Below are 143,370 nucleotides of genomic sequence, written 5' to 3'. Positions count from 1 at the left end.
CACCAGTGGCCCTTTCCAATCATATATCATAATACTGCCTCTGTTTCAACTGTAACATTGCTTCAAGAGACTCAGCTCGTTATCAGAGAGAGCCAGAAAAAAGAAGGGAATTCTCACAGAAAGCAGACAAGGTTCTTAAATCACCGCAATAAAATCTCTAAACAGTCCCTGCTATCATCTTTATAATGCCGGGGACTGTGCAAGTTGACTGGGTATTTTTCTTAAATTTCCATACCCACTTTCTCTGTACAATAAATTATTCTTTAATTAAATTTAAAAGGGGTGATTTAAGTAATCAAGATTTAGATTTACTTTTTAGATATTACTAGTTCGAGTCTTCACAAATTTTAAAATCATTGAAGCCTTACATGATCGTTAATTTTTAAGGATCCATGAGATTAGTTAAGGTACGCGCAAAACTAAATACCCATATTAATAAAAAAAAATATATAAAATAATTATTTTTTAGTATTGAATCGAAGGACAAAAAAAAGTCTCGATTGATATATATATTAATCAAAGGATACTCTTTGCCATAAAAAATTACAGTAAGGTCGTTTTTTTATGATACAAAATATTGAAATCAAACGAGGAAATCACAATCAAAGTGTGAAAAAACTATAATATGTTGCAAGACAACGTCCAGCAAACCCCAGCTAATATAGAGAGAGTTTCGTTAATATTGGCGCTCCTCCCTTTGCTCATCACACGTAAAGTCCACGCAGCTGGGAGCCTTAGACTGAGTGGACATCTTGATATCTGGTGGACTCTATATGCTCCAAGCTCAATCAGCTAGTTCTTAGCCCAGCTGGCTATATATACCCTGATATGTGGGCCTTGATCTCTGTATTAGATTCATGGGCCTTAGGTCCAACATGGGTCCATCGCACTAGTTCAAAACAAGTTTGTAAACAAAGCCTTCCAGTAGAGAATGGTAAATTGACATGGAAAAAAATCCTTTTTAATATTGATTTTCACTCGAGGTTTATAAATTCGTTCCTTTTTTGAGAATGCGCTGAGAGTTTATAAATCCAAAATGGCATCAAGGAAAGAAAGGGGAGAAGCAATTCATATTATTATTATTATTATTATTATTATTATATAAAAATAATGGAATGCTGTATCACTTTGATTTTTTAGTTTTTCATGGAAATTGTTTTGCACTTTTCTAAATTATTGTTGTTACTATTATTATTATTATTTTCTTTTGAGATTTTATGACACGAAGTTATTTTTTAAATAAATATATAAATGATTATTTTCAGTTTGATTTGATTTTTATAAAATAAAAATAATTAAATCGATTTTTTTTAAAAAAACCCAAAACTGTTCAAACCGACCAGTTTCGGTTCGATTTAGGTTTTTAGGACAAAAATCGGTTCAAACCAGTTTGACTCGATTTTTTCGATTTTGACTTGATTTTTTCCCGCTTGGCTAGGTTTTTCCATCTTGACTTGGCTTTTTTGATTTGGCTTGGTTTTATCGGTTTAGGATTGGTTTTTTTTCCTGTTTGGCTCAATTTTTTTTTTTTTTTTTTGAAGTTGGGTTCAGTTTTTTCAGTTTCAGGTTTAAAAAATCAAAATCAAACCAAACTGGTTGATTTTTTTAAAATTTTAATCAGTTTAATCGATTTTTTTTCATGGTTTGATTTTTTCAATTATTTTTATTTAATTTTTTTTAGTTTAATTAATTTTTGATTTTTTAACTTATCCCTGGAAAAATATACTTGGAGTGATACACGTGCGCGAACCCACTATCCGCGTGGATGGATAATGAGATCGTTACGTGACAACTGCTCCTCTCCTCTCTTTTTTTTTCTTATTAAGGTATGGCTGACATGATGTGACAGATGGTTGTAGAAATCGACAACGCACCACTGATAATGCCCCCTAAGAAATAGTACTGTTATAACCTCTTCTAACACGTTTCCTTTATTTATTATTATTATTATTTTTTATGATTCGCCATTTCTTATGCGGAGAGTTCCTCAATAAATAATCTGATAAACGACTTCACGTTCACAATTGCAAGTGAAAATAGGATAAAAAAATAACCGGTTCTGAGAATTAGAAGAGAAATAACATGAGTGCCCGTTGATTAAAATATTAGATAAATAAGATAGGCTTTGTGAAGGTAGTTTTGGTATATGATAAAACAGTATTCTTTTTAAGACCTTTTCTTTTTAGTTTGCAAGGGTGTTTGCTTGCGAGGAATATTTCTTCATGTTTGATGAAGTCTTGAAAAAAATTAGTTAATTTAAAACAACTTACAATTAACCTAAATGCTTTTCAGATTTTAGGAAATGACTCATGTCTTTTATAAGCATAGTTAAATCCAGAACAATATTTGGATCATAGAAGAAGGCTAGACCATGTTATTTTTTTTTTAAATAAAATAATATTTCGTTGAATTTTTATTTTAGAAAAAATCAATGAATTGAGGTGTTAATTTTGATTGGGTCAAATTTAGTTAACTGAGTTAATCATTCAATTAGAGTTTATTAATTGAGTTAATTGAATTTTTTTTAATTATTTTTTTTAATGTGAATTTGTCTAAACTCTAAATCAATTGGGTCTCAATTCCAAATTAACCCACATGTCAATCTAGTTTTACAATTATATTTATAGTTATAAAACATTTTACAAGGATTATATGCTCATTTGATTTAATTAGAATTCATATCAATAAACAGATTAAAAAACACTATAAAATTATAACAAGTTAATCTTTAATTGAGACCTGGATCAATAAACTAGTCATAGAAGACTTTTTTTTATGCTTCAATAAATGATTTTCAGTTAAATATAAGGTTAATTTTATGAAACAAATGCTCATAAAACTATTTTTATTGTCATAATTGATAAAAACCAGTTAAAGGCCTGTTCTTAATTGGTCAAAACACAGGTAAAATCATTTCCGGGACCGTTTCTAACGCAAATCCCATGTCAACCCAAAACCCTTGTCCACGTACACCTATTAAAATCCAATAACACGTTGACACGTATTCTATACGCGTGGATATAACCAATCACAGCAAAGTCGGTGACGCGGTCGGGGAACCTACCATCTAAGTTGTGTGTTTAGCTATATCCACACACACAAACACCCTAGAAATATCGAACGCAGATCGAGAGGGGAGAGAAATAGAAGGAGAGCGAAGGAAAAAATCTCGGCGGAGAGAGAGAGAGAGAGTAGAACTCGCCTGTAACCTCGTGCTACGTTTTTTTGCTCTAACGCTTCCGGCTGCCGGATCTCCCTGTTGTAACCATGGTAATTAGTAATTTTGTAATAATTATTTTTTAAAAAGATTAATCTATATTTATAGAGTTGTGGGTTTCTGATCTGCATTTTATTTAATTATCTTACGTGATCGTATTTAAAATGATGGTTAATTGAGCCGATCTGATCTCCAAAAGTTCCTCTTTTGTTATGATTTTTAATTTTGTGTGGTAAATAATTCCTTGAAAAATTAGAATTATGTGTGTAGATTACATGCATGAATGGGTTGCTTTATTGTGATTATTAATTTGTTGTTTTTTTAGACTACATCAAGGCGTCTTGCTGATAGGAAAGTCGATAGATTTGACAAGAAGGTTACAAAGAGAGGAGCTGTGGGCGAAACAAGCACCAGAAAGGGAAAGGATTATCCTGTTGGTCCTCTTCTCCTTGGATTCTTCATCTTTGTTGTCATTGGATCATGTAAGCCTCATGAGTTTTCATTTATTCTTTTTAGGCACGCTCGCTTGTGATTTTCTCTCAACAAATCTTGGAGTCCTGAAAATTTAATTCGGGGATTAAATAATCTTGCTCTGTTTATAATTCGCTGAAGATTGCTGTTATGGTGAATTGGATATTATCGGATCCATATTGCTTTCGGATTATCTAAATGTAGTTGTCAGACATGGCAGCATTGTGCTTTCGAATTGAATTTGGAGTTTGGAGATTGCCCCTGAAAGTCATAAATAATGGAATTGATTTGCATTGAAATTGTCATTTTACAATTGAAGGGTTAATGTCCTTTCCAGCATTTGCATTGATTTGTGATCAAACAAAAGCTTGAGAATTATCATGTCTTCTCCTTCCATTCATGTTATTTACGTTGCTTTGGTTGGATCAGGGATTCAAATGGCAGTGTGTGCTTGCATGTGTCTGTCTCGAGGAACCCAAAAACTTTTTGTTGTCATTGATCAGGTTTTCTTTCTTGTTTGTAACAGCTCTATTCCAGATAATCAGGACAGCTACAAGTGGAGGCATGGCCTAAGCCGTTACTGATTTTGGGAGAGCAGCAGCGGATGGATGTTTCGTTTACTTTTCCTATTAGCGTGTAGGGGAGAGAGAGAGAGGAATACTTTTACTAGATCAACGGATCCTCAGTAGTGTGTACTGAAGAACTCCAATGTTTGAAAACAAACTGCGCATTACCATGAATGCTTAATTCAATTGTTCATTTTAATTTCCATTGTTCTTCCATTGAAGCTGTTATAGAGACGTTTCTTGGGCTTTGTGATGCAGATGGATAAAGGGCTAGGGTTCGGGCTAGGTGAAAAGGGCTCGAGAAACCCTAGCCATAATTAATTTTCCAAAAGTACTCTGAGTTTTATCGAAGCTCTTGAATAATGCAGAACCCAAATATAACGTGAATAATACTAAAAGAATTTTAAACTAGAAAAAAAACATCACTTGGCCAATACCAGGAATGGTGTCTATTTAGCCCAATCGAGAAATTATGCACGATACCTAAATCTCTTGCATCTGGCCACAACAATCATGCTGTTAGCCTTTGCGAGAAAGACCACCCCAATGCCATTATTTTTCAGCGAATTCACTAGAACCGATACTTATTGTCTCGGAAACCTACAATTGTAGTTTGGACAAGGTCTCCAATGCCATTGCTCACTGTATTTGTTTTGCGGTCATCAAAGCTGGAAGGTGAAGGCGGCCAACTTTTGATCAAGCGTGGCTGGATGTCGACCCTTCTTGACTACGACGCGGTCGCCATGAAAGTTCGATTGAGGTAGTCTCCTCCAATCAGGAATCGCATGGACTGGAAATTTTGATTTGGCGAAATAACGAGTTTTCCTCGGACGATGTTCTTTTCCGCAGCTATGAAAAACGTGGCTGCTGCAAGGCCGCCCTTCCTTGTTAATTCCCAAGCCAGACCATGGAATAGTCTCTCATTTATCTTCAAAATCCATTCCGTGCGTCTCTTGCCGAAATGAGCTCCGAAAGCATCGTGTTAGAAGAAGCAAGCACATATTTAGGATGTTTTGATTAGTTCTTCTCCGCAAATATCTTCGTTGTAGAAGATATGAATCACAAGATCATTGCTCCACAGAACTTCTAAATCCTCTTTACAAGTTACTTCAAGCATCTTCAATTTCCCTTCGCTTTGATGGTAAGCTATCCGCCGCCCATTTTGTGTATCAATCAAAATTAAATATTTTTCTCAACTGATTTTAAAGATGTATTTTCACAAACATATACATAGAAAGATTAAATTTTATTGGATACTGGTCTCAAGATCTGTATCTAAAAACATTACAAAACAAAAACAAAAAAAATTACTAGCATCTTCAATAATAATAATAATAATAATAATAAAGCAACTGTTATTGACAGCAATCAATAGAATAGTCAGTCAACCAGCACGTTGGGTCTTCAATTATTAACATTAACATTAAAAAATAAAACAAAAAAAATTAAAAAAGGAGGGCTCTGCTGTACCCCTCCTCACATTACACTATTCATTAAAATAATATTTTTTAATTTATATTTTTTTATTTTACATTTCAATATTAATTTTATTAGGGTTCAAGTTTTTTTTTTTTTCAATGAAATTATTCTAAACTCATGATTCGAATTGTAATTTAATGGATTAACTCTACTGACTCGAGTTTTTTTTTTTCTTAGTTAACCTTTCTTTTCAATTTTATCCTTGAAATGTTGATTGATTAAAAATTAAACTTGTATGATTTATTCCGGTTTATTTTTTATAAGATTATTTTAATTTCATAACTTGGATAAAGGTTTTGATAAATTAATCTTAGTTGACCCGGGTGATTTTTTATTATTTTTTTAATTTTATTTTTTAACACTGAATTGATTGAGAATTGTGATTTATAATTTATTTTGATTAGTTTTCTATAGAGTAATCTCGGTCTTATAACCACAGGTTATTTTTTTAGGTTATTTTTTTTTTTCAGTCTCTTCCTTCAACATCAAGTTTATTAGGAATCAAATCTTAATATTTATTTTTGATTTACTTTCTATAAGATTATCATGATTTTATGACTTGACATATAGATTAACAGATTAACCTATATTGATCTAAATTGATCCAATATATTTTTATTTTAATATATATATATATATATATAATACTATGCAAAAAATACATAAAAAAATTTGATTGACAGTTAACATAATATTTATTAAGTTAAGACTAACGAAACAAATTCGCTCTCCAAGAAAGTAAACACTATTATTGCCATAAATTCAATTAACATTTCACGCAAAGGTTTTTCTTTCTTTTTTTGTTGATATTTTTGTCACTCAAAAATATAAAAATAATAAGAATTCGTGGACAGCTGAGATCACATTTTGATATATTTTTCAATGGATAAGATGCTATCAGATATAAGATTTGTGTTAATGTTTTATATGGTTACTAGATGGTTACATCAATTTTCAACCGTTGGATTTCATTTGAATGGTCGCAGAGATGCCCCGTCAAAAGACAACACTTTGTATGTCACGTACTATGTTCTCATCTAATCTTTTCTTACAGCCGAAAAAAACAATCAGACGATCGAGAGGGAGGGAGAAAAAAAAAACACAAAAGAAGGCAGGGGCAATAAACTATCTCGCCGAAGAAGGAGAGAGGTAGGAGTCGCTGTAACTTCGTGACCATTTCCGGCCATGGCATCTCCTTGGCTGTTGTGATAATGGTAAAAGGTATTCATTTTTATACTTTGAGAGTTGTGGGTTCGTAGTCTGCTTAAATAGCTTATGCGATCGGATTTAGAACCAGAAGCATGATAGATAGTTGAACCGATCTAAGCTGAATTTTTTTTATGTTATGTTATGATTTCTGCTGTCATTTTTTATGATAGACTAACTGCTCAATTAGTTTTTGTTATTTGAATGAGTCAATGATTGCTGAATAATAATAGTAATTCATTTGTTCAGAATCTGTACAAAGGAGTAGTGGATAGCTGAACTTTGTTGAATCTGAAATCAGCCTTGGTGTTATTATTTTGTTAAAAATTAAAGAAGGAAGGAGAGATAGCATAAATGGAATGCAACAAAGATGAGGCCACTAGAGCCAAAGAGATTGCTGAGAAGAAGTTATTTGCGAAAGACATGGCAGGGGCAAAGAAATTTGCTTTGAAGGCCCAGAACTTGTATCCTGGACTTGAAGGCATTCCTCAGATGTTAGCCACACTTGATGTGTATATTGCTGCTGAGAACAAAATAAATGGGGAAGCAGATTGGTATGGGATACTTGGTGCAGATCCGCAAGCAGATGACGAGACGGTGCGGAAACATTATAGGAAACTGGCTCTTATGCTTCATCCTGATAAAAACAAGTCTATTGGAGCGGATGGTGCATTTAAATGTATATCCGAGGCATGGAGTTTATTGTCTGATAAAACCAAGAGGGTGGCGTATGACCAGAGAAGAAATGGCAAAGTATTTCAAAAGGGCTCTTCTGCTGCTGGTAGTTCATCAGCAAAACCAGGGTCCAATGGGTCTTACAATTTCACTAAATCGAGTGTGAAGACGCACAAAAGTAGTCCTCGAACTGGGCATTCTTCAACTCCTGCTTCATCTTATAAGACAAAACCCAATACCTTTTGGACTGTTTGTCATGGATGCAAGATGCAATATGAGTATCTCAGAGTCTATCTTAATCATAAGCTCCTTTGTCCTAATTGCCATGAGCCATTTTTAGCCATTGAAATGCCACCCCCACCTTCACATGCGTCTAGGTCAGCCGCACCATGGAGTTCTTTTCAGCAGCAGCAGCAGCAGCAGCACTCAAAACCATCAAGCTGCCACTAGCAGACACACATCAAATTCTGGAAGGAGTAGTGTCAACTCTTCAAATGTGGGAGCAGGGGGATCCAATGGCCCTGATTCAAATAATCAGGCCAACTTTCAGTGGGGCCCTTCCTCTAGAGCTGGTGGTGCTTCAACTGCCACTCAACCTGCAAGTGTGGTCCAGCAGGCTCATGAAAAGGTGAGGAGAGAGCGTGAGGAAGCACAGGCAACTACAAAAAGAGAGGAGGCCCTGAAGCGAAAGAATCATGCCTCAAAGAAGACCTCCAATGCATCTTCTAGTGTGTATTCTAATGCTGCAAAGAGAAGAAGAGGCATGGATGATGTTGGCCATGGCAACAATGGAAATCTGTCTGCAAATCAGATGGGTGTAGGATTTGGTGGAGCTGGCACTGGCCGCACTGCTAATGTATCTGGATTTAGGCAGGGAAGTTCTGAAAACAGGGTGAATGGAATCACTAAGCCCTATGGCATGAGGGATGTCTCCCAGTCTGAAATCCAAACCTTACTAACGGAGAAGGCAAAGACAGACATTCAAAAGAAAATAAATGAATGGAAGTCAGCTAAAGTAGTTAAATCTGCAGCCAAAGAGGGAGCGGGGAGTGAGAAAGGAATTGATCAGGGGGGAATTTCTTTGTCAAACCCTGACATACCTAACCGAAACAAGTCAGTTGAGTCGATGGGTATGGAAAATGGAGCTGATGGCATCAAAACTTCTTCCATCACTTCTGGCGGGAAAACAGATGCTGAAACTTTGGAGACAATGTCAATAAATGTCCCAGATCCTGATTTTCATGATTTTGACAAGGACCGAACTGAAAGATGTTTTGAGGAAAACCAGGTATGGGCTGCATATGATGCTGATGATGGGATGCCTCGATATTATGCTATGATCCACAATGTAATTTCTTTGAATCCATTCAAAATGCGGATCAGTTGGCTTAATTCAAAAACTAATAGTGAACTGGGTCCGCTAAACTGGGTTGGTTCTGGCTTCTCAAAAACTTGCGGTGACTTCAGAGTGGGCAGATATGAGATTTATAACTCGCTCAATTCCTTTTCACACAAGGTTAGGTGGACAAAAGGAACACGTGGGGTGATTCACATATATCCCAGAAAAGGAGATGTATGGGCTCTCTATCGGAATTGGTCCCCAGAGTGGAACGAGCTGACAGCAGATGAGGTGATACACAAGTATGACATGGTGGAAGTACTTGAAGACTACAGTGAAGAACGAGGTGTAACTGTTACTCCCTTGGTAAAAGTTGCTGGTTTCAAGACAGTGTTTCACCAGCATTTGGACCCCAAGGAAGTCAGGAGGATCCCAAGGGAAGAGATGTTTAGATTTTCTCACCATGTTCCCTCATACTTGCTTATGGGTCAAGAAGGTCCGAATGCTCCGAAAGGTTGTCGGGAGCTGGACCCAGCGGCTACTCCACCAGAACTTCTTCAGGTTGTGGTAGATGTCAAGGAAGAAGAGATTGTGGAGAATGGGGGGAATCAAAGGGCGAGCCAAGAAAAAAATCTCGCTGGAGAGGGAAAGAGTCAATCACCTGTAACTTTGTGACTATTTCTGGCAACCGGATGTTGGTCACTGTTGTAATCATGGTAATTTATATTTTCGTAATATATATATATATATATATATCTTTTGAATTTATGTTTTGAGAGTTCTGGGTTTTTGGTCTCTGTATTTTGTTTAATATCTTATTCATTTGGATTTAGAACAGGAAAATGATAGATGATCAACCTGACCTGATCTGCAAAATTTATTTTTCATGCTATGATTTTGCTGTCATTTTTTTTTATGGTATGCACATGATAGACTAATTGGTCAATTCTTTTGCTATTAAATTTTTTTGAATTAATAATAGCTGTATAATTCATTTTATTTTAGTAAGGTTAGAATTTGATCATTTCATCCTTACATCACTAGTGATGTTATGCTTATTGCATTTTTTAGTATGACGAGGTTATGACAAATGTTGAGGATTGATTTGTGTTTTTGTGATTACTGCTGTATGTTCAGAACACATCAGGGCATCTTGCTGCTAGGAAAATTGATAGATTTGAGAAGAACTTTACCAAGAGAGGAGCTGTGCCCGAAACAACCATGAAAAAGGGAAAGGACTATACTGTTGGTCCTGTTCTCCTTGGATTTTTCATCTTTGTTGTCATTGGATCATGTAAGCCTCATTTCATTTAACCTCCTTTTAGTCGTGTGTCTAAGTTTTCTCTCAACAAATCTTGCTGTCCTGAAATTTTAATTTGTGAAATAATTTTAAATTAATCTAATTAAACTTGCTCAATTTAAACTTGCTGAAGTTTGTTGTTATGATGATTGGATATCAATTCCATATTTTTGTATTACTTCAATGTAGTTGTCAAACATAGCAGCATGGTGCTATAGTTGAATTTGGATCTTGAAAATCATAAATATGGAATTTCGCCACTTTTAGATTGCAATTGTCATCTTACAATTTTCCATTCCTGAAAATAGGGAAATGCCCTTTCCAGTGTGGGTTAATGCATTTGTTTGTGGTCGAACTAACATGATCTCCTTCTGTTCATGTTAATATTCTTCATTATCACTTGTATTGTTGCTTTGGTTGGATCAGGATTTTTTTTTACTTCTACAAATTAAGTAGAGTGATATAATTTGGTTATTGTGTGCCTGCATGTTTCTGTTGCGAGGAACCAAAATCTTTTTTCCTAGTCATTGATCAGGTTTTCTTTGTTGTTCTTAACAGCTCTATCCCAGATAATCAGGACAGCTACAAGCGAAGGCAAGGCATGAACTGTCACTGATCTGGTAGATGGCGGCAGCGGATGGTTGGTTGTTTCGGTTCCCATTCCTAGTAGCATGTAGGAGAGATGAAGAATTCATTTACTAGATCAATGTTTATCTTTGTATTGAACTATAATGTTTGACAAAAAAACTGCGCCTCGCCATGACTGCTTAATGAAATTGACCATTTTAGTTTTGCATGTTTCCGTGTTTCTATTGAAGCTGCTTTATAGAACTGGCTTTGGTTTTACCTTTCTTGGGCTTGGGGTCACTCCTCTAGCCACCACAGTCAGGCTCGAGTGGACTTCGTCGGAGGGATCAACCCTCGGCGTGGTTTTTCTGTGAACTCGCTAGAAATGATATTACTGATGATAACTATTATGTCAGCATCCAGCAATTGCATTTTGGACAACTGGTTGTTACTTTGTTCCTGACGGTCATCAAAGTTGGAATATGGATCACATTGAACGGAATGTCCAAAAGTTGGCGTGGATGTCCAACATTCAGTCCAGTCCAGTGAGACAGAATGTCCGCCATTCATGACTCTTGACCTGTCCAAATGAAGCTCGGTGAAGCCACCTGCAGTTTTCCTAGTGAGGCTCATATCGAGAATCCCAAGGAGACCTACAAAATTTCTTATCCGTGGAATATGTATCTTTTTATTTGCATTTTAGTATGTTTGGAAGTATAGTTGAGGTTGGTTTTTACTTTTAAAATATTTTTTTATTTTTTTTAAATTATTTTTTATATCATGATTTAAAAATATAAAAAATATATTAATTTAAAAATTAAGATAAACTATACTATAGGCACGCTTTTAAACACCTTTCTTACGGTAATTGGCTTTTTAGTAGGCTCACTTTTAAACACCTTTCTTACGGTAGTTGCTTTGTGCCTCAAAAACCTTGTAGCATCTTCAATGTAATTCTTGAGGTGAAAACTGATAATACGACAGGCTATGTAAATTAGCTATGCTTCTGCTAGCTCTAAAATAATCCTCCAGGCACATCACATTAGATGGCAGGTCATTTGCAGGAAATTAAGCTCCCATCAGGCATTTCAATGGCATTTCTTGCTCGTGAAAAGCTTCAATTACTTCTCTCACTCTGTCTGCATCGTGCAGACAAATAGCTCATGCAAATGTTACTCCATAGAAATTAATCAGATGGCAATTCTCAGCATAAACTATCATTATTAGCTTGGGATTGGAGAAGAACTACTCATTTTTTGTATGATGTTTGTTTGCCGAAAAAAATTTTTTTTTTAGAAAATAAATTTTAAAAAAATAAATTATTTTTCAATGTTTGGTAGTGTAATAAAAAATAAGTTAAAAAACACTTTACAGTATTTGGTTATGTCATATGGAAATTAAGTTGAAAAATAACTTATTAATATTTTATTTTTTTCAAGTTTATTAAAATAATGAGTAACAAATCTTACAAATTAAAATATTAAATGAAAATAAAATTAAAAATAAATATAATTTTATAAATTATCTCAAATAAAATAAATAATAATTAAAATAATAGAAATCAAATCTAAAAATAAAAAAATATAAAAAAAATTAAAATAATAATAATAATAATTTCATAAATTATTTCAAATAAATAAATAACAATCAAAAGAATGAGTAACAAATTTGATAAATAAAAAATTTTAATTAAGAAAAACAAAAAAAAAAACAAATAATAATTATAAAAATAAAAACCAAAATTAGTATAAAAATTAAATTCTAAAAAATAAAATTCAAAAAAAATATTTAAAATATATATATATATATATATATATATATTAATAAAAAATTTAAAGATTAAATTTGATATAATCAGTAAATAATATAATATTTTTAAATTTTTTTATAATTTTCATAAAGTATATTTTTCGTTCAAAATAAAAAAAATTTTTTTTTTTAAATCAAACTAAATTTTTTTTATCAAAAAATATTTTTTATTAACCAACTTTTTTAATAATAAAAAAACATAAAAATTTAAAAAATTAGTTCAAAAAACAAACACGTTACTTTAAATCGAAATGGAAATCTGAACCAGCGGAATTCAATTTTAAACGATAGTCTTTTCAATTCGAAGTTATTTGTCAACATGTTTGTACATGAAAAGATGTCATTGATACACCTCTCAGGTATCATCTACTTCATTAAAACAATAACAAAAAGCTTGCAGCCATAAAATCCAATTCCCCTTCAACATGCAAGTGCTGCCACGACAAGCAAAGAGGCTAGGCTGTAGCAGTCAAGCACGGGTTGAAGGCAGTGCCACATGCAATCCATTGCCGCTTTCTCCCACGTGGCACCAAACAACCAGGAACCTTGAGCCATTCCCTGCTGACCACATTGTAAGTAACTAGTCTGTTCATTTGTCTTGATCTTAATGACAGCATGAGTAAACCTGAGTTGCCCAGGCAAGTCATCCTAACGTGCTTTCCATAGAAATCTAAGCACCATATGTTTGGCATTCTGTCAACCTCCTTCCACAAGAGTGTCATCTTCTGCAGCTCCCATATGCACACGCAAGTGGCTGCATTCTTCGTTAGCAAGCCAACAAGTATGATCCGCCCCTCACACTGTGCAAGCGTGTGGTCACTCAGATGGTGCGGGGCTGGTATAATGGATTGCTTCCAAACCCCAGTTACCATATTGTAGGACACAATCCCTTCCGGATCCGAGCGCATGAAATAAAGCGTGCCTCCGAGGGAAACTGCTTGTGACCGGAAGTTCAGTGATAGGGGTAGCTTTATGCAAGAGGGCATGCTTCCTGGTCGGGTCCAAGAATTCTTCAGCGAGTCGTAAACTTCATGCTCTCCATCACAGCACACCCACAAGATCTTGTAGCCCCCACTGGCTGCATTGCTGTTCAAAGTCATGCCCACAGCGACACGGGACCAGACCTTCACTGACCTCGGTGGCAGCTCTCTAAAAGATTGAGTCAGAGGGTTGCAGACATAGAAGTTCCTGTGACCGATATCAAGAAAGCACACAAGACCTCCTGCTGAAGCAACTGGCAAGACTATTGTCTTTGTGGGCAGATAAGATATGGTTGGGTGATGCCATTTCTTCAAAGAAGGGTCATACATGGCTCCAGAATTCACATTTTCATGAGCGATGGTGTAAAACCAGGGGTTGGATTGTGGAACTTGGGCACAATGCTGAGAGAAACTTTGAGAGTCAAGGAAGGAGTTCCATTTTTGACAAACTGAGCGGAAGCGGAAAAATGTAGTGATTGGAAGTCTAGCAATAACAGCTTCAAACAGATCTTCAGGGAATTCTTTCCAAATTTCTTGTTGCATAACCTCAGTTGAACTGGTAGTTCCCAGTGATTTTCCTCGATTCCGCTCCTTGCGAGGTTTCTTGGAGGGTGGAGGCTTGCACGGTTCCAGCATCTTGAAACTTCCAGATTTTCCAGCCGCCATCACAAGACTACAGTAATCATCTGCTGAGCCATCATCAAGATTGAGGAAGCACCATCTGTAAATGAGCTACGAAATTCATATTCAGTGAACAGAGTACCAGGTGCTACTAATGCACACGCCCAAAATAATTCAGCATAAAAATCATTACCAAAATATAAACAGATGTCAGGTTCGAACAAAATATAAGCACGGAGAGGCTGAAAATACAAATGGGGCTTAAACATGCAATAGATAGAATACCTGTAAAGCAAATTTCAAATAACCTACAAAGATAATCATGTTCAAACTAAAGCCTGTGAGTTTAGTCCAGATGAAAGTTGCAGATTTTTATGTTTCAAATACCTAAAAGATGGTTGAGGTAACAGATTTAGACACAACACTGCTTCGAGATCTTGATCTCTCTAACTCAAGAAGTTCCAAAATAAACACCAAGCACATTATTTTATAATTTCACCCAGAGATTTCTTCACTTTCTGCTATCCATGTTGACCAAACAAGTTAGAGCACAGGGGTAAACTTGAAGAGTATCAACCAAATAAACAACCACTATATATATCTCATTAACAGGTAAAAGAGAATCCAAAGCATACATATGTATATTTCTATATTTTCATTTCTTCAGGAAGTTTTTAGGCATGGTTACTTTTTTTTGTTTTAGACAGCAGAGGTTGGCATTGCATGCATATATACTATCTAACCAAGGTGCTGCATATAATATATATGCATACTGTAGATATTGCTCTCGTTGCATGCATATCAACAAGCAGCATAAGTTAGCAACATTCAAGAGTATAAGCATTACTGGCTGATGACATCATTATATGAAAACATCAGACAATAACAAAAATATACAGAAGGAAGCTATTGGTGAGGGAAAGGAAGTTGATTCCACATGACAATGCAAGGTAGGAACATTCCTGCCACTGTTATTTACGAGGAAAGATACTAATCATATGGAGACTTATGTAGGAAATATAAGAGGAATGGAACATAGGAAAAGGAAATTTCAACGAAGCATCAACTAAAAATGATGGGGACAAGCAACATAAGAAATATCATGAGGATGGTATGAGGATCAACTAGGGAAAACAATAGAAGAAGAGTTTGCACGAAAATCTAGCATATCCCATGATTATTACAAGGAAGATCCCAACATGAATTCACTGGATCAATTCTTAACTGGCTAAAGAAACAAAAAAATAAAAAACAGGTGTGAATCAACAAATTTTACAAAAAATAAAAGGAAGGAAAAGAACAGGAAAAATCACACACATCGAAATGGATTATATGCAGTTGTTGTGACCTGCTTGGCAGCACCCCCCTCCCCTCCCATAAATAAAAAACCAGGTTCAAGCATTAAGAACTAATGAAGATGGTGCTAGAAATTAGAAACTAAACCTTTTAAAATGTGGCTAGAGATTAGAAACTAAACCTTCTAAACCGGCCAGTTTACAAATTTCATTAGTACTTTAGTAGCATCCCAGAAGTTACAGGCCAGAGGAGTCCAAAGAAGATTAAAATGGATTTAGACTAATAATCTCAGCCAGCTATTATCTGCAAGATCCTCGGCTTATCTCAAATCAATTTCCCTACTTTCAGCCTTATGCTACACTCAACTCCTCTCCTGGCCTTCAACCGTGGCTGTGGTATACACCAGCCAGATCTAAACAACATCATATAAGCTTACCTTGTCAACGACAATATCAACCCAGGAAGTCAGAATACTGACAGTGATATGGCTAACATGTATTGACATGATAGTACAAGTAATATTGTCATTTGTTTGCACAAAGGAAAGCAAATTAGATTAATCAGGATTTCCTTTGGGAAGGCATTACTGTCCTGAAACTCGATGCCTTTCACTGCAGGCCAGAAAGAAAAGGCCGTCAATCAGATATGTTTCGAACTCTACCCAGATTAGGAGCTTGTACAGCAAAAATTTGAGAATTTTAGCATGATCTGGCTGCTCTTTAGACACTGATCCCTGGTGGTTGCAAGACCAATGCTGTTGCCATAGCACCAGGAAAATTGCTAACCCCAATCCCAACATGTAATAATAATAACACAGATCCTCACAAGCAATGAATCTCAGCTCCCAAGAATCACTTCCACATAACCAACATGTGCATGTTCAGTGCAAATCCTAAACGTGCAACAGGATGGCAAAAGCACTTTTAATCAATTGATGCAGGAGATGCTACTCTCCTGGGGCAAGCATCCATATTTCAGATCCTATCATCTCAGCTTTAATGACTTTGTTACACAAATACCAAACCAAAATGAACATGTCACAATCCAATCCCAAGAGTAAATATGGAAAATCCAAACATCTCTTCACATGCAGCGAGTAAGAGGAAGAAGAAAATTCTTAGCAGCAAAAGGGAAACAAAGTTTTCTGTGACTGTTACCTATAACAGGACCTCGTTTGCAATCATATCCAGACACATATTTTAAACAAATAAAAGGGAAACAAAATTCTTCCATCATATCGTTTTCGTAGGAGAAACATGAACATGTGGGGTGATTAGGCTAAATTCTTAAACCGATCCCAAAAAAAGGCACAATTTATGAATGATTTCCAGACCCATAGAGAATCTAGTGAAAGACTCAATACCTGAGATCCTCCTATATTTGTAATCCACCACAGCTCAATGAATGAATACTATAAATATCACATAAGAAAGAATCGTTTCTATTTTCTCAAACAACAGATTTAAAAACTTTCCTAAAACAGCAAACAGTAAAAATGAATAGAAAAATAAAAACCTCAGAAGGAAAATAACTGCGAGAGCTTGGGACTGGCTGTACCAAAATTAAACAATCGGACAGCCTAAGAGAAGAGATTTTTTTTAAAAAAAAAAATAAATATCCTTAGTTATCGAAAACATGGTAAGAAGTTTTTAAAAAACGAAACAAGACAACGTTAGAGTCAAATTTCCAAAAAGAAAAAAAAATCACATTGCGTAGAAAAACACGGCAAAAAGAGAAATCCTGGAAAAGTAACTTTAACTTACCAAACTCGCAACACATAAAATTTGATAAAAAAAACCTAATGATAAATATTATTATTAATAAAGTAACCTTAAAACAGAGAAAATAAAAAGGAAGCAGGAAACCTAAGTAACAAATGAAGTGAATTTTGAAAATAAGTACGAAATGTGAGGTCACAGTGAAAACGGAGCGGGTAGAGAGGAAGAAATAAGAATCGAGAAATGAAAGAGATCTAAAGAGAGACCTGTTGTTGTTGCCGTTGTTGCCGTTGTTGTGATTTTGTTGTTGTTGGTTATGAAAGTGAAAGGGTTGAAGAGAATCAAAAGGAGGAAGAGGAGAGCCGTAGAGATTCAAAAGGTCTTGAAGCTGACCAATGAATTGCCTAAGCATGGCCAGCTCTTCTTCCATGCCACGGCGGACTCGGCCACCACCAACACCCACACCGATACCAACACCCACACACACACCCTGTGTCTCTCTCTCTTTTTCGCTCAGCTCACTTCTCTGCAGTGTTTATGATGCTCTTTCCTTGGTTAGCCACTGGGCTTTCTACACGTCAGAAACTGAACTGGCCCATTTTATAATCGATTGAATTTTTTTTTGTTTGCAGTGTAGTGTAATTATTTCCAACCCCGCACGGCCGCACACACCTTTGTCCTCCGGGGTGTTTGGCAGCAAATCTTTTCAAACGTGTTTTTACTTGAAAAAACATTAATAAGAGTGTTTCTCCTAGCTTCTGTTTTTGTATTTATTACGATTTTTTACAGCACAAAATATAAAAATTATGTTTTTACTATATATTTTTTATTTTTAGCAGCGGCTTCATTACTAAAAGTAAAACAGAAGTTTGTAGAAACACATTCTAAATACCTGTTTATTTTTGTAAGAATTAAATTTTTTTTATTTGAAATTAATATTTTTATATTTTTTTTTACGGGTTATGAAATTTTTTAAAAAAATAATATTGTTTTAATGTATTTTTAAATAAAAAACACTTTATAAAATAATCATCTCTACATTGTCAAAATAAATCCATGATTTAAAAAAAAAAAAATTAATGTTTTAATATTAAAATTTTAAAAATATATATTTAATATAATTTTAAATAAAAAAATATATTAAAAAACACTATAAATCACAATCTCATAAACCCAAATATCATGTAATGTTAAAAAGAACAACAACAACAACACCCTTGATGTTTTAATCTTTGGTACCTGGATTCGGTTGGTGGTCACTGCCGGGGTTCAGCTTTTGATGTAGAAAATATTGATATTCTTTCTTGCTGTTTTACTAACAATAGTTGTTCTAAACTATGCTTTTCTATATATGAATTCATCCATATTTCATTTCTACTATTTTAGTTTGAATTTTCTAATTTTACTCTTATAGTTTTAAAAATGCTTTCAATTTTCACTGGCAAGTAAATCAACAAAAAAAAAAAAAACAATTTTGTTCCTATTTTATATATATTTTTTACTCTCAAACCCTGATAAATGTTGTAATCTCTAATAAAAATAGTTTTTAAGAACCTCAAAAATAAGATTCAAAAAGTAGGTTATTTAATGGTTTGGAGTAAAATAGGAATTTTTAGGAAACTAGAAGGATAGCTCAAGAACTAGATGGGTGGCCCTGATAAGTTTTATTTGTTATCCACAGCGGCTTTATATTTCCTAGCGTAGTGTAAGGTGGTCTTTTAAAAAAAAAAAATAAGTTTTTACCATAATAAAAGCGACTATTAATTTTTTAAAAGTTTTAAAGATTATTTTACAAGAAAATGTCTCACCCACTACCACTACCAGAGACAGACTTCACAGCCCCTGTCGAGCCAAAAGCCAAAACTAAAAACGTGAAAGTAGTGAATAGGCTCTTAGGTTTATGGATTTCCTCATCAAAACAGTAGAGGGCATTAGAATAAAAGGGACAGGTCATCATGTTTGAGTGCATGATTCCCTCCACGAAGGGGAATGTTTAGTTGGGCCAGTCTTCCACGTGTGTTCAGTGTGAACGCAGGCCTGTTCTGGTCGCTGGTCAAGAAGACCAAACCCGAAAACTTTTTTGAACCAAAGCTTTTTTTCTTCCTGGCAAGAGGAAAATCAACGGCTGAGGTCATGCTTCTTCTCTCTTTATTTTACTTTCTTCGTTCCACGCACACCGAATGACTGTCCCACCACTTTTTATCCCATTTTATCCTGATTTTGTTAGAATTACGGAAGTACCTACTCGATGCCCTCCTTTTTTTATTATTATTTTTTTTTCCATTTAGATTTCACACATCCACTGATTATCGTTGTTAAACTGACTTTATTGACTGATTCGAAAAAATTATAACTCAAGGGTGTTCCTGGCACCATTGGTTAAAAAAAAAAGAGTCTCGAGCCGGAAGGCCTAGGTCGCCTGGGTCGAGCCTGGGTGAACTGGGTGCTACCTTAGACGCAGCTCAGGCAAGTGCAGGAAGACCTCGACGCTTTTGGTTTATTATTATTATTTTTTTCTACGACCGGTGTGATTTTTCTACATTATTTGAGTACTCCCTGCACGGAATAAATTTTACAACACAATTCAATAAATTATTATTATATATAAAAGAGATCAGTGTTTTACTGTGGACTGCACAGTGCAGTCCATAGTAAAACACATGCAGTCCACAGTAAAACACTGATCCCTACTGTCTTCTTCTTCTTCTTCTTTTTTTTTTTTTTTTTTTTGCTCCTTTTTTTAAGTCTTTTTTCATTATTCTTTTTTTAAATGAGCTGTCTTTTTTTTTCGTTTTTTTTTTTTTTTTACTTTTTGCCTTTTCGTTTTGTAATGGATACTCAAACTTTTATAATGCATAAAACCCAGATTTTTTTTTCTGGTTTCATAGGTTAACCAAATTAATTATGGGTTAACCCGTCAATTTTTTTTTTCTATGCAGTTATCAAACTTTCATTACACGAATCCCTGGTTTGACGGGTTAATTTGGTTTGAGGGTTAACCCAATTAATTCAGATTTTTTTTTTTTTACTTTAAACACTGATCCCTACTGTCTTCTTCTTCTTCTTCTTCTTTTTTTTTTTTTTTTTTTTGCTCCTTTTTTTTAAGTCTTTTTTTTCATTATTTTTTTTTAATTGAGCTGTCTTTTTTTTTCGTTTTTTTTTTTTTTTACTTTTTGCCTTTTCGTTTTTTGTTCTTTGTTTTTGTTTAATGGATATTTTTAAAAAAAAATTTGTTAATATTAAATTTTTTTATATCTCAAACTTTTATAACATGCATTCCGGGTTTAACCGGTTAACCCAGATTTTTTTTTCTGGTTTCATAGGTTAACCAAATTAATTATGGGTTAACCCGTCAATTTTTTTTTCTATGCAGTTATCAAACTTTCATTACACGAATCCCTGGTTTGACGGGTTAATTTGGTTTGAGGGTTAACCCAATAATTCAGATTTTTTTTTTTTACTTTTGCTTTTCTTTTTCTTCATTTTTTCTTTGTTTTTTTTAATGGATATTTTAAAAATAAAAAATTAATGTTAAATTTTTTTATCGAACTCAGATTTTTCTTTTCTGGTTTTTCTTTTTAATTAATTTTTTTATTTCCACAGTAAAACACCGATTCTTTAGGCATTTTTTTTTTAAGTTGTCTTAGTTTTTTTAGCTGTTTTTTTTTTATGTTTTTTGGGATTTTTTTTTGCTTCTTCCTTTGTTTCTTTTTTTTAACAAAATTTTTTTGTTTAGTTTAGTTTATTAATATTTTTTTTATTTAATTGTCAGACTTTCATGACACGTTTACCGGATTTAACGGATTAACTTGGTTTGACAAGTTAAAATATAATTTTTTTTTGCTTTTTATTCTTTTTAATTAATTTTTTTCGTTTAGTTTAGTTTGTTAATGTTAAATTTCTTTCTATTTAGTTATTAGACTTTCATGACACATATACCGAGTTTCACGGGTTAACCTGGTTTCACAGGTGAACCCAGTTGATTCTGGGTTGACCCGTCAATTTTTTATTATTATTATTTTCATAAATGTTTTTTTTTTAATTTAGTTTGTTAATGTTAAATTTTTTTTTTATTTAGTTATCAGACTTTCATGACACAGATCCTGGGTTTAACGGGTTAGCATGGTTTGACGAGTTAACCTAGATTTTTTTTTCTTTTTTAATTAATTTTTCGTTACCAGATATTCATGACACGGATTAAACGAGTTAACCTGAATTTTTTTTTAATTATTTTTTTCGTTTCGTTTAGTTTGTTAATGTTAAATTTCATTCTATTTAGTATTTTTTTCTTCTTAGAGGTTTTTTTTCTTTTATTTTTTCTTTTTAATTAATTTTATTTAATTAATTTAGTTTATTAATATTAAATTTTTTTTTTAAAGTAGTTTTTGGCTGATGCCTTTAGTTTTTTTTTTTTTTTTTTATGCCTTTGACTGTGGACTGCACAGTGAAAAGGCTGATGCCTTTTTTTTTTAATTAATTTTTTTTGTTTAATTTAAATTGTTAATGTTAAATTTTTTTCTATTTAGTTATCAAACTTTCATTACACGGATTCCAGGTTTGACAGGTTAACCTGGTTTGACGAGTTAACCAAGTTAATTCTGGGTTAACCCATTAATTTGTTTTTTTTTTAATTATCAAACTTTCATGATGCGAATTCAAGGTATAACGGGTTAACCTGGTTTGAAGGGTTAACCCAATTAATTCATTTTTTTTTCTTTTTTTTCATTAGTTTTTTTCTTCCTATTGGTTTTTTTTTTTACTAATGTATTTAATTATTACACTTTTATGACACGACCTTGCAGCCAGAGCCACGTCCAATGCTATTGGATCTGGTATTGTAGTCCAAACACTTTTATGCTAAGGGTTAACCCAAGTTTAATGTTATTATTAATATTATAAACATTACTCTTGGATCAGGCGATGCAACCAAAACTGAGACTTTTGGGTATAACTTTATAAAAAAACCTAACATTTTTAGATCTTAGCTATTTTTAAAATATAAAAAATAATTGACCCGCGGCATCGCGCGGGACATGTAACTAGTAAAATATCTAAACATAAACATAAACGTTAGAGATTTATCTTATAGGAAACACTAACACAATCTACATCAATGCAACCTAGTTCCCTGTTAGCCATGAAAAAGTCCACATATATTTATTGAAATTTTCACCAACTTCATCGAGTATGACTTGGAATGGATTTCAAATTAACTTAATATTGAACCAATCGAATTCGATTAATTTATTTAGGTTGTCTCATGATGATCGTGATCTGACCAGGTATAAATCAAGTTTGATTTTAAAAAAAATTAAAAAAGCTAAAATATTATTTTAGATAAAAATAATACATATAAATTGACTTAACAATTCAATAATTAATTTTTTTTAAGAAAAAAAATCAGACCACAACTATTTAGTAAGTAATATATAGTGGTAAGAGCTTAAGATTAATGAGTTTGTTTTTTCTTGTGGTCTCAAATTCGAGTCATGTGGTTGCTAAAATAATGATCACTGGAGGCTTACATAGTCGTTAACTTCAAGGTCCGCGGGATTAGTCGAGATATATACAAATTAACCCAAACACTCACATTAAAAAAAAAAAATTATACCACTAGTAGTTATTATCACTTCAGTTCTGACCCATCATTTTCTTTTTATATATCTTTTTTATCGAGAAACACAATTTTTTTTATGTTGTGGTTTTTACCACATGTACATTTTAATTTTTAACAGACTATTGTGCCAATAAAGCATTTTTTTATTGATATTTCATAATATAAGAGACGAGTGTTTGATTGGAGAGAAAATAACGTGAACATATAATAAATTGTTTTTAAAGTAATTGTAAAATTATTTTTTTCCATTTAAAATAGGAATGATAAAGAGACATGTTTCTCATGTCTCGGCTCTTTCCTGTCTCTTATGTCATGATATTGTAACCATGCATCACCAAAACTTAATCGAGACATTGTGTTTTCTTATTGCATATTTAATTATTGTTCATCGATACGTGTCTTCAGTATAAATTATGTAATTATTAACAAAACAACTAAGAACACGTGGAGCCAATTTTACTATTCATATAAACATCGAACCAGGTTAGTATACTATTTGGATCTTCTGATATCATACTTGTTCCGTAGCTCACTTTAGTTAACCTGTTCCGTAGCTACACCACAACTATTTGCTGTTGTGTGATAGACAACCATAGCTTTTTATTTTCAAGATAAAAGGGGTGAGTCCTTCGCTCGTACAAACAAAAAATATAGACGCACGCGTCTGAGGTTTTTATATAATAGGCCCATGGCTTTGTTTTTATTGGCTATTTGTTTGTTTATTTTAAAAAAAAATATTTAATATTAAATTTGAATTGAATTATATGATAAAATAAAAAAATAACTCAACTCAATAGAGTTTCATAACCTAAATTATAGGTTTGATTAGGGTGAACATGAATTTTATTTTTAATTGATTTTTATTTTATTTTGACATATCTAGTTATGAATGTCACTTTTTATACAACTCCCATATGAATTAATGTAAAACTTATGCTAAGTAAAGAGAATGATTGGATTTTACAAATTTAAATTGTTTTGTCGGGCTTAATGATAATGCCAAAAAATTTATAATGGTCTAGAATAATTTTTTTTTGTTCAAATTATAATGATAGTGCGAACAATAACATTAACAAAAATCTAAAGGAGCTCAGTCTTTTATCATAGACCAAGACACGTTTTGTTGTGGATTTGATCAATAAAATGATCATTTTTACCTTTTCAAACAAAACCCATCAACTTGTTGCTAGGGTAATATGATATTTTTTTCTAAATGATCTATTGGTCATTGGTAGATCAATTGGGGACACATGGGTCTTTTCATTTTTTAGCGGTTAAAATAACTTAAATACCTTTAAAGTAAAAAATATTAAACTCGCATGCAGAAGATTTTTCATCTTTTTTTTAAGCACAGTGAAATGACCGAATCACATTTAAAGTTAAAAAAATATATATTAAGTTAGCGCCCATTAGTGTTTTTATTTTTTTTACTTGGGTTTTTTGATACAGTAAAGTTTATCAGGGTGATTTGGTATCTTTTTAAATATAAAATATTATTTAAAATACAAAAGTGGTTGGTGTGTGTGAGTGCAAGACTTTCATGTTGTTTAGGCAATGCGTAAGGCGATATTTGGTGTCTAAATGCTGGTTTTCGATGCGACATTCAAATCATCTTAATGACTTCTTCATCCCTGGGCAACGCATATGGCCGCCTGATCTCCATTCTGGTATGGGTGGCCTTTTCTATCTTTTCTTTGCTTCTCTCTATTTTAGTGTATTTTCGCATCTAACCATTCAATTATAAAAGTACATTTCAAATTGCTTTATTTTAAATAATTTATAAAATTAGAATGAATTTTATTTTATTTTTACGATTTCATTTTCTTTCAGTTTTTTCCTATCATATTTAATCTTCATTATCTATGCTGTTATTTTTTTCTACTTCAACAATTTTTTTGAATTTATATTTTTTTTTCAATTATACCCTTCAAAATTAAATTGGATAAGAATTGACATTCTTGATTGAGTCCATGTCTAGGATTTCATAGACTGTGAGTTTGGAAGATTAACCCTATATTAGAAAATTTATTCGGGTTTGTTACGAAAAAATTTTAAATCGGTATTTTTTTTATTTGATTTAATCTTTCAACATTAAATTGACTAAGAATTAAGTTTTTTTATTGAGTTAAAGTTTGGGATTTCATGGTTTGCAAGTTTTGAAGACTAACTTGGGTTTAGAAAATTTGCTTGGTTTTGTTTTTATTTTGCTTTTTTAAAGCTCATGGTTTTTTATTTTCATTCCTCGACATTTATTTAATTGGAGATTGAACTTCATTATTATTTTTTTGCTTCCTATAGTTTTTTCACTTATTTTGAGAATGACCAGGATTACCTTGGATATTTTTATTTGTTGTTCTTTGTTAAATTTAACTTTTTATAAAGAAACTTTATTTTTTTAATGAAATTAAATTATTTGATAAGATGTGGGCATAATATGCTCACTTCATGATATATTATTTGCTTTCCAGATCGTTATCATAATGGCACATGCTGTTGCTTTAGGTATCACTGTGCAACATTTCGCAGTGGCGTGAGAACTGTCTCAATGAACTCTTTCTTGTGGTGAGACAATGTTCACGGCGAAACAATGGTGAGTCTTAAATGAGTTTTTCTCTATTCTTCTTCAAGGTATGATACTAAAATCTCATTTTTTATAATTAATCATTGCTAAATTTTTTCCACTCTATTTATAATCAATGCCTTGTTTTTAAAATTATATTATTAAATTAACTGAGTTTATTGCATCTAGACAAATCAATAACCCGTGTCTCATATTTTTCTTATTTCTTTGAAAATATTATCATCACCCGAATATCTATTTTTTATGCTAGGAAAAATCTAGGTCAGCCTATAGTGGAGCGCAAGCAAAGCTATCTAACTAGTAATAGATCCAAATTCAAAACAATGAGCATTGTATTTTAGGAATACCCTAGCTATACCTCCTGACATTGTGGTAGCTTGTACATTTCAAAGTGTTTTTAAAATTTCACTTTACTTGAAAAAAATATTAGATTGATGGTTTTTTTAGATGTTTTTCAATAATTTTAATGTATTAATATCTAAATTAAAAAAAAATATTTTAATATATTTTTAATTGAAAAACATTTTGTATTGTAGTACCAAACAGAAAAAGATAAAGATTCAAATGTTTATCCCATATATTTCATTTTAAGGAGGCATTGCATCCAGAGTTGAGTATTTTAAAAGTTTTGATTTTTTATTTTCCATCAAAACAATAAAACTGCATAAAAAAAATAAAGTATTCTACATTTCGTGCACTATTTAAGAGTATCTTTATTTGTTCATCTCATGTACATGAAGGTGTTTTGAACACTCAATGAGGGGTGATAATTTGGACTGTAGGACGGCTAGGTTTTTTTTTTTCTTTAAAAATAAATAAAAGCAAAAGCCGGGGATAAAGCCACCACATCAAGAATCGAAATGAGTAGAACCAAACATAGGTTATGTGCACTCGTCCCTTTTATTTTATTAAATTTTCTAGAACGCAGAAGGCCACGACATAAATGATAAATCCTTGCTAGCTACGTGTACAAAACAATAATCACCAAGACTACCGTGTGGGGCTCTGCCTCGGTGCACTTCATGAGTCATGAGAGGGTAGCATATAATATTCATCAATTCAACATAAATTTTAATTATTCCTCGATTATACTTAAGCCCTGCTTTGTTCTGGCAGGAGTTCATAAATGTGCCGTGACAGGAGAGTCAGCCAATGTCAACAGTTTACAGGTAAAATGTCACGGGCATCTTAACACCTAAGAAAAAATCTCGACTTCGAAATCATGTACGTGGCAAACGATGCATCCACAACCTAAAATATCGTCACAGCTCACACAGACATTGCTGTTGCTTGAACGTATGCCACTCCAACACTGTTTTCCCTTTTCTATTGTTAGGTTGATCTCTTTGTCCCTAATTTTTCTCTCATGATTACGAATTGAAATTTGTAAATGAAAATTTTTGGTTGAAGTCATTTTTTTTATTAATATATATATTTGAATTAATTTACATGTACCTTAATTAATTTTAACAAATTTAAAATACAAGTTTTTCTTTAATAACCTGATTGAAGATTAATTTAGCGGGATGTAAGGTTATAAATTAAAAGAGCTGTTTTGGAAGTGACTAGGTCATTTGCATTTTTATTAAAAAAGTAAATTAAATTTTATGTAGATAAATAAAATCACGGCCGTTGGATTGATTAGGTTAAATTTTAATTAATGTTTTTTATACCCAACCCGGATAGAAATGTCTGAAAAGATATTGAATTGAAAGAATTTTGGGAGAATTTAAATTGCCAGGCTCGTTTTTTTTGTTGAAAAAAAGAAGGCACGTTGATACTTCAAGTTATCGCAACATGGATGGGAATTTTGTTGTGGGCAGCTGTACCACTTTAAGGATTCATAATTGAATTTTAAGCATTAATGTGAAGTCTTGTTTTGATGTAAACACTACCACCTGAAAATCCTCTTGAAGGAAGCATGCCATAATATTCAAAATTATTAATCTATTAGACTGTCAAATATTATAATCTTATTGAAAAATAATTTTTTAAATTTATCAGGACAAATATGAATGTTCTGAAATTTGGTAAAAGATGGCCCGAACATCGTTGACTCTTTTTATTGTCATGACCTGTCTGCTGGTAAATCACTAGCCCCACTCCTTAAATCTGCATTTTTTTCAATAAAGTATACTGCTAAGCATTGTTCTAGACATAGAAACGAACAGGGAGGGTGAATAGTACAGTCATAACATATGTAAATAGTCGTCAAAACAGTATCAATTGCTTGCTTAGCTGTGTTGTTTCGTTGTATTTTAAAGTATTTTTATTTAAATATATATTAAAATAATTTTTTTATTTTTAAAAAATTATTTTTAATATCAGAACATCAAAATGATTTAAAAACATAAAAAATATTAATTTAAAATAAAAACTAAAAAAATTTAATTTTTTTAAATACTTTTAAAATATAAAATAAACAAAAATCTAAAACCTAATTACCAAGCCTGATTTACCTTATCAGGTTGATCTGATTCATAGCTTGATTTGGATTAACCTTCGTAATAAACAAGAAAATTTTACCTGTATATAATCTGATAAAAAATAAAAATTCATTGTGAGTGTATTAAAATCTATTAAATTTTTTTTTTTGTTTTAAATGGAGTCATAATATGCTTTTCTAATATTTTTTTATTAAACCGTCCCACTAATAACCTAATTCTCACGGCTTAAACAATTATAATTAAAAAAAAAAATTCTTGCTACCATAAGAATTTTAGGTAATATTTGATATTCTAGTCTTTTTAAAATACTTGTTATTTAAAAGTAAATTAAAATAATATTTTTTAGTTTTTAAAATTTATTATTAATATTATAATATCACAATATTAAAAAATAAGAATACAAGTGAAAAACGAGGACGAAAAGGACTTGTTTCGATGGTTTTAATTGCCTGGAGAAATAAAATAAAATAAAAAGGGAGAAGTAAAGTGTGATTAGGGGGATAAAGGTGGGGGTTGAGGCGGTAAAAAGAGGGAGTAATGATGAAAGATGGAGGAGCTAAAGGGAAGGGAGAAGGTTGTGTTTTGTAATGATTAGGTTTCGTCAAAACCAAGAGGATGGGATGCGGTGGGTAATCATTTCAACCGTCTGGGGAAGAGAAGCTCTTTGATTTTTGGTGGGTATAAGCATCATGGCTCATCATGATCATCATCATCATCGATTCCCTTCTTTTACGTGTGCAAATCCACTTTTTTCCGTGTCTGATCCCTTTCTCGAAACCCAGACTTGTTATAGAGTGGCTGGCTTCTTGTTTGCTGTTCTTGATAATAACCATCGCCATTGCTTTCACCTTGATTCTCACCTTTCTTGTATGGAACGAGGCCTTTGCCTGCTTGCTACTGTGTTTTTCTTCCCTGTGGGAGAGGCCATGTGTTCTGGTTGCTGCTGCTTAGCATTGTTGTTTCCTGTTCATTGTAGCCTGATGTTTGATTAAGGAAAGAAATCGCCGCACCATGGAATGAATTGCACTTTGCCTTTCGGCCCCAGCATGCGCTTCGGGATCCATAAACACTCCTTTTTTTAATGGGCCTGAGAAAAACAGAGCAGCGATTAAACCCACTCTCTAAAGGAAGTGCAAGCCCAGTAATAAAAACAATAATAAGAATGCATTAATTACTAATAGTTTTGATACCTTGACAGGTCGACCTGATATGATATTAAAACCAAGCTGAATTTAAAAAAAATAAAAAAAATTCAAAACACAAGGCAACTCATAACCTGGTTAAGTCGACAAGACCCGATTAAAAATCCAGTTGCAATTCATTGATTTTTTTTTTTTTAATAAAACGATGTCGTTTTGATTTAAAAAAAAAATCAGAATTAACCGGTCAAAATTCAAAACCCGAACCTTAGACCAAACTAAGTTTTAAAACTTTGCTAAAAGGTACGAGTTTTTTTTTTTACTGTGGAAGTCTCTACTATTCATTATTTTATATATTATTATAAATGAGTTGTGTGGAGTTTTTTTTCTCTTTTCAATTTGATTTTCACATTTCATTCTAATTGAAGATCAATTAATTTTGGTTTCTTATAAAAGTGTGACATCAAAAGAAGAGGGGCCAGAATAAAAAAGACATCAAATATGAATGACATGCATTTTGGTTCTTGAACTTTAAAAATTATGCAGATTATATAATTTTGATACCTTAATATTTTTCTATTTAAAAAAAAATGAATGATTCTTTTTTTTTTGTTTATTCTTTTTTTTTTTAAAAATTTATATTTAAACGAGTGTCCTTTCTCTTTTTCATTTTGTTAGAGAATCTCTTTTAAATAACAAATTTTTTTAGTTATAAATTTAAATTTGAAAAGTTTTTTTTATTTATCTATAATTTTTTTTATATGTTGTATAGATAAACTTTATTTTTAAAAATAAAAAAATATTTTCAAAAAATATTTACAATACATGGAGTCTTGCATAATATTGTTCTCCCATTTTAATTTGTTTGGTCATTTTAATTTGTTTCTCTATTTCTATTATTGTTAACTTAAATAAAAAATTATTTTAATAAATTAAATTTAGTCAACACAATCGAGTATGTGTCATGTTTTTCAAGATTAAATATCTTGATTTATATATATATTTTTATTCTTCAAGTTTTATTTTTATGCATCTTTAATAACTATTTATTTATCTATTCACACATATAATTTTTAATTTATTTGATTATATAAATACATAAAAATTTTTTATCTGAACTTAGATTTTAAAATTTATAAAAATACATTGAAAAAACAAACATATATAATATATTTTTTATAAAAAACAAAGATAACTGTTTCGTGAAAAAACAAGGGTTACATAACTAGTTGCTATGCAATTAATGACTCCTATATTCTGTATTTAGTTTTGCAACTTACAAAAGAAGTTGCAATAGACTGGACGAGGACAAGCTGGAGTTATTTATCATGTTACAAGACGCATTGAGCATTGCATAGAACTTTGTCGTAAAAAGTTAAAAGTAACATAGGAATTGAAATATATTTGGTAAGAAAATACAAGAACAGACAATACTTCAAAATAAGATGTAGCTTAGCCAGTAACTAAAATGAAATTTCAAAAGTTATAGTAATTAAATCTAAAACTAGTTAAAAACAAATACACCGAATACTATAAAATTTTTAAAATAAAAAAAAGAAAACTAAGAGAGTAAAAAAAATTAAAATTAAATTGGTAATTACATCATACCACATCACATCAAATCAATCATCTGGCAACATGGTCGTGGCAGTGTGGCATGAACATGGACACAGCATTCTCATTTGAGAGTTATGTTATTGTTTTTTAAAATAATTTTTATATTAAAATAATATATTTTTTATTTTTTAAAATTATTTTAAAAAATTTAATTTTTTATGAAATGTAATTTGTATTGTGTTTCTAAATATTTTTATAGAATCCTATCATCGTTTTTTTAAATAATTTTTGTTTAAAAATATTAGCATATGAAAATTTAAAATAAAATTAATTTAAAGTGAATAAAAAAATATTTCTTTAATTTTTATTTAAAAATACAAAAACAAATTGTTCAGCCGAGATTTTGATGTTGAATGAGGCTCGCCTCCGCAGGAAGATGCAGTCCCACATCTTCACGGGGACCAAATAGAAATGTTTGGAACGAGGCTTAATTTATTTGTAGGCTGAGGCCCTAAAAAGCCCACCCAAGTTTTAGGTTTTTGGATTTTAAAATGTATCAACACTCGGGCTTCTAAACATAGATAACTATCTCAGCTAGGCCTGGTCTTGATAATTGAAAATATCACTCCACACCATAATTATGTCAATACTACTACATAATTTAAACTCTACTCTAATTAAAAATGAGACTAAAATATTATATAATTTTTAAAAATAGATTCATATATTTTTTTTAATTATTTTTCTATTTATACATTATATAAAACCTTAAATAATATAAAATAAGTTTTTTAAATCGCCCATAACCCACATATTACCTTACTAGTACTTTATATTTTGACTATCAAGACTTTCAAGATGATTAAAAGCAGGTCAATAATTAAAATCTAAAAACAATAAAGTACATCAAAATTTATTAAATTGTTGATTTTTTTTTAATTTGTATATATACATGTTAAAAATGAATAAATAATTTTTTCTTATATTCCTTTTTTACTCTTTTAAAGGAATTAACTTAAAAATCTTGTCAAATTCTAATGATATTTAAAAAAAAAAAACTCGGTCAAAAGGTGCAATAAACTCTTATTCGTGTCTATATCTTCAATTTTTACGACAAGAAAGTCTTTAAAATAAAAGGTAAAAAGCCTACGATGCCACTGTAATCATGTTAGCATTTAATCAATCATTAAATAAATTTTTATTCACATTTATACCTTACTAATTTGTGCTATATGTGGCTGGTTTTATTCTATTTTCTCTGAAAAAAGAAAACCTAACTTCTTTGGATGTCCATCCCAGAAAGGCGATAAAGAGGTCACCGAAGATTCCCCTGGTTATCCAAACATAGACGAGGCCCAGTAACCCTAACCTTGCCCAGCCCCCGCCTGCAGTTATTGGCTGCTGAACCTCCTCGAGCCTTCACAGAGACATCTTCTACCGTTTCATTTCCTGGGTCCATGGATCCCAACACCAACCTCCATTGGTTCAACACTCACCCTCTTGTGCTGGACTTCGGCCTTCGCAGTTATTATCTGCTGTTCATTTCGTTTCCTTGTTCCCTCATGTCTCGAAACAAGAAGACGACTTCTTGCCTTTTCCTGTTTAACAACAACTACACTAAATCCTAATTGCCAACGAACAACTAAATTTCTAATTAATGATTGGTTTATAGATAGTAGTCTTGTCAGCCAACCCAGGAGGGCCATACTAATTAAGAACGGTGGTCGAATCATGTCCAACCCAAGCAACTATCCTTCTAATCTTGTATGCAGGCTAGGGTTTAAGGTAACAGCTATGTTTATTCTTGGCAGACGGTTTGTGAGACTGCACCATCCGTTAATTCAAGAGCAAAAGGGATCCACACTCTTTTGCTTTGCTGTTTGGGTATTCGCAGACGCTTTTTTCTCAATTTGTTAAAAAAAAAATGCTGCTTTTGAAGTTCTTTATCTGCTTATCTTGAACTTTTAAATTGAATAGTGCTCTTAGCAGTGAAATAAATAATATACAAAAATAGAAAATCAAATCAGATCAATCTTAGTAAATTATCAACTAGTGAACGTAAATCAATTTAAATAGACAAAACACAGAGTGATGGGCACTTTTAAACTGCTGAAAATATTCCCAGCATTACCTCTACACACAAAAAGAAGAAGAAGAAGAAGATGACACCGTACATGTGCAAGTGGATTCGGGCCATGCTACCAGGATATTAAAAAGAAAAGGATTCCTAACGCACTTAATTTGTGGAAAATCCCATCACATCACAGTTGCAAAAACGGAGGAGGTATCTGGTCTGTACCCTTTAACCTAACCCCATGCTAGCAAGATTAGGTGGCTTGAAATCCTTAATGTGAGATCACAGAGTTAAACATCCCAAATTTATTTTCTCGGTCTTCCTGGACGTTTGCTGGCACAGTACTGAGGAAGAATATACAGTACACTGTCAACCAACTAGAAAAATCTGCAGAGCTTCCATGATGGATCTGTTTCTTGCATGGCATCACCACACTGTCTCGTGCTTTGGACAATAGCTTGCTACCATTAAATGGGCTGGGCCTGGACCACCCATGAACAAGAACCTAGTTTTGAATACCGACCGAGTGTGATGGTGATAAAAATAAATGCAAATGGATGAGTGCCCTCCCCGCCCCCCAAAAAAGAGAAGATGCCCCCTTTCTTTTTAATATATTGGGTTGTGTTTTTCCCTTTCTTCTTGTATGTGATTAGAGCAATAACGCTTTGGACACAAACCACTTCCTCCACTTGCAAAATGCATGTCTCCCACTACTCTCTTTTTCTCTATTTTTTTACAAATCTTTCTTTTTCTTGGTCTGTGGCCTGGCTTTTTTGACCACCAAAAAAGCTAGAAAAAGTTGAGGAGAAAATAGTACTGGTAGAAAAAGAAGAGCAAATAACCAGTCACCCGCAATCCTTTCATGTTGTTGGCTAGCTCTTTATCTGATCCACCACCTCACACACAACTTGCTGCTGCTCTTTCAATTGAGTCACTCCACCATCTATAGTTAATCTCATGTTTAAATTTGACTCTCTCTAGTGTTTAAGCTTGTTCGAGAATTCCTTACCTTTACCTCAAAGCTAAGGCCTGTTCATGCTCTTCCAAGGCATAAGTGTAATACACGTGGTAGTTTGGTTCTTCATCCCACATCCCTGTACCTAATTTTGTTCTTATTGATCTTTCAAAAACTAAAAAATAAAAACGAAAAACGCTCACCTATCATGGCCGCAGCCAGCTCTTTTCAGACTGCTGGCATCATTTCTGAGTTTCATAATTTAGAAGCGTAGATACTATGGACAAGATGCAGCAACAACTAAAACACAAACTTAACGTGAAGTAAAAATCATCAAAATTTAAGCAATAAGTGATCGTTTCTTAGATTGATTATGATAAACAGGTTTAAGTTGTTTTAACAGGAGTGAGAGTACCAATCAACACTTGGCCTTTTCTATTCTCAGAAATTAAACATATAATAAATTGGCAAAAAGAGAGAAGACAATTTCCGGAACTTGAATCTTTAAATTACTGATGCCAGTTTAAATATTGTACAAAAAGAGGAAAAACAGAGAAAATAAGGGACCGCCTTGATAACCCATTAAAAAATAATAATAATAACAAGGAAAACAACAAGAGTTGCCCTTGTTTTCTCCGATATACCCCTCTCTATACAAGAAACCAAAAGTGGAAACAAAATTCCTGTGCGCTGTTCAAACGACCCCATAAAAAAAAAAAGAAAAAAACGTTACACTAACCTTAAAAAACATCACAGAAAAAGGATTAATGCAACCTCAGTCACCTCGTTTTCTTGTGGCCGATAAAACGCACGGTTTTCCGCCGTTACCGTCAGTCCCTACCCATTCCATCGTTAAACCATTTTTAGATTTAATTTAGCTCTCAACCATGACATCATCGCCATCCCCTCCACCAACACCACCGGCGTCATCCCCGCCTTCACCATCCTCATCCACCCACCTCTCAACAGGGGCGCAATCCTCTTTATGTCTGAGCTTCCAGTCAAGTGCCTGACAAGCGCGTGAGCAATAGTTAACGGCTCCACAAACAGAACACCGTCTAAACTCGTGTTTTCTTGTCTCGGGCCGCCCACAACCTGTATGAGAACACAAACGGAGTCCCGAACCAGCAGACCCGCCCCGAATAGCAAACCAATCCGTCATAAAACGACTGGCCGGATGAGCCTCAGGAGCTGGAACATTACACCCAAAGTCACTCAACAAAGGACAGCCGCTGGGTCCATTCTCACTAGGGTGACGATGGTTAGGGTGTGCGTGTGGGTTCCACGTGAGCCAAGCGCGCGTTGGCAGTCCAGAATTAGGATTAGACAAAACAGCCGCGAGTTCACGCGCGTTTGCTTGGACGAGAAAACGACGTCCCTCGGTTACGTTTTGACGGACACCATAACCGTCTTGCAGGCAGTGGCCTAGCTCCCGCAGGGCGTCGATGTGACCAAGAAAGGCAGCGCGTGCACACAACGCGACGCCGGCTCGGAGGTCTTTATCGCTTTTGGAACCACCGCTTCCATTGAATTGTATAACAGCAAGTGAATAAAGTGCAGGCGCGTGTGAGCTAATCGCCGCCTTTGCCATTAGAGAAGCGCCACTACCTCGGTTTTGTAAACAGTAAAACCGAATCTGTACGCAATATAAAAATTCCAATTAATACCTTCTGATAATAAAACACTGATTTTTCTGTGTCTTGAGAGCGATGATATATGTTGACAAATTATTTGTATTTAATTTAATTACTAATTACCATGCCAAGAGTGTAACAAGCTTCAGCATTTCCGGCATCGGCACAGAGTTTGAGGAAACGGTGAGCAGAATCGGACCAATTGTTGGCTTTGATTGCAAATGATTTCGGAGAAGCTTTGGATAATACTAGTGAATGAAGGCCTAATCCATTTAATCTCCTGCACCTGCAGTTTCAATCAAAAGCTTGATTCAGAAAATAACGCTTCTCTATTCGCACCATCAAAATAACAAAAGTGTAACCGTTTCCGGTCAAATCTCAAGCGCACCGGCCAACAAAAAAGAAATATCCAAAGAGAGAGCGAGAGAAGAAAAGGGACGCACGTAATTAAAACGTTAATGAAATCGGAGGGGCAAGAAGCAGAAGAGCTAAGCTTGCAGAGGATAGAAATGACAAGATCATCGGGTAAAGAATCAAACAAGTCAGTCTCTCCTTTTTTCCCCGTCGAGACCAATCGATTCCTTTTCCGGCAAACCATATATTCTCCGGCGGTAAAATCAGGTTTCCCCCTCTTATAATTAGTTGACGATGTCCTCTTCTCCGCTGCAGTATTACAAGCGTTTACTGCTACTCCTCTTCTAGGATAAGAAATCCCTCTCCTTGTTCTCATTTCTCTGTATCTGTTTTTAATTTTGGTTTACTTGTCTCTCCGGTTTTGAGAGAGAAAGGGATAAAAGCAAGGCCAAATGAGAGCTTATATATAAAAAGAGAGGAAGGTAATCTAAAGCGAAGAGAGCAGCAACAACGACGACAGCAACCGATTTGGTTTGAATAAATAATAATAATATTTTTCTTAATTAAGCAGAGTGGGGGAGGGCGGGTAATTACAACATTATCCCTTCGGTTATCGTTTGTGAACCAGGATCCACATGCTCGGATGGTTAATAATTTGGCGGTTAGAGTATAAAACAGTTCGACTCTAATTAACTCAGGGCTTCCTATTTCCTTGATTTAAATACAGTAAAAATAGGGTCAACAGCATGGATCTGCAGTAAAAGGGTTTTACTCACTCAAATTTGCCTCCACTTCTTCCTTCCCTGACTATTTATAATTTGTTGCTCTTTTTTTTTCTTTTTCTTTTTCCTTTTCCTATATTACGAGCAACTATTTATGGCAACACTAACTGACAGGACAGCAAATGGATTGGTAATGCCTTAAAAGCCCATTTGTTTTTACTTTTCAACGTTAATTAATTAATTAATTCGGTACCTATTTTGGAATATCCAACACTAGCTGACAGGCCGCGCTTCTGCGCCTTGTTTTATTTTTATAACACAACCCCTTTCAAAAAATAAAAAATAAGGTTGTCTGCTTTTTAGAATTCGGACATCGCATAGATGGTTTGAAAAGTAGGATCAATGATTTTTTAACCTGAAAATTTATTATTTAGTTTTTTATTAAAAATTATTTAAATAAACTCATTTATAACAATAAATAACTAAAAATTGGGTTAAAAAAAAAAATTCAGATTGATAAAATCCACCAAAGGTAAAGACCAAATAACACTTTAATTGAACTTCTGAATCATTTAACACTAAAATCATGGTCAAAATTACTATCAACAAAGCACTTCTTCTCTCTTTGCAATTTTTAGGTGAGATTCTCTCTCATCTTTCCAACTCAATTACTAAGAAAACATGAAAATACACTTTTGGATTAATGAGAATTATTGTTAGTGTGGGGTTAGCTATAAACAACTTTCATGTTTTATATCTTAGTCCTCTATCTTTAACATTTTTATTCTTTTACCATAACATCAAGCCCAATTTCCTTTAATTAGGCTAAAAAATGCATATAGTTTTTTTAAAAAATCCAGTTACCGCACTGTGCTTATAAATGGGTAAAACCGGATAATCTCCTACACTCGAGATGTGCTCGGATAGAGAAATGTAAAATAACGGAAGGAATTCTTTCACGGCAGAGAAATTATGAATGGAGAAGGGAAGGGCTAGAGCCTAGAGGAATGGGTCCGCTGGTCATGAGATTGGATAGATAATTAAATTAGCAACCCATGCCCTCTTTTGTCGAAAAATCATGCTTTGTTTGATTTTTCAATTAGGTCAGGAAATAGAATCTTCACCCGTGATTTGGTGGCAATGCATTGGTTGCCAACAATCAAATTCATTTAGATAGTTAGATTTTTCTTGAAATTCAAGAAAAGACAATATCGATACTTTTTTGTGGCCACTCTATGTTTTCTTACCGGTTCATATGTATCTGTTTTGTGGATAACTCAGCCAATTTATTACCACCGCATAATTTTTATGATTTGTTTGTTCTACTTTATGTTGTGATTCTTATGATCAAATACTATGATTTGATGAACAATACAGCTCGGATTATATTTTGTTGTCTTTTTCTCAAACGGGTTTAGCTGTTACAATACAAATCTCTACTTTAATATTGGAAAAACACGAATCATGGGGGTTCTATTTATTTTTAAAACCATTGACATTCACTTGTAATTCATGGATCAAGGTCAATGACGTATTTTTCTGTTTTTTATGAAAGCAACGGCATGATTCTAGCTCTTGTCAGGTCCACAAATTCTGAAGCGTATAAACTGGTAAATTCTTAAAAACTGAAAATCAGAACGGTGATTGCTCAGAGATGGCAGCTAGCCAGCTCCGGCGGAGAGGTAACTTAACGCAGACATGCATTGTTTGTTCACCGGTTATCTGTAATAGCTTTATTAAATGAACTCCAATTCGAGTTTTAACATTCGAAGTTCCCTTTTTATGATAATGTAACTGAGAAGGTTTACTAACCAGTGCTGTTATGAAACTTGTCTGATTGGTTAATCCGTCATTTTATAACCTAGCTTGGATAAATTTTTATATCAAATTGAATGTTGATGTGATCCCTAATTTAAAACACGAGTTAATTTTTTTTTTATATATAAAAATATTAAATATTAAAATGATGTTATTATAGATTAATCGAGGTAATGTCTAGTTTAACTCATAATTCAAGTTCTAGATCGGGTCATAAGCCAACCCATGTTTAATAGCTTAGCTGCGAACCACTATTATTATAAAAAATTCTCTAAAACATGTGGGAAAAATAATATTGTCATGCTTTTAAAAATTGAATTCTCTTACATTAACTTCTAGGAGTATTTTTGTATTTTTACTCTTATTTTTTTGTTATTGCTAGGTTTGTTTAGGGGCAATTTTGTAATTTAACAAGTTTAAACATTGTTATAGAAAGGTTATTGACGAGTATAAAGCACATGTAAGAGACCCCATATTCTTCAGATAGTGCGTGCAGGGCTGCTTGGTGGTTAAACACCACATTTCACAACGGAGTTTGAATCATCTTAATGTTGCTTCAGCTATTAAGCGGCATGTGTTGCCAATGACCCTCCATTTCAGCTCAGCGTGACCTTTTTCTTTCTTTTTAATTTTCACGTTTGTTTCTTTAAGATTTTAAAGTAGTCATTCAATTTTATATTCATTCACGTTTAATCTATATTCTTTTAATTATTATTTATTTTATTTTAAACAAATTATAAATTTGGAACTCCTTTTTAATTTCACTCCTTTAATTTTTTTTATCTTTTAAATTTGGTCCTTATTTTTTCAATTACTATTTGTTTTATTTAAGATAATTTTTTTTAAATTGATTTCTTCTTTCAATTTCATTATCCTTAAGTTTTTTTCTTATCAAATTTAATCTTCATTCATTTGATTATTATTTTTTTCACTTTGATAATTTTTTTTAAATGATTTTTTTTCTTAATTTTTTTCATTAAATATTAAATTAGTTAGGAATTAAGCTTCTTGATTGAGCCATGGTCTAGAATTTCACAAGTTGTGAGTTTTAGAGATTAACTTAGGTTTAAGAGATTCGCCTAGGTTTGCTTGTTTTTTTTTTTTTTTTTAAGATCATTTTTTTTCCCAGTTTTATACTTTAGTATTTATTCAATTGAAAATTGGGTTCTGTTAATTTTTTTTATTTTTTTATAGGATTTTTCATTGATTTAGAAAATGACCTGAGTTGTCTGAGATCTTTTTTTTATTTACCATTCTTTGTTAAATTTAGTTTTTTTTTAAATATATATTTTTAATTAAATGAAATTAACTGATTAAATAGAAGCATGAGATGATAATCACTTCATGATATTTTGTTAGTTCATGTTTTTTTTTAGTCTTATTCTTTGATATTTATTTAATTAGATATTGGACTTCATTAATTTTTTTCAAATGCTTCTTGTAGGATTTTTTATCAATTTTAAAAATAAGTATTTTTATTTGTTATTTTTTTTTAATTTAGATTTTTTAAAATTAAATTAACTGAATATGAAAATAAAATGCTCTTTTATAATATTTTATAAAACTTGATTGAAAATAAATACGGAGACTGGTCATGAAATTTCAATGCTAAATTATTAGCCACAAAAAAAAAAAAAAAAACCACATGCTCAAGACTTGAATTGTCTGCCTATCTCCAAATAAATTTTCAGGTGCAGCCCGTGACAATCGATTAAAAAAGCTTTTATAAAACATAACCAGCACAAGAGTAGATCAACACTTTTGGTGGGGTCTTATAGAGACCTCATCTTTACCATTTTCTAGTCGACTTGAGATCTCAATATCCTCGTTGCGATAGTAAAAGTGAGTTGTCTGCCTACCTTTTTTATGACTGCAGGGTCCGGATGTTTAACTTTACCGTTTTAATTACAGATAATTACATGGAATATCCTAACATTTTTAATTATATTTTATATTCTAACTTTATACATAGAATAATATTTTACATTTTTAAAAAAAATTCAATAAACAATATCTAATTATTTAAAAATTCATTATAATATTTTTTTAATAACTAAAAAGCTTCTAAAATCCTTAAATAAAAAAATTAGCATTCATAATTTGTAATTTATAATTACAATAATATTACCCACGATTTCCTTAAATAAAATTGATTTTTTATTAAATTAACACAATAAATTTAAAAGTTTGGGTTAATGATACCATTTGAAAAAATATTTGGCAAAACAGTATAGTTTGACATTGTTGCGCTTCTATTAATACTAGGTTGACGTTTTATATATTTATCTTTTAATTTAATATTAATATTTTATTTATATTAGATTGATTTCTTGTTACATGAGAGTTAAGAAGCCACATCTTACTTTTATAGTACTAATGAAAAAAGCAAAGTTCACACTGTAGTATCTTGATGGTTAAATGTTTGTTGCACTAGACTTGAAATTTTTAAAGAAAGACTAATTCTTGATAATGTCATGGCAAATGATGAGGTCATCCAGGTAGGTACTGGAGCTAAATTCAGTCGTGCTATTGGTGAGCCCAGATCATCCAATAAACAATGTAGAAATAGATAAAATAAATTATTTATGTCTATATATTTTGGGATTATTTAAATATTGTATTATTGAATTATTTTTAATTCATTTTGAATGTATATATGATTTTTTTTTTGCCATTTCTATGGCTACTTGTAATTATAGAACATGAGAATATATTGAATTTAGTTAGAATTTGTTGATCGAAGTTATCGTGATTCTTTTTAGGTTTTTTAAGTAGAATAAAATTTTAAATATAGTTTTTATATAAAAAAAACTCTATTCAAATTTTTAATAAAATTATGTTTTTTTAACTTTTTAAAATCATAAAGTAAGTAAAATAAAATTTTGATAAATTGTTAATTGGGACCTAAAACGATCAGACCGTCTTAGTTACTATCCGATCATTTTATTAAATATCTAGTTATATTTTAAAATAATTTTCTTAACGATGTAGCAATTTAAAAATGTGACATTTTTAAACTTTGTTATTTTACCAAAACTTTTCTTCCATGAACTATTTTATCGTTTATTTATATTTTGGCTGCTAATTGTCCAATTTACGCAAAAAAATTCAATTCAAGCATTTCATCAAACAATTTCTAGGCATATTATCTCCTTCCCTCCCTCCGCTAACCACCTTGCAAACACCGCCCCACAAGAGCTCCTACCGTTGTTATTAGATCCTGCTGCGGCAGCCTCCTCTTCTTTCTCTTTCTATCTTGCCATACATTAAGACCGGCAAGGTAAAAAGCAAGTAAACTCAACCCTGAAAGCCCTTGAAGCTTCAACTCTTCTCACAGGTAAATGTACCCATCTTTTATCCCTGTGTGACAAACCCTCCCATTGTTGCTGCTGCTGATTCAAGGACTGGTTGTTTATTAAATCATGATGATTGTTGTGGCATCCTCAGTTTAGAGACATGGCAACAATATCATTTATTTCTAACATGAAGGAAAAGCAATAGTTTTAAATTCAAAAAAAGCAAAACAGAGACAGACCCACAAATACTTTAATTCAACTTTATTTTATCTCTTTCAAGATGGACTAAATTCAAAAAGCAATAGTTTTATTGTTTTGAGAGTTCGAGAAATGATAGAAATAGCGATGAAATAAGTTTTTATCAGTATATTTTTATGAAAATAATACTAGATAAAAAAAATTCATTTATAAATTTTTAGAAAAAACAAACACATTTCAATAAAAAGATATTTAAGTATATAAAAGTTTTCTAACACCCACCATATTTCTATCAAACATTAATATAAATTATTAATGTAAGAGATATTTATATCTAATTAAATACTATCAATATAAAATTACACTTCAAACCCCTATCTTCACAAAATAACAAGATTCATGAGTTATAAATACATCATGAGACCATCAAAACAAAGATTCATAATTTTTATTCTCTACTGTATATATATTTTTATAGCATTTCTTTCTAGAATATCCTTATATTCTTTCTCTTTACAAAGATACTTATTGAAGTATAAAAAAATTCTTATATCTATTAAAATGTACAGGTACTAGCTGTAAACTATCTTATTTTATAAAGCATAAAATACAAGTTATCAATCACCTTGACTAAAAATAATACATAAAATTGTTAAAATCAATTAATTAACCAATTATCTAACCCAAAAACCTTATTCCTAAATTACTTAGATTTTTTAAACTTCATCACATAAATTTTTTTTCAATAATGACCCCCCCACATACTAACAATATGATCCAATCCCAGACACTTGCAGTGGACCGGATCTACCATCCGGAGCGAGATGGCTTGTAGTGACCACATCAAAAGGGTGTAGATGTCGACTAAAACATAATCATAGGCAGAATTTGAATCGAAAATTTGATTCATATAGATCCAACAATACATTTATTTGAAGTTTGCTATGTTGGAAAAACCCAAATTGATTTTCATTGATTATAAAATCTTAATTGAGAAGGGGAGCTAGAGAAGGAAATAGAAGACTTCGAAAAATAAAATTGACAAGATATTTGTTATTTATGTTATATTATAAATAAAAACAATCTAAATTTTTTATTATTTTCAAAACTTTTACATGATACAAAATATAAGATATAATTTCTGTAATTAAAATGAAAAAGTGAAATAATGAGCAAACCTCACCTTAAATTTTTTTAATTATCTCTTTTAATTATAATTACTTGATTAAGTTTTCAACAGTAAATATAAGTTTTCCATTTTTCTTTCAAGAAGCAGTACACGCATTTTTTTTTCTAATCACTTGCGAATTGAAAAACTACCTCAGTAAAAATATGCTGCATATCTAAATTCATGTCAAGATTTTATGATATTAAAAATTTAAAATCTTTCATAACCTATTTTTTAATTTAATAGATTATGATTGTATTTGATATTATGATAGTGGTTGTTTTTCAAAGTATTTTTTTACTTTAAAAAATATAAAAATAATATTTTTTTATTTTTAAAATTTTATTTTTGATATCAACATGTTAAAATAATATAAATAATATAAAAAATCAATTTTAAAAAAATAAATTTAGTGACCTTACTATGACAACTTACTCTTTAATAAATAATAGATCTTTTAACCCATTTTTTTAACACTAATTGTATATGAAAATCATATGACAATCTTAAAAATGACGTGTTTCATTAATTGACATTTTTATACATGTATTATGTTTTAAATTTAAGTCAATAAGACATGTTTTGCTTTTTAAAATTTCCAAGTGACCTTAAAGTGCAGTTAATATTGAAAAACAAGTTTAAATGATTTATTATTTACCAAAAAAATATAATTCAAAATATTAAAATGAAAATCCTTAAAAGTTAAAAACCTATCTTAATTCCACCAAAAAATTAGATTGGTTCGGAATCATTTAGACTTATTTCCTGCTTTAAATAGCTCGACCAAATTACAGAGAAATAAAAGCATTCGAGGATGTTTCCTTGGAAATCTTACTCAAGCTACGCTCCTGTGAACTTGAAACCTGTCGTCCACAATAAAAATAATAAAATCTTAAAACATCTTCAGTGAGATTCTCTCTCTCTCTCAATTCTATACTTCTCCTCCCATCTTCTGTCTGTGCTAGCAATCCTAGAAAAATCTCTCTAATTGTGAATTCAGGAATTTTCGTTTTCAATTCAATATTTTTTTAGCTAATGGTATCAGTTTTGTTAACAAAATAATTATGAATTCAAGTCTCATTGTATTTTATTTGATAAAATTAATAGAATAAAATAATATAAATTTATTAACAAAATCATTAAGAGTTTTAATATCACCATATTTTATTTAATAAAAATAATATTATATTTTAAAAATATATGTTAAAGAATAATAAAAATAATATTTTAAAATTTCATTTATAAACTTAAATTTTTTAGGCTATATATATATATATATATATTTAACTTAAAAGTTAAAAAAATAAACCCAGTAAAAAATTCATAAGTTTAATTTTTTTTTCTTTAGCGGGTATCCAATTGTTTTCATATTAAATTATTTATTTTTCTTAAATGTCAATGCCGTCCAACTATAAAAACATGATACCAGTAGTTTGGTATTAGGGATGCCTGCTACCATGAAAATAAATGGCCCAACGCCAACGCCAAGGTGTCTACACCTCAAATGACTTTTCTTAGAGTTATTTTTCAAGAGCTATTTTAAAGTCACGGTTGGTTGTGATAGCATCTCCGATTATAAAAGTTATTTAAAATAATTAAATCATTGATATTGTTTTTTTAATAATGTAAATATAGTTTTTTAATGTACACTTCAATGAAAAAAAATCGTTCTAATAATTTATTTGCTCTTTAATATATTTATATTGAGAAAAGTTGTGGAGATGAAAGAGTGAATCTTCAAATAATTTATTTTAATATTTTTAACTTTTTTTTATATAGTCATATAAAAAAACTAATTTAACTTTTTATTTGACTATCCTTTTTAGAGCTGTAAAATAAAAAATGAAAAAAAAACTATTTTTTTAACTTTTATTTCTCTATTTGGTTATTTCATTAGACGCTGAATGCTAGATTGCTGGCTATTTCTTTACTTGATTGAATAAATTAAAGGCCACCCGCAGATTCAATAGTTGTCCCTCACAGTACAACAAAACAATGACTGACGCGTGGATACTCTTCCACGTGGCGACTCTTCAGCAAGACACGAGGATTGCTGAGAGAAACTGGAGGTGACTTTGATGAAGGGTGAAGGTATTCATAGTCTCATGGATGATGAATTTGAACGGGCGGGTGAGTGAGGGAGGATGGGCAAAGCCACAGCTCGTGAAGTGAAAGGATAAGTTGAGAATGACGTGGATCTCAAGGAGTGATGTCGACCACTCATGTCAAGCAACTAGGGACCCACCTGTCTGCCCTCTCCCTCTCTCCAAACAGCTCCTTCTCGAAGTGGAGGAGAAGCAAATTTGGGGGCTTTTTTTGGCTTAGGTAAACGTAGACGGGACCCGCTTTTTCACTACGAAAGGAGGTGGGACCGGGCTGGGGGGACCGCGTGTTGTTGCCAATCTGCCTAAAGCTAGAGACACTATTGGCTGGCCCCCGCAATCAACGTAGCCGATTTCTGGGTTGTAAAAAATGTGACACCAAAATCACATCGATTACTTGTGGAAGTGGTAAAGCCCGAGCGTGCTTTCTTGATGACCAATTACGGAAGACTGAAAGGATTGTTTTTATCTTCTGTATTTCGTGTTAGAAAAATTCCTGGTCGTCGACTGACGAGGTACTTCTCACTGTTTCCTCGACGAGGTGTCCGAATAAACATGTCCTCGATGCGAATTTGATTGCCTTGCTGATTAATTACAAGATGTCTTCAGTAGCAAGCGAGAAACGGTTGGGAGCTATATAAGCTCGTGAAAGGCTCCTCTACTGGCCAACGGTCATCTCCCCCTTCAACAAAATTTGCTAACGTGCAAATTATTCAAAATAATAATTTCGAAAAGCAAAAGAAACGCCCTATCATTCAAAATTGTCCATGTGGTATAAGAACTTCTTTTGGCCTCGTGAGAGTTTTAGCATGCCTTTGATCATGTAGAAGGAGGAGCTTACCTCCATTTCTTGAATCCAAAACCTTCAAGTTCAACCCCAGGATTTTAATTGTTGGGTTGATCCATTGAATAATTGTATTAGAAAAATACTAAGAAAAGGATATGATTCATCTTCCTTTTCTTTTTTTTTTTTTTTTTTTTTTTAGGGTCGTTTGTTTATGTGTTATAAAAGTATTTTTAAAAAAATTGATTTTTTTAATTTTTTTAATTAATTTCAAAATAATATATTTTTAGTATTTTCAAATCATTTTGATATATTTATATCAAAAATAATTTTTTAAAAATAAAATAGTATTATTAACATATATTTTTAACACAAAATATTATTTAAAAAATTACTATGACTATACTGACAAACAAAATCTTAGTTTATGATTAAGATGCCCATTGTTCAAATCGTCAATGAAACTCACGTGATTTTTTGGCAGGCAATATAAAACATGACATGACATCGATTAATGCATTTCAACTATTGATCTGTGCCGATGATTTTTTTATGAGGTTGACAGTATTCTATTTTTTTGGCTGGTAAACATGACTTTATAGATTTTGGTGCCTTTTCTTCTCTTTGGATGTTCTATCATTGAGTGCTAGTGGCACCAAGGATACTACTGTTCTGGCGTGGGTGTTTTTTTTTTTTTTTAATATATATATATATATTATAAAAAAAAATTAGAAACGATTAATTAAAAATATTAAATGAATAGCATAGTAAAAAATAATAATTAGTAAAATAACCCGGTTTTACATAACACAATAGCAAAACATGACATTTATAGTCTATGCTATTCAAATTAAAGAATTCCTTTGAAGAATATTACATGGTATCATACATATATACACACACATAATGTTTCAATTTCCAACCAATGAATCAGATCACATTCATGAGAGGGAGACAGAGAGAGGGTAGTGTGTTCTTTAACTTGAAAAGAGGGGAGTTGAGAGCTTCTCTTTAACTTGTGAATATATATATATAGAACTAGTCAAAGACGTACTTCAACTATCCTCCTATTTTTTTCTTCAATCTGCCTCTAAAGAAGATATCTCTCTGGATTATGTTTTTATATTTTTCTCTTGATGCGATGGATTTTTGTCATGGTTAGACCATCTAAATTATTCTCCTCCACATTTTCCCTATAGTACTACTCTCTCGGCACACTCCCACGAGAATTAGTTTCCTCTCTTTGCTTTTTTTATTTTTTTATTACTAATTTTGAAGTTAGTGTTGAAAAGAACTAATGTTATTTAATATATCAAATTGTTTGTGAAAATACATATATAAAACAAATATTCTTGATTGAGGTATAAACTAATTAATTTAAAAATAACCCAAGAAAGAAAAACAATTACCATGGTGTATGATGCTTTTAAATATATAAAAAAAATATTTTTTATATTATCATATTAAAATTATAAAGAAATATTAATTTAATAATTTTTAAATAAAAAACAATTTAAAAAGCAAATCAACCATTAAAACAAACACATCATTAATATACAAATCAAAACTAATCGTATATACAGGATGAGATATATACACGACGCATGCGTTGAAAGTAACAATATGGTTATTGTAGAAGATTTAACTCATAACAGATGAAGCTTTGTGTGTGGATTTGGGTGGGGATAATCTATTTTGTACCGAAAACTTGTAGTGTCGCTATTGAGCCTGTAGGAAGCTTTAGCTATTTTCCGTACATTAAGGGTAGGATCCAAAGTTAATTTTTAATATATATAAAATAAAAAAAATAACCAGTCTTATAAATGTATTTTTTATATCATCAACTTGTCCCTTCAAATATAAAAATATGATGCATTTACTTAATATAATAAATTCAAAACTATAAAAACTGATAAATCACAAAAAAAAGTAATGAACAATTATTAAACATTAAAATTAAAAATTTATCTATATAGTCAAAAGTAAAAGATTAATACATATGCAAGTGTTTTACGAGTACAGGCTACAGGAAAATATTGATAATTATAATAAAGTCTTAGAACCAAAATATAAAAATCTAAAAACTATAGACTAAAAACATATATAGAAATAAAAAACTTTAAGGATGAAATTAAACTTTTGCAAGAACTTTCAAAAACTATATCGAAATTTTCTCAACATGCACAACACAACATGAACAAACTGAAGTTTTACAACTAAAATATCAACACATGATATTACAAGGATAAAAAATATTTTTTATAAAAAATCAGGGACTAAATTGAATTTAAAAAAATCATGGACCAAATTGAAAACAAATTTCAAGATCCAATCATAAACAAATAAATTAAATTAGAGGAATTAAAAAACTTTGTGGATGAAATTAATTTTTTGCAAAGCTTCAAGGACTCAATTGATTTTTTCTCAAGCTATTTTAGTTTATAGTATGGTACTATAATTAGCCATGGAAACTCCTAGCTAATAGAGGAACAATTAATCTAATAATTTCCGGTATACACAACAAGGAGCACGAGGAATATAATTTCCATATAATCAAAGGAGGGAGTATAGATACCAAATCATGATTGGAAATATATACACAACAAAGGGAGCATCGAGGAATATGATTTCCATATTTACCACAGGAATAGCTTAAAAGTGTTTTTTTTAATTGAAAATTACTTTAAATATTACTTTTAAATTTTTTTAGATATTGTGAAAATCATCTAAAAATATCAATTTAATATTTTTTTTCAGGAAACAATAATGTAAAAAATAAACTTTAAAGTTAAAATAAATATTCAGGAAAGCTGCTAGTGAGTAAATTTTATTGCAAGAATGAGGATTATATTACATAAATTGCAGGAGACAGTTTCAAAATCAAACATGTTCGACGTGATGGTGTTTTTATCATACGGGCAAGTTAAAGGATAACAACTAACAAAATTGTCCATGTTTATTCCCACTACCGGATTATTGCTTCTAGAGAAGGGCTATAATTTGAGAGCCCAGTCTCAATTATTCCACGCGCTAGCGGTCGGTCTCTTTCCTCAACTTGCTTGTTAATCCTGATTTAGTATTCTAGCTATATTAAAATTAAAATTAAAAGAAAGACTAAAACACATGGCACAAACCCTGTTCACCAAGACTCAAACAACCGCGAATTGGAACAGTTTCCCAAACACACATCCCGCCGACGTGTCCTGGAGCTTTTGTTGGCTGGTAGAAACTAGATGCTTCCATATAACTTCGTTGACGTTGACATGATCCATTTCGCAAGCTGGCTAGGGTTTTGTAGCTCGAGATATTTTCAAGTTTTTAATCTGGATCGGTCTTTCAAACAAACGACACGTGGTGGGATACCCATAACATAGACATATCCTCATGCGGCTAAGTTAACAGGAGGCCTGGCTAGATACTCTGGATCTGGAAGCAAAGGTGAAGAGAACTAGCTCTGTCAAGTAGCGGCGAGCTGGCTAGGATAACATTGTAGAGAGGACGTGGATCTCTTTTTGTACAGCTCGGAAAAGGCTAATCCTCTTTTATTTGGATTTAACGTCACTTGGCAGCCCACACTTTCTTGCGAGCTGTGGCTATTGTGTTTTTTTTTAGATATATCACACGTTAAGTAGGTACATGCTTGCATGCAAAAGGCAGAGGAAGGAAGAGCCCACCACATCGGGTACACGTGATAGCTGTCTCTAAAATAAAATGGCGTTAGATCACGGTAAAGAAGAGGGAGGAGAAGCAGAAACCAAACACACTCTCAACGCACGCTATTATTTTTGGCCTTGCTCACCTATTATTTATTAATGCTGCCTTGATGGTTTAATTAATTAATTCTCACTCTTGCATGGTTGTTGGAGTACATTTCAATTATTCACTCACGTGGCACATATATCCCTACCACTTTACAGATGATTTGATAGTGGCAGGTTTTAAAAAGTTTTTAAAATATTATAATAGTTTTTTTTTAATTTTTTTGTTTAAAAATATATTAAAATAATATATATTTTTTATTTTTAAAAATAATTTTTGAAATTAATAACATCTAAATGATCTAAAAAAATTAATTTAAAATAATTTTTTTTAAAAAAATTTAATTTAAAAAAAATTTTAATTTTTTTAAAACACGAAAATAAAATAAGCTACATGCCCCATGTATGCAAAGGTACGGCAGGGTTTCTTGATAAACTAGATATATTTATCTTGAAAATGATACGATGGACTCAAATCTTATGACTTGCGAGGAGAAATTAAAGAGGGAAAAAGAAAAAACTAAAAGAGGCTTGCAGAACTTGGTTTTATTTAATGAAAACAATATTATTTGGATACGAGTTTCTAATGCCAATTAAATTAATTAGTTGAAGAACTCATAGTTTTGACAAATCAAACTGATCTATCGAATTTTATAAAAACGTTTTTATGAAATTAAGTAGATTGAGGTTTGAAGAATTTTCTTAATCAGGGCAACCAATTAAAATTATATTTCTTTTGAGCCTAAATTAATACTTTACTTTTTTCCCCCCTTTGTTTGTGAACGTGACAAGCTGTACTTTTTAATTTGATTGATGTCCCCCCCCCCTGCTTAATACTCAGGTAGCGTTTATTTGTTTAAAAATATATTTTTTTTTAGAAATTAGTATTTTTTAAAAGTAGATTAGAAAAAAATAAATTTTTTTTTTGATGAGGGTAATATTATAAAAAATAAAAAATAAATTATTTTCTTAGTATTTAGTTAAGTCATAAAAAAATAAAAGAAAAATAACTTATTAATGTAACCTATAAAAAAATATTATATGTTTTTTTTTCAAAAAACAATCTAAATAAAAACCAAAATATAAGAGGTCGATTGTTATTTAAAATATTTTTTATTTAAAAATATATTAAAATAATATTAATTTTATTTTTTAATAATTTTTTTTACATAAATGTATAAAAAAATTAAAACACACAAAAATATAGTTTATTTTAAAAAAAAGCAATTACTGTAAAAATACTTTCTAACCGCGAATACAATAACCACTGCCTAAAATAATACAGAATCTGTTGAAGCCCTCCTTCCGTGTCTGTTACAAAAAGGGGATCCCATTTTTGGTTGCTACGTTTATAGACAGGTCATTTGTGGTTCCCTATGCGTGGTGCGCGGCTCTTTTCTTCACTCGGCACGTGGCTGAATATGGGGCTCTTGCTGCCCTCTGTGTGGGCACACACCCCTTTTCGACACGAAAGACAAAACGGGAACCCAGACGTTGGGCAGAGTGAGAATGACATGGTTTAAGTAAAGCAAGGGTCAACTATATTGACAGCACGGTAATAAGCTCGCTAGTCAGCGGAAACCCTTCACCGCCTGTTTTGTTGCTTTTCCTCCGCTTCCTGGGGCTCCGCCTCCTTGGCTGCTGTGATTTTTTCTCCCATTCTTACTCATGCACTCTGAAGTCCTCCTCCATTCATGAATCGTGAGTGACAAAAAACTCTCTTCTTCTGATGAGTTGTAATACACATGAATATAAACAGGTAAATCGGAGGCATGATTAATTATGATTTGACACGTAAAACACAATCAATCATCCATTTGATTCTCTCACTGTTTCTTCTAGATGAAAGGGGTGTTTTGATAATGTATTTCAACAACTTTTTCAGGTGTTTTATTTTTTTGTTGAAAAGCATAAAATTAATATATTTCAAAGTATTTTTTCAATGATTTTTGATTTACTAATATGTAAACAATACATATAAAAATATTATTTTAATATATTTTTAATTAAAAAACAATTTAAAAAAACAATTTATACTTCATTACCGAACACATCTAGCCTATTATCCACATAAAACTGCCCAATATCTTAGTAAGTGTATTTAGAACTATAAAATAAGTGTATTTGATTTTGTACAGAAGTATATATATGTATTAATTGCATTATATAATTGGAGTTTTAGAAAGTTGTAGTTTTTTTAATTAATTTTTTTGTGATTTTTGATTGTTTTAATGTGATGATATCAAAATAAATTTTAAAAAATAAAAAAGTATTATTTTTAATTTTTTCCTAAAAATAAAATATATTAAAAACAATCTCAACTACAGTTTAAAGAATTATCTTTCAATAAAAGCCTTTTTTGATAGTATCTCCATTAGCCACTATTATTAATATATATATTTTTTTTTCATTTGTCACCTGACTTGTTCCTTTGAGAGTGAGTTTTAGGTGCAAATTCAACGGCAGTAGGTGTAGATTCATGTGTGTGTCTATTTGTGTCAAGCCACTCATGCAAAAAAGAATATTATAACAAAAACAAATGGAGGGCAACGTAGGGGGGAAATCAAATAATTTTTAAGACAAAATAGCACATCGCGGAAGCATAATTATTTTTACAGGCAGGAAACGAGGTCGGAGAGGTTGCGTAGAATGATAACAAGCTCATCTCCTTACGTAAAATTATGTCCATATCACTCATTCCTTATTCCCATTTTGTTGGGATTTGAAGGAATCAAAATAAAAAACTTGTAAAAGGATCAATAACTCAACTGGATTAGAGAATCTGACTGAAATCTAAACAGAGAATTTCAGGAGACAATGCAGAGGATGTTGCTTAACGCATTTGCCATTGATGAGTCCCACTCCCACCTCCTCTCGTTATTGATGTGAGGAAGGGGACTGCATGCTCGCTCACGTGATGCCATGGTTGAGTAAGGAACAAGCCAGTTTTTGCTTTGCTTTTGTTTTACTTGCGATGTGAAAATCTTTCTTAAGTTGGCCAAAAGATAACCTCATACACCTTTTCTGACTATTATTAAAAAAAGTCCCTCTGCATATATAAAACTAAAAATGGGTATCCATTGTCGTACAACAGTCGTTTTAAGGCCTTCTCCTTCATTTGTTGATCGTCTAGGGTTTAATCGAGACCAGTGGATAGCCGTTGAAGTCTCTGCATGCGCATGATCTACTTGATGGGACGTGACTGGCTCTGGCTGCCAAGGCTAGCAGTGTTCACATCAAAACATGCGAATTATGCCGACAAATTTGGATCATGTATCCTTAAGAATTTTTCAAAACTAAACTTTATATGGTCAAGACTTTTATAGGATCTATTTTTATCTAGTTAGTTGATTTTTTAAAGGATATTTGGATAAACAAATTAACAGGATAATGAATTCAGAATTTGAGTGACCTGAATCATTCAGAGTATAATTCTAGGAATTAAAAAATAAATTCAGGCCAAAGATTTGAAAGTAAAATTAGACAAATCAAGAAATTCTCTAAAATAACAACTTTTTATTTGAATCAGCAAGAAGTTCACCCTTACATATGGCATCGAAGAAATTTATTTTTTTGGCAGAGGGGTTTGACCATTCAATATACAATATGTGGGTATTGCTTTCTTTCACAGATTTGAAACTTTGGTAGGAGTAGATTAGCACGCCACCTCATTGCCTGTTTATCTCTGGCACTGTAATTTAACATCGAAGTTTGTCGCTTAGCTTTGATGCATGTGGTCTCCTTGCCGCTTACGTGACTATTCATTGACAGTAAAATTATATCTTCCTCTGTCTCTCACTGTAGGTGAAAGATTTCAAGAACAAGTTCATCTATATTCTTCAGATGGACAGAAACATCCTCTGAAAAGATTGCTTTCTTATAATGACGTGAGGTTTTTCTTGGAATTTTGGCTTACGATTGCAGTCGGCCTTGACTGCTTAATTGACCGTGCAAGCAAGAAGGAAGTAGCTTTTTGCCTCCTAGTTCAGGGACAGACTCGCACTGCTAGCTTGCCTTTACGTACATGGTAAGTGAACTTTCTAAGCTTTTCCAACAAAAAAAAGAGAGAGGGAGTAATAGTAATAAATAGACAGATAACCAGCGCTAGCTTAGCTTGCTATCACTTAAGTTTGAGCATGTTTTTTTTTTTTTTTTTTCATGTTATATATTCCCCGCAGTCTAATGAAAATAATTAAGTTTACGAACAATCACTTTCTCATGGAGCCATGTTTTTACGTTTTTTATTAATTCGATGGTGGGTTTTTCAAGTATCATTTCTTGATCCAATCGAGCAACGACAGGTGGATGGTGGGTTTTAAAGGCATGAATAAAGATTTGGTAACTCCTTGGATTTGAGAAATTTGGGTGAGGAGTGGGTGAAAAGAAAACATTTGGTGATATGGAAGAATCTCCTCCAGAGGAACAAGATTGGATGGAAAATTATATTGGTAGGGAAGAGATAAGGTTTAAGACGGGGAGGGGGCGGAACACAGACCCTTTCATCCCCCACCTTACCCGTTGATGGATTCGTGGGGTAGAATGGCGTTGAATTTAATCATGTGCACCATATGTGCTGATATAAAAAAATTAAATTTTAACAAGTAAAAAAAAATATTAATTTAATATATTTTTAAATAAAATTTATTTTAAAAAATAAAATTTACAATAATTTTAAATACACACAACATGACTTATATTGGAAAGAATTTCTCTCCTATTTCCTCATTTGTTAGAAATAATAACACGCTTTAATACTCAAGGAACTCCTTAGAGTGGTTAAATCAAATAATAAAAATTCTTTAATGATATAATTTCTCCTTTTCATATATATACAATTAAAATTAGAAATATCTTGATAATTGAATTAAATTTTGGAGGTTTAATTGTTTTCTCACTTTTCAAGTTCCAGCAAAAAATAACATTTTCCGGATTATGTTAACATGATAAATACTGTATCACTGTGATCACACTAACAACTCATATCATTTATCTTTTAAGTTGAAATTAACTACTTTGATAACCTTCAAAATAAAAAAAAAATTGAATTTTTTTTTGTTTTTACATTATCAAAGTCATTTGTTGATGTATAATAATTCTACAAACAATTATTCAATACCAAATTTAACAATTTTACTAAGATAATTTTTTATAGGTATTTACATATTAAATATGAAAGAAAATAACAAAAATTCAGATATTTTTGTAAATACAAGGCACCCTATTTCATCTCTGTTGCAGAATATAATTTTTTTTTTTAATGATTTACTGTTAAAAAGAAAATCCAACTTATGTATATAGTCATTCTCACGAATTGCGGCAAGCTAGTAATCCTACCGCTTCCAAATTTATCAGTGTGTGTGTGTGTGTGTATCAGTATGCATGCATAAAAGTTGAGCATATCATAATTGCTTGAGAATATTGTTTTTCTTTTGATTAGGAAAATATATAAGGCGTAGTGTTCTACATAAACACACACACACACATACTAGAACTTGTTCGCCAATTGCAAATTAGACGAGAAAGGGCAAAAAAAAAAAAAAAAAAGAGGATAAATAAAAAGTAATTAACGTGCAACACTAATCTTTACCCAAGCATTTTTTAATAGATTTCAAGTATAATATTAACTCTAGTGGCATCGATAGAACAACTCTCTGAAATACATGAATGGTACGTATATTTGCAATTTTTGGGTGTGTATATCTTAATAATAATAATAATTTTCTCCATCATATGACATCCTTCCACCTCCATTTCATGTTACTGACGTTTGATAGCTCTTTCTTCAGACTCCAAATCCCTTTATGAGTTTATGTCAAGGAAAAACATGCTGATGTTTAATCGGTATAGCATGCAAGAGAGTTTACCATTAAACTAATCTCTTGTTTTCCTAACAAACCCTTTAAGTACATGCATAGTCGGTGCCAAACCCTAACTAAAGTTCACGAGAGTTATGAAAATCATATGCAAAACATGTAATTAATCTCCTAATCCCTTAAATTAGCTGAACCTGGCCAATTCACGTTAAGGAAACGACAGCCAGACAGGGCATTGGCTACCCTCCAAATTTGCAACTTATTTGTGATGACTCATAGTTCCATTTCTAGTCGGTTGATGACTACTTAATTAATCAAATCTATGATTATAATATCCTATCACTTGTGAAAAACGATTCTAACAGATCTAAGCTAAAGTTCCTTTATAAAAATGTAATAAGAAAGAAAAGACAAATTATGTTTTGTCTTTTAGCAGTTTCGGAAATGAAATTAAGTTGAACTCTTATGGACCAGCTGGATTGAATATATTAATTAAGTGATTAAATCATTAGACTGAAACTTAATGCTCGGATTTTCCTACTCAACCCCTCCCCGTTTTGTTTTTCCCTTCTTTATCTATTATTAAAGGGAAGGTTCATAATTTAGTCAACATACTATGTAATAAGTACCTAATTTTGGACTTCTATGTTAATTTGGTTACAAAGTATTAGTTCATAATTAATGCAGCAATAATCATGTTTTTATCGCTAAGACAGTACCATGTTTGTACTGCATTGTATTTTTTTAAAAATAATTTTTTATAGATTTTTTTTATATAAATATATTAAAATTATTGAAAAATATTATTAACCAAACATTAATTTACAAGTAATATGGAGTCAAATCTTTCTTTAAGTAAAGAAAAAGAAAAAGGTTTAATCTCCCTCTCTCTCCCTTAAATACATTGAAGTAAGAAGTCATCCTCCTTTAATTTAACTATGCTAGAAGCTTAAAATTTGTAGAACGCTTCAGCAACTTGCATCTTATATTAGAAGTCACAGCGACAAAGAATTGTGTTATGAGAAAGGCTAGCTCCGAGAGACAAATTGCGCGTGTGATAAAAAAAAACAAAATATTTAATTAGGAGTTGATATGGCAAGCTAGCTCTAGGTAGCGTAAAATTCTGTAATCCCTAATTAAATCGGCTTGAATGAATGGGGATTTGTGAGAATTTAGCGTAACGAACCATAAATGGGGTCAAGCAGAGGGGACTAATTAAGGCTGTTGTTGCTTAACGTATTAATTTGGAACTCTAATTGTTTTTAATTTAATTAATTAAATTAGGTTCGCTTTCCCTCCTGGGGTGTTTTGTAGAATCCTAGTGAGCGTGCACACTTGCTGGCCCAATTGCTTGAGTGATTTTGAAGACAACTTACAGTCTCAGTCAAGATAATTTTTTTTTTTTTAAAAAACTACTCTTTTCACTATATATACCTCCCTTAATTAGTGCCTAAATGATTAAAAGTAGGGCTTTTTTTTTTTTTTTTTTTTTTTTCAGAATTCAGCTAAGCAGAAGTGCCTATTCACCACAGCCCCTTTCCCCACCCCTGTACAGGAGTCGTATCTCCGTCAAAGGCAAGCAGAATCTGTATATGATATACTACAAGCTAGCATTAGCTAGTAAAACTAATGCCGTGCAAGTACAAGGGATCGATACAATGGAAACTTTCCAATAATGTGAGCGTATCAAGGAGTCATAACAAATCCCTAATACAACCAGTAAATGTTAGTCCTAGCAAGAAAATAAAAAAAGAAAAAAGAATACACCGTTTAGAGTTGTTAATCAATACGGTATGCAAAAGTTACGTAATTGTCGATTGAGATCAAAGTGTAGCACAGTGTAATTAGGCAGATCTTCTGTCCTTCAAGTTGGCCTAGTTTGCCCTTTGGAGCTCCTTAATAAAATCTCCTCATCAGGCTTACGAAAAAAAATTAAAAAAAAATACAGATCTGTTTATTTTCTTTAATTTCTATTTATTAATTTCTCTGATTTTTGTGCCCATGTGTAGCTGGCCTTGAGGTCCCTCTGTGTTTCACACCAGGAACTGATTTTTCTAAGTGTATATATAGCTAGGAGGACGTGACAACCGAGCTGGGGAGCATTGTGATGATTATTGAGGAACACTGCAAGTTAATCACAAGATACGTAGACGTAACTTGAGGGTCGTTCAAGTGTTTCAAGCTTGAAAGTTGACAAAACCTAAAACCAAGGTGAATTAGCATGATTCATTTGCTTCTTGCCTGCCAGTCATGATTCATGAAATTCCCTTTACTTGCGTGGTAAGTGAAGTAAGTTTCCGAGAATATTCAATCAAGAGAGGGCAGTACTCTTACTCTATCTTTATCTTTGAAAATAAAGTTTTGCTTCCTCCATAGTTATTACTGGCATATGCTTATGGATTTGAAAATATGGTTGAATTTATTTTCTTATTTAAAATTATTTTTTTAATATTTTTATATCATTTTAATGTGTTAATGTTAAAAATAAAAAATATTATTTTAAAACTAAACTTAAAATATTTTAAACTGTAACTGCGAAATGTTATCACACTCTCAAACACTTCATTATATAAAAAAAAAATCATTTATTTTGAGTTGATGCACTGTGGTAATTTTTAAAGGACAGTTCAAGAAAAAAAAAATTAAAATTCTGGCATTCTGGATGCTTGTAATTTTCTCTGCCTTGGCTAGGTGCGTATATTTGTTACAAATACAGCCTGATAAATCATTTCATGTGAAGACATGTGTGTGAAATCCCACACCCTGAATTCGAGTAAGGTTTCTGCAGCTCGTGCTTCTCTTTTTCCCCTTCCAGTTGCGTCCAAGGAATCGGTCTTTAAGATCATAAACTTATGAAATTATTGATATCATTATATAAATACTTTTAACACCATTGTTTTTAATTACTGATACAATGCGAGGTTGCGTAAGTAGCATGCCAGGCGACAGCTGAATTTAGCTCCTAATTTTAAATCCCCCTCCGATGTAACTGGTTCTAGAAGTGCATATTTGGCACTTAAATCTAGCTAGCCTCGACTTAATTTTCCTTAAAAAAAACTTTGTGTATAATTTTTATTTAAATGGTGTTGTTGCCTCATAGATCAACGACGTCAATAGCAAAAAGGACGGGTACTTTGAGACCTAAAAGCGATAATAACAAAAACAAAACACAAGAAATAAAATAAGAAGAATAACCTCAAACATTTGTCAAATTGCATAAGCAAAGTTGAGAAATCATTATCCAAGAAAAAAAAGTGCAATTAAGAAATTGCCTTCACGGCTCGTATTGTTCCTTGCATATGCATGTATATATCTTGACGGAAACTACTTGAACGTCATTGCTGCGAGCTCCGTTTAATCTAACACAATATTGCTTTATTTTCTTGGTTGACATTGAATTAATAAACGAAAGAAAATTCTCGTCTGATAGAGGCATCTTATAATTAAATACTTAAAATATGATACTAATTTATAGTTAGACCGCGACCGAACATGAATCACCATGATGACAACATATGGCCGTCCAAAACACCGGCATGCTTATATATATATATATGTATATATGTTCTTGCTCTGAAAATGAAAGGGTTTGGATTAGATGGTCCAGCAAGCCATTGTTGCATCACTGGACGCATTAAAAAAAAAAAAAACCATGATGTTTGGTCGGTATCTAACCTATAACCCCACTCTTTTCATGGAATATTTTCTTTTTAACTTCTACACACATTATATTCTCTGTTCTAAATGAAATCTCACCATCTTCCGAGTAAAGAGATGGTTAATGGCAACCATAATGTTGAAAATTGATTTAAAACATGGTTAATAGTATATTTAAGACCGAATTAAATGTTGGATCCACTTCTTTTTTAAAAAAGATTTTGTTGAAAATTGTTCTTAAATACAAATATTTTAAAAATTCCTTATAGGATTTTTTTTCTTCTGGTTTATACAATAATAATTTGAGAAGTTAAAATTTGACTCGAGAGATACTAAAGCTTTTAGAGCAGATTAGATATCGTAGACCCTATAGGAGTAGGAGTGAGGGTGCTGTTCAGAACATAGAAAAAATAATCAAGTATTCTACCTTGTTTTCTTTTATTCTTCTAGTTTTTTCTTCCATGTCATTTTATTGTCTAAATTTTAGTGTCATATATTCTCGAATCATAGAGAGATTGTGAGTTTGATTTTCTAAGTTTATAGAACTTTATTGATAATATGACCTCTTAATTAAGAAGGTATTATTTGAAAGTTGAGAGACTGATTGCATAAAAACTATTTGCACCATGTGACAGATAATTTAGTTTTAAGTGCAAAAAAATGAATTAATCATTAACAGCAGATATTCTTTTAATTCCTTTTATCTGTTTTCTTAAGTTTATAAACAAGTAAATAATTGTTATTATTCTAATTATTTAGTGCAATAGCTTGTCAACTATATATATACTTTGATTATTTCGTTGTTATATGAATATGCAAGCTCATGTTCTTATTTTTTTTTCATGCAATTTATCTTTGATCACATCAAATTTAACTAATCATTAAGTGATTTATCCTAGACATAAATCGTGACCGAAGTATCATATAATATTATTAGATTTCTGGGTACATATGTAAAGAGTTAGATCTCATGCGTTCCTTAATTCCGCTCACCTATTTCAAAATTTCAACCTACTATGGAGGCTTGGAGCTTGCCTTGGCTTTCTTCTAGAATAGGCCAATGCAGATACTCTTTAATTTTCATAGATTTTTGATCAGTTAGACATTTTGACGTGGTGATTAAGGAGTTTAACCGGAAATGTTTCAGAAGCAAGCTAATTAGTGAAGCTCCAATCCTCCACCGGTAAGTTCCTTTGGCAGTAATGCACAGCCTATCCCCTTGCTTGAAACTTAGAAAGTACCCCATTGTTTGAATTTGACATGGCCAAGAAGGAAGTTCCAAGTTTCAACGATTGGAGACTTGTAATTAGGCACGATTTATCTCAAAGTCATTATATTAATCTTGTTAATTAGGGCTCTATCTATGATAAGCACATAATTCCATTCGAGATGGGCTATTATGCTGTATCTAACCTGAAGTTTTTCATCATTATTGTTATTGAAAGATAAAGGTTAAATTATAATATTATTAGCTTTATTTTATATTTATTAATATTCATTGGAAGCTTTAGTCATTAGCAGATCTAGACAGGTCGATCTTTAGGAATTTGGTTACTTGATTTAATGTCTAAGTAAATGTCTTATGTGTGATACTATTTTATACTATTTGTAATTAGTGCTAGGATGAAGTGTTCTAATGTAAAGCCTATTTATAGGCCTTTTTCTTTATCAATAATAGACATAACTTTACCATTCTATAGCTCTATCTCTCTTTTTTTTTCTTAATAGTGTATTAGTGGAATAGAGCCTATTATGTGTGAGAGAAAACAAAGGAAAAAAGAGTTTCTAAACAGTGAGAGTCCATAAAACATTCCAAATAGTGAGAGTTCCCATAATAATTAAAAAATAACAACAAATATTTTTTCTCCCTGTATTTTTTTTTGTAGGAAATGATGGCTTCATATACCAATTTTAAGTAGACAGTGATCCCATGTTTTGATATTCATTATAACCATTAGACCATGGTAATGAGAAATTTTTTTACAACCAAAAGAATATTGGTTGATCATTGAATTTGGAATTGGATAACCACAACAAATGCAGTTTTGTTAGTTGTCGAGAAAATAGAGTTGGAAGGCAAAAAATTACCTTTTTCATACAATTGATCTTGATCGTCCATTCTTGAAAAAAATTCTTGGCAAAGAAACTTCCAAGGACATTTTGTATTCCATAAAGAAAAAATATCAAGGCTCTACTAAAGTGAAGTGTGCACAACTTCAAACCTTGAGATGAGATTTTGAGACCTAACAAATAAAGGATGGACAATTTGTCCCTAGCCGCTGTGTCAAGACTATAGAGATAAGCAACAAAATGTTATGTCATGGTGAGAAGATGGAAGATGTCATGATTATAGAGAAGATATTGTGTTCCCTAACATCAAAGTTTGATTATGTCACGTGTTCAATTAAAGAATCGAAAGATATAGATGCATTCTCTCTTGATGAATTGTGGAGCTCCTTATTAGTCTATAAACAAAAGATGAATTGAAGTTCAACTTCAGAAGAACAAGCTTTGAAGGCTTTTACCTTTACTCATTTCTCAAGCTCTAGAGGAAGGAGCAGTGGAAGGGGAAGGGTAAATCAATGCAATAAAGATGGAAATAGGTGTTTCAAAGTCAAAAATAACCCATTTCAGGGCAAAAAAAAAAAAGACGGGATTAACCTTTTGACAATTCTAAAGTAGAGTGTTTTAGATGTCATAAATTTGAACATTATCATTCTGAATGTTATACAAGGATGCCTAATGTCAACGAACAAGGAGAGCAATCGAATCTTACAAAAAACAAAGTAGTGGAAACATTGTTTATGGTTGCTTAAGTTGATCAAGAACCAGAGTTTGATGTTTGATATGTGGATACGGGATGCAGTAACCATACGTGTGGAAGTAAGTCTTCTTTTTCTTATTTAAATAAATACTTTTATTCTATAGTAAGTTTTGGTGATTGTTCCACTGTGAATATGTTGGGAAATGGTGATATTGAGCTAAAATCCAAGAATGGTTTTGTAGAAACAATCTCTAACATCCTTTACATTCATGACTTGAAAAGCAATATGTTAAATGCTGGTCAATTACAAGAAAAAAAGGTTATGTAATCACTATTCAAAAGGGTGATTTTAAGATTTATGATCCTACTAGAGAAGCTATTGCTATTATACAAATGAGTTCGAACAGGTTATTTCCACTGAAGTTTGAAAGTGCGCAATATTGTTTGATGGTTGAAATAAAAGATCCTTCTTGGTTGTGGCATTTTTTTTTGGCTATTTGAGTTTTGGTGGATTAAAGATCCTTCAACATAAAAATATAATAACAAGTCTTCCTCATATTAGTCTTCCTTTCTAAGTACGTGAAAATATGTTGTTGGTAAATAACTTTGTGGTGAGCATAAGGTGTTTTGGAGCTAATTCATTCTGATATTTGTGGCAATATACAACCATATTATAATATAGGTAAAAGATATCTAATTACATTTATTGATGATTGATTATACTCGAAAAATTTGGGTTTATTTTTTATAGAAAAAATCAGAAGCTCTTTGTGCATTTACAAGCTTTAAGGCTTATATGGAAAATGAAACAAGAAAGACTATTAAAATCCTTCAAACAGATCATGGTGGAGAATATTGCTCAACTAAATTTGAAGTTTTTTATGCACATTATGACATTCAAAGAGAAACGACAATTGCTTATACACTACAACAAAATGGTGTATAGGAAAGGATAAAACAAATCCTCCTCAACATAGTGAGAAACTTATTGGCAAGAGGGAGAATTCCAAAAACTTTTTGGTCTGAAACAGTAAATTAACACCATTTCAGGCTTGAAATGAAAAGAGACTAGTTGTCGATCATTTTAGAATTTTTAGTTGCATTGCTTATACACATGTCCGAGATGAGAAAAGGAAGAAACGTGATGATAAGGGGAAAATATATCTTTCATGGTGTTAGTAACACATCCAAAGTGTATAAATTGTTTAATCCATTAACTAAGGAGATTGTGATTAGCTGAGACCTTATCTTTGATATGGAAAATACTTAGGATTGGAATAGGCAGTCGCCTAGTCAAGTTTTTTATAACAATAATTATGAAAATGAGCCAACTCCAACAACTGCTAAAATTTTACTAACAGTAATAGAAGCTACTGATGTAGCAAATTAATCTTTTTGTCGTATTCAAAAAAGGCCCACATGGATAACAGACTATAAGAGAACTGAAATTAAAGATATAATCATTCACTTTGCTTTATTTTCAGATTGTGATCCTACAACTTTTAAAAGTGCCATCAAATAAGCAAAATAATGAAAGGTAATGGATGGTAAAATTGATGTCATTTAAAGAAATGATAGTTGGGAGCTAGCTAATCTTTTAAAATGGCATAAGACTATTGGTGTAAAGTGGGTTTTCAAAACTAGTTTGATGAACATTCAAAGCAAAATCATTCTCATAGTAGAAATAAAAGCTCAAGGAAGAACCATGATGGACCAACCCATTGGTACTTGGTGTATCCTAAGGATTTATTACTTTCTTAAATCAAAATCAGATCACTCATTCAAAGTTATTAGGTTAGTCAAAGCAAACACCTACCACCTTCAAGACATGTTCATCTTAACCTCCCCTATATTTATCACTAAGATTACCTCAAGATGCACAATCATCCATGAGAATGTAGATTTATTTTAAAATAAAAATAATATATCTTTGATATGCATTTCTTATATACAGATCACCAATGCAGTTTAGTATTTATATATTCTCTAAGTGTTGCCAAAAAGCCTCTCATCAATTTGCTAGGGGTTAATCTCAGATTTTTCATTCTCACATGCAATCTCGGACTGTCATTTTCCCAGGTGATGCCTAAGGGTCTCTCACTAATTTTTTAGGGGGGATCTTAGATCCATCATTCTCTAATGCAATCTCGGAGTGACACATTATTTATATCATGCCTAAGAGCCTTTCACCAACTCACCAGGGTTGATCTTGAATCCTCTATTCATTAGTAAAGTTTTAGATTGACATATTTTTTAGGTGATATCTAAGGGTTTCTTATCAATTAGCCGGGGGTTGATCTCGGATCCCTCATTCTCTAGTGCAACATTAGATTAATAAATTCTTTAGGTGGTGCCAAAAGGGCATCTCATCATTTCATTAAGGATTGATTTGAGATCTCCCGCCTTTCTAATGCACTCTCGAACTAGCACAACTCTCCAGTGAGGGGCTCTTACCCTTCATGACAGTGTTTGGAAAGTCACATATCTTTTATACTCTAATTTGAACACTCTCTAGTAGGGGGCTCCCAAACCCACATGCCATCATCATAAGCCTTACACTCTTAGGTGAGATCTTTCTCTAACGGTGAACTCTTAAGTCCCACACTATTGACTAAGAAGTTATAAGCCTTTCTCTCCAATACGATGTTGGATCGATACATGGCTTACAAGTTATAACAAGGAATTACCCTCCACAAGTTCCTCTCAACCACTTAAAAATTTATCTTAGTCTCACCCCTCACGGGTTCCCTCTAGTATTTTATTATTTTTTTTTTTTTGTGAGTATAGGCTCATTCTCTAGGTTTCCTTGAGCATCTAGAAAATTTTTCTAAGTTTGAAGTCCTATAAATTTTACCTCACTTTCAAAAAGATTCTTCTAAGTACGGGTTCCTCAATGATTTCCCTCTGTATATTTAGAAATTTCTTTAAACATGGTGTTTGCCTCTACACATGGGCTTTCCATTAAATAACCCCAAGGTTTCCATCTCTCTTTCCTTATGAAGAAAAATTGATGAACTTGTCATGATGAATATTTTTACAAGTCTTTGTGTATCAATATCATAAAGACTTTTAAAGATATTGATAAACTCAAATTTAACTAACCCAAAAAAACCTCGAAAAAGGCCAGAAATACCCTTATAGACTCGGGCTACCATGCTCGAACCTAACATGCTGCCAATAGGGATAAGCCTAGGTTGTTGCCTCGACCCATGGTATGCGTCTTAGTCATCATCCCTAGTTCTGGGCACGCTCCTCAGCACCATACAAGCTCGAACATGGTAACCTTAACCCAAATGCTAGGTTTGACATGCCCAACCTTGTTGGGTGGACACACTAAACACCTTATGTGCTCGAGCTATCACGCTTGAGCCCAACATGTTTAGTTATAGGCACCATGTTTGGGCATATTTCCCCCCTCTAACGGGCTCATGCAACTCACTCAAGCCCAACACTCCCTCGAAATGTTTTTCTGAGACCCCATATGAATCCCTTAATATTTTATATTGATCCAATACATATTATTTTGAGTAGAATATATCTCAAAATATCATAAGGGTGAAATAACTCTTCAGCCACTCCTCAACACAAAAGAATAAAACTCATATGCTATAAATATCTCATGAATCCTTCAAGTTGCAAGTTCACAATCTCTTCAGTCTTTATATTTTTAGCACATGTATTTTAAGAGTCTATCTATCTAAAATATCATTTTACTTTCTCTCTCTACAAAGATACTTAATTAAGAATATAATAATCCTTATATCTATCAAATAGGACTTTTTACAAGTATCAGCTACCAACCACCTTAACTCACCAAGCATCATGCACTATAGCTAGCAGCCTCATTGGCTAGGAAGTATTGATATGATTGGTAGAACTAATTGATTATCCAACATATAAGTCTTGTTTCTAAAATAATTAGGTATTTTGAGACATCATCACCTGAGAATTTATAAATCTTTAATTTGGTAAAACAAGTTTATAAATATACATATTATATGGGAATATATATATATATATATATATATATATAAAGATAAAGGAAAGAATATTAATTGCAATATTAATGTTATAAAATAAAGTCATGAGGAATAGTGGTATTAATTTGGGTTTTGTTTTTGACAAATTTAATTATTAGAAAACAATATAAATAATATCTCAGACTTTTATCTAATAACTTAAGTTTTGGATTAATTTAGTTTTTAACACGATATTATAATTTTATTAACAATTAATCCTAGTTCTAATGTCATCATTTTTATTATATTTAGTAAAATTAAACACAATAGATCTATGCATATCTTAAGTTCAAAAACCTTTTTAATTAAATTATTATGAATTTAAATTTCATTACTCTCATCCTTTCTATGTGACATTAATTTGTTCCATGCCCCCCATTAAGTGTTCGCTTTATATCCAATGCCAACATTGGAGCAAGAAATACTGTGTATATACGTGACCCTGATGGGATGCCATAACTTCTCAAAATTATAGCCTACCTTGCAAAAGTAAGGCAGAAAACTCCAACTATAAGGTGATGAAATATAATGTTTAATTCCTAAAACAGAAGATTAATACTTCAGTAATCCCATTCTTAGCAGGACGTGGTAGACTGGGTCTGTAATGGAACCCAACAATTACTCTTTGAAGTTATAGTCTAATGAGCACTAAGAAACCTCCAGCATGTGAAAACGTGATGATGATAGTGTACATAAACTGATAAACTTCATGATAAGTTTTTTTGGGCCAAAAGAGAAGCAAAAAATCCGACACAATAATCTTACTTTTTAGAGGTTCGGCAAAGTTGTTATGGTCATTACAGCAACCAAATGTTCCATTATTTAGTACTTTCAGAACATAACTCACTATAGGGATCATCGTTCTTCCTCTCCCTCACAAGTCAATCATGCCATGGACTGCATCTTCGCTTGTTGACTCCGCAACTAAGGTACAATGAAAGGGACCTGAAAGATGTAATGATCATGGGAAGCTAATTGGCCCTACTTTCCTGTGTCCTGTAAGAAAAAGAAAAGAGAATAAAGAAAGGGATGGAGAGATTTTGTATGTTATAATTTTCAAGGCTACTACATGTTATGATAATTATCTCGGGATATAATTAGCAGATTGTTTTCTAGCTATAATTCCTGCAAGACATAATTACAGTACTAATAGCTAGCACATGCTTGCATGGAAAAGTGGAGCAAGGGATCCAAGGTTCTTAGATAATGTTGGTAGACCTCAAGCATTTATATGTACTAGGGTTGCATATCCGTGTTCTAACCACCATTTGCTTCCTTAAAAAGGTCTAGATTTTGCTTTGTGGTGGGCGGTGGTGGTCAACCCTGTGAAAACCTGGTTTTAAAGTTTGAATAAACGCACGACAATAGTTTTGCTGGCAAGGCTACCAGACGGATCTCCAGGTCGTTGTTTTATTTTGCTCAACAATTTACAGATGATTAGTGGCGTATTTATGCTAATATTCCTCATCTTTACCATCACACTACCACCCTTGTAGAAGTTATATTAACAGTTGCAGCAGTCAACTCATTGAAAATCACTCGATCAAATTAAAGTTAAAATTAGGTAAAGGTTAAAAGATATGGCTTGCTTTTATACCTCTAATATACAGCGCAACTTAACTCTGCTAAGCCTCAATCCTAAGGCAGTGGCAATTGGCTTCATGTATCCACCTCGTCCATTTAATTTTCTTTTGGGCTGAACTTTTTTGCAGCTAAGAACCAATGATCGAAACTTCAATGCTTGGACAAAATGGTATGTGAATCAAATAATTGGTGCTGTCCACTCCATTTTTTGAACACGAACTTATCAGAAAGGGGAAGATTATAACTGATATATTGGAAAATTAAATTTCAATATATATATAAAGTGGTCATGACAGAAAATGGAGCATCCGAAGTGTGTTTTACACATGTTGTTACAAGTGCAAGTTGGCTGACTTTTCTACTTCGGACGTGCAAGGACAAGGTGGTAGAAAAAAAAGATAAGAATGCGTCTATGTGTGTGGTTGTGGACATGACATTTATCAGCTTCAAAGCCATGATACCAAATGGGTTATGATTTTCTCAGATAAGAAGATAAGAACCAAGTTGTGGCCTCGTGTAACTTTCTGTTCGGAAAAAATAAAAATAGTAATAGTATATGTTCTTGTGTGGGGTTCAATGAGACTCGTGATTTGGATTTTTTGTGCCTTTCTCTTTTGTTTTTTTTTCCTTTTTCTTTTGTGGTAGGAGAAGCTTCTCCATAAGGCCCAAGGAAACCGATTCTGGGGATCACAAACGGCTTCAATGTGATTCATAATGGGCTGAATTATTTCTGGTAAGTTGAGGACTTGGGCCTATAAATCAATGTTCCTCATCAAACCATAGTCCACTGCTACTACTGTGGTTTGCTGCTATCAACAGAAATTATATGAACTTGCAGATGGGCCAGGCTATCACACAGTTCTCTAGCAAATGGGCAATTCAGAGAGCTCATTCATAATCCTATTCCACAGATCCTTTATGTGAAGCATCTGTATCGTAGCACCTGTGATCTATTATCAAGTTTTGACAGCTTTCAGAGACACCATGGGCCCAAATTGCAACTGATTTTTAGATATATCATTTACATGACAGAGAATGTGAGCCACCAATTTCTGATTCATCCAAGTAAGCGGAAGAAGCAGAGGTAGAGATGCTTGATATCAGATTCTGCATGCCACGTGGCAATCAAGTAGCCAATTAGAGGTTACTTCTCCTATCCTTCAAGATAAGCCCCTGCATACATTAACAGATTTGCAACCCTCCTCCATATACCATTCAAACACAGTGCAAACGCTTCGGAAGAAAATCTTTTGGCCACAAAAATGGCTTCTGTTTGTGCTTCTTCTGCCATTGCAGCTGTTTCCATCTCTTCTTCCAGGCAAGTCCTCTCTCAAGTCTCAAATCCCATAAAGACCAACTACATTAATGATGCTACTAACAACTATTAGCTTTGTGACATATGCTAAAACTTTTTTAAAGTATGTTAGAAATGATTCAATCCTAGTAAGTTGATCGTGCTACTTCATTCTAGATTGATTCTTAATTACACTTGAATTTTGAACCATAGTTATACAAGGAAAGATTCCGAAAAATAACGCAAGTTTTTTCTTTTAAGAAAAAATAAAGTGCTGTGAAGTGAATCACGTAAGAAAATATATTGCAGTTCCCAGAAGACTGGGTTCCTCGTTGGGTCAACAAAGGCTTCTTTTCTTAGTGGGAAGAAATTGAGACTGAGAAAGTACACAACACCAACTGCAGCTCGATCAGTTACAGTTTGTGTTGCAGCTGACCCTGATAGACCCCTCTGGTTCCCTGGTAGCACCCCTCCTCCATGGCTTGATGGAAGGTCAGTTAAAGACTTGTCCTTTAGCCCCAAACCTCTCCTTCTTTCTTTTCATTCATGAAAACACTCAAGGGCTGTGCTATGCATCCTAATTTTTGCTTAACTGTTTTCAACTGCAGCCTCCCTGGAGACTTTGGTTTTGATCCTCTAGGTCTTGGTAAGTGAGCAAATTAACCATGAGGTCCTGGCCATTTACTCTCAATATAACCAATCATGAAATACTTATGCATGTTGTAATTTGTCTGAAACAGGATCTGATCCTGAAACTCTGAGATGGAATGTGCAAGCAGAACTTGTTCACTGCAGATGGGCGATGCTAGGTGCTGCTGGTATTTTCATCCCAGAATTCCTAACAAAGATTGGCATCCTAAACACCCCCTCATGGTACACTGCTGGAGAACTTGAATACTTCACTGACACCACCACACTCTTCATTGTTGAGTTGTTCTTTATTGGCTGGGCTGAAGGGAGGAGATGGGCAGATATTCTCAAGCCAGGGTGTGTCAACACTGATCCTATCTTCCCAAACAACAAGCTCACTGGTACTGATGTTGGTTACCCGGGTGGGCTATGGTTTGACCCGCTTGGATGGGGAAGTGGTTCTCCTGAGAAGGTCAAGGAATTGAGGACAAAGGAGATCAAGAATGGAAGATTGGCTATGTTGGCTGTCATGGGTGCTTGGTTCCAACACATTTACACCGGAACTGGTCCTATCGACAACCTCTTTGCTCACCTTGCAGATCCTGGCCATGCCACCGTTTTTTCTGTAAGTGCACCCCTAAAACTTTAAACAATAGTAGAAACATGTAAATAATACAGCAAGAACAAGTTGTTTTAAATTGAGCTAACTATCATAAATGGTATGTTTCAGGCTTTCACCCCCAAGTGAGAAACACTGGTGAACATGCTTGCCTAATCAAGGAAGGAGCTTGAAATATTTGTATTTGTCGATGCAACCTTTGTATCATCACTAGAACTTGTAATGTCTCTGATCGTTATGATTTCTCATAGAGTGCTGTTGCTATGTACAAAAACCACCCATTGAACTTAGATATGTCACCGATATATTTGAGCTAGCAACAAAAGTTGCCCAGAAACGCAACCATCATGTACCACATGAAACTTCAGAGCTTGTCATCGCCGAGGCTCTCACTCACTGCCCATCCATCAATTTTTGAAATAGTGAGTGGAGGCATGGCATTTAACTCTCCATGCGCCAGTAATCCATTTAATACAAGTAGAACGACAATCCTGGTAAGATAATGTGCAAATTGATGAGGTAAATTTGGAGCAGAGTTTATATATCTTAAAAAATTAATTAATCTCTTAATTCTGATAGTTTGATTTATTATTTCTAATCAAGATAATTAGTGTTTGATATCCGATACCTTCAAAAAATTTTATTTAATAAATTTGAAAATTTTTCGATATTTAAATAAGTAATTTTATTTTTTAAAGAAAATACTTTCATATTTTAAAAAAAAAAAAAACTCTTAAAATAAATATATCATAGAGAATAAAGATTTAAAATCTGCATTTAAGAAATATTATTATCTATTTTATAGCTCATAAGGCCTATTTTTTTTATATTAAAAAAAAAAAGAGAGAGTTATTGTATAAGCAAAATATCTCTGACTAATCTAAAAAAATATTTATGATTTATGTTCTAATCATAAAATCTAAATTTTTTTAGAGTTAAAAATAAATAGGTTCAATGCTAGGTTGGGCTAAAAAATAATGAATATAATAGTTCCCCTGATTCTTATGACCTGTTTTTTCAATCCATCTCTACTTTAATAAGACTTTTCTACAAATAATTTACCCCCTTTTACTTAATCCATAATTCTTAACCACACTCTTAGCCTACATGCTAAAAACTCATGTTTTTTGGCAAGTGCAAATATAATGAATATAGAATCTCTCAGCGTTCTGCTACTCTATCTTTAATTACTCTTTTAAAAGTGAGGATATAAAAACAAAAAATAACAATACATCACAAATAAAATTAGATGTTGCGAAAATTAATTACCGAAAACAAAACAGATGCCAAGAAACAGAACACAGCATTTAAACGGGGAAATAAAATAAATTATTTGTTTGAGATAGATTTAAATCATTTATTTCTAAAACTATTTTGAAAAAGGCGATGTCTACATTCAAATCTAAGTTTAATCTCCTCTGCTTTGAGTTAACCGCGTAGACGCGTAGTGGAAGACATGCATCTTCATTATATGAAAACCAACTTTTCTTCTTCTTCTTCTTCTTCTTCTTCTTCAACTTTTCTTCTTCTTCTTCCATGGCGATCTCTTTATTTCTACTATCATAGTTCTAATTTTCAGCATTTACTCAAGATTAAACTTGTTTACACCCCATGCATCAAGTGATCAAGTAAATCTTCTATTTGAGTCATTTTTACTGGGTTCGTCAAATAAATCTACTAATCGCAACGGGTATAGAACTCCGCTCTCTTCTTCCTCCTAGCATCAAGAACATCGGTTTATAAGCAAAAAATAAACACTTTCTATGAAATTCCCGCCTCTCATCTTCGGAACCATTCTTCAAATGTTGTAGTACTTTGCTATAGAAGATTTTATGCAGAAGTATCAAATAAATCCACTAGCTACTCTATGATGGAAACATCTCCATGGACAATCTTATATCTAATAACTTCTGTACTAACCGCGATTTTCATTCTGTTTGGGACCGTGTTCCGCATTGCACCCAAAACGCTATTTATCAAAAAATTATTTTTTTTAATTTAATTTTTTTATGTTTTTTTAATTGTTTTAATAAACTTGTTTTAAAATAAAAAAAAATTATCTAATATATTTTTAAAATAAAATAATTTAAAAAATAATAATTATCGCAATATCAACCCCTTCTTGTGCTTAAAGTGTTTAATAATAATTAAGAAGCTTTCATTCCCAATTATATCATAGTGATTGATTAATTAATTTGTGACTATCACCGGAAGCGGAGAATAATTAAGATTAAGACTGCTGTTTGGCGCTTTTGGAACGCTTCCATTTTATTTATTTATTTATTTTTTCAAGCCATTATTAATGGTTTTTCTTTAGCTTGCTGAAAAGTGATTCTTACGTGCAAGTACACTACAGCATCCATTTGGATGCAATCTAAGTAACGAGGCCCTCGGTAACGTGACATAAAGACTTTTTATTTTCTTTATTTTATTGAAATTTCATAAACCTAAATTAAAACTGAACTAAAGGATAAATATAATAACCGAGGCAAAATCTACTGAAGTATTATACTACAAAAAATACTGATATACTACAAATGAGATGGATTCTATCAATATCCGGACCTTATTGTATATACACAAAGAATGTATATAGAATATAGAAAAAAAAATCTAACAAGTACAACACCAAGGCAATTTATGCATTCCAGCAAAGTTTAAAAACTGTTCTTTAAGAAGCTCTTTCTTTAACTGGGAGAGGGTAGTTTTTTTTTTAATTACTATTATCATTTTCATGCCTTGACAAAAATTTTGCATTCGCAGACAAAATCTGTCCATGAATGAGTCATCCACATCAAAACTATCAATAAAAACAAATTGCAAGTTGCAAACTCTATTAGAATTTAAATAAGTTTTCTGATATTTGCTCTGCAAATACTGGAGCATTGAATTCAGTTATCACCACTGATATCTCACACCCACAAGCACTTTATACCCTAAGAACTTTTTTACTTGTGGAAAGCGCACCACTTGCCTGGCATCCAGTTCATACACGATACACCACAAAAATGGCTGAGTCGTCCTCAAGAAATCATAGCACCATACGACACAGATGGATTTGGTAAAGGCACATTGATCTTCATTCGAAGATTGGTATATATAGACTGGATTTCCTAATATGCAAGAATTCACTGTAAATTCTCAGCCATCTAGAAATAAATCAGAATCCACACACTATTAAGATATTCTCAAACACGCAAAAATTAACCTCGTGCTTTCTTTTGACCTCTTATCCTATGAGATGCCACTTCCTACACAGTATAAGCTTTAGCAATAGAAACTATATGCCTGATAGAGAATCGATAGCAAACATCATAAGCAAACAAGAATTCAACTACTTTAAACTTCTCAGTTATCGATTTTTATAAGAATTTCAGGAATCAATGTATTCATCACTGTCATTGCAAGTTACAACCAACTAATCTTCCATCTCATCTCCCTCTCTCCATCCAAGTATCTCTTCAACTTGTATTATATTACAATTTAATCTTTTCCAGAGTTTGGGAAAATCCGAAAAAGAAAACAAGCTTACATAGAAATATGAGAGAAAGCGAGAAATTAACTAATATTCACTGCCATAACAGACCCGAAAACAAATCTTTAAGGCACGAACCGGATCAAGATGGGCGGTTTGGTGACCGCATAGAGATTTGAACCGGAATAGGCCGACCAGTACCTCTCCCGCCGCAGCTACTACACGCCATGCGACCGGAACCAGAACAAGTCCGGCAACCCACATCTCGGTCTGACCAACGGGAACAAAGACAAGCGACTCGACCCGTTCCGTTGCAAGATGGGCACGTCGGACCAGCCATGGGCTTCTGGCCCATAACCGACTTGACCAGAACCGCCCCGGCTAGCACACTAATACCCGTTGCCAACTGGGTCAAAACGATCGGTTCCATTATCCTTCAGAGAATAAAAACTAACAAGAAGGGGAGAGAGATACGAGTTGTGCAAGAGAAGATAGAAAGTGAGTTTGATTTCTTGTTTGTTTGGATTGTAAATTTTAGTTTGATTTTAAGGAAAGTGGTAACAGAAATCTACACGTAGACGCGTGAGTGTTTGGTGGTGGCTGGGAGTTGTTTTTTGTAGTGTAGTGAACAATATTTTTATATCATTTTATTTTGTGGGCGACGTTGCCTCTTCTTCTTCTTGTTTGGAGTTGATTTTTTCTTGGAGTGTCAGCTTACGATTACATTATTGCTTTTGCTTAGTAGACTTCTCCAGATGGACCACGTCTTCTTTCTTTGTTTTGGAGTGCTTCACATTTTACTTGTCACTGCCGTTTGATACCCGGACGGCTGTCCCATCTTTTATCCATGTTCCATGTGTTGATAGCCCTATATATTGCGTAAGTGTAGTTATTATTATTTTTTAAAGTATTTTTACTTAGAAAAGCATTTAATAATATTTTTTTATTTTTTAAAAATTATTTTTGAAATCAGCACATCAAAATAATTTGAAAATATCAAAAATATATAAATTTAAAGCAAAAAAAATAAAAAAAAAATTTAAATTTTTTCAAAAAAACTTCCAATCAGGCTTAATCTCCTCCTTCTTCAATCAAAATAAAAGAAAAACACATGATTTTTTTTTTTATCTTTTATCCATGTGTTTTATATTATTGAAAAACACATTCATGGTTTTTCTTATGTTTCAGTGTCTTGTTTAGGAATGTGGAAAAAATATTTTTTTATTTCCTTATGAAAATTTATTCTTGATATCAATTGAAAAATATATAAAAAGTAATTAAAAAATTAAAATTCTTTAAGAATACGGTTGGACCGAGTGACATACGGAAGATTTCAACTTCCATAACCGTCATATTTGCTCTTAAGAAAAAGTAATACTACTAAGCTTTCATATTATTTGTTAATGATGGCAAAGACTCGACTACAGTATAAAACACTTGTTTATTAGCAAATAAGCGGTCGTTACGTACCAACAATTCGCTTCTTTTCAAACCCTAAATATATAAGTCAATCATTGCTGAGTGTTTGTATATTATATCGAACGCGTGCTTCCGGCTGACTTGGAATTATTATGCACTACCTTCCAGGCAAAAACAGCGTGTGTAGTGTGTACATTGAGCAATGGGAAGATTACAAGAAACTTTCGGCAGAGGGAATCAAGTTGTCTTATCAGCAGGATTTGACGTTTGAGGAGTTCATTGCTCAAAATTACAGGAATAATGAACAATCTGTCCCAGCTGGAGTTAGAGATTCCACTCCAATGGTGTGTGAAGATAGCCATTCACACGTGATGTGGTACTGGGGACTTGAAGGAGAATACTCTACTGATTTGGTAGAGGAAAAGAGTTGCAGATAAAAAAATATTTAAAACCTCTCTTATTGAAATCATTCCAGTTGAATCTTAAATCAAATCTCGCATTTGAGAGAGAGAGAGAGAGAGAGAGAGAGTTTAATGCTCTCAAAAAACTTGTCTGGTGTTAATGTTGATTCTCGAGGTTCTGATGAACTCTAAGAAATCTTTCTCGTCACAGAAATGTGATTCAAGGGTTGCGATTTCAGTATTTTCTTTGTTGGAAAAGATCCTAGCTAGGCACGCCTGTGATGATCAGAAATCAAAGCAGAGAATTAATATGCAACAAAATTAAATTCGCAGGAACAGGAGTCACTAGAACAAAAGGCTAAGCACAATGATGTCAATTAATTCTTGCTACAAACAGCTTCTTCATAGTTCACAGAAAATATGAGTTTCATGTGTGGAAGTTCAATGAATTGAGGCAGGTTTTTGGCTGCCTAACGAAAATAAACCATAAACTCTCCTTTGACTTGAGTTTTCCCCTTGGAAGGCTAAATTTTGAGGGTAAACATGAAGATGAAAACTTTATTAAGAAAAAATACAGCTCTTTAATTCAAGATATTCCAGAGGCTTTCAATCACCATGAAAACATTCCCTTGCTTCTCCAGCCATGGGCACCACATCACCACTTTGGAGGAACACTGCTAATGGTGGATCCTCTCTAGACTTTCCACCCGAAAGGAAAATAGCCTTGCAGCCCAAACAGAAGGGAAAGAAAGATCGAGCCAGCAACTAACACCTCTTCTTTGGGTTGAAAATGTTGGAGAAAACGATAGAATAAAGAATTCCCAAGATACCTCATGCTTACAATAGGTTTACTCCAATCAGCTTCCATGTCATCCAAGTGCCCACCCGAGTGTATCTCCTGACAGGAGACATAAACATTGTTGTGTACATTAGTTCCATTTCCAAGACATTGAATTTTCACCAAAGTAGAAGATTTGTAGCCAGTTATATAAATGCTGAAGATATGTAAAGTGTGTAAACCCCTGCATGGTTGTTTTACTGTTTCTGCAGTTTAAACCAGTGAACTTTTAGTCACAATAGCGCAACCTTATCATTGCACTAAGGCCCATTAGCCATTAAATATTAAATAGAAAATGGACCAAAAGAAGATATAAGCAAACTTCTATTGATAGTCAACTGGTGCAAAATAGTTTACTATTGCACCTTCTGGCTGAAATTCTTCTCACATGGGCATTGCAGGAGCAGCCATTTTCTTAGCCAGCTGACAGAGTTCATCAGGGATCTTGTTATGCGGATGAGATAGTTTGTAGTAATGCTGCACCACACAAAAAAACACATTGAAATTCATTTCAAGTTGTAAGAATCATACCTTCTAAACGAAATGCTGCGTTAATACATTTCAAGTGTTACAGAAATCATCCTCTAAAAGATGATGATGACAAATAAACTAAAATACAAAAAGGACTAGCTTGAATCTCTAGTCAAGTAAGGTGGCTTTATATGGATTTAAGCAGCAATGTTTAGGTGGTTAAGACTATCTTCTTACATGCAAATGTATGTTCTTAAACTGCAGTAAGTTGACAATACTTTCTGTACACAAAAAAGTGGACATTTGTTTTCACCACAGACTGATGAAACTGAGCTGCTATCTCCAAGCACAAGCTCTCAAAATCCTATGTAAAAGCGAATTAAAACTGTTACTTTCAGACGTGCTTGTGTCTTAAACATTATGCACCTCTTGGTAGGAAAGCAGGGTATAGTGTTGATAGCAAGTAAGTTTATTACAATAACTTCATGTGAAATATACACATTGTTCCAGAAGTCACACAGTACCGTGCGGAGGCTGTATATTGAGTGATCAAAATCCAGGGCATTCATAATGCATTGGGACAGATTGGGCGTTGTAACCAATAAGCAAACCCCTGGGTTGCAAGGCCAATATTAAACCTTACAGAAGCAACAGGCGACTACATAAAAAAATAAATAAATAAATAAAAGGGTCCATGCTTCATACTAATTAAAGCATCTACACTAATTTGGCAACCAGAAAAGGTCTAATGGACAAGCTCAAACAGAAAACTTCCAAATTAAACAGAAAAGGTCTAATGGACAATTCCTAAACCCTAAAGGCATTGCGCTCTGCCTTTTCACTGTAGCATGAAATTGAATGATCAATGAACAAAAATCTCATAAAACAATAACAGATGCATGCGTGCGTGATGGAAGATTACAAAACTAGCATAGGTATAGCAAAAGTGAAAGCACTTACCTTAGATCAGTCAAATTGCAGTCCAAGGGTACTCCACCGCAACTTCCGCAATAAAACAGAGGCTGAAACGGACTTGCATGTCTTTCCTCCTGATGGAACACTATCTTCCTCACAAACTCCACCTATGAGCATCTCCATTGCTGACACAACCATTGGACCTAGAGTTCAAACTAGGGGAGGGGGCGTATTTTCGTCCTCCGCCAACACTTTCCTCTCTTTCTCCGCAGTAAACAGGTCACTTGGAGGCCCATGGATTGCTTTGTGATTAGTTCTATTGGGAGGCTGCTGGAAACTGATCATTAAGGTCTCCCTTATCCATTGGCATTACTCATCAACACTCAATGTCCCCGGAGTGAAATAAAAACATGCTAAGTTTTGCCTTTTCGATTAAAAAAGCTTAAATGAAGCCTTGTTTCTCGTTAAGTTCCAACCAGGATTTAAAAAAAAAAAAAATTGAGTTTTTTTAATTTTAAATTAATTTTTTAGTATCTTTTTAGTAAAATATTATTTTAATAAATTTCAAAATAAAATAATATTTACCACACTCACTGCCGTACATATCTTAAATCAATCTGAATTGAACAGAAAATAAAATATATTTAAATCAACGATTAGCATTTCCAAACAAACAACTACTTCCATCAACTCATAATTACGCAATTTAAATTTACTTTAAACTAGCTAGCACGGAAAATGCAAGATTGGTACCAGGCCGACTTTACAAGCCGAAGACAAGTTGATCAAAACTGCAATAAAAACGATAATTCTAGGAGGAAGTTTACCGTTTTGATGAAATTGACTTGAAATCTAAAACCTCTGACAAGTCGACTTGCTTGGGTTGCTTTTTCCTGAGGAAAAAAAAAAGAATTCGATAGTAGCTCGATTAATTAAACGCAGAATTAACAAAGCACGTTTTTAATCTATTTTTTGTTCACATGTTAAAAAATTTATGTTAACTACTTATTTTATCAATTTAATCGTATGATTTTAATAAATTAAATATCACAAGTCACCTTATGAATAACAGTGAAATTTAAAGAAGGGAGCGATGCTATAAAGCGAAGTTATTGTAGAATTAGCCTATACATTCTCAACCAGGATAGATCTACATCATAGGATAAATTAAGTTTTTATTAATATATTTTTATTAAAAAAAATTAGATTTAAAAAAAATATTGGTATAACTTTTCTAGAACACAAGCACGTCTCAATAAAAACATGTTGAGTCTCGCACTATGTAGACTTAATCACAATTAAACTTAGTAGTATGTTAAGTCTCAAACACGCTCAAAAAAAATGAGCATCCTCCTAAAACAAACATGTGAAGATATGATCATCCTTCCTAGAAATATCAAATGGGATAACCCTTCTCCCTTAAACTCGTTTAATAGTATTACCCACCTCTTATGAGTCTAACCATGGAAAATAATTCAATTTTTATGGGCTTAGTTATATTTGGTCTCTTGAATTTTTAATTTTTCTATATTTTTTAGGTGTATAAAAATCATACAGGAACCTACCATATTTATATCAAACACACACACACATATATTAATTGCTATTAAGGTAAAATAATACTTTAAACTCTTCTCTTCACAAAAAAAAAAATAAGATTCATGAAACATAAATATATCATGAGACATTCAAAATAAAAGGTTTACAAACTTCATTTTTTACTATATATACATATTTTTAAAGCATCTCTCTTTTAGAATATTATTATATATATTTTTTAAATAAATATTTATATAAATATCAAAGAGTCTTATCCCCATAAAAAAATAATCTTTTATAGGTATTAATTACAAGTTACTTTAACCTAATAAACACCAAGTATAAATTATCGACTATCTTGATAGGAGAGAATAAATAAAATTAATAGGAACAATTGATTAATAAAATTATCTAGACTACTTGAATATATATATATATATATGGAATTTAGGTAAGATTTAATTAGATAAATCGAATTTAGTCATGTCAGTTATTTTTCTATTTAAATTAAAATTTAATTCAAGTCATCTTTAGACCGAGTTTAACAAGCATGGCGGAAGCAGCCCTTGTTCCATCCAGAGTAGCCACGTCATCGAAAGATAGAGAAAAAATCTGGCTAATTGAACAGACAGTTTAAAAGCCTTAAACCCAACAACACAGATAATATATAAATAGCCCCAAAACACAAAATTCTAACGCTAATTCTCCGTAATCATCAAAACAACAACAAGAAAAGAAATGGCGTGCACGAGTGTGCTGCGTTCTGTTTTGACAACAGAGCCATGGATGATTCCTCTCCATCAAAACCGAACCATCATCTATTATTCTCTCTCATCGAGAAAAACCGTTGGAGTTTCAACCAGTAAGACACCAAGCATTAGGTCTCCTGAATTTCATCACTTTGGAAGACCAAGACCCACTCATGCTAATTGTTTCTGCTCTTATAATAACAACAACAACAATGAAGATGACCAGGATCAAGACCCCCCTCAAGAAGCTGTGCTCAAAGCTATTTCTGGTTTGTCTACTTCTTCTTCTTCTTCTCTGGCCTTCTGGGTATTTGAATTGAATTTGTCTGGCATTTTAATTTTTAGCATGATAAACTGTAGTCATTTAGTTAAATGGATTTAAGTTCCAATTATAATTAGACTGACAATTATTTTGTTAGAAACAAGGGAATGTGATGTAATGTAACCGGAGGAGTTTATTTCTCTGTTACTACATTTCTTCTGACTGTCCTATTTAATTTTTTTTAGTATTATTATTATGCTTTAATTCATGATAGCCAAATGTGTTTTCCCAATTATTTATTTCTTATATTTTATTAGTACTGCTATTTTGGAGAGTTCCGGGTTAATTGAATTTGTTGCGAAGTTTTTATATGCCAAGGGTTAATGGATATCAATGCTTTCAGCTAATTCCTGATGTATTCCATTTGGTCTTGTTATAATTTGTGTGAAGCATACGGTCACGTATTGATAGAAACTTCTGTTGATGATACAGAGGTATCAAGGACAGAAGGGAGGGTTGGACAAACCACAAATGTGGTTATTGGTGGTACGGTAGCAGATGATTCTACTAATGAATGGCTTGCTTTGGATAAGAAGGTACAGATGCTTGACCTCTTTCGATTATCATTCCCTTTCTTTGTTAGCTTATTGATTTTATTACTTGTTAGACAATATTCTTTATTTTGTTTTCGTATTCAACCTCTATTCCATGTCAAATAATATTAATAACAGATATTGATTTTGTTACACTTTAGAGTCTAGATTTTTATTATGCGTGGTCTATGAAGTTATGATCTTGTAGACACTGTTCTTATGTGTTTGTCAAACTCGTACAAATTTGGCATCTGAACAGTAGTATTATTTACCTTCCAGGTAAACTCATATCCAACAGTTAGAGGATTTACTGCAATAGGTACAGGAGGTGATGATTTTGTGCAAGCTATGGTTATTGCTGTTGAATCTGTAATTCAACAACCAATCCCTGAGGTATATGTCCTTTCATGTTGCTGCAAATAATTAGTAGAAAAGATATATAAGATGGTGGTACGTTGAAAGAAGTAAACTGTGAGGAGACATGTATTGTGTCTTTTCTTGTTAATGTTGAATCCTTTTTGTTTTTTGCATTACCTACAGGATTGTTAATTGCATTTTTTTTTATTGAAGTTTTTATGTTTATGTTTTTGTAGGCTGTTCATTTCTATTTCCTTACACTAAGGTTTTCATTAAATATCATGAGTGGTCTCGTCCAATATCTAATTGGCATTAGAATTTCATAAACACGTGAAAAGTAATGGATGCTCTAGCACATAGATATTGAACAGAGGTGCTTATTGTATGCCAATACAGAGTAGTTCTTTCAGTGGCATGTTATGCTTGCCAGAGTAGATGACAATGCATTCTGTATGGAGTTGTGCTTTATCCTATGTGATTGAAATTAATGGTTGGCTTCTGTAACTCGCATGATTAGTTCAAGGTTGCTCCCCATGATTGATTGCATTCATCAGATCTAAAGTGATTGATAAAAGAAGGTTTTAGGTGGAGAATCTCTGGCCATAACATCTTTTATCCAGACATTAGAGATACTATAAGTGTTTTATAGACTGCAAAGGTAATTTATATTTCACATCGAGAAAAGAAATCTTTCTTTACGACTAGGAATATTAGGAAGAACCATTCTCATAAAATCTCATCTATTAATAACTTTCTATTCCAACATAGAATGAAAAGGATTATATACAGGGCTTTAAAGACAGAAGGGAAAATGTATTTAAAGAAAGTGATTGGTTAACTTATATGTGGTTTTCTACTGGAAATTTCTCTGCAGAAATTTGAAAACAGAAACTGCGTGGTCTGAACCAAGTTATCCTGTTAGTTTTTCAAGATATGATAGGTTCTGAACCAAGTTATCTTGTTAGTTTTTCAAGATATGATAGCTTAGGGAAACATGGATTTGGGTTTCAGAGTTGGTAGGTGGATGATTTCCATGCCTTTATTTTTCCACATCCAGTTGGAGGGAATGACTACTAGTCCTGCTATAATGTAAACCTTAACGATAACATGTGGGTAGTGAAATTCCTCATCAAATAGCTTGCAATTATGGAAGATTGCCATGTCATCAGCTGTGCTTTACAGGTGGTGTATTAAATCATTTCTCATCAAACAGTGTTGATGAGTCTAGGATTTGAAGCACATGATTAAAAGCCTTGGATGATGGGACTAGAATACACAGGCCATATGAATCTGTTGGTTAACAGTCACAAGTAGTAATGAGGAAGGCCTGTATAAGAATAGCATGCTGGCCACAAATTGGCAATGGTAGTTATGCACATCCAGGGCTAAACAATAGCGTTCAAAGATGTTATAAGGGCTGGTGTTGAAAGTTTTTGGCCGGATACAAGCATTTGTAATTTTTGTTGATGTTGCAAAGTGAAACAGATGCCACATATATTATCTGTCATCATATTATGCCTCAGCTTATGGCTAAAAAAGAAAATTTGTCTTCTTCCTTCTTGCAACACTAATGGTTGACTTTACCATTAAAGTGATTAAACTGTTAGACAACAATATGAACCTTATCAGAAAAAAAAGCTTAATTTCTCAATAAGATTACTGTTTTGGATGTGTCAATCTTGCTGTCATGCTGTGGTTCTTGGTCAGATACATAGAAAGAAATGTTATATTTAAAGGCATGTTTGGGTTACTTATGCTGTCCAGGAAGGGGAAAAAAGAGAGGAAAAAGCTGAGATTGCTATCAATTTATTGTAATTTCATCAATATAAGAGTCTTTATCTTGGAACATGGTGAATTGTTTTACTCTCAGTATTGCAGTTTGAAGAAATAAGTTGACCCATTGAACTGATGCTGATTGTTTCAAAATGCTTACCTGTTCTTGAAAATCTTGACACCTTTTAAAAATAAATATAATCAGATTGTTATTAAACTAGATGACCTTTCTTTCTTGTTTTTTTTTGGCAACCTTTTTCTTTGATTGCGGATCTGAGTAACCTGTTGAATTATCCACCTAGAGATTGTATTATAAACAAGTATCTAATTACATTAAGCTACCTTTTTTTCCAGGGTCGAGTGAGGCAGAAAGTATCTTCGAGGGGCAAATATGTGTCAGTCAACATTGGTCCTGTTCAAGTTGTTTCTAGTGAGCAGGTCTCTTTCTCTTTCTCTCTCTCAGGCACGCCAAATATTTTGATGAGATATATTTTGTAGCTTTCTATGGAAACCAAAAGGAAAGAAAAGGGGCTGATATGTCTATATATATATATATATATATATATATATATGCTTAATAAATGATATGTTGATTATTTTGCGCATGATATCAATAACACCTGGTGAAATTTGTTGACATGGAACTTCTCATTCTGCCAGGTTCAAGCTGTATACAATGCCATGAGGAGAGATGATCGGATGAAGTACTTTTTGTAGTATGAAACTCCTTTTGTTTTGTATAGAATGCCGATATGTGGGGCTGAACGATTTGCCATCTTTTAAGATTTCCAGTCTTTCTTTCCCAGTTATGTTCTTTGATAAGCGCAGGTGTTATTAGTTAAGAAATCCTGATTCAATACGATCTGTTAGATATTTATTTGAGATGTATATTATAATGATTTGATAATCACAAAATAGGGAGCAAATACCTTTTGTAGTTCCATGCTTGATCTACAATAGATAGATTGGCTACGGATAAAAACTATATCGAGCATGGTTATGAATTCCTATCTTCATTTTCTTTTTGTGGTTTGCAATTACTTGGAAGGCAGGGAAGTCTTGTTTTGAGTGTGTTGAACTTGGGGTTTTTATGTGTATTGACTTCTATGGAAGTCCAGAAAATGTGATACAAGGAAATTCTGCGCAATTGTGGCCTAATGTTAATTCCGGCTCCTAACACCAGGTAGTCATGACTACATCACAGTTAGCATGCATTTTGGCTATGCTTTTTTCTCATATTCCAAAGGTTTTCCATTGCAAAACTAGCAATATTAATCATTCCTATTTTTATATGTAGGACTGGCATAGTTGACCTCGCACCTGCTTGTAACTTCCATGGATGGGTCCCAGACTGATATCAGGTGCTTATAACGGTATAGACTTTGTTGGTTTGCATTGTTTATTGCCTCAGCTAACATATGCTCGTAGTGGTAGAGGGACAACTCTGTTAGTAAGAAATGTTCTTATAGTCAAAGCTAATAACAATTTCTACAGTTTATCAGGCTTTATTACAAGGGACTGTTTCTGCTACCATAGTCTAAGTCAAGGTATGCTGTATGACATCAGAGTCGGTTAGAGTTTGCTATTAGATACAGGTATGAAATATGATTTTGTATGCAAGGGCTCATAATTTGATGTTGATTGAGGTGAGTCGTTGGAAAATACTTGCGCAGATGCTGTTTTAAATAAAACTCCAAACGCATAACCTTGTGGAGTATTGACTCAGTCATCTAGTTGGTTGTCTGTAGTTTTATTTCACCTAGTATTGAGTATTGACTGGTCTTACAGAGCAGCTACAGTCACCCTAGTGCTGCTATGCGGCTGATCGTTTACAAATTGCAATTAGGCAGGCTTAGCACTTTCAGATTAGAGGCAAAGCGTGATTACTGGAGACTTGCATATAATCTTTTCTTATACCAAAACTCTTGCCTTGATTTCAAGTAGATGAAAGTATCCTGTCCTTCCCTTTCAGATGTTCAAAAGTACGGTCTAATAATTTTGCATCAGCTTGTTAATTGTCATTGGTAAATGATGTGTTTTGCTCTAGAATAGCCCATCCTCATTTAAAATTAAGATGCAACGTAGTGGTACCTGCAGGATGTAATCACAGAAGCATCTCCCATGCAATATACCATTCTCCAAATAAGTCTTATATTGACTCTATGACCAGTCCTTCTCAGTCCATAAGGAATATTTTATTTTTAACGTCTTTAAATCATCAAGCAGTCGCCATCTCTTTATAATTTAATATTAATGTAGGTGATTAGCAATATAGCATCGGCAATTTGATAATAAATATGTAAGTTTATGCTATTACTGAGTTCCGCATCTTTTTCTGCAACTAGGATAGATAAAAGTGGGCGATTAGTCCGGATTGATTATTGTAATTTTATGCCAAACTCACATTGCAAAAATATAAATAAGCCATAGCTCTTCAATTATTGGGTGGATACAGTATTATTGCACCAATTGAATCACTGTTTCATAGTTCCATCTTGTGTAAAACTGCTGTCGTCACTTGTGGGTCTTTATCTCTGTCCTAATGTCTTTCAATTTCTTTATTAGGCCAATTTGACCCATTTTCTGCTGTAAAATATATTTATAGGGGAGTGGCTGGTCTTCACTTCTACATTTGTGACTTTGTTCTTCTTGCTAGTTTTGGAGCCCGATAAACTTTTTGGTCTTCTTATTTTGTTTAGAAGGCACTAGGAATCATGTTGAGTAATGTATTCCAAGGTCGGTGCCCTCTTTTCCTGTTATTTTCAGGATTTTTTTTTCTTACCCCATCTAAATATTTGCTAGCAAAATCCTGATGTGAGGTTTCTGATTATTTGCAACTGTTTAGGATCTGCTAGAAAGAAAACTTGAAGATTCACCATCAGTTTTTGTATCCAATTCACCAACACAGAATAGCAAACCAAGCAGCATGGTTGTAAAGGCAAGTCCTAGTGACCTTTTGTATGGATTTTTCTCTTACATAAATAGCATGATTTATATTAGTTTCTAGCTAAATGTGTATGATCTAATGTAATTTTTGACATGAACAGAGGGCGCACGCCATAATTCCAGCTCATCTGATAGCCGAAGCCATATCAACGATCCATGGTCTTGACCTGAGATGATCAGGACCAATAACACAGTGAAATGCAATATATGAGGCAGTTATGTTTTTGCAAAGTACCCTCAATATTGCGCAATGGTATTGTGGTAGATGGAGAAAACACAATTTATCTTACCAATCTTTGCATCAATGAGGAATCGTCCAGAACCACACCGGACAGTAAGCCTGGTTCCCCCAAGAGTCTTGGCGCTAGAGAGTCTACTCCATTCACTCGCAGCCTATCTGATATTGACAAAACATAATTGGAGGCTTCGAGACTACTAGATATTCTTAACAAGAAAACTACTTTTCAAGGCAATTTCTTAACCGAACCGAAATTTTTTATATAAAAACAAAAAAACAAACCAGACCAAAACCAGTTTAAATTGACCGGTTTTAATTCTGTTTTGGTTTTTAGGACAAAAACTGGTTCAAATCAATTTGACTCGGTTTTTCGGTTCGGGTTCGGTTCAGTTTGGTTTTTTTGGTTTCAGGTTTATAAAATTAAAACCGAATTGATTGGTTTTTTTAAAATTTTAATCGGGTTTTTTTCACGGTTTGATATTTTTTTTTCTTTTCAGTTTTCTCAATTTATTTTTTTTTTTTTTGTTTTTTTTAATATAAATATGTTTGGATGCTAAAATAAAATTACAAATTCAATCCGAAAAACATTAATAGTTCATTTGGACATGTCAAAGCATATGACAGATGTAAACTAATTGGAATACTTTTAATAAATTCACATATTTAAATAATAAAGATAAGAGTATAAATATTCAAATAATTTTTTTTTTGAAAAGTTTGCATCGTAAATAATTCTCTTGGAAAACGCATTGGACTCTAAAAAATGATTCCAGTAGCTTTCCACTAGCTTACCGTGATTCCACTAGCTTTACTGTATTCATGATTTTTTTATAAAATATTTTTAAATTAAAAATATATTAAAATAATATTTTTTATTTTGGTATTTCAAAATATTTAAAAAATATATTAATTTTATATTTTAAAAATGAAAAATAATTTAAGAAGTTCACAAAAAAAAACGATTTGAACAAACAGTGACATTTCAAAATAGGAAACAGAATGCATGAAAACCCTTTCCTGCCTTCCAAACATTTTTTTTCTTTGAAATACGTGAAAAAAAAGAAAAAAAAAAAAGAGTTAACAACAGTTTTTCCTTCGTGGCATGGGCTCTCCTCCGCAATCTCATGAGACAAATTGGTAGATGGCAGCTACCAGTGGGCTCCACAATTTTAAAAGTGCATTGATTAATGGGAACCTTAACATGCTTTAATCCTTCCGCAAATATAAAATGTATTTTATCACCATGCTGGTCTGCAGCAAAGAAATTGATAGCCGCACAGGTGTCTATAAATCATTCCATGATGAAAGTTACCAAAATATTGCAAGCAAATAGAGTAATTAACCTTCCATTTTGCAATTGCCACCTACAGCTTTCAGCTAATAGAATATATTTTCTCGTTTTAAAAATATTTTAATTTTTTTTTCAAATTAATTTTTTTATATATTTTTAGATTGTTTTTACATGTTTATATTAAAAATCATTTAAATCAGGCTGAGAATCCAATCCAGCGCGGAGTCACGCACAAAAGATTCAACAATAACTCCAATCTGAAGAGGTTAGTTTGTTGGTAGCTGGTTTATTTTCTTAGAGCATCAAGATTCAAATTTCAATATCAAAAGATCATAAAAATAATTAAATGTATAAATTTATTTTTTAAAATATTTTTTATTTGAAAAAATATTAAATTAATATTTTTATAAGTGTTTTTAATAATTTTAATACTCTTATGAAAAATAAAAAAAATAATATTTTAATATATTTTCAATTAAAAATAATTTTAATAAGCATAATTTTTAAAAGTGCATGCTTGTTATTGTATTTTTACGTGGGTTTTAAAATCATACATCAAAAATCCTTTTAGTGCTTTTTTTTATAATATTAATATGCTGATAAAAAAATAAAAAAAATCATCTTACTATATTTTTCTATTAAAAAACACCATATCAATATATTAAACGGGCAATACAAGACATCACTAAACACACACTATCTGATAGTGAAATAGTTTGGCATCTACTTAAATCTTCATATTCAAATTTCACCTGTCCCCTGACTCAACCCGCTCTTTTCCCTCGCAAGATATTTTCCGTGCACCGCAGATTTCAAACAGAAATATAATAAAATAAAATTCAGTCACATCTCTGTGTCTCATTTATCTATATTGTCAGAAGCCCAGGAAAAAGCGTATTTTAGCAAAACCAACCATCACTCTGGCTCACATTAGCAGCTGGAGGGATCTCAAAATGCCATAGCCGCCCTACAGCCTTAACCAAATACTTCCTGCACAAAAACTCCACCGCAAACATTTTCTCCACTCTCCGATTCACATCATGTAGAAACACATGCGTCACTCCTGATCCTTTCCTCTTCCTAGCCATCACCGCCGCTGAAAATATCGCCGCCATCCTCCCTGGTGCCTCCGGGAAGTACCCTCTTGGCGCATCAATCATTATCAAATCCCATTCCTTATCATAAACTTCGTCAGGCAATCCAGTCAGTGCTAACCTACACTTATAATTGCCGCGTAAGTATGCTTTACTTGGCGAACACAACGGTTCAGACCGGTACGTTTTCAGGAGGCTGTCGGCTTCCTTTAGTTGCGTCAAGTACTGAACCGTATGCGCATTTAACGTTGGAGTGTTTTTGACGATTGTCCGAACCCATTTAGGATCTTCTTCGAGAAATAAAGTGGTGCCATGTGGATTTAATGATGTCCACATGAGAGAATCAAAACCTAGACCAAATACAAGGAAGTTACAGGGTGAACGTGTTTTGAGGACATCGAAAGTGACTGATATTTCGGCTAAAGATTGTTGTGGGACGATCTTTGAAGTTGCATAGTGGAGGATGGATTGGAGTTGAGTTGGTGTAGCGGCGTACTCCGCGGCGGCGCGGGCTTTGGCCGAGGCAAAGGAGCAGAGGCCGAAGGAAGAGATGTTACCAACGGATCGGATTAAGCTTGAAAAAAGAAGTGCACCGATTATTAGACCGGATAAAGCCACTACGAAGAGACAGGACCTTTCCGGAGTGAATTGGGGTCTCTTCATTTCTTATTCTTTTTTATAAATTTTCCGTTTGGTTTTTGGGGAGAAAAGAAATGAAACACTGGGTTTTTGATTTGCGTTATGTTGTTATTAAATAGAGAGATGGGAAACGAGTGGGTGACACCGTGACAGTCTCGGCTACTCGTTAAGGTTTTGTTTTTGGACATAAATATTCACATGAGTTAATGATTTGTTTTTTAAAAGTTTATTAAATTAATAAGAACTACAAATAACAAATAAAAAAATTTAAATGAGAATAAAATTTAAAAAAATTATTTTAAATAAATAAATAGTAATTAAAAAATAAATATCAAATCTGATAAATAAATTTTTTTTAAATGATTAAATTTAAAAACAAATCAAATTTCTTAAATTATCTTTAAAAAATAAATTAAAATAATGAGGATTAAATTTAATATTTAACAGAATTTTAATTAAAAAATAATAAGAGAAAAATAAATAATAATTAAAAGAAAAATAATCAAAGCTGATATAAAAATCAAATTTTAAGAGACGATATTGAAAAATAATTAAAACAAAAGATTCAAAATAAAATATATAATAATAAAAATGATCAAATTTGATATAATCAATAAATAATAATATGATGTTCACAACTTCTAGAAAGTGTATTCCAAATGAAATAAGAGAAAAATATTTTTTTTGAAAACCAAGCTAATTTTTTATTTAACCAAAAAGTTAGTTAAATTTTTTTTATAAGGATTAAATTATCTTTATCGATGATGGATGGATTTTTTGATCAATATATATATTACCTGTTATTTGTTTTTTGTTTTTTTTACAATAAGAGACACCATACTTAAAAATTCAATCCTAAATAAAGACAAGTGATAGCCTCATCAATTAAATAGAATGTGAAATTCTTAACTTAATTGAACATGTTAAGAGGTGAAGGTGTGCAGTGCGAAAAGAATCTACATTCCATGTAGGGGGTTAAAGTAATAAAGATGTAGAAAACTTGAAAAAGAAATGTATATATGGAACAAGTTATATGTCCAGTTGCTAAACAATCTATTTATAATGCAATGAAAATCAAGTTTCACATAAACGAATATGTGAAGGATAAAGCTCTATTTTATGGTGCTATGTCATTATGATTACTCATCTCTATCTCATAGAGAATTTTTACCTCATCAATTTCCTTCATTGCATCTTAACTATTTATTTATCATACCAAAATTGCAAATTCACGGATTTTCTTTTCTTCATGTTGTTTACTTTTTTAAGAGAGGATGTTTGTTCCCTTTTCATTATATCTTCATCTAAAAAGGGTATTACCATTATCCATACAAGCATTTTCTTTCTTAAGTTGTGTATTTTTGCTTATGAGGATATTAGTTGAACCCGATTTATGCTCTTTAAAGGGCAATTTGATTTGTTAATGTGACAATATTGTTGTCTTTTGATTTGTTGCTTTGTTTGATAATCACCACACTTTGTTTATTTGTCTTGAGTTTTCTTATATTGGGGTGAATTTATCAATTGTTTTGGTAGTAATATTACCTTTTTGTTCCTTATGGTAATCAAGGCAGCTTTTTTATTATATTGTTTGGGTGCCATAATTGTAGGCCATTTTTGTATTGCTCATTTCTTTTCTCTGGTTGTTAGCCTATAGCATTGAAAAACTTTACCATGTTTATGTTATTACTTGATATTTGAATTACTTGCATTGTTAGCCTTTACCTTCACCTTTTCAATTCATGATGAGTTATTTTGTTCAAACTTTCCTATCATCTTTGTAATGGTGTTTTCTCCTTGTCATAACCTAATTTTGGATTATTCTTCAAAATCACCTTTTTCTCTTTCAAAACAAAAATAAAAAAAATATATTTAAAAAAAATCCAAAATATAATAGTAGTGAGAAGAGGATGTCAAAGCGCTCAAAAAATAGCTAAAGATTGGTTGAGGGGATTTAAAAATACTAAAATTAAAATTTAACAGTATATTTTTTTTTTATGAGAGCCTTGTTAACAAAGAAAATTCAATTTAAGAAAGAAAAGTTCAAAATCAGATAATTATGAACTCAATTACATTTTATTGAAGGTTTAATTGAATTTATGGAGGATTTGATTGCAAGAAAAATTAATTTTTAAGTCAATTTAGGCTTTAATAGGAAGAAATTAAAGTTAAGGGGTCAAATTATAATTTTTAAGAGTTGATTTAGTCAAATCATAGACTTAATTGTATAAATATTGAAGTTTTATAGCCAATTAGAAACTTGATTAAAGAAATCCAAAACTAAGAACCACACTTAAAAAGACGTGTAAATAAAAGGGCTGAAATTAAAAAAAAAAAAAATCTATTAATCAATTAAAGGTCAAACTGCATAAATTTTTTTTATGTATCATCCACTTGTCATTTTTTTTATCATCAAAGATGGCTATGATGATTGGAAATCAAGTTTCAAGTATTTTAACCTTAAAAGCCCAAATTTCAACATTTGTTGACATGAAAATATGAAAAATAATACATCATATCAACCTCTAAAATCTCCTTCATGTCAACAAAAGATCTTTAATTGAATAGAAAAATCTCAAAATCAATTCAAATAAAAAAAAAAAAAAAAAAGAAGTCATAATCTATCTTATTTGACAACATTGAAGTAAAAATCACCTCCATTAAAATTTTCTTTTAAATACAAATCGAAAAACACTAAAATCATAGTTATTAGAGGTTACAATTTGATCATCCGAGAGTTTTTTTATTTTTTATGAGTTTTCTTGTCATTTCTAGATACTGATAGACTAGAACATAAAAAATAAATTTAGAGACTGAGACATAAAAACCCTAAATAATAGGAATCAAATATATAAAAAATAAAATTTGATGGTTGTATTGAATATTTTAACGTTGTTTGAACATTATAAGCAGGAGATTTTTTTTAATATTAATTTTGATTATTAATCTTTCAATTTTTGTTTTAAGAACAATCTAATGTTTTTTATATAAAATTGTTCTTTACTTCAATGTATATTCAATGACAAAATCAAGTATGAGAGAGCATGTAAATTAAAAATATATAACAACAAAAAGAACCATGTAAACATCACTTACACGGATATAATCTAAAAGAAATAAAGTTTTGTGATGCAAGCAAAAAGAATACCAAAATTTAAGAGATTAAGAAGGAAAAAAATAACTATAATCAGTGACAGTAACTGTAAAGTGTGGAGTTACAGTTGATCTACATTGAATAGGAGTGTGATGCATTGCAATGTAATTATAATTTAATGTTTTTTTTTATATAAAAAAAACTATTTCAACGTCTCCAGCTTTTTTTACAGCGAAAAGCAAAAAGAATGCAAGACAAGACAAAAAAAAAAAAAACTGTGAATGGGCCATCATAAAGACCCGATCCCTCCTGCTGTAGTGTTTAGCACTGCAGTTAGAAAATGATTTTAAAAATTTTTTTAAATTTTTTATTTTAAATTAATATATTTTTGTTGTTTTAGAAATATTTTATTATTATGATATAAAAATAATTTTTTTAAAAATAAAAAATATATTAATTTAATTTATTTTAAAATAAAAAATACTTTAAAACCTCCCCATCCATGCCATAAATACAGATACATGACGCATATTAGAAGTGGCTTGGTGACCGGAAATTGGGATCCATGGGCAGTGAAGTCAATGCCAAGCTTTCTGTCCACTCCACGGCGTTTAAAAAAGAAGAAGGGAAGGGTTGGTTGGAAGAAATTTGAAGAAGTAGCTTGGTGACCGGAAGTCGGGATCCATGGGCAGTGAAATCAATGCCAAGCTTTCTGTCCACTCCACGGCGTTTAAAAAAGAAGGGAAGGGTTGGTTGGAAAAAATTTGAAGAAGTAGCTTGGTGACCGGAAGTCGGGATCCATGGGCAGTGAAGTCAATGCCAAGCTTTCTGTCCACTCCACGGCGTTTAAAAAAGAAGAAGGGAAGGGTTGGTTGGAAGAAATTTGAAGAAGCAGCTTGGTGACCGGAAGTCGGGATCCATGGGCAGTGAAGTCAATGTCAAGCTTTCTGTCCACTCCACGGCGTTTATAAAAGGAAAAAGGGAAGGGTTGGTTGGAAGAAATTCCATCGCATTAAAAGTGGAGGAATCATAGCATGCCGTTATGCTTTTCTACATAATCGTTAGATTGCAAATAGAAATTGCCAGATATTGAATGGTATAACTGATTCTTCAAATAAGTAATATAGAAAATTTACTTACTGAATATATTTTTAATTCAACGATAACATGTTTTTTCTGAATGTTTATGCATCAGTTGAAATAAAAAAATTTATAAAACGCCTTAATATTGACCCGGTGCTTAAGTTTCGAATAATAATAATAATTTATTTCTTACAATTCATGAAACTAGATTAAGTTTTTACATCTCTATTAAGTTTTGTTGTGTTATAATTTCTGTTTTTAGATACAATCTTGATAAGAATTATTCTTTGTTCTGCAAATAAAGTTCCTATTTACTAGGAAGACTTTTTCTTATTTCCATTGTACACGTTACCACTTCTGTTAGCATAGATAGTGGGCTGAATTTATGGTCTTTCTGTTATCTTTTTAAGGCTATTTAATAGCTAACATTTCTATTCAATAATTATCAATTCCAGTTTTGTTTGGCATATTGCAATAGTTGCCGTGTAGTTAACAAACTGGTATCAGAGCCCCCACTGGGAACTGAAAATAAAGCAGGAGCTTTTGTGAGAGTTTTATACAGAGAGAGGTGAAGAGAGCAATGTCTTCTGAAGGGCATTTTGTGCAACCAGCTATTCCACGCTTTGATGGTCACTATGACCATTGGAGCATGCTCATGGAAAATTTTCTTCGCAACAAGGAATATTGGTGCTTAATTGAAACTGGTTTTGAAGAACCAGCACTTGGGGAACAACCACTGTCAGAAGGAAGACAGAAAGAGCTTGATGCATGGAAGCTAAAGGATCTTAAAGCCAAGAACTATCTTTTCCAAGCAATTGACAGAAGTATTCTGGAGACAATCTTGGAAAAGGATACGTCTAAGAAGATCTGGGAGTCAATGAAGACCAAATATGAGGGAAATGCTCGAGTCAAACGATCAACACTTCAAGCCCTGCGAAGGGATTTTGAAATACTGGAGATGAAGACTGGTGAAACAATTACTGCTTATTTTGCTAGAGTAATGACGGTAGCAAATAAGATGAGGGTGTATGGAGAAGCCATGACTGATGTCACAATCTGTGAAAAAATTCTTCGATCTCTCACGGACAAATTTAATTACATAGTTTGTTCGATTGAGGAATCCAGGAATTTGGATACAATTACTATTGATGAGTTGCAGAGTTCTCTTACTATACACGAGCAAAAATTCCACAAAAGCAGTGGTTTGGAGCAGGCTTTGAAGGTGACAGCAGACAATACCTGGAGCAGCAGTGGACGTGGAAGGGGACATTACAGAGGACGAGGGCGTGGAAGAGGAGGTTCAGCCTTCAATAGAGCTACTGTGGAATGTTACAAGTGTCATAATCTTGGACATTTTCAATATGAATGTCCAAGATGGAATAAAGAAGCAAATTATGTGGAAGCAAGTGCAGAAACCGATATGCTTTTGATGGCATACACAGAGACGCATGAAGCCGATCAGGTTGAGGACATGTTATTGATAACTTACACTGAGTTATCCGAAGCAGAACAGGTTCAAGTTGATGATATGCTATTGATGGCATACACTGAGTCAGCTGAAACTGAACAAATTGAAGCCTGGTTTCTTGACTCCGGGTGTTCAAATCACATGTGTGGCAGCAGAGGTATGTTCATAAATCTTGATGAGAGTTTTGTTCATTCAGTAAAATTGGGCAACAATAGCAAAATGAATGTGATTGGGAAGGGCAGTATTAAGTTATTTCTGAATGGAATTACTCATGTTGTGAATGAGGTATATTATGTCCCAGAACTCAAAAACAATCTTTTGAGCATTGGCCAATTACAAGAGAAGGGTTTGGCTATTTTAATTCAACATGGTTTTTGCAAATTATATCACCCTCTAAAGGGTCTGATTATTCAGACCAAAATGAGTATAAACCGAATGTTTATACTGTTGTCTCATACACCAGCTGCTGCTAAAGTGTCATCAGAATGGTGCTCTTATACAAGCACAAATGATCTGTTTTTTTGTGGCACCGAAGATACGGTCACCTTAGTTATTCAGGCTTGAAAGTTTTGCAACAAAAGGGGATGGTTCGTGGTCTTCCTAGGCTTCAAGAATCACATACTGTCTGTATAAATTGTATCAATGGGAAGCAACAGCGTGGTGATATGCAGACAAGGACAACGTGGAGAGCAAGTCAGCCTTTGGAGCTCATTCATGCAGATATATGTGGCCCAATATCTCCTACTTCAAATGGTGAAAAAAGGTATACCTTGTGTTTTATTGATGATTTTAGCCGTAAATCATGGGTATACCTGTTGACAGCAAAGAGTGAAGCACTGTGTTGTTTCAAATTGTTTACAACAATGGTGGAAAAGGAGAGAGGTTTGAGCATCAAATGCTTACGCACTGACAGGGGAGGGGAGTTTACTTCCATCGATTTCACAGATTACTGCAACAAAATGGGCATCAAAAGGCAGCTCACAAATGCTTACACGCCACAACAAAACGGGGTGGCTGAAAGGAAAAATCGTACGGTGATGAATATGGTTAGATCGATGCTATCTGATAAAAAGCTTCCAAAAACATTCTGGCCTGAAGCTGTGAAATGGACTTTTTATGTCTTGAATCGTTGTCCTACTTTGGCAGTGAAGAATATCACACCACAAGAGGCGTGGAGTGGTGTGAAGCCTTCTGTTGAGCATTTCAGGGTATTCGGCTGCCTAGCTCATGTGCATGTCCCTGCTGCTAAAAGAGGTAAATTAGATGACAGAAGTTTTCCATGTGTTTTGTTAGGGGTGAGTGAAGAATCAAAGGGTTATCGTTTATTTGATCCATTAGCAAAAAAAATTGTTGTTAGTAGAGATGTTATTTTTGAGGAGGATGAACAATGGAATTGGGATGTATGTTATGAGAGCCAAATCTTGTTAGATTTAGATTGGGGAGAAAATAACAGTGATGAAGTAGAGAGGGTGAGTGCAGACACTGAAATTCATGGGGAAAGCAACATAAGGGTGAGTGAAAATAATGGGGATCGAGTGCATGAAAATAGTGAGAATCATGGGGACAATGATGAAATGGTGAGTGAAAATGATGCAAGGGTGAGTGATGCAAGGGAAATTGATACACGGGTGAATGAACTTCAGGGAAGGGCACGGGTGAGTGAATTTGAGGGAGAAGAGGGTGAAAGCAGTAACATGTTTAATGATGATACAGAGAGATTACGTAATCAAAGAACACGACGTCCTCCCTCTTACCTGCATGATTATGTCCTCTTGGCCGATGAGGACATAGAAGACGAAGCACATATTGTTCAGAATATGTCAACAGGGGATCCTTTTTATTTTGAAGATGCAGTAACGGATGCAAAGTGGAGACAAGCTATGGACATTGAGATCAGCTCAATTAAAAAAAATAACACATGGTCCTTGCGTGAATTGCCCACCGGAGCAAAGAAAATTGGTGTCAAATGGGTATACAAGACCAAATACAATGAACATGGCGAAATCGACAAGCACAAAGCACGGCTTGTAGCTAAAGGCTATTCGCAAAAACATGGAATAGACTACACGGAGGTTTTTGCACCAGTAGCAAGAATGGACATTGTGAGAATGATCATTGCCCTGGCAACACAAAAGGGATGGAAGATTTTTCAGCTAGATGTCAAGTCAGCTTTTCTTTATGGAGAACTAAACGAAGAAGTTTATATTGAGCAACCAAGGGGTTACGAGATAGAAGGAAAGGAACACTTGGTCTACAAATTACACAAAGCACTGTATGGATTAAAACAGGCTCCACGAGCATGGTTTAGTCGAATTGAGGGACACTTTATCAAGGAGGGATTTCAGAAGTGTGATAGTGAGCAAACACTTTTCACAAAGAAGAATGCAGCAGGAAAAATCATCATTGTAAGTATTTATGTTGATGATTTGATTTTTACTGGTGATGATAAAAATATGATGTGCGATTTCAAAAATTCAATGATGAGAGAGTTTGATATGACTGATTTGGGGAGCATGAGATTTTTTCTTGGCATAGAAGTGCTTCAACAAGCGGATGGTATTTTTATATATCAAAGAAATTATGCTCTTGAAATCTTAAAGAGATTTGGAATGCTTGAAAGTAATGAAGTGAGCAGTCCAATTATCCCAGGTTTTAAGATCAATAAAGATGAAAATGGTACTACTATAGATGAGACATATTTTAAACAAATTGTGGGAAGTTTGATGTATCTCACTGCCACAAGACCGGATATGATGTTTGCCACAAGTCTTATAAGCAGATTCATGTCAAGACCAACTGAGTTGCATTTACAGGCTGCAAAGCGAGTTCTTCGGTACTTAAAAGGAACGGTAAATTATGGTATTTACTACAGAAAAGTTGGAGATGATGGACTTCTTGCTTTCACTGATAGTGATTATGCAGGAGATATGGAAGATCGAAAGAGCACAAGTGGTTATGTGTTTTTATTAAGTTCAGGTGCTGTAACGTGGAGTTCAAAGAAACAGCCTATTGTCACATTGTCCACTACAGAAGCAGAATTTATAGTAGCTGCAGTTTGTGCGTGTCAAGCCATATGGATGAAAAGAGTACTGAAGGAGTTTGAATACAATAATGAGACTTGTACTTTGATCAGATGTGATAACAGTTCAACCATCAAGTTGTCCAAGAATCCTGTGATGCATGGTCGAAGTAAACATATCGATGTGAGGTATCATTTTCTATGAAATCTCACGAAGGAAGGTTCGATTGCTTTAATTCATTGTGGGAGCAAGGATCAGGTAGCAGACATAATGACCAAACCATTAAAGGTCGATGTTTTTCAAAGACTTCGAAGGATGATGGGTGTCTGCGATGCTGATAGTATAAACTAACTGTTGAATGACAGTAAGTTTAAGGGAGGGATTTGATAAGAATTATTCTTTGTTCTGCAAATAAAGTTCCTATTTACTAGGAAGACTTTTTCTTATTTCCATTGTACACGTTACCACTTCTGTTAGCATAGATAGTGGGCTGAATTTGTGGTCTTTCTGTTATCTTTGTAAGGCTATTTAATAGCTAACATTTCTATTCAATAATTATCAATTCCAGTTTTGCTTGGCATATTGCAATAGTTGCCGTGTAGTTAACAAATCTAAGAATAAGTTTCATTTGAAAAATATTAAATTATTTTCTTAGTGTTTTTAATGTAGGATACAAAATTAAAAAAAAATATTTTAATATATTTTTAAATGATAAAAAAATTATAAATTTAAATTGTGATAGTAAATAATAGTTATAATTGATATTTTTATATATAAAAAAAAGTTGTTTGATAATATATTATTAAAATATTTTTATGTGATAACATACTTAAAAATTCAAAATCTTTATTTCGTACATGTCAACTTCTGATTTTGCTGGCTTTCTTTTATATTTAATTTTAGGAGATGGAAACAAAAAATTTATTATAGTGTGTTTAGAAATATAATTGTGGTTTTTTTTTAAAGTGTTTGTAACTTGAAAATATATTATATTTTTAAAAAATTATTTTTAATATCATTACATCAAAATAATATGAAAATAAGCTAATATAAACAGTTTTATAGAGAAAAAAAGCTTATATCATGAAAAAATTGTAACTAATGAGACACAAAAACTCCGTGATAATAAATGATCTAAAAGCTTATTTAACCTACTCCTATGATTTTGTCTATCCATCACCTTCTCTTGATAGCGTTGCTCTACTTTTTTTCAATAACCACATGTCCTTTACTCTACAGTGACAACACGGATGGAGAAATATCTTTTCATATAAGCACCACCACCATCGCCGTGTCGGCTAGGTTAGTATCAGGTTGCTGTTTGCCGAGGAAATTAGAATTCCTATATTTTTATGTTTAAAACGTATTTTAAAAAAAAAAATTAAATTTTTAATTATTTTTAATTTTTTTATATTTTTAGATATTTTTAATATGTTAATATCAAAAAAAAATTTAAACTCTACAGATATTAAAGTCTACATCTGAACTTAAAAAAATAATTAAAAAAATATTTTTATCATTTTAATCAAATTCTAATATATAATCATAAACTGATTATAATATTTTTTTTTTTGAATTTTTAAAACATGAAAAAAATATAATTTTTTATATAAAATTATGATTGGAAAACATTTTAGGATTTGGTTATATACATGAAAATAATTTTTTTTTTTGAAAAGAAAAATTAATTTAAAATTTTTAAGATTTGTTTTTTAATTTTTTTTTATAAAAAACCAAGTTTTTAATACTAGATTTATATTTTACAATATAAATATATAATCCAGAATTAAGCAAAACTAATAGAAAAACATTCAAGAAAATAAAAAAAATTGAAAGGATTTTTAAAAAATAATTTCTGATACTCGGCCCGAATATTGGGCTGGAAACGGTGCAGCCCACTAAATTTAGAAAGAAAGTGACATTTGCATGGCTATGTGGCAGGTTTCTTGAAATTAATATTTTTAGTATTTTTTAATATATTGATATAAAATAATAATAATAATTTAATATATTTTTTAATAAAAAAATATTTTTAAAAATCACTCTAACCAAACAGACACCTAATAGCACCATCTATCTGTCAGCGGGGGGGCCTTTTGTAGTTGTAATATAAAACCATTTAATTGGTTGGAAGATACCGGTACATGATACATCAATACCAATCCTATAATTTTCATTCATAGCTTTCTTTCCTATAGGTGGGTGTTTGGGATAATCATGGATTGCTTTTTAAAATTTATTTTATTTTAAAATATGTTAAAATAATATATTTTTTATTTTTTAAAAAATATTTTTTATATTAGTACAACAAAATAAAAGCAAAAAAATTTAATTTAAAGAAATACAATCAAAAATTTTAAAAAATATATTATACCACGTTTTCAAATATCTCCTGAAAGAATTAATAAAATACAAGATATTACTCTTCCTTCTAAAAGAAATGCAAATAGTCATGACACTTTATTGTTTAAATGGACAGTGATGCATCTTACTTTATTTTTGTTCCAAACTTTTTTTTCTTTTTCTTTTTTTAACTTATACCTTTCAATTATTTTTCTTTAAATTTTATTATTTATTATTTTATTAATTTTGAATTAGTCATCATAATTTTTCTAACTTTTCTTTTTACGACACGATCGCAGTCTCAGATAAATATCTCAATATTTTGTTGGTACTCAATTTTTCAAGCGTCTATTTTTATTATCATATTATTAAATTAAAATAGAGTTGGGCAAGATGTTTCAAGTTTGACATGTTAGGTTTGGTTAATAATAATGTCAAATAGTTTTTTTTTTTAAAATCCATTATTTATTTTTTTTCCTTTCGATTGAATCCTTTTTTTTTTTCTTTTTAATTAATTTTATTATTTAATATTTAGTTGATCTTGAATTGGTTTTCATAATTTATTTTTGTTTTTGTTTGTTTTTTATGAGGGTTATCACAGTCTTAAATAAACATCCTAATTTTTAGTTGACACTTAATTATACAAGCATCTATTTTTGTTATTATGTCATTAAATAAAAAATAATTTTTTAAAAATAAAGTTGTTAAAACCAATTGAGTTCATGATATGAGTCATGAGTTTTGTTGGGTAAGTTATGAAGTTTAGATCGACGTGATATGTCACAATATCAACATTAAAAAATTATTATCTTGTTTTTTTAAGAAAAAACATCAAATAATGTCTTTTATAGATCGTTTAGATTATTTTTAAACTTATCAGGTAAATTGATTATATTATAATAACTTTCACAAAATTAATTTTAAAAATTAAGATAATTCTATTGAGTTTAATAACCATATTAATATTAAGGCCTAAACATTTTTTCCAGGTTCAAAAAAATTTTAATCCAGGCCAGCCAAAAAACTATTATAAACGAAATCACGTGAAATGCTTGCATTTTTCTCCAACAATTTAGTTCATGTTTTCTTCTTAAGGTGAGAGAGAAGATGGATGATTGTTCCTCTTAATTTTTCATATTTCCCCTCTTGCCCCTTAAATTTTTATTTTTTTCATATTGCTCCCAATAAGATTGTAATAATTACCTCCCATGATTTTCTCATCTCTTACCCCTGAAAAAATCTCCCTCTTTAACAAACACATAATTCAAAAAATAATAACAAATATATATATGAAAAAGTAATATACAATAATATTATTTTTATAAATATTAAAATGTGTTTGTTTTTATCAAATTAATAGTTAAAAGAAAATCTATTCACGGAAGCTGATAAGTAACTCAGCAAGTCAGGGACGCAACTCGAAAAAAGTTTGGCCGGAGCACCCTCTCAAATTTAAGAAGCATAGCATATCAAAGAAAAAACAAAAAATCAATACCAATAATACACACACACACACATGACATGCTAGATTGCTAGCCTGAATTTCAGAGGGTTAATCATTATATTTTTTTCTCTCTTTTATTTTTGAATTCCTTTTCTTTCCAATGTTTTTTTTGCCCTCATTTTCTTTCTCCCTGATATTTTGCTTTACTTCTTTGACTTTTATTTTTTTCCTTCGCTATTCTCTCTATAATTTTTTTAACACTTGAGGGTTAAAAAATATTAAAAATCTTGAAAACATATAAAAATGGCTAAATATCCCAAAAAAATATTACATTTTTTTTGTTTTTTCTAAATTTTTTTTCGATAAAATTAAGACATCAAATTTGAATTATAGCAATTGAGCTATATTCTTAGTAAATTTCTTCATCCTTTTAAATGATGAAAAAAAGTTAAATAGCTGAAGGGTTGTTTAAAATATAATAATAATTATTTTTTAATGTATTTTTTATTTTTTATTTTTTAAAATTTATTTTTAATATCAATACATTAAAAAAATTTAAAAATAATAATTTTTACAGCATCTCTGTTTAGCATATTTTTTTAACTCCCAAACGGGGGAGTTTAGTGACTTTTAGTCTGTCCTCAACTTTTTTCACAAGAGTTAAAATCCGTCGTGGACAGGAGCGCATGCACTCCACCTCAAGTCCGAGTTCTGACATAAAATCCTAGCTCTTTTGGATACTCCTCCATGACGTCGAAAGCCATAAGGTCTTTTCTTTTGTCCCAGAAATTGTCCTTCCAAAGCGGCAAAGCCAGCTATTCCTTTGCCGGGGTACTCGGTAAAGTAAATTTATTTTTGATATAATATATTAAAAAGAAGGAAAAATATTTTTTAAAAAATAAAAAAAAATTGACAAAAACGATGGTGTAAACAGCTGCGCCAAAAAGGGCATTAAGATCGAGTCGCTTATGGCTAACATAACTAGCTCACATAAATTCGGGATTTTTATGACAAGCGTCGGCCCAAAACCATTGTAATTGACAGACGCTTTTGTTGAGTTTTGAACCATTCATGTCAAAAGTTCAAGGAAAGAATACAGTCTAGCCTATTGGTCAACAGCAAAACTTGTCTTTGTGAAGGTCCTGGGTTCGATCCTCAAGAGTACCAGCATGTCATCCCCGCAGTGTCTTACCTGCCTACTGGGCTTGCAGGATGTTCAGTGGGCCCGGAGAATAGTCGTGGTGCGCGTAAGCTGGTCCGGACACCCCGGGTTACCAAAAAAAAAAAAAAGTTCAAGGAAAGAAGACAGACAACAAATGTATCTGTCAATGGACACGATACTTTGGTATTATATAATCAGAAACAGACAGCGAGACGAGCCCTGGACCGTTGGGTTCACATATCATCAACAACAACACTCGTTAGTCATGACTGTATCCCAGCTGTGCCGCCATTGTAGTTTCTTGCCACGTGACGAGGTGTCTACAGCTTGACCTCATTAACGGCCAAGTTGCTCTCCGCCTGCTAAACTAACAACAACCCCAATCCAGGAGCTTAATTGCAGCTCAACTGCCATGGGTCTCCATTAATTCTAAAACCCTTTCATTGCATGCTCATTCACTGGACAGATCCCGTCTGCATATTCCCACCGTCCATTTCTAACGACATGGGCCCTCTCTAACTTCAACGGTCCAGATCCCACGACCATGCTCCCACATTAATAACGTAAGTACCTTAAATGTAGTTCAGTATCCACACCCCTCCTGTTATCTTTTTGTTATATACTGAAGTCTTCTTGGTATATCTCTATCTCCTCATAGCCCAAGAGATTTTCTTTCGTCAAGATTATCAAAGATGAGAAGCCAGTCCCTTGTTTTGCTGGGTGTGTTGCTGTTCTTTGCTTCTAGTGCTTCAGTTTTTAGGGCTGTTGATGGGGATAGTTTGTCTGCGGAGTGTAGCAGTGCCTTCCAGAAGGTGATGGGTTGCTTGAGCTATGCTACAGGGAAAGCGAACACGCCCACGAAAGATTGCTGCAGTGCAGTGCAGGGCGTAAAAGATAGCGAACCAAAATGCTTGTGTTATGTCATGCAACAAGCACATAATGGTAGTGCACAGTTCAAGAGCTTGGGTGTTCAGGAGGCTAAGTTGCTTCAGCTCCCTACTGCTTGCCAGTTGCAGAATGCCAGTCTTAGTTTCTGCCCCAGTGAGTGCTTCTCCCTCTTTCTCTCACCCATTTATTTTATGCTCTTTGTGGTGGTGGTGGTGGTGTTTGGTTTTAGAGCTAATCTAGCTTTGTTTAATTTCCATTAGTTTCGTTCCAATTCACTGTATAATTCTGGACAAAGAACCTGCTATAGATGTTAATCGTTCTTTGATGTTAGATTTGTGGCTAGAGAAACATCCAGGTTAGTCCCTAGGCAACCCTAGATGCATGCAACCAAAGAGTAACACCCCATCAAAGCTTCTTCAGGATTTCTCCATAGCAATAACAAACAAACACACAATCATAAAAAGTAAAACCAAAGCGAAAAATTAAAGAGGTTGAAAGTTAGCTCTAGAGAACAAATGAAAAAATAGAATTAAAATTGAAGAAGAAGAAGAAAAGCAGTTGCTTCCACTTTACTTTCTCTGTAGTAGTCGATGCTTGACCTTTATTCATCAATAATTAAATCCTGGCTTAGCTAATGAAATTATAGTGTGAACGAGAGTTAGAAGTCCCCAAGGGTCAGTAGTGTAATGGTAAAGAGTTTGAAATCTATACATCTCGAGTTTAAGTCAAAACTGTTGTTTTATAAAAACATGAGAAAGCTAGAATTTTACTCGATTATCTAGACCTATAAAATATAATTTTAGAAAAATAAGGTTTTCTCGGGATAAAAAAAAAAAAAAAAAAAGAGTCAGAAGCTCTCGGGACTTGTCATTGAGCAAGCACCGACTCGATCGCAAGGTTCTCTTGTCGACGAAAAAAAGAAAAAAGAGGATAGGTCAGTTGCAGTTGTAAAGTATTTTACTAGCTAATTAACACGAGCTCCCCATTTTATGATCTGTCTAGCTATCCTTTAAACGATGCTATTAATTTTTTGGTCCCCAGGACAATATGACAGGCAAAGAAGAACATCGTATGAATAGCCTGAACTTGTTAATTCATGGCGGTCCACCAAAAGTTATGACGATCCAACTATAAACAGATATGCTTTTGAATTTGCATGTTTGTGCAATTAAGGAGCCGTTTAGAATTGCCTTTTGAACAGATATTTCATGAAAAAAAATTAAATTTACTTTTATACTTTCAAATCAATGTTAAAAATAATTTTTTTTTAAAAAAATTATTATCTTTTTGAGCAAATAAATTAAAAATTAAAAAACAGCCGTTATTATACTCTAAAACACCGGCATCAGTTGATCCAGCTACCAATTTTATTTTTGAAATGCCAATGATATCCTTATTTGTTTTTCATATGGATTTATTTGCCAAAAAAGTATTATAGAAGGGGCATATTGGACACCTCCTCCCAATTTGAACAAAACTCTCAACAAAACAGGCTAGAGTGAAAAAGAGGGAGTCCGTTTGTTCTTTTTAGGTTTTTAGAAAGGATAGTCGGCATCAGGTATCCAATGCAATCAATCTGAAAAAAAATTATTCCATCTAAGTGGAGTTTCCGTTTTTATTGGTTTCTCTCTCTAAGTACTAATACTAGTAGTAGCGGCAACAGCAGCTAGTGCACAAGTCTTGTGCCTTTTCTGACTTTATATTGTGCCTGCCAATGAACAGAGCTTCTAGGCCTATCTCCTGGCTCTGCAGACGCTGCCATTTTCACAAATGCTTCAACAACAGCAACTCCGGCTGCATCAACAGGAACAGGAAAGTCACAAGGTATTGATTCCGGTGGAATCCAGCTGAGACCTCCCCTTGCAGGTCTATTGATGATTGTTGCAGCCATCTTCGTATTTGCTTTCCCTGCTGGGTCTGCCTCTATGTTCCAGGTTTTAGGGTGAACAGCACTGAATGGAAACAATGAAAACTGAAGCTTGTTTTAGTTTTGTCTTTTGAATTTTCAGGATTTCTTCGTATTCTCTTTGCAAGTTGTTGTAATCTTGTCGCCTGCACTTGTTCTCAGCTTCATGTTAGCTATCGAGGCTATTATCTACGAGCTTCATGTTTTAATTTCAGGATTCTAAACTTTTGTCGTTGGCTATTTTGCTTTGCTATCTAATAAATGTGTTCACGCGCTCCGCCTCTCACATGTTTGACCGTAGTTATGGCTTGTGCCGAAGGGCTTGTCTTGCGCGATAATTAATTAAACGGTTACGCTCATTAACACACGGGGTCCACTGACCCCATCGGCTGGAGTCAGGTAACTGTAGTTTGAGAAGCATGCTTCTCGTTTAAACAATATTTCGTTCGAAAGATGGAGACAGATCGGGGAATGTGAAGGAAATCTTCTCTTATAATAAAGAACTCTAGCCTTGCCCTCTGGATTGATTGATTGCTTCTGATCCTATGAAACAAATTTTTTAAGGGGTTTTTGAAAGTACTTTCTGTTTTTTATATCAATATATTAAAATCATAAAAATAATAATTTAATATTTTTTGAAAGAGAAATTGTTTTAGGGTTCTGAAAGCCAAAGAAAAAACTATCTAGCAAGTAGCGGCTCAGAACAACATGCGAGTCATTAAATATACTCCGCTGCTAAAGGCAAATCATCCTCGTCAATCTTGTGAAACAATCCAAATCATTTAAATATGAACAAATAAAAAAAGGAAAGGAAAATATTTCAAGGAGAAAGGGGGGTAATATTGTCAAGTTGAAAACTTCCCTGCTCAAAACACCTAAAATTCCCTGCCAGACGGTTTAATTGGATGCCACTGTTATTGTCAGCTTCGTTTTTCAGGTTCAGCTCCCATCATATCTTGCAGCAGATGTGAGCGAGGATGCACTCTTTCATCCTCCTTCAGCAAAACAGCTTCGGCAAAACTCTTTGACATTTTCTTTATCAAGTCATTAGAAAACGGAACGGGATTTCGTTCACTAACTCCAGCCACTGGAGCAGAAACCATGCTTGCTTGTGGCCTCGATTTCCTCACCTGCATAACTTTCTGCCTCTCTTCATAAAATTGAAAATCATCTAGGATAGAAGAATGGCTTTCATAGTTTTTAAATAGGCCTAACATCTCAGCACCCTGTTCCAGCTCCACCTGCAATTATGTGGGTCCGGTATAAGATAACATGTCTCATGAGAAATGTATCTTGACAACAAGCAATCAAAGAATCTGCCCTAAATGTATCTTGACAACAAGCAATCAAAGAATCTGCCCTGGTATACTCCTTGAAAAAACAGGGGGGGAGAATAGCTTGATGATGCCAAACTGCGGTTTCACTTGGAAAGAACACTAGAGCTTTCATAGTGAAAGCTTTCTGTTTTGCATTACTAAAAAAACAGTAGGGGTTAGACTTCCACTCATTTACAAGTTACAGCCCACAAACTTGTTTTTCAAGGAAACATAACAAAATAGTGGTGCCCCCACCCCCAGTTTATACCAGAATATATCTATATTTCATGCAAATAATGTCCTTCATTAGTTCAAAAGGACATCCTCCCCTGGCCTTGACTTGTTTCAAGATGAGAAATAAGCATGCGTATGGAAGCCAAAAGTGTAATGGCTAAGACTAACAAAGTCGCCACTGTTCATCACTATAAAAAGTACACAACCTTCGAAGCCCTAAAACAGCCATCCAGTATAGTGTACTGTTCAAAAGAAAAATATCTACATTTAACAGTATTACCAGTCATAGAGTTGACTGCGGGATATCATGCAATGTTTCTTATAGGCATGAAGCAGATAATAGCGAAGTCCCAAATCCAGCTCAATACCTCTAGGCAGCCGATGCATTCAATAATATAACCAGGGTAAATGATACCAAAACAATTAAAACCCTTAAAACTTGAGGGCACCCGTAGAACTGAAGTTGCATAGTGGCATGCAAATAATTATCAATGTTATGAAAACCAAATGAACTGTCACCTCTTGAGTATCTCTACTGTTAGTAACTGGCTTGTTGTCATTGTTTTCAAGCACAATGTGACGAAACTGACTGTTGGGGACATCTTTAATAATATGCCACTTCACAGGAAACTGCCCAGACCACTTATCCTGTTGCCAGAAATCCACATTCTTGTCAAAGTCCACAGGTCCAACCATCTCGGCCACTCCACAGAACTGTGCACTGGCATTCACCTGTATGTGACGGTACATTGTATAAACATATCATGTTTCAGTGAGTAACACGGTGGTCATAAATCTCCAGATAACACTTCTCACTAAACAAGTTTGATAATGAACGAGCATAATAGTTCGAGAAATAGATAGCCAGAGAACCAATGGCATCATGAAGATTAACACCTAATAAAGAAGATTTAGAGATTGTTAAACAACCTCACGGATCTTTTTGCTTCTATAAAACAGTAATCAGCAAAAGTAAATGCATTAAAGGCATGTTTAAGACCACTGAATTGTGAGTAAAAAAATTTCTTGTCTGTACCATAAATCAAGGCATTTTCTAGATTCTCAAGTGCCACCAACCAACTTCAAGAGTGAAAAACAACACAATGCCCTAAGATAGGCGCATAAAACATGGATCATGTTCTAGAAGAATTTTGGCAAGGAAATATCTATCTCAACTCCACCATCCTTTGCATGACATCGCCTCCATTTCACCTTCTCAGTTTTTAATGTTTCTAGCAGCTTAGTCAAATTATTCCAAGTTGGGTGAAATCACCATTACTTCCAATTATAAAACACATGCACTGAAGATTAAGTTAATTACTGAAAACAACAGAAAGATCGGGCATGTCCCATGATTTTCCTTTGCTTCACGGTAAGCAGCATCTAATTTCTTGTTGCCATTTGGAGTGCTTGCCCAAACACCATACTTTATACTCTTATGAACATTATCTTCACTGTACGATTTTATGACAAAGAACTTTGCATCCTTATAATCAGTAGCAAAATCCACTTGGTTGTGAGATTCACTATGAACATCAGCAACTGCCTTCTGGTGATTATCAACTACAGAAGCATTTTCTGTTGCCTGACTCCTAGGCTTGAATGCCCTAGGTCCCCTATTTCGCTCGCTTAGTGTATCAAGTGCAATAGTACAGCTGCACGAAAAGTCATTGCACCTCCCCCCCTGTCTTCCTTCATGAAGTGTTGGCCAGTTTCGACCATTTGTTCCAAAAATGGAAGAGGGCAAAACATCATACCCTAAATCTCGATCGTTAAGACCTTGAGGAACACATTTATAGCTGGGACTTCGATGAGATCCAAGCCCATAAAACAATTCTTTTCGTTGAGAAACCTGCAAAAATATCTTTGTTAGACAATAATCTTAAAACCAGACAAACGTAGTTCAATCAGGCTCAAAGAAGCACCCAGAACAAAACTTATTGATCTCTAGTGCTCCACTAGACAGCAATACTTCTCAGAATCAATTGATAAGAGAATCACAAATGTAAGGACATATCAGAATCATAACTCCACAGTCAGGACAGTGCCTTTGAATTTACAGCACATCTCTACGACATGTGAGATGACAGTATAAACAGCTGCATGCCCAAATACAGAATAAAATGTGCAAGTTTGCTTAAATATTTGCCCCAAAGATTCCCAACTAAAATTAGGAAATAAAGTGATTCTTCTAATTACTTGCTAATTACTACTAGACAAGATAAAAAAAATGTATTTTTCTAGATATAATAAGCAATTCCTAAATAATGATAAAATAGGCTCAAACTCCCAAACCACCAGTTCTAGCCAACCCCTCTTATCATTATCAGATAATGACCCCTCAATAAAGTATCTAGAGAATGAGTGTGTATGTACGACTGTCTTCTTTATTTAGTCACAATAAGCGCCGGCAGATTTCCTAAAAAAAAAATCAGATTTTGCCTCTAAATAGGCACCAGAACAAATAAAAGTGCAGCAATGGCATATTTGAAACATGTAACAGAAGTAATGACTTGGAGATCCTTAAGCTCGATAAAGAACCACAATTTTTATAAGCACTATATAGAAATGTCCATTCAAGATTAAAAACCTGGAAACAAATCATAATCCTTCCAATTCTCAAAAAAGAATGCTTGCTTTCTGTTATTTTTCTTTCTTTATAAGGGGAAAAGCTGGTCATAGATTAGAAAACTAACCATTCCACAATGATTCGCAGACAAACCTACTGAACCGATTTGCTTTGGGGAAGCTGCTTGTGATGAAAAATGCACCAATGTACTCTTCCCATTTGAGGGTTTTGACCAATCTGCCCACAATTCACCACTTTCAATTCCCTCAAACCCTTGCTGCAAGAATTTAAAGCCACCAGAGTGTCGAGAAAAGCTGCTTCCACCACCCAAAGATCCTGGTGGAGGCAGGTAACTTGGCCTAGGCCCCATTCTGTTGCCATCCCCTGGCAGCTCAATGTTGTCTGGCAATTTAGTTTGAGAGAATGGGTCTTGTGCGGCAACATATGAAATGTTTTGTGAAACAAGGTGCTGGTGATAACGTGGATCCGAGTTAGGCAGCTCTTGTGCATTATATAACCGGCCATGACCACTAATAGAAGGCAGCACTGGCATGAATGGGCCAAGTGATCTTTGTTGCATTTGAGGGTGGCCATGGAATAGAAGAGATGAAGAATCACTGTAGATGCCCTGCATCAAATTTAAAAGAAAATCAGTCCATCACCTAAGAACTACTGAGAGATGGGAACAGAAGTGGAATTGGAGGAGTGAGGGCAAGGAAATATTGTTACATGAGAACCATTTTCCAAGCACTCAACATTGGTATCTGGAAAACATGTTCCCAGTCTGCCAATCATATTGCCATAACCTGAGGACATCACAAAGTATGATGTAAGGAAAATAAGAAACATAGCTGTTTTGCTATATATATATATATATATATATATGATTCTAGTGCTCCATGCTAACACACGATGCCCTAGTGAACATGATCCTACACAGCTGATCACTGATGAGTGGACCATTCATTCATAATATACACAATCATAATGGAACAAGAACCATTTACATTTAAAAGGGGGAGATCTATCATAACATTCTGCAGACAGCATCATTCAAATGCACAAAGACTTGGAAGTAAGAAAAAAAAATTAAAATGTAATAAAAAAACATGGCAACAGGCAATGCTATATAGATTAACAATTACCAAAATAAAACTATTTTCTGAACTTCTGAACTGTCATATCTGAAATTCGTAATTTTATTGATTTTCTACCGTTTTAACATTTATTACATTTAAAGTCCAATTGATAAAACAAGATAATCATAACATTCCGCAAACAGCATCATGAAAATGCATGAAGACTTGGAAATAACGAAGAAAAATCCAGTGAATACTAAAAAAAACATGGCAACAGACAAATCCATTGAAACCACAACAATACCGCTATTTTGAAAACTTCTCGGTTATCATAATTCATATCTGAAGCAAGTATTTAGTTATTTGAAGCAATACAACAATATCTGAAGCAGGTAATTAATATTGACCTTGTATCTAGTTGATGTTAATTACATTGAAAGTTCAATTGATAAAAAGAGATCAAGCTTTTGACAAATCAAGAACCATGAGCACAAATGTCAATCTAAATGGTGAAATGCCCCACCATCATCATCTCAAAAAATAATAGATATCAGATAATTACATAACCCGAATTTACATTTTGACCCACCAGTCAACGAAAATGCACCTTTTAGCTTGCATGTCTAACACGAAAACAATAATCCGTTGCATCCTACTCTCTTATGTCTGCATCCAAGTATAAATAACTAACCTCCGCGGTAGACTGACTGTATCCGGGAAGGAGATGCGTTATTTGAAGCATCAACTCTCAGAGGACCAGCGCTAATAGCAACCTTGCTAGGATCAACCACATTTTCATCCATAGCAAGAGAAGGCTGACAATAAATTCCAAAACATTAGTCATCACACACGAGTATAACATAAACATCAACAACGTAGATTATACTCGGAATGAACTAGCAATTACCTGATCCTTCAACGTGTTTGGACCAGCAGATTTCTCTTTTAAAATTATTCGAAGCTTCAGCAGTACCTAAAATAAACATAAATTGCATATGTAGACGGCGACCGAAAACATGCAAGAGTTTGCTAGAGTTAAGGAATGCTCCAAATTTCATGATTAATAGTGTTAGAAATTAAAGAAATATTGTCCATGATCGTCTTTGATTTTTCATCAACAAAACTCATTTGCTTTCCTTTCGATTCAAAAATAAAATATTTCCTTCCAAAAAAGGAAAACAACGAAATGGCAGTGCGTTACTTCTCTAATTCAACCACCCCGAGAGAAGCAGGAAATCAGTTAAAACTAAATGCAACAATCGGTTATAATTAGCATACCAGTGGATGATGATGCTAACCGATCATCGATTACGGCAGTGGCTGCTTTACTCACTGTGTTTGTGTGTTTGGTGGAGTGTGGTTTGGTGTTTGGCAGAGAGCGGGTGAGTGAGGAGAGAAAAAGCGGTGGGTTTAGGGTAGAGAAAGAGAGAGAGAGAGAGAGTCGATTGAAATTAGAAGCAAGGCAGTAGATGGTAAATTAGAGACAAACGCAGAGGCGTTTTGACAAATTTCAATTTTTTTTTTTATTATTAAAATTAAATACGGTTTATATTTTTGGATTGTTTTGATATTTTAATGTTAAAAATGATTTTTAAAAAATAAAAAAATATCATTGACATATATTTCCACATAAAAACTATTTAAAAAGTAACCGCTATCAAATTGCTAAACAAGCTATGAGATATGGTGTGTGTATTGCTAGAATACGTGATAACTGCAACTTTCACATTTTCGCTTTCCCAGTTGGCCCGTCCTTACTTGTCCACCTGCTCTTCATTCTCACCGTCATGCCCTATTCTACGTTTATTTAGACTAGCTTTTTTTCCTTTTCCTTTTTCTTTTCTTTTTCGTTAAAGAACAGCGTGGTCTTTTAAAAAGAAAATTACAAGGGATTTTCATGAAAACAAAAGAAAATTAAAAAAAAGAAGATAGAAATTTGAAATATTGCAGTTTTCGTAGATGGTAAGGAAGAACTTGCGTTTAAATAGAAGAGCTTAATTCTTGCAACATTATTTTTAATTAAGAAAAGGTGTTTGAGATCAAATTTGATTGTGATCGTAATTTAATATAGTAAATGTTAAATTGATTATATCAGTTTTTTAAACATTTTTATATAATTGCATTTGATAATATACAGCCAGGAGAAAAAATTCAACTATACCAATTCCGTACATTTCTATGTCCACTGTGCATTTATATAACTTATTAGAGTATGTTTCTAGTTATTTTTAAAATAATTTTTATATTAAAATATATTAAAATAATATTTTTTATTTTTAAAAAATTATTTTTAAAATCATCATATCAAAACAATTTAAAATATAAAAAAAAATTATATTTTTTTAAAATATAAATTCACCAGTGTTTCGAAACACTCCATAGGTGTTGTTGCTCCGATTTATTTTTTCACGTATTAATGATTTCTCATTCATTATATTATTATCATGTTTGTTGCTTAGTCACAATCTTCACAGTTGCTCTTCATTGTCTCCCTCTTGTCTCCAATTTACCACCACAACTTGTTATTTAAATTAATATTATTGTAATCACCGTTTTACCACTAAAAGAGTAGTTGTGGCCTGCTAGAAAACTGTATGTTGCGTTTTAAACTATAATTCAAATGAAAAAAATAATCAAAGTGATGTTTTTTTTAGTTTAAACCACATTTTGAATTGTGGTATTTGCCGTGTAAATAAATATAATTTTGATGACGTTTTAAAAATTAAATGGAATGTTCTAGGATGAATTATTCCTAGAAATTCCTCTACATTATTTATAATAAACTTAATGACATCTATTTCGTGACCAAGTAGATTTTTCTTGGGCAAACCTTTTTCTTGGAGGATATCAACTCTTTTAAAATAAATACTTGCACAAAGTTTTCTAAGATATAGATGAGGGATCCTCTGAAAATCAAGTCAGTATCAAGTATTTTTTATGTAATAAAAAACATTAATAGAAGTATTAATAAACTTTTATGAAGATAGAGAAGAGAAAAATGAAAAAAGATGTATAATTAAAAAAGAAAAAGCAGAGAATGTGTTTTTTATTATAGAGTATAAGGTTAATGGTCGTCTTTGTTGAACTTATGAGAGTTCGTTTATTTTTATATTTTAAAAATATTTTTGAAAAAATTTAAAAATTTTTTATTTTTTATTTGCTTCAAATTATTTTTTCATGTTTTTAGATCGTTTTTATTTATTGATATCAAAATTAATTTTTTAAAAACATATATATATATATATATATATATATATATATATTGATACATTTCCAATGAAAAAGCATTTTGAAAAACAATCACTTTCATATTTTCAAACATCCCTAAGTACCGGTAAAAAACACCTAAAGGATATGAACATGCATTGATTTACTTGGATTTGAATAATAAAATTATTTTTTCCCCTTTATTTAGAAAAAAATGTCACTAAAGTTTAACTAGAATTTTTTTACATGACTCATTTGTCATCATAGGAATAATAGGGGGCATCTCAATTATTTTATATTTTTTTATACAGTGCAATTACCTAATTGCTATGAAAGAAAAGGAAAATAATTAGCTTGGGTCTAAGAGCCTTTTTGAATTTTTATTATAATCAGCGCAGTAAATTTATTTTATTATCCCTAGATTAAAAAATTTTAAGACTTGCCTTTGAGTGCTTATTCTTTCCTTCACTGTAGCTTTTTTTTTTTTTTTTTTTTGTGATTGCCATGTGATCTTATAGGTAATATAACATTTTAGTGTGTGTCTGGAAAGTTGTTAATGCTCACATGTCAGCATGTGGGATGCATGTGTGCACTTCAAGTGACACGTGAGATGCATTCCATCTACGAAGGATGCTCTTTTACCATGTTTTTAGAAGTGTCGCCAAGTTCTTTTCCTTTAGACATGGCGCATGGCACATGTCGGCAAAGTTAGGATAGTTTGTCGTCAATGAGATTTTTTTATATATCGTTTCTCTTACCTCCCTTGAAAAAATCAAATTGGCTCTTCTTTCTATGGATGTTTTAACTCCAATTCTTGTTTTTTTTTAATTTTTAATTTTGGGTCATTTTATAAAAAAAAAAATTGTTTGCTTTTAGTTTCATCATTCATTCTCAATTAATTATAAATTAATTTTTTTCAATTTGATCCATATTCTTTTTATTTATGATTCTTTTCATTGACTATTTTGTAAAAGTTTTGTTAACTTTCAATTTCATTATTTAATCTAAATTTATGGTATATTATTTTTTTCAATCTTGCCCTTGTTCTTTTTATTTTTTATTCTTTTATTAGAGTTATTTTTCTCTTTAATTTTACCATTCTATTGAAAATTTGTAATTTCTCTCTAATTTATTTTTTATTTCAATTTTTATCCTCGTTATTTTAATTATCATTTTTTTGTTTTTAATCATTTTGTGTAATATTTTTTTATTTCATAATTTAACATTTAATTTGTTAGGAGTTGGGCTTCACAGTTTTTTCTTATGTGATGTTTCTAGTCTAATAACCTAGGTCACGAATTTAAAAAGTTAACATGCATTACATCTATTTTTTATTTGTTTTATATAGGATCTTTCACTATTTAAAAGTGACTTAGGTTATTTTGAGTTTTTTTATTTGTCATTCATTCTTTTTTAGATTTAACCCATTTTTTATATAAAAAAAATTTTTTGTTTGAATTAAATTAATTGCTTAGATATTGGCATTACATGCTAACTTCTTGATATTTTTGTTTACTATAATTGGGCTCTTTTTTTTTTTTTAATTTTGGTTGTGTGGTTATCACAATATCATTATCTAAATTGCAGGTTTTGTGGATTAATCATTGATTGTTTAAATTGATTTAATGTGTCATCATCTCATGTTTTTTTTAAGAAAATATATTATTCAATATGTCACCATCATAATATTTTTAAATTTTTTCTTCCAATATGCGCGTTGATTTCTTTTGGCATCTTTGTATTTTTTTTAAGGTTAAAAAGAAATTATTCAACCTAAAGTGTAGTACAAATAAAAAAAATCCAGTTATTATTGTATTTCATTTATTATTGAAATGTAATAAAAATAAAAAACAAAAAATCAAATGTTTGAATGAAAATAAATGGTGTCGATTGAAACATCAAATAGTTGTTGTTTTATAAGGTAATATTTAAAGTGTTAACAATGATTCTATAACTAAAAAAAACTTTAAGATTACTTAAAACACAAAAATACAGCAGTGCACGCGTAAGGTTTAATCAAATCATGTAGTGTTTCCATCTACTCGAAAAAAAATTGTAATGTTTTCATTCTTTTTTCTTGGCCTGTATCATCACGGAAAATTAATAACAATAATGAAATATAGTAATCTTCCAAAAGCTTGAAGATATTAAAAAAACCCTCTTTTGCACCCCAAATGCCTTTAATGTTAAGGGGGTGATTTTGAAAATGCTAAAGGTGTTATAGATTAAAAAAAGAAAAAAAGAGAGAGTTTTTGTAATATTTACTTAGATACGATAGTTTCTATCAATTTTTTAACGGTCCATATAATTTTATAACACATAAGGGGAGCTTTTTGTAGTATCTATTTAAACATGATTGGTTTTTTTTTATTATTAACATGGATTTCCAGACTAATTTTTACAAACCTTAACTGAATCTCATAAATTTTAAAATTAACAATAATATAATTATTCATTTTACTGACAATGGTATCCATGTTTTCAAGTAATTTATTTTAATTCTCTATAAAAATACTCGGATTTAAGCTATTTCCTTACCAGTAATCCGACTTAAACCAGCATAGTAATAAATTATAGAACAATTAAATGATTTTACTTATAATGATTCATTATCACCCAATATAAATGTTTAATATGTTTATTTTAATAGCACAAACCAACACAGACAAAGTAGTCGTTGCTAAATATAACCCAACAAAATAATCATCGCAGTAGAGACTAAACAGGCTATTAGTTTAAGTATGAGAAATTTTATGCATAGCAATATATGGAACACAATATATTCCTCGAAGAGAAGAGATATATTGCCAGTATAATGTGAGTTTGATTTAAGGAATAAATTCGATAATTAAGAATGCCTATTCCTCTTTTAACTTTTTTTCAATTTCAAGCCTTGGAATCAGTGTTTAAGATGATTTATTTCTTAAAAATAGAGACTTAATCTTGGTAGATTCTAAGAATCGTAAAAAAATTATTATTTCCAGCATCCATGCTAATAGCAAGCTACTTTAAAAAATCAATTGGAAAAAAAAAATAGTTTTTAAAAAAATTAATTTAAAAAAAAACAGATTAGAAAATAAAATCAAAGTTTAACTATGTCAATCTTTAAAACTCGTAACTCTACTCATTAAACTGAGTTACCCAATAAAAGACAAACTTAAAAATATATGAATTAAAATTATCAATAATCCAAAATTATATCAAAAAACAAATAACAATTGAAAAAATAAGAATAAAATATAATATAAAATTAAATTAAATAAAACAATGGGTAACGTAATTTAAAAATAAAATAAATTAATAAAATGATAAAAAATAAAAAATTATAAATTAAAAGAATGATGATTAAATCTAGTATAAAAATAAAATATTGAGGGATGAAATTGAAAAATAAAATAAATCAAGAAAAAGATAAAAGTAAAAAAAATAGCAATTAAAATAACATAAATGAAATATGATAGATGAATTGAAGGGTGGAAAAAAATTAATTTTATAAATTATTATAAATAAAACAAATAATAATTAAAATAATAATGACCAAATTTGAGTAAAAAAAAAAAAAAAGTATTGTTTTTGAGAAACTAAAGGCTTAAAGGAAAAAACAAGGTGGAAAGAGAGAGAAAAATAAAAATAAATAAATGACACCTTCACCACATTAGAGATTCATTGGCCATGGATGTTGCCCATGAATGGAGATGCTATTAAGGAGATTCAAATGTCAACCAAAAAACCATTATTTTGCCAGTGAAAGATGGCTCACACACAACTCAAATGGCATGAGCATCTCTAATACACCATCGCTTGCATTCTATGGATCAACTACTTTTCATTTTTAAATGATATTTTATATTTATTAAAATACAAAATTATATCAACTTGATTATAATGAAAAAAACATGTGGAAAATACTAAAAGCCCTTAAAGACAAGCTTAATAGTTTTTTATTTTTAAGTGTAATACAACAATTTTATCATGCTTTAAAAAAAAGATGATGAAGCCCATTGATAAAAGTTTAATAGTTTTTTTTTTTAAGGGGCGTTTATTTGATGAAAAATGATTTTTTGAAAAATTATTTTCAAAACTCTCCTACGTGTGTTTATCATTAAGAAAGTTGGTCAACGAAAATATTTTTTAGTTAAAAAAAAATTGGTTTGGTTTTCCAAAAAAGTGTTTTCTTTTTATTTTGAATGGAAAATATTTTTCAGAAGTTGTGAAAAAATTAAAAATATCATATTATTTGCTAATTATATCAAATTTGATCCTCAAACTTTTAATTGCCATATATTTTGTTTTGAATATTTTTTTTTTCAATTTCATCAATTAGAATTTAAAATTTATATTAACTTTGGTACTTATTTTTATAATTATTATTTGTTTTTTCCTTATCATTTTTTAATTGAAATTTTTTATCTATCAGATTTGATCCTCATTCTTTTGATTATTACTTATTTTATTTGAAATAATTTATAAAATGCTAATTATTATTATTTTAATTTCTTTATCTTTCAAATTTTTTATTTGTTAGATTTGAACTCTATTATTTTTATTATTATTTATTTTATTTGAGATAATTTATGTATTTTTTTTTCAATTTCATTCTTGTTCAGTTTTTAAATTTGTAAGATTTGTTCCTCATTGTTTTAATAAACTTGAAAAAAATTAAAACATTAATAAGTTATTTTTCAACTCATTTTTTAAGACATAACAAAACACTGGAAAGTGTTTTCCAACTTATTTTTTTATTATATTACCAAACATCAAAAAATAATTCACTTTCTTGAAATTTATTTTTCAAAAAAAAAAAACTTTTCAAGCAAACAAACGGGACCTAAGAGTAATTAAGTAATTTTAATATGCAAATAATCTGAAAAGATAGACTTGTCTCAGTCAATTTGATAGGTATCATTTAGTTACTATACTTGGGACAAAAAAAATGAGAACATTGAAAACACAAATGTATTTTGGTTAAGGAGATAAACAAAGCCATAAAAATAAATTTGTCTCCAAAACAATTTTAAAGTCAATTTTTGTATTTTCAAAACATGAAGTATAGAGGGGATATGTCTTAAGAGATAATATTTTTTATTTTTTATTTCTAAAATATCATGGTAAAAAAATCTCAATTCTATAATTGTTAAGCTAAGACAAACATGTAATAATAAAAATAGTTGTTATAGTAGTTTTAAAACTTAGCTGAGAGTTGATCAAAGGTAAAGCTCGGGTCATGAGTTGGGTAGACTCAAGTTGACCCAAGTCAACGTAAAAATAAAAATGATTATTATCATTATTTTAAAACTCGATCCGGGAATCAATTTGAGATAGGGTTGGGTCACATGTGAAGCTGATTGTTGATCAATGTCAACATAATGATAAAAAATAATAATTATTATAATTTTAAAATCGATTCAAGGGATAACCTTGGACAAGCTCAGGGTCAAGTATTCATAGAGTTAATATAAGAATAAAAGTGATTATTATCACATTTTTAAAACCAGATTCATGGTTCAACCAAAGACAAGACTCGAGTCACAAATCAATAGGGTCAATCCAGGTTGACTTGGATCAATGTAAGGATAAAAGTTTTTATTATCATAATTTTAAAACTCGACTTAGGAGTTAATTAGGATAAGGTTTAAGTCATGGATTAGGCAGGTCAAACCAGGTTGATATAAGTCAACATATATATAAAGTAATTACTATAGTTTTAAAGCCCGACTTTAAAGCTGACCTAAGACAAAGTTCAGGTTAGGGATTAGGAGGGTTAGGTCAACCTATTTTTTTTTTAAAAAATTTAATAAAGCAACTTTTTTTAACCATTTTTTTTCTTATGATAGGTCAACAGATTTTTAATCCATGATTTATCTCAGGTCGACTTGGATTTTTGACAAAGTTAGGTCGTTTTATAACTATAATTATTATAATATCATTAATCTCACACTTGGTATGAACTAAAGTTAACAAAACAATATATAATTATTTTTTAAAATATATAAATTTGATAATAATTTATATTAATAATTATTATTTTTATATTGTATCTTATTTTATTCATCGTAATCAAACATAATACATAGACATTTACTTTATTTTAGTATACTGGTATCAGGCACAATTATATTACTATTTTATTTTTTTGTCTTGTCTTTAATGTTTTCACTATTTTCATCCTTTTTTTTTTTTTTTGAAATAATAATTAAATATTATTATTATAATGACGAATAAACCATATGTGATGATATTACCCGAATAAAGAAAAGTAAAATATTTATTTTTTCACTTAAATTGTGAAATGCCAAGGATTTCTTTTTTTAAATTTAATTTAATTTAACAGAAGAAAAATTTCCCCTCTCGCATAAAATCCACTTCTTGTCTTGCTTTCTACAGGAGGGCAGAATAAAGCAGTCTCTTGTTTCAGCCTCTACAAACTCGAAAAAAACCTAAAGACCCAATTACCACGCCATGTCTCAGGTTCTTCATTTATTTTTTTTTCTTCTCTTTCTTTCGATTGCTTACGCATCAATTGAAAGATTACTAGTTTTTTTTTCTCTAATTCTTGTTTCTGCACTGAACTCCAATGGATCTATTTTTTTTTTTTTGTTATTGTTTTCGTAAATTGCAATTTTTCCAAAGATTACTTAATTTTGAGAAATTGGATTTACATTTTTAGATATATCGAGTTGGATTCCATTTGAATTGCGAATTGCTGTATAGAATTTTGTATTTTTTTTTAATCTGATATGTTTAGTGGATTTTGACTGTTATTTTTTTATTCTTCAGGTAGATAACAGAAATTCATCAGCAGCGAAGCGCGCAAGAACTGATGGTACGGAATTCTTATTAATCACTATTTTTTCTTTCAAAAAAGTGTTTCTTTTAACTTTTTTTAAGATTTGCGACTTTATGCATATTAATTGAAAACACGCGCGAGAGGGCATATCCATCGAGTAGAATGATTGCATTTTCATGCCTATTTCGGACAACTGGTTTTGCTTTTGGTTATGAAGTTGGAATTGAGTTGTGTTCATTGCTGTGTAGGTAGTCGCAGGGAGGATGATTGGACTTGTCCAAGTTGTGGCAATGTCAACTTTTCATTTAGGACTACTTGTAACATGCGTAATTGTACCCAACCCAGGCCAGCTGATCATATTTCGGTGAGTCATAATTGCAGTGACCTGTTTTACTTGTTATAGAGTGTTGCTGGTGTGTTGATGGGTATTTACTTGTTATGAAATTGGGTTTAGGTGGAATTACTGGTAATTTCAGGAACCAAACATGATAGGCTGTCTGTAGCCAGCAGTTAGTGTCAAAACTATTAGCCACCTGAGCTAAAAGATTAATCTATGCTTGTTCAGTCTTCATCTTGACGCACTGTTTTGTTATGGTGTTTGACTTTTCCTGTTGTTTGTGTTGGATTCTAATCCATATATTTGCTCCTTTTTTCCTTGATGCCAGAAATCTGCTGCCAAGCCCCTGCAAGCACCGCAGGGTTATTCATCAGCTCCTTATTTAGGTGCTGGCGCACCTTCTTCAATGTATATGGGTGTGCCACCATATGGTTCTTCTCTCTTCAACGGGTCATCTATTCCTCCATACGACGTTCCATTCACTGGGGGCTCGGCTTACCATTACAATTATGGCAGCCGCCTTTCTGGTGGCAGTCCATATAGACCATTGCATATTTCAGGACCACCTCCTTATTCTGGTGGATCTATGATGGGAAATGGTATGTTATTGTATTTTTCTTTTTAAAAATAAAACTGTCATCAGGCTCTAGGTTTGTGTTTTTGTTTCTTCAGTTTTCCCTATTTAATAAATAGACTAAATTGAACTTCTGGTGTCTTTTCTTTCTAATCACTGTTTGTTTCTAATCAGCTGTCTATTTAGATGCACTTTATTGCAGGTTATTTATGTATGTACTTCGAATAATTTAGGTTGCATTTATGAAGTAATGTTTTTTTTTTTTCTGCAGGTGGGATGTATGCAATGCCCCCCCTAATGGACCGGTATGGATTAGGCATGCCAATGGGCCCTGCAGCTATGGTACGTTAGTAATTATTCTTACTAATTCACTAAGTTGTGGAATTTAGGAAACATGACTAGGGGTTTAAAACAGTGATTTTCACATTATGCTTAATTGGTTTCTGAGATGCCTTGCTTCATGTCAAAATTTGTGTGCATAAATGCAAAAAACACTCCTGTGTATATGTGATTCTTTGTATTCTTAGGGGCTTATATAGTTTGTTTTTATGTATTCATATAACTTGATAGTTCATGTTTACGCATATTACATTCACTTTATTTATATGCCAATTGGTGAGCATTTTGTGTCTATTTATGTAGATAACAATGCTAATAAATACAAATGTAAATTCATAGTTCATTATGTTTTTAAGGGAGAATGCAATTTATGTATTTTTAGATTCTAGCAATCTTCTTTTATGGATATGTGCTTGATTCATAAGTGCATGCTATTTCTTCCAGGGGCCAAGGCCAGGTTTTTTCCCAGATGATATATCTCAGAAGAAGGGTTCAGGTTTGTCATCAATACGATGTGTATGAGCAACAAACTGAAACTTCTTTATTCTCCAACATTGATCTTTTCTTCTTATAATGCCACTGTAGATGCATCACGTGATAATGACTGGACATGCCCGAAATGTGGGAACATCAACTTTTCTTTTAGAACTGTTTGTAACATGAGGAAGTGCAATACTCCAAAGCCAGGGTCCCAGGTCTATGCTACTTCTTAAATATAGAAGAATCAGTCAATTATTTTCATGTTTGGTGGCCTTTTTCTCTCTCATGTCTTTGTACTATTTGGACACTGAACTTGGGATAAGCTTGAAAATTACTGGGAATTCTAAATTATTGGTTTAGTTTGTAGTTTTTTCTAGTAATGGTAATTTCTAGTTTTTACTTTTGTTTAATAATGGTAAGTTGTCTAATATTCAATATTTTCTTGCCATTGTAGGTTGCAAAGTCTGACAAAAATTCCAGTAAGTCCTTTTAAATCCCGCACATGGTAAGCTTCATATTCTGAATTGATACTGATGAGCTTCTTGCCTCAGAACAAAAAATGCCGGAGGGAAGCTGGAAGTGTGAAAAATGCAACAACATAAACTATCCGTTCCGGACGAAGTGCAATAGACAAAATTGTGGGGCTGAGAAACCAGCTGAGTCAAAGAAGTCCCCTTCACCGGCACCTGATGAGGATGATCAGGTTTGTTATGTGATTCATCGTCATTGTATTTCCATTCATTGTTTGAAACTGTTTTGCTCATCAATAGCATATGTACTCTTCACAAATTCAATGATTATTAGTGAGAAGGATGTTTGGCCTCTTCCTTCTTTCTCCCTCCCCTCCCGGTCATCTCTTTCTATGTAGTTCTTGCTATGTACCTCATTAATTGTCAATTATCTCTCTCTCTGCAACCATTGATTTGCAATTGTCTACTGTTCCAGTGAGTACTAGGACATGTTTGAGGGTTGAGAAGGTCCAGAGTTGTCGTCCAGCATTGCTCAATATGGGTGTCTGAAAGTCAGTCTTGTTGTCCTCATGTTGCAGCGGTTGTCGAGTTACTGTAACTTCTCATGATGTCTGTCAAGTTGTATTACTAGCAATGGTATTGTGGTCTACTGGTCTTTATGGATCCTTTGATGCATAGCTTAATCTGGTTAAGATTCTACAGGTTGGTTATGGTTTCTATTAGTTAGGCATTTATGCTTTTGGAATCATTCATATATTCCAGTGGGATGATACCATGAATTTAGAATACTGCAGTCTGCATATTTCTTACTCATTTGATGAAATCGTGTCGATGCAATTGAAATTTCTGTGTTTCAGCAGATGCTTCTGTTTGAAGCGTCTGTGTTTTCCAAGGTGATAACTTAATTAGGTCTCTACCAGTAATATGTCGTTTAGTTAAGTAGTTCCAATCCATGCAATATTTCCTTCCCTATTTGTTGTGCTAAGGCTATCAGGACCATGTTTGAACCCTGTTGGAAGTTTTTGGATAACCTGTCTATTTAACATGCTTTGTTTGACTACCTAACAGGCTGTTTGGAACCCTTGGAATTGAATTCAATTTCAAGGGTTAAATCAATTCCTTAGTTTGGAACCCTTTTGAGGGTATTGATTTGAATACCAAATGAATTCAATTGTTAAAATATGACCCAAAGAAAATCAGAGGGGACCCTCTGATTTGCTACCATAATGAATTGACATTAAAAACAACATTCCAAAAATACCCTTAACAACACAATCCTATTTCTTACAAACCCCTGTCTCGTTCCTTCTCCTTTTCTAACCCCCACCATCTCTTCTAACACCTTCTTGCAGATAAGAGAGATTCAAATCTTATAAATAAATGTAAGCTCAAAGCAAGCAGGTCATATAGTGGCCACAAAACTAGAATAATAGCAGTGTATCTCTGGACTCACTTCTCATCTCAACTACTACATATCCCTTTTCTTCCTTTGGTAAGTAAATGGTCTCTTCCTCTTTCTACGTGTCCTTTGGAATTTTGGTTTTTCTTTTATGGTAAGTATTGGTTTATGTTGTGTGTGTTTGTGTGTGTGTGTGTGTGTGTGAAGCTAAACAGAACAGAAGCACTATATTTCACTGCTCTCCTTCTTTTCATTCGTCAACCTCTTTTCCTTGCATGATGACCACCTTCTTTTCCGCCTTTTAACTTTTTCTTGTACCACAAAAGCAATCACTGAGAAAAACCACCTGATTCCATGCCCATCCTTCCCCCTGAGATCATATTCTTTTATTCCGTTGTGATGAGGTGGGTGGATCTGTTTTCTGTGATAAACATAGCCCAACTTTTATTTATTTTTAGGAAAAAAAAGGGAGAGAATTCAGTGGAAGCTTCTGTAACGTGGGATAAATGTACTGGAGTCTTGATGGACTGGAAAATTAACATAAAGATGGTAAAAATGTTACAAGGATAGTAGTTAAAAAGTGGTAAATATAAGGGTTCTTGTAACAGGAAAAAAAAAATGTTTTTTTGTAATAAAAAAAGATGATTTTAAGGGCAAAAAACCAAGATATTCAATTAAATTCCATAGGCACAATCGAATTCAATCATGTGTTTTAGTATTTTATTCTAAACATAAGAATTGTAATAGCTTATCAATTGAATTCAAATTATATATGGAATTCAGTTCAATTTTACAAATGATTTTGTTCCGAATAGCCAATAAAATTTAGATGAGGTTGAGGTTCATGGATGGAAGTTATATCTGCATTAGCATAGTTGCATAACTTCGTTTATCCCTCATTAGCTGCGATTTCTTCTTTCATTAGCGTGGTCATATTCTTACCCCTTTTTGATCTATCAAAGTAGACATTTTGTTTCTGGAATTGTTCCTATGGTATGGGGTTGGACCACTTTAGAGGGACCGTGCTCTCGTGTTTGATGCCATCACTAGTAGCCAATCTCATTGTGGTGTGGATGGATGCACGATTCCATCATGTGTTTACTGTCATTCTAGGCTGGTTGGTGTTCCGGAATCTGGTTCACCTGCAGGATTGTTCTTCAAACTCTTGTGATACCCTAAACTTGCAGAAATCCAGTCATTCGTTATGAATTCAAGGTCAGACCTGAAAAGAAATGTTTTTAATCCACGATGCTTCTGAGGGGAGGGATATTGGGACGCCAGCTATTGGTTTGCAAAGATCCATCCATTCTGCCAGTCGATGCCCTCGAACTGTTTTCACATTCCAATCTAATCGTGGGATTGTTCAAGGAGGAAGAAGGCAAAGTTCTATCTGATGATATTGACGATGAAATTTACTGCACTCTGACAATAGCTTACGGTGAATTTCACTAGCGTGTGCTGTTACTTGAAAACATTAAAATGGAAAGAGGTGGTAAGAATTAAAGAAATACCGTAGGCTTTATTTTTCACCATCAATAAAAGGAACGTTGCGACAAGAATCCATTCCATGAGAGGCCTGCTTGTGGTAAAAGGCAAGGGCTTGGAAACATTGCTTTCAAGGTAAAGACCAAGCTTTGTGCGCGTGCAAGTGGTTGATTGTTACCGTAACTTCAAAGCATGGGTGATTCCACTTTTTCGCTACAAGCCAAGCTCTTCCATTCATGGAAGAAAAAAACCGGCCATCACACATGTCTCGTGGAGTTGTGACACCAATTGATTTGCAGGGCTTGCAATTTCAATGAAACACATTTTTCATTTCCTTCGAAAAATTATTTTTCAATTAGAAATTAGAATAATGTGTTAGCAAGTAATGGCTTTTCTGAACGGAGAAATAAGAACCTTTGTCTTCAACAGACCTCTATCTTTCAGTGAGTCCGGAAAATTGAATAATACCCATCGGAAAAAAAGAGTTTTTATTTTAGTTTGTAGACGCTTTCATTTTTTAGAGCCCTCAATGGAAGGAAGATACATGCCAAAGAACAACAGCAGGTTGACCACAACTCAAGCTCGAGGCAGGAAGGGCTATGTTTCTTTGCTAGCCAATTATTATCCCATGACATCATATGTATTGTTGATAATGACGAATATATGGTTCGTCTGTCAGACGAGGAGATGATTGCTTGGAGAGGAAAAAAATTACCTTCTACATAAACTATGATAGGTTATCGAGTGCCCCGAAAAATAATCAGTCAGCAACCAGCACTTGTAAACTAGCAGAATAGACACCATTCAGTAATGACACCAAATTTTCAAACAGCTCATGCTCATAGTTCACATCAAAGCCATATAAGAGCTAAAAGATCATTCAGACCTTTTACAGTATATTACAGCACAAGAGATGCTGAGAAGAGCTTTGCCATGGGCATCGAATGGAAGGAACAAGAAAATTGATAGCTCAGATCCCTAGGTTTTCAAAAGATGCTTCAAAAGTTGCATTATTAAGTTCCAGGTTCCTAAAAATTTAATAACAGATGCAGATAACTTTCAAATCAGTGATCCATCATTAACCTGTCCAAATGGTGTTTTAGGAGAACTTTGAATCACCATGATCTGAATCCTAACAGTATGATCCAGGATGGTCCAGTGCCTGAAGAATATGGAAAATACTAGTCAGATTACTACAGGTACTGAAAAAATTCTGCTGCTATATAACTTCACCATAACTACGAGTTATATAACCTCTACCATCAGCGTCCACTAATAGTCTGCAAACAAACTAAATTCAAGGACTCGGGGCAATCTCACACTTGATAGTTAATGGGGAGTAAGAATAAGTGATGTCTAGTGCTTGCAACATGCAGGACATCATTTGAAGTTAAAAAGTGTAATTTATCCCCACATTGAATGATTTCAATTAACTTCCACCGATGCAGAATACTATAATTTAGCTTTTATATCTAAGATTGCGGAAAGGTTTTAAGGACTGACCACCACATGATTACTGTAAATTTAAGTTGCAGTGAGCACAAGAAAGTATTGTGCCTCTAAGCTAAATGTCAAACTAGATACTGACCTTTATTTAATTTGTTAAGATGAATAAATCGCTTCAGCAGTAAGTTCATCTGGATGGAATTGAAGTCATTCCCCTTTGATGTTCTTAACAGCTGAAACTCTTGAAAGTAACTGCTACCATCAGTGTGACGTCAAGGTATGCACTTGAGAGTCAGTTGACGGTTGCTCAGTCCTCCAATACTCTGATGAAGCAAGTGGTGAGTTTTGGGGTATAACTTGCAGCACAGATTGAGTGGTGTGATTTGTATGCATGGGTTGTTCAAATGAAATAGATTGCGGCTCACGTGAACCCCATGAATTGTTTGACAGAAGAGAGAGAGCACGATGAGATTCTGGTGCTGCTTCCGCTTTGGAAGGAATGATGTATTCTTCCAAACCTGCAAGGTTCACATTCCAAATAATTTCAAGCATCAACTTTTAGAAAGAGGAGAATCACTCCAGACCAAAAAAAGAGAAGAAAAAAAGAAACCCCCAGCACAATAGTTCTTATCTGTGTTCATGAGGACCTGCTCTATTAATTGTCTCCATAAAAAGCAATGCTTCCAAATTCATACTTCATCCATATGACTTTTAAAACAATCAATGTTAACCATCTACACATTCTTAAGCTTCTTCTATGCTCATTAGGATCCCCAGACTTGCACCAATCAACAAGGACACAAAACATGTTCACTGTCCACTCTGACCACCACGTCATACATCTCTGATTTCCAAAATTAAGCAGAGCTATGCTTAAATACAGAAATAAACAATTCTTGAAAATCACCAGGAACTATAAGTGTCCCTTTTTTTTTCTATAAGAAATTCAGGCTTTGTCACATTTATTTGCATTCATCATCGCCAAAATCAGTGGTATATTTGCCAAATATTAGATTTTGCACCCCATTTATCACGCTGCTGAATTATTCTCAAATATATCATGTGATATCTAACTATCATCCATGTATCTCCAAAGTTAGCAATACTTTCTGTTATTTTTAGAAATATCATGGTGTACTTTGACTCTTGAATGAGGCTCCAACCTGGTATGTGCCATGTTAAGATAATTTTAAACCACCAGAGCAACCAATATTTTGCTTATGCTGCGATTTTATACATACCTAATTACCTATTACATGTAAATTTGATACACACACACACACAGCTTTGGATTCATGTACCAGTACTAAAAGAAAAGAAAACAACAAAAGAACAAACAAGGCTCGAGGCCAAGTGGACACAGACAGTGGACAAATCCTAAACTTCAGTGAATCAGAGACACCCAAGTGTTGCGACCATTGATAGCTATTATAAATTATTTAGCTTCATTGAGACTAAAGAAACAAATTAAATCAATTATTTTGATAAAAAAATCATGTCCATTTCAAAGCATCAATTAATTTGATAAAAAAATCATGCTCTTTTCATATCAAATAGCATAGTGCAATCTGAAGAACAGAATATGTTCTACAATGCTTAATTAAGTCCAATACATACTATGTGCATGTTAATTTTGTTATGCAAGATCAATCTTATTTATTTTACAGGAGTTAAAATTAATGCCCATTGTATCTAGCATCCATCAGTTAAACATCTTAATTCCCCATAATTGTGTCAAGAAAAATTGCAAAAGTGAATCAATTAATATATTCCAAAGTCCTTTAAGCAAAATTTTCGTATCTTACTATGAATTCTCCATAGTTTTTTAAAAGCAGAAGTTGATATGTTGATGCTAGATTCAGCAGATATTTCATAGATGTACTTTTTTGGACTTTGATATATTCATCAATCAACATGAAACCTTGTTCATGTCCAATGATTGAAGCACTAGAAACCTATCCTTTAGTTCTAGTCTGCAGTCACAAGCATGTGGTTAATCACATTGGTTAAGAGCAAGGTCCATGCCAAATGCCAAAGCCTTGTTGACATTGAACTCTAATTGAATAAATTGTAAGTTTAAGAAACGTTGTTAATTTTAGGCTTACAGACAAGTGAAACTGGACCTTGGGAATTTCATGAAGACAACAGTAAGGTTTCAAATTATCCACCATTAATAACAATTTAAATGGACGCACCTGGAGATTCTCACAAAGCTATCCTGTAATGATTTTTACTCATTTGAGTCATTTTCATGTAAAATAAACTCTTTTCAGATCTTTGGTTAAATATTACCTTTATTATTATTGTTGGTCACTAGAGCATATTGTTACTTGTAAGACATATCAAGGAAACCTTGCTAAGAAATTCTAGTAAAGATTTTATATATTGCTAACCATATCATCAACATTAAGAAACTTAATGCAATAATTGTAAGGCCTGTTTCTCAAAATGAAAACAAAACAAACCTTGGTTGAGAATCCCAGCTGCAGTGCCCTTGCCTTTAGATGGTAAGGAGCTATTAGACTTATGATGGTGCTGAATATCAATGCCATTTGTCAGATCAAAGCCAGGCAAGTGAAACTGCCCGTCATTACCACCTATTTCTCCAGGCTTTGCTATATAATCTTTTGTTATTGTGAACTTGGAGATGTATGTGCCTTCCCACGTCAAATTTGCATTAGGCCTGGCATGAACAAGTGGTGCCCTGTCCCATGCAAGACTCATCTGTTGCCTTTCATCTGCACAGTAAACAAAGATAATATTAAGTTGCATGAATGGTTATTATCAATACCAATTTAGTTGCATGAACTTGTGTATCCTGAGTTGAAACAATATCAGTAAACCAGATTGTAGTCCCGTGCGCAAAGGGAACAGGTGAGACATAGTACTACCTCAGGTTTACCTTGTTAAATAAAGCTAACCAAGAGTTCATTAAAGGAAAGAACTTTTGGGGATTGATAAAGAAAATTTAAACAATCAATGAACACAAAGGACTCCATCACATGCAGTACATCACAGAGTCAGAACTAAGAAGACAAAGTTATACCCATAACTCAAACTGAAAGTTTCAATGATAATAGCAGTTCAACCATGCTGGAAGAAACCTTTGAAACTATAATACCACATTATGCTTATTTGTAAGTGATTTCAAAACCGATGAGTTTTTGCATTTTTATGTGCCTCTAATCTACAAACAGATACAAATTTGTTGAAAATAATTAGGACATCAACTTGCAAGTGTCATTCACAATCAAAGAAAAATCTTTTTTTTTTTCTTTTATTTTGTTGCTCAATTAGAGAAAATTGAGACTTCAAGTCCATATAAAACTAGCCAAGGGGGTCTCTTTCCTCCTTTTGGTTTAGCCTCATTAAAGCAAAGGGAACTGTATAGCATCATCCAGATCGCTTCATTCCATAGCATATGGGAAGATCAAGAAACAACTACAACAAAGATCAATGACAATAGCATATTCTACAAATCAGCTTCGAGAGAATAATCAAAGTCTCAGTTTGAGACCAGTACCATATAATGATGAAGACACTCTTGAATTTAAATGGACTGATCCTGGTTGTTTGCGGCGTCTTGCATTGTGATCAGAAAGTCGCCTGCGACAGCTTTTCTTCTTTTCATCGAACTCTGACAGACCATGGAACCTTTGACATCCAAAAACCCAAATTGTCAATGCAATCATAAAAACTAGGAATAATCAGTACTATAATTACTAATTGACGAGAATTGACATAATCAACACACCACACTAGACAACAACAATTAGCAAAAGAGCATATAGAAAATGACCCATTCTCAGGCATTATTGTCTTCCAACACACAACCATGCATTTCATTAGAAGCTTTACCTGCTACACTGCTGGCAAAACCTGCGTTCCAAACCAGCTACAATGACCTTCTGGCACTTTGAATGGCTTTCACAAACTCTATGTTTGCGATGATAATCTTTAGCTGATGAGAGGTCAAGGTTACAGCCTTCCACTTGACAGCATGGAGCACGCTGACTCTGAATAGTGGACTTCAATTTCTTTGCTGAACTAAAAGAGGGCACAGGAACTGTAGAAAATGATGAAGACTGAGCATTGTTGCCAGCACAAGCATCTTCAAAGTATATTCGTTTACCAAGCTTCAAACCAAGCAGCTGGTCACCTGAACCAACTGAAGCCTCAATTGTGGAAGACATACCAACTGTCTTAGCCTTTCCAATTTCTTTCTTATTGTAATCAGATGGATTTGCTTTAGAGGCCTCCAAAGTGAATTTGGATGCTTTAACTTCCCCAGCTGATATAGAATTGATGGAAGCTGACTTCGAGCACTTTGAGAAAGAAGCAAGTTCCAAATCAGAGCTAGAACCACCGCTTCTGCTTGCACTCCCAGATGAATAGAAAAAACCAGAGTCGGTTCCTTTTTCTCCATCAGTTTCCAAATCTGTTGGGCTTAACTGCTTAGAATTTTCAGTTGTTATTCCATTAAACATTATCAAGCTCTCCCAGTCCCACTGTAAGTGAGGTTTGCCATTCCACTCCATCAGTAAGTCAGAACTTTTAGAATCACTTCACAAAGAATACTTCTTCATGAAATCAACAAGCAATGGGACACCAGATCCTGCAATCATTATGACATCAAGGATCAAATTGCAACTTTAAACATGCAAAACTCAAAACATACTAATACTGGACAGGATTAGAAATAGGTTCAGGATAAATTGAATATCGTTATAAACAGCATGTGCCCCTGAAAAACTGAAGAACGCAGTTCACCGTCAAATCTTGATGATTATAAGTGCCAGCCACCTCTGTTTTTCTGAATTATCAGAGCTAATCTTTATTCGCTTAAAGAGAACAAAATCCGATCTGCTTGTTTCCCAATCTTACAAAGTAATTCCTCTTGATGCCTCCGAAAGCCCTGAACTCCCCCAGCTCAGAGAACTCAGACAAAATACCAGGCAAACCTAAACCAAACCAGGTAAAGGAAGCGTCTACTAAACAAAGAGCTCTTTATAACCCAGTAAATTTTCTTGCAGAAATCAATCAATCTTCAAATCTCCAAACACAAACATCCACCAATCAATTCACAGATTTCAAGCACAGTAACTTGCAAACTAAAAAGAACCTGACAACAAAAATCAATCAAATTTCTCTACTTTTGTACATATTTACCTCTCCTAGACACAACCATGACTTCTCAGTGTGTTACCTAACAAACTGTCTCCACCCAGCACACCTAATAAATGCTCTCTCTTCTCCCTCTTTCTCTCTTTATATCTCAATTGTCTCAGTATATCTAACTTGTATTAAAATGGAGCTGGTTTCATCTTTTTACCATCAACAAAAAGTAAACAATAATTCACATTGAAGTTGCTTGGGCTAGTCACAGTAAGTAGGCCCCTGGACGAGACCCTACTCACCTAATGTGTTCACAAGAATCTAACCTCCCCCAACGCATCCACTAATTCACCACTTTTAACCCATTATTTATAGACCAAATAATAAAAACCAAAAACAAAACAAACTTAACTTTGTATCTTGTAAGAGTAAGTGGAATGTACTACTATTGCTATAACCAACAAATAAGAAAGGTAGAAGCAAAAGAAAAGGAATCCCATCTGTCAAAAAAAAAAAAAGGGGATCTTTTTCTTTTCTTTTCTTCTTTCTTTCAGTGAAAAGTCCACTTTAAGTATTGGGAAAAAATGTGTTTCCTCATTTTTAGAAATCCCACCACATATTTCTCGTCTTTAAGCTCTTTAGTGAACTTAAAGCCACAAGCTTTGAGTTTCCATTTACATATAACAGGAAGACTCGTGAAAGTACAAAAATATGCTATCACAGCAAACATGAAAACCCTTTGTCTCTCAGCAATAAGCCTATAACCGTGGAATTCCAATAAAATAACAAAGGAGATAATGCTACAGATTTTCTTTGTTTTTTTTTTTTTTTTTCAATTTGAAACTTGAAAGAACGAATAAACAAGCACTACTTACCCTTCAGATGAGAAAGAAACAGAAGAAGGGATCTCCGATAAAAAGCTGCCTGAGAAGTGAGAAGAGAACTTTACTATTATTAATGCTGATTTGCTGTTTATGATTGACGAGAGACACAGGGAGTGAGTGAGAGTGATGTGAAGATAAGAAGAAAGGAGCTTGCTTTATTACACTTCTATAAAGTTTTGAGTGAATAAATACAGCAATAGTTTTCATTCTCTTTCTTTTATTTGATAAATTAGATTATTAGCATGTAAAATAAAAATAAATTATGAAATGACAATTATGACACGGATAAAAAAAGAGTGAAACAACGTATTTTTGGAAGTTGTTGTTGGAATTGTTACAAATTTTAAATAAGGTTAACAACCAAAATATCTATTTAAATTGATGTGTAAAAAAAATTATAAAATTTAAAGATTCAATGATTGAGATAGCAATTCTATAACTACTCTAAAAAATAAAATTTAAATATTTTTATAAAAATTTAAATATAATTTACCGATCAGATTAAAAGTTATAGCTTTTTTAACTATTATTATAGTTTGATACAATCAGACCTTTTCTTGAGTCTAAATTTATTCTATTAATCTATAAAAACATCTGTTATGCTATTCACATAATCTGTTTATAATAAATTTTTATTTAGTTATGATAAACCTATACTTGATTGCTCAAAATCAGTCATAAAAACTATTATGTGAATAATTAACTTTTTAAGATTTTAATTAATATTTTTTTTTAAGTTTATAAATTAGACAAAAATATATATTTTTTTTATTTATAATATATATTTTAAAAAATTATAATTTTTGCGTGAAAAGATTGACCAATCATATAACTGCATCCAACCACCAATTATTGGCAATTATTGTGCTTTAAAAACATGTCATGTTTAAATATTATTATTTTAAAATACAACAACTCTCTTGTTACATTTAAAAATATGATATTTAATAAATATTATATTTGAAAAATATAATAATATGAAAATAAATTATTTTACTAAATATTTTTTCAAATAGCGTTATTATGTTAAAAAATTTAATTTACAGTGTTAATAATTTTTTTGGTTGGTGGGTTCATATCTTTCTATTTTCATGACACGTAAAGTAGCCTGTACAGCCCTTCCTACTTGGACGGGTTAAAGAAAAAAAATAGTGTTATATTTTACTTGAATTACTGTGGTTGTGACAAAATAAAGTCTTCAATTATTAATTTTGTCTATTTTACCTTTACATTATTAATTTCTAGGCAAATTATATTCTGAACTGATAAGTTTGTTTCAATAGTTTTTGTTATTATAGTTAAAAAAATAAAAAAAATTTAGTTGAGATTAAAACAAACAGGCTTAAAAAATATTTATTTTATTAAAATTACTATGAGATGAAATTTTTACATGAAAAATAAATAAAAAAAACAAGTTCTCATAAATAAAAAAAAACAAGTTATTTTAGCTTTTATAAAACTAAAATTTAAAACGTGATTATATGTAAAATTTATTGTTAAAAAAAAAAAACTTAGCTAGTTAAATAATTTTTTCTTTGTGATTTTAAAAAAAATATATAAGCTATCATGATATCAAATAATCTTTGGAAAAAAAAACTTAAATACTTAAAACAATGTGGTTTTACCTAGCCTTATCTTATACTTTAAATTATTTAATAATTGCAAAAAAAATCAATGACATGTCTTTTTTAAACATAAAATATCTGAACAAAGAGAAATATTTATCCAATCTTTTTCTTCTTCTAAATCTGATATTCATATTCAGATCAGATGATAAAGGTTATCGATAGTTAAAGAAAGAGAGATCGATGAAGGCTTACTATTTTATTTCTCTCTTTCTCATTTTTTGATGTTTTACACTTTTTACTATTAGAGATTCTATACACGTTAGGATTTTATTATTTATTTAAAAAAATATTAAAAAACAAGTTGTAAAAAATAAATGTGAACGCCAAAAACTATTTTATAACTTGCCACCTTTCATATCCTTATAAAATGAAGGATGGCACCTTTGTAAATTAATCATAAAAAAATGTTAATTAAAAAAAGTCGATACCGTGGTTGATGTAGTTTAACAAAAACTAATTAATTAATCTCATAACGTAGAAATCGTATATTTAATTCGATGTATTTATAGCCTCACCCATCCATCATTTTTTTTTTTTTTTTAATATGGAATAAAGCGAAGAGAAGTAGGAACTATGAGAAACTGGATTAGGAAGTAAGGCTTATTGGAATTAAAAACGATTAGATTGAGGCTAATCATTGGTGGTTAAGGAACATCAATAGTTATGATAAATCAGGCACCATTAATCAGTTTTAATAAACTACTTGAAAGATGAAAGATCTCATCCCTGTGATTAACCCAGGAGATCCACTCGAGGACACGAGGTCATGTCTTCTATTTATTCTTTAATCTTTCACTTATTTTTATTTTATTTTATTTTTATAAACTTAACGTGGCTACTTGACCATGCCTGGCTAATCAAGGTGTCGAGAGGACGCTTAAGTATTGTTTCAAATTGTATTGTAAAAGTATTGTTTTTTAAAAAAATTATTTATTTTAAATTAATATTTTTTTATATTTTTAAATTATTTTAATGTGCTAATATAAAAAATAATTTTTTAAAATATAAATATATTATTTTAAAATAAAAAACATTTTTAAAAAATAATAATACTTCCAAACATTCTCAAAAACCTTCCCCTGTAAACATTGCCGTGATTGGTTGTCGTAAGATAACTTTTTTATTTATCAAAAGAAATAAATTTTTAATCGTAGATGTGCCGCGCACCCCCCCGCATGAACATATCTAGTCTCGATAACCATTGAATTAAAAAGCTGAGGAAATCAAAGCTTCTTTGAATCAAAATTGGTACCGCTTTATTCGTTTTCTCTTTTCTCTTTTCATTTTTATACACTACTTCATTTGTTTTCATGCTTCTCTACGAGGTTCTGGTTCTTCGAATAATAATTATAATTATAAAAAAAAATATCAATTATCAAATCACATATAAAATTAAATACAATTGATAATGTGATGCTATTTTTATATTTAAAATAAAATACCAAATCACATAATTATATTCAATTATGTTATTCAAGAAACCGTTGAAAATAAATTAAATTGAAGGATGTGCGAGATGATCTTGTTTGAGAAGCCTTGAAGAGGAAAGCCTTGGCAGAAGGGGCATGTTCCATTAGTAGATAATTTGGCTGTTCTTCTTGCCGAAAGATATTCGATCCTCCACGTCGAATCCTAGCTTTACTTTGCAAGTAGTATGATGTCTGTTACCTGACGTGTCTGCAATAAAGAAAAGTAGTAGCTAGGCGATGTTAAGAGTTTGTTTTGTACTTTTTAAATAATTTTTTATGTAAAAATATATATTAATGATTTTTTTAAAAAAAATTATTTTTGATATTAGTAAATTAAAATGATTTAAAAACACTAAAAATATATTAATTTAAAATTATTAAAAAAATAATTATTATTTTTAAAACACACAGATAAAAAATCCGAACTGAACAACAAGTGCCCAGTAAACGAAAAGAGAGTGGAGAGATCAGACAAGTAAGTTGGGTTTTTTACAAGGAATTAAATGGCGAGTACTTTTGAAAAAAAAAATTTCATTGCCGATTAGAATTAGAATTAGAATTGAATTCCTCAAATTATAGGTCTCCTCTCTTATTTGCTTGTTATGTACTGTTTTTAGATATAATTTTTATTTTTTAATTTCAACCTTTTAATAACATGTTTATTGAAATTTCAGTTTTATAATTTATTTTAATTTTTTTTATAAGGTTATCACAATCTTATAATATTGGTTTAACGATCTAGATCAAGAAATTAGTAGGTTAGCTTGAATTGGCACGAATCAATTCAATATGTTACCGGTTTAATACTATTTTTTTAAAAAATATATTGTCTTAAATTTTTATGAATCAAACTATATTTTTACTAGTCATCTGAGTTGACTTTAGACCCACCAAACCAATTATTAGGTCACATTAAATCAACCTCTAAACAATTTAAATTTTTTTATTGGAAAAATATCAACAATGCTTAATGGTTTTTGTAAGTTTTAAAAAAAATTGATCAAACTCAAAGCGCAGTGTAGCCCAACGATCTAATTATTAACAATATCTAAATGGTGTGGGGGAATCACTGTTCCCCACACACAATGTACTGTGGATTACAACAGTAATCCATAGTATATATTTTTTTTTTTTTTGCAGTTTTTTCTAACTTTTCTCTTTATTCTTTTTTTTTTTTCGTGTTTTTCCCAAAATTACTTCTTCTTTTCAACTTTACTATTTTTTCTTTTTTCTTTTTGCATTTATTTTTTATTTTAAAAAAAAATTATTTTTGTTGATTTTACTTTTAAAATATTAACCTGATTAAAAATTTCGTTTTGTAATTTTTTTCTTTAAAATACTGCGGATTGCTGCGGTGTTTTCCCACATAGTTTTTCTATTTTATTTTTTTTAATTATATTTTTTGATTTTTTTTAATATTGAGCTGATTGAAAATTTAATTTTGTAATTTTTTTCTTTAAAACATTGTTGCTTGCTACAATGTTTCTCTGCATGGTTTTTTTATAATTTTCTCCGAAATTATCTTTTTTTATTTTATTTTTTAATATTAAACAGGTTAAAAATTACAATTACAATATGTGAGGAAAGCACTGTAACTTTTCTCGAAAATTACAGTAGATTGCTATAGTGTTTTTTTCCACATTATTTTTTTTCTGTTTTTGTTATTTTTTTTTCTAAAATTGTCTTTGTCAATTTTATTTTTTAAATATTAAGCTGGTTAAGAATTGCAATTACAAGTAAATACAAATTTTTCCTCACAAAACACTATAGATTGATACAGTTTTTCCTCACATGGTTTTTTTCCAGTTTCTTTTGTGTTTTTTTTTTGTAATATTTTTTTTCAAAATTATCTTCGTCGATTTTTTTTTTAATATTGAGTTGGTTAGAATTTAACTTTGTAATAAAGCTTAATCATGTGGGGAAAGCATTGTAGCTTTCCTCATAAAACATTGTGGATTGTTACAATGTCTCTCCGCATGATTTTTTTTTTCTTATAATTTTTTTTCAAATTATCTTTGTCAATTTTATTTCTTAAATATTGAGTTGTTTTAGAATTATAATTACAAATCATTACAAATAAGGTTAAATCATGTGAGGAAGCACTGTAGCTTTCATCACAAAACACTGTGAATTGCTATAGTGTTTCCAACATGAGTTTTTCCCTTTTTTTGGTTTTTTTTTTTTCTAAAATTGTCTCTGTTGATTTTTTTTTAATATTGAGTTGATTAAGAATTTAGCTTTGTAATATTTTTTTCTTTAAAACACTGTGAATTGTTGCAGTGTTTTCTCATATGATTTTTCCCAAAATCATCTTTGTCGATTTTTTTTTTAATATTGAGTTGGTTAAGAATTATAATTACAATAAAGCTAAATCATACGAGGAAAGTGTTGTAGTTTTTCTCACAAAACACTGTGGATTTCTATAATATTTCTCTAAATAGTTTTTCATTTTATTTTATTGGGAAAAGCGCTATAGTTTTCCTTACAGAACATTGTCAATTGCTGCAATATTTTTTCTCATGGGTTTTTTTCCTTCCAAAATTATCTTTATTGGTTTTTTTTTTAATATTAAGTTGATAAAGAATTTAGCTTTGTAATTTTTTTTTCTTTTTATTAACTAAAAAGTTAAATCATGTAGTGAAAGCATTGTATCTTTCCTCACAAAACACTATAGATATCTACAAATCATTTTGTTCAGTCTCTGAGTTTTTGATTAGCAACACAACTTTTTTTCCCGTCATGAAATATTTGCTCTATCATACCTTTAATTTCTATTACTTATCTAGCATTGGTTTACAGTTATAATACTATCAAGTGTATTTGTTTTATAAGCCCGCGGCAGCGCGCGGGCATGTCATCTCGTTATAAACTAAAATAAGAGTCCAACCTTTTTTCTACCAAATCAAGGAGTAGAATGAATGATCATGGGGGAATGATTGGCACGTGTAACACACAAGCTAATAATTAGAAAGGCCATTAGATTGTGATGACGCATGTGGTATGCTGGCAGCCACCATGCTTTGGACGAGGCCTTCCATGTTACCGATAGAATCATCGTGACAAGGGCTTTCTTGCCCAATGGTGTCCTTCAGAATGGCTTAAACAATTCTCTCTTCTCTTCTTGATTTTTGCGCTCAAGTTTCTTTTGTTTTTTTTTTTTTTCAAATCTACTCTTTGTTTTTTTTTATTGCTATTTTCAACAACAATTATAGTTTGGTTTTGCAAAATTGATGCTCACTAAACCATGAAATGGTGTTTGAAATTATAAACATGTGATAGATGTGAGATGAGAAATAAAAAAAGATGAAAATGGAACATTAGAGTAAAACAAAATCCAACATGAGTTGCAATAGCTATCCCAAATGTTTTCCTTTTTCTTCAATTTTCTTGTCACTTGACTGTTTTTTTTTTTTAATTTGTTCATTTCATATTAAGTTGACTTGAGACTAAGTTTGATTTTTTGTTTTCGATTGACTTTATATGAGGTTTTCGCCATGTTAATAATAAGTTTTAACATAATGCTCGATTTAAAAAAATAAAATTTTATTTTATTGATTCAAACCAATTAAAAATTTAAAAATCTAATTTTAAATTGAAACAACTATTCAACATTTTTCTCTCTCTAAAAAATAACATCTCTATCTTATCTTCATGACTCAATCTTTAATTGCAATAAATAGATTTGTTATCATTTATTAACATATATATATATATATATATGTATATATATATATATATGTATATATATATATATATATATATATTTTCAATTTATTTTATTGAATGCACATAAAAACTTTTCAGTTTGTATTTATATTTTTTTTTTAATGGTAAAAATTGTTAATAGCGCCTGTATCTCTTTTTAGATTAAGAAAAAAATTGCTCCATTCGGCTCATAGTTTTCGAACCTAATTTGGGATCTTACTCAGCTAAAGTATAGGTTATTAAGTTGTCAAGTTAACTTAAGTTAATTAAAAATATATCATTTTAATATTAAAAATATCATTTCAATTTTTTTTAATAAAATAAAACTATATTGTTTTGAATAAAAAGAATTAAAAATAAAATAATATCATTTTAAATATAATTTTTTTAAAAACAATTTACTCAGTCAAGTATTATCTGGTCATCTAGTTTTGACCCAGTTAATATCCAAACTAATTAAAAAAAAAAAAAAAACTATAACCAAACTAGATTTTGGACCAACAAATCACCTTTATTAGGTTAACTTGCTCAACTAAGTTTAATAACGATGCTCTGAATTCTTACCGTGTCACTTGTCTGGTCAGATTCAAGAGAGAAGAACTATCTTAGTAAAAATTGTCTTGTCACTGTGGTTAGTCCTCGCTTAGGCTCTGATCAGTATTGCTTGCTAGTGATACTTTACAATGACACCTGGGACTAGTTTTGTCCGTCCATGAGCGCCCCCGCTACTGAGATAGCCACGCACATGCTATGCTAGTTACTACAAAGGAATTTACATTAAACACCCATCTTTACTTTCCGTACTCGGTTTTAAACGTGACGATGCCTTTAGGTCATTTTCTACATACCTATACTATATCTTTATTTATTAGATTTTAGTTAAAATATCCATATTACATTTGCGATTTCTTTTTTTGTTTTTAACCACTCTTAGATACTTAACCCAAAATAATAAACTAAGAAACAAATACACTTCCCGAATCCAAAACATGGGGAGCACGTATTATCACTTTTCCAAAGTTAGTTTTTAATTCTTTATCAAGATGCATTAAAAATAGTTATAACTAAGATTTAACTATAATTTAGCCCATATAGTTTATCAAAATAAATCAATTGATTCCTATCTCATCAGAAATCGTTAAATATTCCTCGAAAAAAGTAGATTGTCACTTTTAAAATTATTGAAGTGCTCTTTTTCTAGAGTATTCAAATATCGATATCTTAAAAAAATTTATTTTAAATTTTAAGGGGTATAACTCAACTAATTAGATCATGATTTTGCTTTTTAAAGATTACTAGTTCGAGTGTCACAAACTCCAAGGTTTTTTGAAGGCTTACCTAATTATTAATTTCAAGATTTTAAAGAATTAGTCAAAATATGTATAGGTTAGCTTCAACATCCATTGTTACGAGAAAAAAATAACTTCATTTCTCTATTTCCATCCACTTCAATGATTCACTTTAATGATGGATTTTGCGGGAAAAAGTGACATTTCTTGCAGAAAAGATATGGCATTGATAATTTCATAGGAAAGATTTTTTATTTTCACAAGTCTAGTCATTCTTAACTTGTTTATTTATGTAATGTTGACATTGGAATCAAATAGATTTTAAGTTTTATTTATTTGTTTGATTTATTGTCGGTAAGATTTTGAATCTAAATTGAAAAGAAAAATTAACGGATTAAGTTATTAATGAATACAAAATCATAAATATTATTAAATTATTTTTTATATTAAAGTGATTAATTAGACTCCGTTTGTTTTTGTATTTTAAAAAATATTTTTTTTTCTTTAATTCAAAATTAGATTTTTTTAGTATTTTCAGATTGTTTTGATGTGCTAATGTTAAAGATTATTTTTAAAAAATAAAAAAATATTATTTAAATGTATTTTTAAGTAAAAAATACTTAAAAAACAACCACTATCATAATACTAAATAAATATTTAATTTATTTATTAACTATATTAGGTAATAATGTAACAATTTTTATAGTTGCGGTCTAAAAAAATAAATTTTTAAAAAAACTATGAATTCACCAAGATTTAAAGAAGAATTTTTAATGAAATTTATATAGAACCAAATAATTATTTTATTAATTAGATTGATTGAATATGTGTGCCGGCAAAACACAGTCATCAATATAGAAACAAACTGACTTATAAGCTTTTGTCTGTCTTTGGGCCTGTAGGACCTACGAGACAAATAAGATAGGCTCCTCGCGTCAAAGATTAAACTCTAGTTAACCAACCCAATTCGTTGTCCAACCAAAGTGAATAGAAAGCATTTTGGAAACTGAGAAGTGCCATTTACCTAAAAATCTGTCGGTGAACGAGGGATAGATTAGTATTTTTTATTTTAAAAATATTAAAATAATTTTTTTAAAAAATCACTTTTAATAATAATTTAAGATTAATATTTAAAAAAATTAATTTAAAATAAAAAAAAACAAAACTTTTCTAAATTTCTTCAAAAAACCTTTGTAAAAAACAAACACAAAGTGTTCCTCCCATTAACCTATCCCACTTTCCGTCCCGTCAATTAAAATTGAGGGATGGTTGGCTTCTTTATACTAAAATCCAAACAGATATTTTCAAGATTCAAAGCATGCATCTTATGATGTTATCGTAATCTTGGTCTGGAAGGGAAAAGGATTAAGTTAATTATCATGCGAAACAAGTCATTAATCCTCACATAATTAATCAAAAGATAATTAAGACACCACAAGGCCGTGTCACTTGGACGATGTTTCATTGGCTAGCTAGCTTTAGAGCGAGTCCCCATCTTGTCTTTGAGAAGCCTTCGCATTATTTTCCCTGAAGGTGATTTTGGTATGCTGTCCACAAATTGCACCACTCTCACTTTCTTGTAATGAGCAACATTAGAGGCAACAAACTCCATTATATCATCTTCACTTTCTTTGGCACCTTTGCTCATCACAACACAAGCAGCTGGGATCTCTCCTGCCTCTTCATCTGGCAACCTGCAATCCCGTCAACCTTAATGTAAATTAATGTAACAAATTGATTAATCACCTGTTTCCATTTAACACCAACAGCACCCAATAAATTAGCAATAATGTTGGCTGGCTACTCGGTGACATATACTCACGGCACTACAGCTGCATCTTCAACTGAGGGATGGGCGAGGAGGATAGCCTCTAGCTCAGCAGGAGCTACCTGTCACGCCAAAATTATGGTATTAATTAGCCACCAGTAGCTGTTAATGTGTGGTGAAATGGCCAAGTGCCTGGGTCCCTTTGGCTTGCTCGAATACCAGAAAGCCAGTAGGGAGCCATAAATCCACTTAAGAGTATAAATATAATATATTAATATGTAATAAAATAAGCATGAAAGTAACATAACATGGGGTCTGATTCTTGGATTTACTAACAAAATCTTCCAGCAGCCCAGTTGAACTTCTTTTCGAGCCCGTTTCACAGTCTCTAATTTTATACTATCAGTTTGGTATAAATTCTTGTATAGCTTATTTCAGCAGTCAATTTCTTGGAGAGTCTCAATTCCCCATGTCGGGCATTGCTATAAATTATTCTTGCATAACAGTTTGTCCAAATAAAGAGAAAAATGAAGCTATTTGATGATTTGATCTTA

General features: G+C 32.1%; 12 protein-coding genes, 1 long non-coding RNA gene and 1 pseudogene across 26 annotated transcripts in view; 6 read left to right on the top strand and 8 right to left on the bottom strand.

Annotated features, from left to right (window-relative positions):
* Positions 1–3,095: 3,095 nt before the first annotated feature.
* LOC118061703 (uncharacterized) lies at positions 3,096–4,459 on the top strand. Its single transcript, XM_035075241.2, has 3 exons — positions 3,096–3,270; positions 3,543–3,699; positions 4,215–4,459. The coding sequence occupies exons 1-3, from the start codon at positions 3,268–3,270 to the stop codon at positions 4,259–4,261; spliced, it is 207 nt and encodes a 68-aa protein (XP_034931132.1). The 5' UTR covers positions 3,096–3,267; the 3' UTR covers positions 4,262–4,459.
* A 2,318-nt stretch (positions 4,460–6,777) lies between these two features.
* LOC118060938 (uncharacterized) lies at positions 6,778–11,049 on the top strand (annotated as a pseudogene).
* Positions 11,050–12,902: 1,853 nt separating this feature from the next.
* LOC118060948 (F-box only protein 6) lies at positions 12,903–17,906 on the bottom strand. 4 transcript variants are annotated; one of them, XM_035074273.2, is made up of 2 exons: positions 17,511–17,906; positions 12,903–14,330 (listed from the first exon to the last, which is right to left on the bottom strand). In XM_035074273.2, the coding sequence occupies exons 1-2, from the start codon at positions 17,672–17,674 to the stop codon at positions 13,085–13,087; spliced, it is 1,410 nt and encodes a 469-aa protein (XP_034930164.1). In that variant the 5' UTR covers positions 17,675–17,906; the 3' UTR covers positions 12,903–13,084. The 4 variants fall into 4 exon arrangements, with proteins under 4 accessions (XP_034930164.1, XP_034930189.1, XP_034930198.1 ...); XM_035074298.2 differs by lacking the exon at positions 17,511–17,906 and adding an exon at positions 17,042–17,427; XM_035074307.2 differs by lacking the exon at positions 17,511–17,906 and adding an exon at positions 16,890–17,023.
* A 16,194-nt stretch (positions 17,907–34,100) lies between these two features.
* On the bottom strand, positions 34,101–36,128 carry LOC118060977 (F-box protein At1g67340). Its single transcript, XM_035074317.2, has 3 exons — positions 35,692–36,128; positions 35,372–35,534; positions 34,101–35,250 (listed from the first exon to the last, which is right to left on the bottom strand). Exons 1-3 carry the CDS (start codon positions 35,976–35,978, stop codon positions 34,489–34,491), a joined length of 1,212 nt encoding a protein of 403 aa, XP_034930208.1. The 5' UTR covers positions 35,979–36,128; the 3' UTR covers positions 34,101–34,488.
* Positions 36,129–68,443: 32,315 nt separating this feature from the next.
* LOC118060987 (chlorophyll a-b binding protein 7, chloroplastic) lies at positions 68,444–70,076 on the top strand. Its single transcript, XM_035074329.2, has 5 exons — positions 68,444–68,603; positions 68,889–69,071; positions 69,188–69,225; positions 69,320–69,834; positions 69,940–70,076. Exons 1-5 carry the CDS (start codon positions 68,548–68,550, stop codon positions 69,955–69,957), a joined length of 810 nt encoding a protein of 269 aa, XP_034930220.1. The 5' UTR covers positions 68,444–68,547; the 3' UTR covers positions 69,958–70,076.
* On the bottom strand, positions 69,940–74,049 carry LOC118060994 (uncharacterized). 4 transcript variants are annotated; one of them, XM_073405656.1, is made up of 3 exons: positions 73,442–74,049; positions 73,037–73,079; positions 72,636–72,941 (listed from the first exon to the last, which is right to left on the bottom strand). In XM_073405656.1, exon 1 carries the CDS (start codon positions 73,731–73,733, stop codon positions 73,446–73,448), a length of 288 nt encoding a protein of 95 aa, XP_073261757.1. In that variant the 5' UTR covers positions 73,734–74,049; the 3' UTR covers positions 72,636–72,941; positions 73,037–73,079; positions 73,442–73,445. The 4 variants fall into 4 exon arrangements, with proteins under 4 accessions (XP_034930239.1, XP_073261757.1, XP_034930237.1 ...); XM_035074348.1 differs by lacking the exons at positions 72,636–72,941; positions 73,037–73,079 and adding an exon at positions 69,940–70,319; XM_035074346.1 differs by lacking the exon at positions 73,037–73,079 and having other exon boundaries at positions 72,636–72,932.
* A 777-nt stretch (positions 74,050–74,826) lies between these two features.
* Positions 74,827–77,783, bottom strand: LOC118061017 (uncharacterized). Its single transcript, XR_004689524.2, has 3 exons — positions 77,393–77,783; positions 76,327–76,438; positions 74,827–76,021 (listed from the first exon to the last, which is right to left on the bottom strand). It is a non-coding gene; the product is annotated as an uncharacterized lncRNA (long non-coding RNA).
* Positions 77,784–79,545: 1,762 nt separating this feature from the next.
* Positions 79,546–83,642, top strand: LOC118061023 (uncharacterized). The gene is made up of 5 exons (XM_035074363.2): positions 79,546–79,904; positions 80,390–80,493; positions 80,770–80,883; positions 82,975–83,058; positions 83,281–83,642. Exons 1-5 carry the CDS (start codon positions 79,625–79,627, stop codon positions 83,335–83,337), a joined length of 639 nt encoding a protein of 212 aa, XP_034930254.1. The 5' UTR covers positions 79,546–79,624; the 3' UTR covers positions 83,338–83,642.
* Positions 83,643–87,705: 4,063 nt separating this feature from the next.
* Positions 87,706–88,917, bottom strand: LOC118061026 (arabinogalactan O-methyltransferase 1). The gene has a single exon (XM_035074377.2). The coding sequence runs from the start codon at positions 88,850–88,852 to the stop codon at positions 87,995–87,997; it is 858 nt and encodes a 285-aa protein (XP_034930268.1). The 5' UTR covers positions 88,853–88,917; the 3' UTR covers positions 87,706–87,994.
* A 13,939-nt stretch (positions 88,918–102,856) lies between these two features.
* LOC118061044 (non-specific lipid transfer protein GPI-anchored 1) lies at positions 102,857–105,522 on the top strand. 2 transcript variants are annotated; one of them, XM_035074411.2, is made up of 3 exons: positions 102,857–103,005; positions 103,101–103,483; positions 105,053–105,522. In XM_035074411.2, exons 2-3 carry the CDS (start codon positions 103,135–103,137, stop codon positions 105,274–105,276), a joined length of 573 nt encoding a protein of 190 aa, XP_034930302.1. In that variant the 5' UTR covers positions 102,857–103,005; positions 103,101–103,134; the 3' UTR covers positions 105,277–105,522. The 2 variants fall into 2 exon arrangements, with proteins under 2 accessions (XP_034930302.1, XP_034930292.1); XM_035074401.2 differs by lacking the exon at positions 102,857–103,005 and having other exon boundaries at positions 103,042–103,483.
* Positions 105,523–105,934: 412 nt separating this feature from the next.
* LOC118061033 (YTH domain-containing protein ECT2) lies at positions 105,935–111,897 on the bottom strand. Its single transcript, XM_035074388.2, has 8 exons — positions 111,713–111,897; positions 111,342–111,407; positions 111,126–111,249; positions 110,085–110,161; positions 109,483–109,983; positions 108,108–108,638; positions 107,306–107,518; positions 105,935–106,477 (listed from the first exon to the last, which is right to left on the bottom strand). The coding sequence occupies exons 3-8, from the start codon at positions 111,235–111,237 to the stop codon at positions 106,157–106,159; spliced, it is 1,755 nt and encodes a 584-aa protein (XP_034930279.1). The 5' UTR covers positions 111,238–111,249; positions 111,342–111,407; positions 111,713–111,897; the 3' UTR covers positions 105,935–106,156.
* Positions 111,898–119,958: 8,061 nt separating this feature from the next.
* On the top strand, positions 119,959–124,149 carry LOC118061055 (ranBP2-type zinc finger protein At1g67325). Of its 2 annotated transcripts, none has more exons than XM_035074422.2 (10): positions 119,959–120,109; positions 120,419–120,464; positions 120,677–120,792; positions 121,094–121,364; positions 121,611–121,681; positions 122,123–122,174; positions 122,264–122,373; positions 122,613–122,637; positions 122,710–122,861; positions 123,981–124,149. In XM_035074422.2, exons 1-10 carry the CDS (start codon positions 120,101–120,103, stop codon positions 124,002–124,004), a joined length of 876 nt encoding a protein of 291 aa, XP_034930313.1. In that variant the 5' UTR covers positions 119,959–120,100; the 3' UTR covers positions 124,005–124,149. The 2 variants fall into 2 exon arrangements, with proteins under 2 accessions (XP_034930313.1, XP_034930321.1); XM_035074430.2 differs by lacking the exon at positions 123,981–124,149 and adding an exon at positions 123,104–123,471 and having other exon boundaries at positions 119,960–120,109.
* A 2,184-nt stretch (positions 124,150–126,333) lies between these two features.
* Positions 126,334–133,115, bottom strand: LOC118061068 (squamosa promoter-binding-like protein 2). Of its 6 annotated transcripts, none has more exons than XR_012167971.1 (6): positions 132,949–133,115; positions 130,817–131,873; positions 130,482–130,612; positions 129,424–129,696; positions 127,101–127,476; positions 126,334–126,674 (listed from the first exon to the last, which is right to left on the bottom strand). XR_012167971.1 is itself a non-coding variant. In XM_073404709.1 (4 exons), the coding sequence occupies exons 1-4, from the start codon at positions 131,494–131,496 to the stop codon at positions 127,220–127,222; spliced, it is 1,341 nt and encodes a 446-aa protein (XP_073260810.1). In that variant the 5' UTR covers positions 131,497–132,895; the 3' UTR covers positions 126,956–127,219. The 6 variants fall into 6 exon arrangements, 2 of the variants coding, with proteins under 2 accessions (XP_073260810.1, XP_073260815.1); XR_012167972.1 differs by having other exon boundaries at positions 130,817–131,573; XR_012167973.1 differs by lacking the exon at positions 132,949–133,115 and adding an exon at positions 132,128–132,895 and having other exon boundaries at positions 130,817–131,573.
* A 9,401-nt stretch (positions 133,116–142,516) lies between these two features.
* LOC118061083 (4-coumarate--CoA ligase-like 1) overlaps positions 142,517–143,370 on the bottom strand; it is a 2,568-nt gene continuing 1,714 nt past the window's right edge. The window contains exons 5-6 of the mRNA XM_035074470.1: positions 142,871–142,938; positions 142,517–142,742 (exon numbers count right to left, since the gene is read on the bottom strand). Coding sequence (XP_034930361.1) covers positions 142,517–142,742; positions 142,871–142,938 — 294 coding nt within the window. The remainder of the gene's footprint in view (positions 142,743–142,870; positions 142,939–143,370) is intronic.

This window comes from Populus alba, chromosome 1 (genome assembly GCF_005239225.2).
Source record: "Populus alba chromosome 1, ASM523922v2, whole genome shotgun sequence".
NCBI lineage: Eukaryota > Viridiplantae > Streptophyta > Magnoliopsida > Malpighiales > Salicaceae > Populus > Populus alba.
Note: the sequence above shows the minus strand (reverse complement) of the source record. Positions and strands in the feature narration are given on the sequence as shown.

Bases quoted from the DNA above. Each gene is read 5' to 3' on its own strand.
- LOC118061703 (XM_035075241.2), top strand. The intron at 3,700-4,214 runs GTAAGCCTCATG...TGTTTGTAACAG, and splicing joins CTTTGTTGTCATTGGATCAT to CTCTATTCCAGATAATCAGG.
- LOC118060948 (XM_035074273.2), bottom strand. From the start codon at position 17,674: ATGGAAGAAGAGCTGGCCATGCTTAGGCAATTCATTGGTCAGCTTCAA. The intron at 14,331-17,510 runs GTCTCTCTTTAG...GCTCATTTACAG, and splicing joins AACAACGGCAACAACAACAG to ATGGTGCTTCCTCAATCTTG.
- LOC118060977 (XM_035074317.2), bottom strand. From the start codon at position 35,978: ATGAGAACAAGGAGAGGGATTTCTTATCCTAGAAGAGGAGTAGCAGTA. The intron at 35,535-35,691 runs GTGCGTCCCTTT...TTGAAACTGCAG, and splicing joins TTCATTAACGTTTTAATTAC to GTGCAGGAGATTAAATGGAT. The intron at 35,251-35,371 runs GTAATTAGTAAT...TATTGCGTACAG, and splicing joins CTTGTTACACTCTTGGCATG to ATTCGGTTTTACTGTTTACA.
- LOC118060987 (XM_035074329.2), top strand. From the start codon at position 68,548: ATGGCTTCTGTTTGTGCTTCTTCTGCCATTGCAGCTGTTTCCATCTCT. The intron at 69,072-69,187 runs GTCAGTTAAAGA...TTTCAACTGCAG, and splicing joins CCTCCATGGCTTGATGGAAG to CCTCCCTGGAGACTTTGGTT. The intron at 69,226-69,319 runs GTAAGTGAGCAA...TGTCTGAAACAG, and splicing joins TTTTGATCCTCTAGGTCTTG to GATCTGATCCTGAAACTCTG.
- LOC118060994 (XM_035074348.1), bottom strand. From the start codon at position 73,733: ATGGAACCGATCGTTTTGACCCAGTTGGCAACGGGTATTAGTGTGCTA.
- LOC118061023 (XM_035074363.2), top strand. From the start codon at position 79,625: ATGGCGTGCACGAGTGTGCTGCGTTCTGTTTTGACAACAGAGCCATGG. The intron at 80,494-80,769 runs GTACAGATGCTT...TTTACCTTCCAG, and splicing joins GGCTTGCTTTGGATAAGAAG to GTAAACTCATATCCAACAGT. The intron at 83,059-83,280 runs GTCTCTTTCTCT...TCATTCTGCCAG, and splicing joins AAGTTGTTTCTAGTGAGCAG to GTTCAAGCTGTATACAATGC.
- LOC118061026 (XM_035074377.2), bottom strand. From the start codon at position 88,852: ATGAAGAGACCCCAATTCACTCCGGAAAGGTCCTGTCTCTTCGTAGTG.
- LOC118061044 (XM_035074411.2), top strand. From the start codon at position 103,135: ATGAGAAGCCAGTCCCTTGTTTTGCTGGGTGTGTTGCTGTTCTTTGCT. The intron at 103,484-105,052 runs GTGAGTGCTTCT...GCCAATGAACAG, and splicing joins CAGTCTTAGTTTCTGCCCCA to AGCTTCTAGGCCTATCTCCT.
- LOC118061033 (XM_035074388.2), bottom strand. From the start codon at position 111,237: ATGGATGAAAATGTGGTTGATCCTAGCAAGGTTGCTATTAGCGCTGGT. The intron at 110,162-111,125 runs GTTAGTTATTTA...TGATGTCCTCAG, and splicing joins ACAGTCAGTCTACCGCGGAG to GTTATGGCAATATGATTGGC. The intron at 106,478-107,305 runs GTGACAGTTCAT...ACATAATTGCAG, and splicing joins ACAGTAGAGATACTCAAGAG to GTGGAGCTGGAACAGGGTGC.
- LOC118061055 (XM_035074422.2), top strand. The intron at 121,682-122,122 runs GTACGTTAGTAA...TATTTCTTCCAG, and splicing joins CAATGGGCCCTGCAGCTATG to GGGCCAAGGCCAGGTTTTTT. The intron at 122,638-122,709 runs GTAAGTCCTTTT...TTCTTGCCTCAG, and splicing joins AAAGTCTGACAAAAATTCCA to AACAAAAAATGCCGGAGGGA.
- LOC118061068 (XM_073404709.1), bottom strand. From the start codon at position 131,496: ATGGAGTGGAATGGCAAACCTCACTTACAGTGGGACTGGGAGAGCTTG. The intron at 130,613-130,816 runs GTAAAGCTTCTA...TGGATGTCAAAG, and splicing joins TTTTGCCAGCAGTGTAGCAG to GTTCCATGGTCTGTCAGAGT. The intron at 127,477-129,423 runs GTTTGTTTTGTT...TGAACCTTGCAG, and splicing joins AGCTGGGATTCTCAACCAAG to GTTTGGAAGAATACATCATT.